The sequence below is a fragment of the Grammomys surdaster genome, unplaced genomic scaffold, assembly GCF_004785775.1.
Source record: "Grammomys surdaster isolate TR1022 unplaced genomic scaffold, NIH_TR_1.0 125928, whole genome shotgun sequence".
In the NCBI taxonomy this organism is placed as follows: Eukaryota; Metazoa; Chordata; class Mammalia; order Rodentia; family Muridae; genus Grammomys; species Grammomys surdaster.
In genome coordinates, this window is record NW_021620751.1 from 1 (window position 1) to 132769 (window position 132769).

General features: G+C 37.5%; 4 protein-coding genes across 5 annotated transcripts in view; all 4 read right to left on the bottom strand.

Annotated features, from left to right (window-relative positions):
• Positions 1-31417: 31417 nt before the first annotated feature.
• On the bottom strand, positions 31418-47336 carry LOC114608598 (UDP-glucuronosyltransferase 2B7). Of its 2 annotated transcripts, none has more exons than XM_028752597.1 (6): positions 46598-47336; positions 44883-45031; positions 39480-39611; positions 37726-37813; positions 36186-36303; positions 31418-32586 (listed from the first exon to the last, which is right to left on the bottom strand). In XM_028752597.1, exons 1-6 carry the CDS (start codon positions 47319-47321, stop codon positions 32310-32312), a joined length of 1488 nt encoding a protein of 495 aa, XP_028608430.1. In that variant the 5' UTR covers positions 47322-47336; the 3' UTR covers positions 31418-32309. The 2 variants fall into 2 exon arrangements, with proteins under 2 accessions (XP_028608430.1, XP_028608429.1); XM_028752596.1 differs by having other exon boundaries at positions 36186-36405.
• A 19156-nt stretch (positions 47337-66492) lies between these two features.
• Positions 66493-82650, bottom strand: LOC114608633 (UDP-glucuronosyltransferase 2B17-like). Its single transcript, XM_028752645.1, has 6 exons — positions 81889-82650; positions 80451-80599; positions 78635-78766; positions 71132-71219; positions 70485-70704; positions 66493-67062 (listed from the first exon to the last, which is right to left on the bottom strand). Exons 1-6 carry the CDS (start codon positions 82610-82612, stop codon positions 66783-66785), a joined length of 1593 nt encoding a protein of 530 aa, XP_028608478.1. The 5' UTR covers positions 82613-82650; the 3' UTR covers positions 66493-66782.
• An 18815-nt stretch (positions 82651-101465) lies between these two features.
• LOC114608661 (protein kish-A) lies at positions 101466-102016 on the bottom strand. The gene has a single exon (XM_028752665.1). The coding sequence runs from the start codon at positions 101940-101942 to the stop codon at positions 101724-101726; it is 219 nt and encodes a 72-aa protein (XP_028608498.1). The 5' UTR covers positions 101943-102016; the 3' UTR covers positions 101466-101723.
• A 14449-nt stretch (positions 102017-116465) lies between these two features.
• The window catches only part of LOC114608607 (UDP-glucuronosyltransferase 2B17), a 29523-nt gene continuing 13219 nt past the window's right edge, over positions 116466-132769 (bottom strand). The window contains exons 2-6 of the mRNA XM_028752606.1: positions 128290-128438; positions 127113-127244; positions 121271-121358; positions 120626-120845; positions 116466-118981 (exon numbers count right to left, since the gene is read on the bottom strand). Of these exons, the coding sequence (XP_028608439.1) occupies positions 118702-118981; positions 120626-120845; positions 121271-121358; positions 127113-127244; positions 128290-128438 (869 nt within the window). The 3' untranslated portion in view covers positions 116466-118701. The remainder of the gene's footprint in view (positions 118982-120625; positions 120846-121270; positions 121359-127112; positions 127245-128289; positions 128439-132769) is intronic.

The window sequence follows — 132769 nt, forward strand, 5'->3', positions numbered from 1 at the left end:
TCTCCCTCCCTCCCTCTCTCTCTCTCTCTCTCTCTCACACACACACACACACACACACACGCACCAAAATATAACTACCTAAGTCCAAATAATGTTAAATATATTCAGTATTTTCAAGGATAAACATTTTGTATTGAATAACCAGTTGGTATGCTCTTCCATGGGGAAGAACTTCCCATGCGCTACATCTTTTGGTTGCCTGTAGTTCACTTTTGAAAGTCATACTGACCAACTTTTGTCAGTATAACTTTTGATGTTTGCCAGAAGACACAATCTCACAACTGATTCTCCAATGGGTTTACCCAAATCCAATATTTTGATTAAAAAAAAAAACCTACAGGTTCACCTTTAAAGAAACAAAACACTAATATTACAGAATCTCCCTCAAAAATTATTTCTCTCTTTTCTCAGTAAATGATGAGAAACAAAAGCCAAAATCAGCACACGAATCATATTTTTTTACCCTCTATGTGGATATCATTTACTCATTTAGCTCTGACAGAACAATGCCACACAGGAAGGAGTGGGAGTAATCACTTGTGATTTTCCACTGTTTAGCCAGGGAGGAAGCACAAAGAGTACAAGAAAAGGCATTTTTAGAATCTCAGACATCAGTTCACTACACTGACAAATGGCTTCTTCAAGAATAACATCAAAGCAAGAGTCTTATAGACTGGTCATGAATGTCTGCAACACTGCTCAGAATATTCAAATATTCTGCAAAGTTCCTTGGGAATTATGAATAATATTTCCCAAATCAGTACTTTTATTATTCATATATTTACCAATTGACCCATTTTGCAACATGATCTTTAAACTCCTGTTTCATCAAATTTACAGAGAAAATCTCAAATTTCAAGGAATCCGGTTTGCTGGAATTAGTGAAAACTGAATTCACCTCATGATCCCAGTACAGTTCAGTCAGGATGTGTTGATAGTGATCCGATAGCTGTATTCCATGGCCACATCAGCACTTGTACAGTTTTATGAGTTAAAGTTAGATGTTGCTGATATCAGTAGAGGATTACAGGTAAGTTTTGTAGATAGCTTTGTGCAATGTAAAGACTTCTTTTACATTGGTTGTCCCTATGAACTCGTGCTGGTTTGTGACAATCAATCAAGCAGAAAGAGTAACTCCTACACCTTAAAGTCCACCATTCATGGATAGCATCTGATGGTGTGGAATGCAGTTGGTCAAATAGAACTTCAATGATCTCAAGGTTCTAAAGGCTATAAGTGTTTTCAACCAAGAAGGAAAGAGTCTGCATTTATAGATTATGTATATTGTGTGTGGTATTTTTAGAGCAGTGTCAAAAACAGTGTACTCTGGAAATCCTTATGTCTGGTGTGCATTGTATGTAGCTATATGAAAATATGAATTCACATAATCAATAGTTTTTATTTAGGTGTCAGTAAGTGTTTTTGAGAACTTTGATGATAAAAACATACATCACATAACACACAGAAATTTAACCCAATAATTCTGTATTTCATGTTTATAGGGTTACAAATACCTCTTGTATTTTTCTTATTTTACAATATATTGTATTGCTATAAAAAATCTGAGGCTGAACCTGGTGTGTGGCAAACTCAAACAGCACGACAGTATGAATCAATGGTGGTGGTCTTTTGACTACATCATAGCACAGTAAACAAGAGCATCATGAATTACACGGTTTCTAAGAACTGCTTCATGTGCACTTACTCAGGCAGGGTACCTCCATTTAAATATTTTATGGGTAATTTGTACAGTAGTAAGTTTCAGTATGCTTTCTTCACATATATTAAATTTTGTTTGACTGTTTCTCCCCAGCCTTTCTCTTGTCCGTCTCTGCTCCTTTACTTGTCTAGCCATGGCTATGATCCTTCTTCTCCCAAATTGCTTATTTCATATTTCCTATGTTCCACAGTCTCTACCTCACTTCAGGATTGTGTCATGGCCCTATGTTAGTTTTCTAGTTTCTACAGAAACTCTGTGTTAAATATAAATCAAAATACTTGAAGATATGCTCTACATATGGGGGAGTATATGAGGTGTTTGTCTTTGAGCCTAAGTTAGCTCACTCAGTATAATATTTTCTTGTTCATCCATTTTCCTGCAAATTTCATTTTTTTTGCAGCTCTATATAATTGTGTGGTAAATGTATATATTTCATTTTCATTCTTCCATGGATCAACAGCTAGTCCAGTTGCATTTGTTGAGTAGAACAGCAATGAGCATATCTTTTCAACTATCTCTGTGATAGGACATAAAGTCCTTTGGGTGTATGCTCAGGAGTAGTGTAGCTGGATCATACGATAGATTTTACTTTTTATCATTTTAAGGAATCTCCACACTGATTGCTATAGTTGCTATACTTATCTACAATTCTACCAATGATGTATGAGTGTTTTATTTTCCACATATTGTTACCAGCATTTATTATCATTTTTATTCTTAATGACCATTCTGGCTTGAGTACAATGGACTATCAAAGTAATTTTAATCTAGTCTTATTAAACTATGGCTAATCTTGCTATTTACCATTGCCTATGTTCATTATTTGGTTCTGTGGATCATGTTCACATTTTTGTGACTCTTTTTTCCATTGCCAATAATAAAAACATAACTCTCACCAAAAGAGGACAAAAGGCAATTTATTCTGGAGCAAAATATTAGAGAACATAGCCCAGAAACACAGATTTGGCTAGCCTAAATTTCATTTCCCATCACTGTAACAGTTTTATGATAACAAAACTAATAAAATCACAAATCAACATGTCTTTCAAATACCTAAGTAAAACAAGGTGGGCAAATGTTATTTTGTCACTGAGAAAATGCCACCCACAGTATAAAATAGAAGGATTTGTACCTAAGGAAGGTAGATAGAAACAAAAATGAAAATATGATATCAAAGTAAGTATTACTCATAGGCTCAGAGAGAAACATAGTTTAGGTAAACCAAAACTGAGATGAGAAGAAAACAAGAGGAATTCTTGCTATCATAAGTGCATTATGCAAGTGCAGGGGATGTAATTAGATATATGCATTTAAAAAGAACAGAAAGTATAATTAAAAAATTATAAGCAAGAACTGAAGAGATGCCTCTGTGCTTAGAGACATGTACTGTTTTTGCAAAGCACTGAGTTTGATTCTCAGTCCTCACACTGAGCTGCTCCCATGTCCTTTAACTGACTTAAGAGAAATGGAAGCCCGTGACCTCTGAAGGCACCTGCACTCACATGCACACACTAACCTCAAACATGTAATTAAAATAAAATAAATCTTTTTTTTATTTTCTTTTTTTTTAATTTCTTTTTTTTTTGAACATGAAATGCTTTTTTATAGCATGTTTTACAAGGGGAGGGGGTAAGAGGGACCAGGTGGTGGAAAAGTACAAAATCTTCTTGGCCTGTGCCTTGAAACATGTCATGGTCTATATGGTACACTGCCTTGAATTATGATCTACCTGCTGTTCTTCAGAAGATATGGTACACTGCTTGAGTTATGGTCTCCCTGCTATTCTTAAGAAGACATGGTACTCTGCTTTGAGTCTATCTGCAGTTACTAAGCAGGATCTTGCAGTTGCCAAGCTTCAGAGGACATTGTGCAGGTGGGGAAAGGTAGGGGGTAAGGGTAAGGGCGAGGGTCCTGGCTTCTGGCATCTCCCCCTTCTCTGTTTAGTTAGAGAAGGCGTCTTATGTTCAATCCCAACTATGTGAGTTTTGAATTTGGATGTCTAATTATGGGGGGTCTTAGACAAGTTCACAACCCCAAAACACTGATGTGAGACAAGTCACATCGATGGTCGAAGGCTTTAGGCTGTCGACGATGGGCAACGTCAAGGGACTCTGATGTGGGTGAAAGGAGGGTGAGAGCCCTGTCTTAGGCCATGTAGGCTGTACCCACTCCCAGCACCACGCACTCCTTTTCGGCTGCATTGGGTGGGCCCCTGGGAAGTGGACCTACAATAATCCCGTCATTGGGCTAACTCACAGCCATCCTAGTCTCTTGTAAATGTTCAAGTTACCAACCATTTGTCAGTTTGGGGTGTAATATTGTCATAAAGGAAGGCTCCCCAATGTTAGTGGCCATATCAAGGGTGGCCTTGGTTTAGGAAAAAGCCAATTTTTGTTGTGGTGATCAAGAGGCCAAGCTCTCTAGCGAGAGAAATGAGGGCAAAGCCAGGCATACCACGAACCCTTCTGGAGGGCGTGGAAGTCTAGGGGTCGACCGTAGGGGGAGGCAGGGGAGCTGACAGCTGTGTCAGTCTCCTGCGGAGTCACTTCTGGATCCTCTGCAATTTTCAGCTGATGGTAATGAACTTCAACTGCCTTCTTGATGGCAGCATCAACCTGGTTCCGTGGACGACAGGTCACGGGCTACGATCTCTGTCTTGCTCAATCTTGATGTCGTGCGCACATCCTCTCAATGAGGGTCCGTCCGGATGGGTCCGTGCCTCGAGCCCCATGTCTGGGTGCCACTTGACCTGACCGGCGGGTCCTGGTTATTCGTGGGGGCGAGGAGGACTGCAACCTGCTATTCTTCAGAAGATATGGTACACTGCTTGAGTTATGGTCTCCCTGCTATTCTTCAGATGATATGGTACACTGCTTTGAGTCTATCTGCAGTTGCCAAGCAGGATCTTGCAGTTGCCCAGCTTCAGGGGACCTTGTGCAGGTGGGAAAAGGTAGGGGGTGAGGGTAAGGGCAAGGCTCCTGGCTTCTGGTCCATCTGGATTAGAACTTCTAATAGCAGGCATCACGGGTGATTCAATTTTACCTGGAAAGAAAAAAGAAGGGGATTCTCAGGGAGATTTCTCTTCCCTGGATGTAAATTGTTATTCATCGTATTTATGGTTGGGCCTGGCTTTGTGAGGGTATCTATTTTTTTCATTAATATTTGTGGTAGCCGGTTAGCTGTGCCTTCTGTGGTATTGGGCAGGCATATCAGTCCTCGGCTCCATAAGGGAACTGGGACTGGGGCATTCCCTTTATGGGTATGAGGGTCCTTCCCCATATCTGTGGCAAAGTTTTGTTGGTCTTGGTGGTGCCCGAGGTCACCAACATGGTCAGCAAGAGATTTGCCATGAGCTTTCAGCTTTAGAGAGAGAAAAGTGAACAAGGCATGATGGAGAGTATTTCAGGGGGACTCCTTCTGAGGGGGTACCGTTCCCCCTCTTTTGTTTTTAAAGCCAATTTTTCAGAGTTCTTGTAAAATCAGGGCAGAAGTGCCAACAGTTGCTCCTTCCACACTCAGAGAGTCATGAAGGCCTTATTTAAGGATATATAAATCTATATTAATAATCTTTTGTCAAAGGACTTTTATAGCTCCACTGACAATTAATCAGACTATATGATATATCGATTAGAAATAGCTTTTTCTACTTTTTGTGAGATTACCTCTCTTTTGTCAATTAACTGTTGAGGAAGTTAGGGTTTACCTCTCTCTTGAGAATATTGAACAGAAATTTAAATTCTTTTGTGGAGAGCTTAAAATAGTATCTTAGCCAATTTGCATCTCCTAGAAACTTTTGAAATTAATTTAAAATAAATAGACTCCCTTTTTTTTAAAATCCTTTATCTGTGTGGGGTTTTTATTGGGTATTATACGTATTTACCTTTCAATGTTGTCTCCTTTCTCATTCTCCCCCCAAATCCCTTATCCCCTACCCCTTCCTCCTAATTTTTGTGATGGTGTGCTCCAAACATCCTCCCAGTCCCATCTCCCTGCTCTCAAATTCCAACACAGTAGGGGATCCAAACTTTTGGGGACCTTGGCCCTCCACTTTCACTGGAGTCTAACAAGGTCACCCTCAATTCCCTATACAGGTGCATGAGTCCCTCCCTTTGTGCTCTCTGGTTGGTGGTTTAGACTTTGGGAGTTCTGGTTGAAACTTTTGATGCTCCTTCTAAAAAGGACCAACGCATTCATACTTTGGTCTTCCTTCTTCTATGTGAGTTTTATGTGGTCTATATGAAGATTCTTAGAAATTGTGAGCTTTTGGGCTAATATCCACTTATCAGTGAGTGCATACCATGTATGTTCCTTTGAGATTGGGTCATCTCACTCAAGATGATATTTTCCAGCTCCATCCATTTGCCTAGGAATTTTGTGAACTGATTGTTTTTAATAGCTGAGTAGTACTCCATTGTATAAATGTACCACATTTTCTGCATCCATTCTTCTGTTGAAGGGCATCTGGGTTCTTTCCAACTTCTGGCTATTATAAATAAGGCTGCTATGAACATGGTGGAACATGTGTCCCTGTTGTATGGTGAAACTTCTTTTGGGTATATGCCCAGGAGTGGTATAGCTGGGTCCCCAGGTAACGCTATGTTCAATTTTCTGAGATACCGCCAGACTGCCTTCCATAGTGGTTGTACCAGTTTACAATCCCACCAACAGTGGAGGAGTGTTCCTCTTTCTCCACATCCTCGCCAACATGTACTGTCACCTGTGTTTTTGATCTTAGCCATTCTGACTGGTGTGAGGTGGAATCTCAGTGTTGTTTTCATTTGCATTTCCCTGATGACTAGGGATGCTGAACACTTCTTTAGGTGCTTCTCAACCATTCGAGCTTCCTCAGTTGAGAATTCTTTGTTCAGGTCTGTGCTCCATTTTTTAATAGGGTTCTTTGATTGTCTAGAGTCTAATTTCTTCAGTTCTTTGTATACCTTGGATATTAGCCCGTTATCAGATGTAGGGTAGGTGAATACCTTTTCCCAATCTGTTGGTTGCCGCTCTGTCCTATTGACTGTGTCCTTTGCTTTACAGAAGCTTTGCAGCTTTATGAGGTCCCATTTGTCAATTTTTGGTCTTAGAGCACAGGCCATTGGCGTTCTGTTCAGGAACTTTTTCCCTGTGCCTATGTATTCCAGGCTTTTTCCCAGTTTCTCTTCTATTAGTTTCAGTGTGGCTGGTTTTAGGTGGAAGTCCTTAATCCACTTGGAATTGAGCTTTGTACAAGGAGATAAGTATGGATCAATTTTCATTTTTCTACATGCTGACCACCAGTTGGACCAGCACCATTTGTTGAAAATGCTATCTTTTTTCCATTCGATGGTTTTAGCCCCTTTGTCAAAGATTAAGTTACCATAGGTATGGGGGTTCATTTCTGGGTCTTCTATTCTATTCCACTGATCCTCCTGCCTGTCTCTGTTCCAATACCATGCAGTTTTTATCACTATTGCTTTGTAGTACAGCTTGAAGTCGGGGATGGTGATTCCTCCAGAAGTTCTTTTATTGCTGAGAGTAGTTTTCGCAATCCTGGGTTTTTTGTTATTCCAAATAAATTTTAAGATTGCTCTTTCTATCTCTGAGAAGAATTGAGTGGGAATTTTGATGGGGATTGCATTAAATCTGTAGATGGCTATTGGCAAAATAGCCATTTTTACTATATTAATCCTTCCAATCCATGAGCATGGTAGATCTTTCCATCTTCTGAGATCTGCTTCGATTTCTTTCTTCAGGGGAATGAAGTTCTTGTCATACAGGTCTTTTACTTGCTTGGTTAGGTTCACACCAAGGTATTTTATATTATCTGTGACTATTTTGAAGGGTGTCATTTCCATAATTTCTTTCTCAGCCAGTTTATCTTTTGAGTAGAGAAAGGCTACTGATTTGCTTGAGTTAATTTTATATCCAGCCACTTTGCTAAAGTTGTTTATCAGGTTTAGGAGTTCTCTGGTGGAAGTTTTGGGGTCACTTAAGTACACTATCATATCATCTGCAAATAGTGAGATTTTTGACTTCTTCCTTTCCAATTTGTATCCCTTTGACCTCCTTGTGTTGCCTAATTGCTCTGGCTAGGACTGCCAATACTATATTAAATAAGTAGGGGGAGAGTGGGCAGCCTTGCCTAGTCCCTGATTTTAGTGGGATTGCTTCAAGTTTCTCTCCATTTAGTTTAATGCTGGCTACTGGTTTGCTGTAAATTGCTTTTACTATGTTTAGGTATGGACCTTGAATTCCTGACCTTTCCAAGACTTTTATCATGAAGGGGTGTTGAATTTTGTCAAATGCTTTCTCAGCATCCAGTGAGATGATCATGTGGTTTTTTTCTTTGAGTTTGTTTATATAATGGATTACATTGATGGATTTCCGAATATTGAACCAACCCTGCATTCCTGGGATGAAGCCAACTTGATCGTGATGGATAATTGTTTTGATGTGTTCTTGAATTCGGTTCGCTAGAATTTTATTGAGTAATTTTGCATCAATGTTCATAAGGGAGATTGGCCTGAAGTTCTCTTTCTTTGTTGGGTCTTTGTGTGGCTTAGGTATGAGTGTAATTGTGGCTTCAAAGAATGAGTTGGGTAGTGTACCTTCTGTTTCTATTTTGTGGAATAGTTTGAAAAGAATTGGGATTAGGTCTTCCTTGGAGGTCTGATAGAATTCTGCACTAAAACCGTCTGGTCCCGGGCTTTTCTTTGTAGGGAGACTTTTAATGACTGCTTCTATTTCTTTTGGGGTTATGGGACTGTTTAGATGGTTTATCTGGTCCTGATTTAACATTGGCAACTGGTATTTGTCTAGGAAATTGTCCATTTCATCCAAATTTTCCAATTTTGTTGAATATAGGCTTTTGTAGTAGGATCTGATGATTTTTTTAATTTCCTCAGTTTCTGTTGTTATGTCCCCCTTTTGAGTTCTGATTTTATTAATTTGGATACTGTCTCTCTGCCCTCTGATTAGTCTAGCTAAGGGTTTATCTATCTTGTTGATTTTCTCAAAGAACCAGCTCCTGGTTTTATTGATTCTTTGGATAGTTCTTTTTGTTTCAATTTGGTTGATTTCATCCCTGAGTTTAATTATTTCCTGCCTTCTACTCCTCTTGGGTGTATTAGCTTCTTTTTGTTCTAGGTCTTTCAGGTGCTCTGTCAAGCTGTTAGTGTATGCTCCCTCCAGTTTCTTTTTGTAGGCACTTAGAGCTATGAATTTTCCTCTTAGCACTGCTTTCATTGTATCTCATAGATTTTGGTATGATGTGTCATCATTTTCATTAAATTCTAAAAAGTTTTTAATTTCTTTCTTTATTTCTTCCCTTACCTGATTATCAAGGAGTAGGGTGTTGTTCAGTTTCCATGTAAATGTGGGCTTTCCATTCTCTTTGTCATTTTTGAAGACCAGCCTTAGAGCATGGTGATCTGATAGGATGCAGGGAATTATTTCAATTTTCTTATATCTGTTGAGGCCTGTCTTGTGCCCAATTATATGGTCTATTTTGGAGAAGGTACCATGAGGTGCTGAGAAAAAGGTATATTCTTCTGCTTTAGGGTGAAATGTTCTATAGATATCTGTTAAGTCCATTTGGTTCATAACTTCTGTTAGTTTTACTGTATCTATATTTAGTTTCTGTTTCCATGATTTATCCATTGCTGAGAGTGGGGTGTTGAAGTCTCCCACTATTATTATGTGAGGTGCAATCTGTGTTTTGAGCTTTAGTAAGGTTTCTTTTATGAAATTCGATGCTCTTGTATTTGGCGCATAGATATTCAGAATTGAGAGTTCATGTTGGTTGACTTTTCCTTTGACAAGTATGAAATGCCCTTCCTTATCCTTTTTGATAGTTTTAAGTTGAAAGTTGATTTTATTCGATATTAGAATGGCTACTCCCGCTTGTTTCTTAGTGCCATTTGCTTGAAAAATTGTTTTCCAACCTTTTACTCTAAGGTAGTGTCTGTCTTTGTCACTGAGGTGGGTTTCCTGTAAGCAGCAAAAAGCTGGGTCCTGTTTGCATATCCAGTCCGTTAGCCTATGTCTTTTTATTGGGGAATTGAGTCCATTGATGTTAAGAGATATTAAGGAGAGGGTGTTCTTGCTTCCTGTCATTTTTGCTAATAGTGGAGACATCGTTTGTGTGGTTATCTTCTTTTGGGTTTGATGGAAAAGGATTATTTTCTTGCTCTTTCTGGGGTATGATTGCCCTCCTTGTATTGGAGCTTTCCTGCTATTATCCTTTGTAAAGCTGGATTTGTGGGAAGATACTGTGTAAATTCAGTTTTGTCATGGAATATCTTAGTTTCTCCGTCTATGGTAATTGATAGTTTTGCTGGGTAAAGTAGCTTGGGCTGGCATTTATGTTCTCTTAGGGTTTGTATGATATTTGTCCAGGATCTTCTGGCTTTTATAGTATCTGGTGAGAAGTCAGGTGTAATTCTGATAGGTTTGCCTTTATATGTTATTTGGCCTTTTTCCCTTACTGCTTTTAAAATTCTGTCTTTGTTTTGTACATTTTGAGTCTTGATTATTATGTGACGGGAGGTATTTCTTTTTTGATCTAGTCTGTTTGGCATTCTGTAGGCTTCTTGTGTGATTATGGGCATCTCATTCCTTAGGTTAGGGAAGTTTTCCTCAATAATTTTGTTGAAGATATTTACTGGCCCTTTAAGTTGTGAATCTTCACTCTCATCTATACCTATTATCCTTAGGTTTGGTCTTCTCATTGTGTCCTGGATTTCCTGGATATTTTGAGATAGCAACTTTTTGCATTTTGCATTTTCTTTGATAGTTGTGTCAATATTTTCTAAGGTGTCTTCTGCACCTGAGATTCTTTCTTCTATCTCTTGTATTCTGTTGGTGATGCTTGTGTCTATGACTCCTGATTTCTTTTTTAGGTTTTCTATCTCCAGGATAGTCTCCCTTTGTGATTTCTTTATTGTTTCCACTTCCATTTTTATGTCCTGGATGGTTTTGTTCAATTCCTTCATCTGTTTGTTTGTGTTTTCTTGTAATTCTTTAAAGGATTTTTGTGTTTCTTTAAGGACTTCATCCTGTTTTCCTGTGTTCTCCTCAAGTTTTTTGATAGTGTTATTTACTTCCTTCTTGTAGTCCTCTAGCATCATCATTAGAAGTGATTTTAGATCTGGTTCTTGTTTTCCTGGTGATATGGGGAGTTCAGGACTTTCTAATGTGGGAGAACTAGGTTCTGATAATGGCAAGTACCTTGGGTTGCTGGTGCTTGTGTTCTTGTGCTTGCCTTTCGCCATCTGGATCACCTTTGAGCTATCAGTGCTGTCTCTGACTGGGGCCTGTCTTTCCTATTATCTAGGTTGTGTCAGAACTGTTTGGGATGGGTTTTGCTGCTTGAGTTAGAGATGAGGCCCAAGATGTGCTCGGTGCTCAGGTGGAAACTGGAAGGGGCCGGGGCTCCAGGTCAGGAGCGGATTCCTGGATCCCAATGAGTCCCAGTGGGTCCCAGTGGGTCCTAGTTGCTCCCTGATTGGGGGCGAGCACTGCCACCTCCTAGCCTAAGAAACTGCTTGAGCTAGCTTGAGCCATGGAGAGCCCCGCTTCCTCTAGGTTCTGTGAGATTGAGTGCAGAGCTGACTCCCGGGATCTGCTCTGGCACAGACCGGAAGGAACCCACGCTCCGGGCCTGGAGTGAACTCCTGGGTCCCAGTGGGTTCTAGCCACTCCCTGTTCGGGGGCAAGCACTGCCACCTCCTAGCCCAAGACCCTGCTTGGCACAAAGGTCCTGCGAGCCCTGCTTCCTCTGGAGTCTGCGAGATTGGGTGCAGAGCTGCCTCCCGGGATCCGCGAGTGCTCGGGCCCAGACTGGATGGAGCCCGCTCCGGGCCAGGAGCGAATTCCTGGGTCCCAGTGGGTCCCTGTTGCTCCCTGTTTGGGGTGAGTGCTGCTTTTTCCTTACCTGGGATGCTGCGTGAGTTCAAGCTCCTGGGAGTCCCTGTTTTTCTTGGTTTTCTGTGGTTGGGTACGGAGCTGCTGCCTGCGACCTGCTCTAAGCTCGGGCCCAAACCGGAAGTCGTCCAGCTGTCTTCTATGCTGGTGCTGGCTCCCCTCATAAAATAAATCTTAAAGCAAAATATTGAACAAGATCACAGCAGGGAATATAAATGTTCTTCCTCACTGAACCTCAACTTCAGAGTTTCCCAACATCAGCTAAGTGCTGTGGCATTGACAGTAAACAGATTCAAAGTGCTGTTACCACCTTATATTCAGGCCAACTTCATCCAAATTTATACTCCAAATTCTCTTGTTTCTAATTATTTTCTCAGTCACAAACACCTATTTTATTTTATGTACATATCTGTGATTCACTGTAATTACATTCATTTTGAATTTATCATATCTTTACTCTTGCAAATAGAATGTCCTTATGATTGACCTTTGACTTACAAATACCGCTTTTCTACCTAGAATTTCTAGTTAATTATTGCCATTGACTGATTCAGTTCATTTCTCTGTCAGTGTTTCTGACCCACATTGATCATTGCTGAGGATTTGAGCTGGTCTAAAGTCCTGGAACTAGATATTAGCATTAGCATAAATGTCCACAAGAGGACAGTATAGCTCATGAAAATAGAAAAGAAAAACTGGATCATCAACTTAAAAGATGACCAATCAAATTCAGTCATACTACCCATGAGGTTTCTACAGACTCATTAATGCAGTTAAATAATAATACTTTGCATTTTTTATTACTTTATTCTTATGTTTTTTTTTCTTGGTGGTGTACCACATAAGTATAATCAGTTTAACAAAAGCAATCACTGTATATTTCTTCTCTTGGCATTACTATCAAAGTATCATATCTAGTTTTATTATCAATAATTTATTATTTTTACATAATCAGGATATAATGTGATAATTACACAAGTCTACCATTAAACTAGCTGACACATATCTTGTCAAGCAGTAAAAAATGTTCTTGGTTTAATTTGTTTGTTTTCTGGGGTATTTTCCAGACTTTTCTGAGATCAGAGATTTAAAAACAAGCTACTGAAAGTAATTTTTCCCTTGAAAATATTCTCTTGAGGGAGATTCAGTCTTCTGCCTAGTGGGCCCTCCTAGTTGGTTATCTAAGAGTTTAGATCTAAAAATATGTGGGTGTGGGTGTTCACACACATGTATACATGCAACACTAACTGGGCTAAACAGGTTGTATTTGTATATTTATTCATACATATACATATTCATATATATGTATGAATAAATACAGGTAACAATAGTAATTAGAGAAAACAATGCCATGGATTTGAAAGGGAATGGTGACATCAAAAGATTTGAAAGGGGAGAGTGGTGAAATCGTGTAAATTCAGTATATATCTAAGAAATTATTTAAGTACATTTTCAAAAAGCAATGAGATGGGTAATTCAAGTGATGTCTACACCTCTTTTATCACTGAAGCTTTAGTCATAATTACTCTGAATTCATAAATTTATAATTCTGGTAATTCCAGAATCAACCTGATCATTTAATAGTTAAATGGGTAACAAAAATGACTTACACACATACATACAATTATACACACACACACGCACATGGTGCAGTTTTATTTGGTTTCAAGAAAGACAGCAATTCTGTACTTGATGGCAACATAGATTATTATGTAGGACATTATATAAATGAAATAAGTAGGAACAGAGACACCAATACCTCCTAATCTCACTTATATGTGAAATCTAAACAAGCCAAATTAGCAGAGGATGATGGTCACTACTAAGAGTTGGGATGGGGTATGTGATGTATGGATATGGTTAGAGATATAAACTTTGAGTTTAACATGAGGAGTGAGACTAACATATCTATTTACTTAATGATTATAATTGTTAAAAATCTCTTATACATTTCAAAATTACTGAGAGTAGATTTTAATTATTCTTACTACAAAACTATAATAACAAAGAATGAGTAAAAACAGTCAATCAGATTAAATTAACCATTTTACCATGCACACACATATGGATTTATCAAAATACTACACTGTGTACAATGTTATTCAAAGTATAAGACATTCAGTTAAGCAAAAGAAGCAAAGTAAGGACTTTTATGGAAAGGTATTTCGCTAAAGATATTATCATTTGTCTAGGTTTAGGTGGAAAGACTGCTAGAACCTTCTAGATTTTGTATAATAAAGATTTATAATAGAACAAATTTTTAAAAGATATATTTATTTTTATGTGCATTGGTGTTTTGCCTGCATGTATGTCTGTGAGAGGGTTCCAGTCCCCCTGGAATTACAGACAGTTGTGAACTGCCACATGGGTGCTAGGAATTGAACTCAGGTCCTCTGGAAGAACAATCTGTGCTCTTAATTGCTGAACAGTCTCTTCATCACCCATAATGAAGTGTTTTACATCTGGTGAAGGACATGTGTTAATTTTGTGCTGACAGACTTGAGCAAACATATCATGGATTCTGCCTATGCTGACTAAAGGGCTATGTGTCTGAGGGCAATATCAATTCTCTGTGTTTTGTCTAATGTAAACACAATTCCATGAAACTCAAAATGAACATTGTCCAATCTCCAGGCCCAGGAACTAGCAGTAATTTCCACTTTTTCTCTTATGATTTCTCATTTATATGTAACCCAAAAGTCCTTTTCTACCTTGGTCAATTTTGTCATTGCCATGAATAGTATCTGACAGAAACAACTTAGGGAGGAAGGGTGTGGTTTTGTTCAGAATTACAGATGGTTCAGTTCATCATGCAAGAAAGAGTATACCTAAGTTCTTGAAGGTGGGAGTGTGTGATTGTGATTTCTCATATCTCTGCTGACCAGGAAATAGAGAAATATGGGCTGGAAATAGAGCCAGCCTATACTGCATCACTCTAACCTCCATGGACCTATATCAATCTGTCAGTGATACTTCATGTTGCGAAAGTGCCACCATGTTGTCAGAACAACAACACCACATAGTAAGAAATAATAATGAACCTGTGAGGACATTCCACGTCTTAACCATGACAAGTGACCTTTGGTAGAAGCTTTTTCCTTTCTTTATCTGCTCATTAATATGAAGACATCAGTCAGCTTTGTGTTGTGGTTAATCTCCAACCCAAATAAGACCTATTAAAGAAAACACAACTCAATAATTATGAATATAAGCTGCATGCCTAGATTGGGCAGATTCACCACTACACTACACTATTCCCCAGCTATGAGACCCTTACAACTTGTGGGTTTTTCAGGTTACAAGCTTGTCCTTCTACCTCCTGCTCCTTCATCATCTTCTCCTCCTTCGTCTTCCTCCTCTATTGTCTTCCTCCTCAGTCATCACCCTCTCTCTCTCTCTCTCTCTCTCTCTCTCTCTCTTTTCCCACCAACCTTTATTTCTCCTCCTCCCCTTCTCTGACCAATCACTGGCTCTAGCCTTTATTTTACAAATTAAAGTGGGCAGAAGGTTCAATAGAAATCACCTGTGTACTGATTCACTCCTCTGCAGCCTTTCCCAGGAAAGTGGAATTAACATAAAAATACAAGGCCAGTCTATCCACAGTAGAAGCTTTTTTCTTTCTCTATCTGCTTATTAATATGAAGACACCAGTTAGCTTTGTGCTCAGTTCACTGGAATTAATCTCAGTTTATACTTGTCTACTTACACTTGAGTAGTTTAAATAAAATGTATTCTGTTACAATTAACAAAGATTTGGCTCTGGAGTTCTTTCATAAACAAATTAAAAAACAACACAAAACAAAACAGTTCACTGCATTTTATTGAAATAGATAATGTTTTTAAAAAAGATCAATAGGCTTAGTGTTCTGGACCTTTTCAAACCAAGGCACTAGTGTTTCATTGAGTCTAACGATCAATAATGATAATGTGCATATGTCAGCACTAAACTGAGTGTTTAATTAGAACTGTCCATTTTTAATGGTTGATCATGAGTAAAGTACACGGTAAATCAGGAATTCAAATTCTTATAAAACGTGGAAGATGGTCTCACACAACTTGATCACACTACTACATATCAAAGGGTTATAACTTTTTTCTTCCCTGTTCTCAACAATCTTCTGCTAAATAAATATCATTTATAGCAAGCAAAATAGTAGTTTCCATAGAGGTAAACAAGACCCAGTCACACCTAGAGAATAGTATTTCATTGAGAGTAAACTCATTTGGCAAATAGTGGTAGATGCCTGGCTTCTTGTGACACACTGCAAACTTGTCCCAGAAGACTGCTTTATAAGGGGGCTTCATGAAATATTTTTTATAGATATCCAGCCAATACCCATGTATCTTTGTCTAAAATAGCTGAGGAAAAAATAGATATGAACTTATTAAATTAAGGAAGAAAGATTTATAACTCTGTAAAGATAACAAAAATGAGAATAAAGAGAGAATAAAAATAATTTACCCTCTTCACTTCATTACAGATTTAAAAAAATTGGATATTTTATTTACATTTCAGATGTTATCCCCTTTTCTCATTTACCCCCACCCAGAACCCCCTGTCACCTCCTGCCTCCTCCTGCTTCTATGAGGCTATGCCCCCACCCACACACTCCCACCTCCTTGCCCTCGAATTCCTCCACACTGGGGCATTCCAGCCTTCATGGGACCAAGGACTTCCGCTCCCACCTATGCCCAACAAGGCCATCCTCCCCTACATATAAAACTGGAGCCATGGATCCCTCCTCATGTGCTCCCAGGCTGGTGGTTTAGACCCTGGGAGCTCTGCTTGGTTGGTACTGTTGCTCTCCCCATGGGGCCACAAACCCTTTCAGCTCCTTCAGTCTTCTCTCTCACTCTTCCATTGGGAAACACATGATCATTTCAATAGTTATCTGTGAGCATCTGCCTCTGTATATGTCAGACTCTGGCAGACCTCTAAGGAGACAGCTATATCAGGCTCCTGTCAACAAGCACTTTCTGGCATCCACATCAGTCACCTTTGGTGACTGCACATTGGATGGATTCTCAGGTGGAATGGTCTCCAGACGGCCCCTCCTTCAGTTTCTGTCCTACACTTTGTCTCCATATTTGCTCCCATGAATATTTTATTACTCCTTCTAAGAACGACTGAAGCTCCCACATTTTGGTCTTCCTTCTTCACGATGTTCATGTGGTCTTTGAGTTGCATCTTGGGTATTCTGAGCTTCTGGGCTAATATCCAATTATTAATGAGTGAATATCATGTGTGTTCTTCTATGATTGGGTTATCTCACTCAGGATGATATTTTCTAGTTCCATCCATTTACCTAAGAATTTCTCTAATTTATTGTTTTTAATTGCTGAGTAATACTCTGTTGTGTAAGTGTACCATATTTTCTGTATCCATTCCTCTGTTGAAGGAAATCTGCTTCTTTCCAGCTTCTGGCTATTATAAATAGGGCTGCTATGAACATAGTGAAGTGTATGTCCTTGTTGTACGTTGGAGCATCTTCTGGGTATATGCCCAGAAGTGGTATAGCTGGGTCCTTAGTTAAAACTATTTCTAATTTTCTGAGTAATCACTAGACTGTTTTCCAGGGTGACTGTACCAGCTTGCAATCCCACTAACAATGGAGGAGTTTTCCTCTTTCTCTACATCCTTGCCAGCATCTACTATCACCTGAGTTTTTGATCTTAGCCATTCTGACTGGTGTGATGTGGAATCTCAGGGTTGTTTTGATTTGCATTTCCCTGATGATTAAGGATGCTGAACATTTCTTTAGATGCTTCTCGGCCATTCGATACTCCTCAGATGAGAATTCTTTAGCTCTCTGCCTCATTTTTTAATAAGGTTATTTGGTTGTCTGGAGTCTTTTTTGAGTTCTTTGTATAAATTGGATATTAGCCTTCTGTTGGATGTGGGATTGGTAAAGATCTTTTCCCAATATATTGTTTGCCGTTTTGTCCTATTGACAGTATCCTTTGCCTTACACAAGCTTTGTAATTTTATGAGGTCCCATTTGTCAATTCTTGATCTTATAGCATACGCCATTGGTGTTCTGTTCAGGAACTTTTCTCCTGTGCGTAGGTATTTGAGTGTCTTCCCCACCTTCTCTTCTATTAGTTTCAGTGTATTTGGTTTTATGTGAAGGTCCTTTATCCACTTGGACTTGAGCTTTGTACAAGGAGATAAGAATGCATCAAGTTGCATCCTTCTACATGCTGATTTCCAGTTGAACCAATACCATTTGGCTTGAACACAGGTATTAGAGAAGAGCTAGAGGAGCCAAATAGTTAAAACTAGAGGCTCTATTCAGTTAATCTCTAAGGGGAACATGGACAGTAGAAATTAGGATGTCATGGATGTAGGGTTTGAGTTATCCAAGAGGAAATGTTAAAGATCATGACGTCCAAAGTTGTCCATAATGCATACAGCTCAAGATAATACCACAATTTCCAGACAGGAACAACTATGTGGCAATGTTGATGTACAAGCTTGGAGAAAACTGATAGAGAACTGATATTTGCCAACATGGACACTCAAAAAATATTCACGTGATTTATCATTAACACTATGCAAGCATATTATCTTTCCTAAATATCTTAGATTTTCCATTGCTGCAACAAAACACCATGACTGAAAAGCAAGTTGGGGAGGAAAGGATTTATTCAGCTTATGCTTGTGTATTGCTTTTTATCACCAAATAATTCAGGACTGGAACTCAAACAGAAGGAACCTGGAGGCAGGAGCCAATGCAGAGGTCACAGAGGAGTGCTAGTTCTCCTGGCTTGTTCAAACTGCTTTCTTGTAGAACTTAGGACCACCAACGCAGAGATGGCAGCACCTACAATGGTTTGGGCCCTCCATGTTGATCACTAATTGAGAAAATGACTTACAGCAGGATCTACTGGAGGCATTTTCTCAACAGATTCTTCTTCATTCCTAATGATTCTAGCTTGTGTCAAGTTGGCCCCAAACCAGTCAGTACACTAAATAATAACATGTCCCTGGAGTTGAAAGTTTTGTATTATTATTACTAATATGCTCCTGTTACGGTTGGGATAGTGGTGTCTCATGGCCTATGTTTGGAGATTTTGGCATGTTACTGGTAACTTACTAAGAGATTTTGGAGATTTAGGAAATGGTTCAAAGTAGGAGAAGTGGAGTCATACTCTTGAAAACTTTATTGTGATTTTAACTCTTTTCATATTTTATGATTTCTGCTAGGCATGGAAAAGAATTGTGACCGACCAGGCACTCTGCCATTATGTTCTGTCACATTTTTCACTCAAAGTCTCAAACAACTAAACCCAAGTATCCCAATTAAAAATGGGGTAGAGCTGTAACTAGAGAATTTTTAATACTCACATGGTTGAGAAACACTTAAAATTTCAATGTCCCTAGCCATCTAGAAAATGCAAATCAAAACTATTTTGATATTCCTTGTAAACTTTGTCAAAATGGCTAAGATCAATGAAAAGGACAGCTCATGCTGGCAAGGATGTACAACAAGGGGGGAACTCTTTTATTGCGGGTGGAAGAAGACACAATATGGACATCAAAATAGCAGCTCTTCACAAAATTGAGAATTGATCTACCTGGTCAGATTTTGTTTGTAAATCAAATAATGAGCTATACAGGTAGAGGTGAAAATATGCTTATTAACACAGTACAATGGTTTTGTGCTTTTAACAGCAACCAGAAAGTAGTAAGCATGATTGAACTTTGGCTTCTTGTAGTCAATGGCAATGAAGGAAAAAAAATCAACTGCTTTAATACTTGTAATCTGCATGTATTCACTATTATCAATTAATCATTCCCAGGTGTCACCTTATCTGACACAGAATTTATGGTTAATTATTACCATTTTATCAATCCTTCATTGATCTCCTTTCTCAGAGTGTGACTATGAGAAATGTCACTGTGACTCAGCAGCTTGAGTAAAGCCAAGGTTGTTCTAACTTCATACCAAAATAGACTCAACAGAAAAAACTTCACAAATCATAAGTGCAGGATGTAATCAAAAGTATGTGAATATATCATAAACAGAAGAAGATGATTATTCATGCATTAAGCAGAGATTTTCTACTTAAATCTCTTAATTTTACAAGCCTTGTATTTAGAACAATATAGTTGAGGCAACTTTTACTTGGCTGTGAAAGTACTGGTTTATGAGTACATACAGAATTGCTGTGTATGAAATGTACAAATGAGTACAACTACATTGGCCCTTTCTAACCCGGATAGAAGTAAGTACAAATTGAGGAAAAGTCCCACAAAATATGTAAAACATTAAGACAGCTCACATATTAGGACATTGGGTGAATGTTTACCACAAAAATGGAGAACTACTGACTAACTAAACTCACCTCTGCCACATTCTCTATTTGATTTCTTGTTCAATGAGTTCATCTTCTGAGAATTTCATGCTCCCACTTATCATTAGCTGTACATTCCCAAATACTCAAGGAGACAACAATACTTGGGATGCTGGTGCTAACGATGAAATACTAATATTTTGTGGATCATCCTCTAGGTATCATTTTGTTGCACTGAATCGGGAATGTAGACATTTACCCTATCTCCTGCCAGATGAATGTTTCATCATTAGAAGACTTTCAGAGACTCTGGGGAAGACGTATTTGTCATAATAGCCAGTCTTAATTGTTCTTCAGTAATGTTTCTAGTTATTGTTGGTTTTAAGAATATGTTTTTCGAGCTAAGTTCGCCCTCACAGACTTCCTGGAGCCTCCCTATCTTAGCTTTCCAACTAGGTTCTGAGGTGTCCTTCCTGGATTTCTATTCTGACTCCTAGCCCCCTCCCCACCCCTCCACCCCTGTCCCCTCATACCTGTTCACCACCCTCATTCCATCTTCACCCCCTTTTTCACTCCGTTCCCTCTCTCCACCCACTCCCAGTGACTATCTGCTTCACCTTTTAAATAAGATTCACACATTTCTTGTCCTTATTACCTAGTTTATTTGGATCTGTGGGTTGTAGAATGATTGTCCTGCACTTTATGGCTAATGTCCACTATTAAGTGAGTACATGCCATATGTGTCTTTCTGGGTCTGGGTGACCTCATTCAAGATGATATTCCCAAGTTCCATCCATTTGCTTACAAATTTCATGATGTCTTTGCTTTTAATAGTAGAATAGTATTCCATTATGTAGATGTATCACATTTTCTTCAGTAGAGGGGCATCTATGTTGTTCCAAGTTTGTAGCTATTACTAATAAAACCACTTTTAATATAGTTCAGCAAGTGTTGTTCTGGTACAGTGGGGCATCTTTTGGGTATATTCCCTGGAGTGGGATAGCCTGGTCCTGCTGTAGAACTATTCCTAATTTATTGAGAAACCGCCAAATTGATTTCCTAAGTAGCTGTATAAGTTTGCACTCCTACCAGCAAAGTCAGAGTGCTCCCCTAGCTACACACCCTCTTCAGGATGTGCTGTCACTTGCGTTTTTGATCTTAGACTTTCAGATGGGTATATGATATAATGTCAGAAGTGACAGATCTCCTTTTGCTAGACAAGACTTCAAGTGGAGGGAGTGGACATCAAACACCCATAAAATCTTCAAGTCAAAATTTGTCCTGCCTACAAGATATGCAGGGATATAGATGGAGCAGAGACTGAGTGAAGAGCCAACAAAAGACTTCCCTTACTTGAGACCCAGCCCATGTGAGAGCAACAACCCCGGACACTATTAATGATACTCTGCTGTGCTTGCAGACAGGAATTTAGCATAACTGTCTCCTGAGAGGCTTCATTCAGCAACTGGTGAAAACAGATGCAGAGAATCATATCCAAACATCATGCTGATTTTGAGAAGTCTTGTGGAAGAGTGGAGGATAGAATTGAGTGAACTGGATAGGTCAAGGACGTGACAAGAAGACCTACAGACTCAACTAACCTTGGCCCACAGGGTCTTCAAGAGACTAAACCAGCCAAAGAGTATGCATGGACTGAATCTCGGACCCCTACACGTATAGCAGACACGGAGCTTGGCCTTCATGTGGGTCTTCTAATAATTGGAGCAGGAACTGTCTCTGACTCTGTTGCTTGCCTGGAGTGTCTGTCTGGGCCTCACCAGGAGAGCATGTTCCTGCAGGATGGTGTGGTACCCAAGGGATGCTTCCCCTTCTCCTCAGAGAAAAATGAGGTAAACAGGGCTAGGGATTTGTAATGGAGGGATCAGGGCTGTGATGAGTATGTAAAGTGAATTAAAAATAAATTATTGAAAAATGTTTTCTGTGTTTCATACTGAATGCTGGATTTTATGATTAAAGAGTACTAAGAAATTGTCTTCCAGTTAGCACATTTTGTGTATTATCCATTCTTAACTCATCTTGCATTCATTCTGTAAGTTTGTGAAGGAAATTCTCACGTAACAGTTATATCACCTCATGTTGATGTCTCAGCTTCATGAGCCATCTTCAAAAATAAACTCATGATTGTTTAGTTTACATCCTGTAGTTATGGTTATATTCCTGTCTTTAAGCATTGCTTATATTTAATATAAGCATTATATTTAAAAGAAACATAATGTTACCCAGAAATTTTAAACATGAATACAGTTATATTACTTTTGGCCTAACACAAAAATTCATAGTTGTCCATACTAAAATACTTTCAATACATTACACATTTGGAATATTCTATAAACAGTTTTGAAGCAATTGTGGATTATATTTAAACTTGAATTACCTAATATGTAATTAAAATTTCCACAGTGTGTAAAATTTATCCTCACATGCATGTATTTTTCTATATTGATTTCTATGTAAAGACTAAAAAATTATACTAAATGAAATAATTACTTTATTGTATGTGATAAAATATATTTGTCTTTGTCCATCTCAATTTTCTTTTTTTTTTTTTTTTAATTTTTTTATTGGATGTTTTATTTACATTTCATATGTTGTCCCCTTACCCCATCCCCCACCCACCCAGGAACCCCCAATCTCCTCACACCTCCTCCTTCTTCTTTGTGGATGTAACCTCTATCTACCCCCCCACTCCCACCTCCCCACCCTCAAAACTCCCACCCCCTGGGGCGTCCAGCCTTCATGAGGTCAAGGATCTCATCTTCCACCTGTGCCCAGCAGGGCCCTCCACTCTTATATATTCAGCTAAGGCCCTGGATCCCTCCATAAGTGCTCCCAGGCTGGTGGTTTAGACCCTGGGAGCTGTGGTTGGTTGGTATTGTTGCTCTCCTCATGGGGCCACAAATCCTTTCAGCTCCTTCAGTCTTCACTCTAACTCCTCCACTGAGAACCCCATAATCACTTCAATGGCTAGTTGTGAGCATCTGCCTCTGAATATGTCAGACTCTTGAAGACCTCTGAGGAGACATCCATATCAGGCTCTTATCAGCATGCACTTCCTGACTTCCACATCAGCATCTACCTTTGGTGACTGCACATGGGATGGATACTCAGGTGGAAAGGTCTTCAGACGGCCCCTCCTTCAGTTTTTGTCCCTCGCTTTGTCTCCATATTTGCTCCCTTGAGTATTTTGTTGCTCCTTCTAAGAAGGACCGAATCACCCCCACTTGGTCTTCCTTCTTTATGGACTTCATGTGGCCTGTGAGTTGCATCTTGGGCATTTTAAGGTTCTGGGCTAATATCCAATAATCAGTGAGTGAATACCATGTGTGTTCTTTTGTGATTGGCTTACCTCACTCAGGATGATAATTTCTAGTTCCATCCATTTACCTAGGAACCTCTCAAATTCATTGTTTTTAATAGCTGAGTAATACTCCATTGTGTAAATATACCACATTTTTTTAATCCATTCCTCAGTTGAAGGACATCTGGGTTCTTTCCAGCTCCTGGCTATTATAAATAAGGCTGCTATGAACATAGTTGAGCATATGTCCTTATTATATGTTCGAGCACCTTCTGGGTATATGCCTAGGAGTGGTATAGCTGGATCCTCGGGTAATGCTATGTCCAATTTTCTGAGGAACCGCCACACTGATTTCCAAAGTGGTTGCACCATCTTGCAGTCCCACCAACAATGGAGGAGTGTTCCTCTTTCTCCACACCCTCGCCAGCATCTACTATCACCTGAGTTTTTAATCTTAGCCATTCTGACTGGTGTGAGATGGAATCTCAGGGTTGTTTTGATTTGCATTTCCCTGACGACTAAGGATGCCGAGCATTTCTTTAGGTGCTTCTCGGCCATTCGAGTTTCTTCTGTTGAAAATTCTTTGTTAAGCTCTATACCCCATTTTTTAATAGGGTAATTTGGTTGCCTGGAGTCTAATTTCTTGAGTTCTTTGTATATATTGGATATTAGCCCTCTATCAGATGAAGGATTGGTAAAGATCTTTTCCCAATTTGTTGGTTGTCGTTTTGTCCTATTGACAGTGTCCTTTGCCTTACAGAAACTTTGCAATTTTATGAAGTCCCATTTGTCAATTCTCGATCTTAGAGCATATGCCATTGGAGTTCTGTTCAGGAACTTTTCCCCTGTGCCCAAGTATTCGAGGCTTTTCCCCACCTTCTCTTCTATTAGTTTCAGTGTATCTGGTTTTATGTGGAGGTCCTTTATCCACTTAGATTTGAGCTTTGTACAAGGGGATAAGAATGGATCAATTTTCATTCTTCTACATGTTGTCCTCCAGTTGAACCAGCACCATTTGTTGAAAATGCTGTCCTTTTTCCACTGGACAGTTTTAGCTCCTTTGTCAAAGATCAAGTGACCATAGGAGTGTGGGTTCATTTCTGGGTCTTCAATTCTATTCCATTGATCTTCCTGCCTGTCTCTGTATCAATACCAGGTAGTTTTTATCACTATTGCTCTGTAGTACAGCTTGAGGTCAGGGATGGTGATTCCTCCCGAAGTTCTTTTATTGTTGAGAATAGTTTTCGCTATCCTAGGTTTTTTGTTATTCCATATGAATTTGAGAATTTCCTTTTCTAACTCTGTGAAGAATTGAGTTGGGATTTTAATGGGGATTGCATTGAATCTGTAGATTGCTTTTGGCAAGATGGCCATTTTTATTATATTAATCCTGCCAATCCATGAGCATGGGAGATCTTTCCATCTTCTGAGATCTTCTTCAATTTCTTTCTTCAGAGACTTGAAGTTCTTGTCATACAGGTCTTTCACTTGCTTGGTTAGATTCACACCAAGGTATTTTATATTATTTGCAACTATTGTGAAGGGTGTCATTTCCCTAATTTCTTTTTCAGTCTGTTTATCTTTCATGTAGAGGAAGGCTACTGATTTGTTTGAGTTGATTTTATAACCAGCCACTTTGCTGAAGTTGTTTATCAGGTTTAGGAGTTCTCTGGTGGAAGTTTGGGGGTCACTTAAGTATACTATCATATCATCTGCACATAGCGATATTTTGACTTCTTCCTTTCCTATTTGTATCCCTTTGACTTCTTTTTGCTGTCTAATTGCTCTGGCTAAGACTTCCAGTACTATATTGAATAGGTAGGGGGGAGAGTGGGCAGCCTTGTCTAGTCCCTGATCTTAGTGGGATTGCTTCAAGTTTCTCTCCATTTAGCTTGATGTTGGCTACTGGTTTGCTGTAAATTGCTTTTACTATGTTTAAGTAGGGGCCTTGAATTCCTGATCTTTCCAAGACTTTTATCATGAAGGGATGTTGAATTTTGTCAAATGCTTTCTCAGCATCTAGTGAGATAATCATATGGTTTTTTTCTTTAAGTTTGTTTATATAGTGGATTACATTGATGGATTTCCGAATATTGAACCATCCCTGCATTCCTGGGATAAAACCTACTTGATCATGATGGATGATTGTTTTGATGTGGTCTTGGATGCGGTTTGCTAGAATTTTATTGAGTATTTTTGCATCGATGTTCATAAGGGAGATTGGTCTGAAGTTCTCTTTCTTTGTTGGGTCCTTGTGGGGTTTGGGAATGAGTGTAATTGTAGCTTCATAGAACGAATTGGGTAGTGTTCCTTCTGTCTCTATTTTGTGGAATAGTTTGAAGAGAATTGGTATTAGGTCTTCCTTGAAGGTCTGATAGAATTCAGCACTAAAACCATCAGGTCCTGGGCTTTTTTTAGTGGGGAGACTTTTAATGACTGCTGCTATTTCCTGAGGGGTTATGGGACTATTTAGATGGTTTATCTGCTCCTGGTTTAATTTTGGTACCTGGTATCTGTCTAGGAAATTGTCCATTTCATCCAGGTTTTCCAGTTTTGTTGAGTATAGACCTTTGTAGTAGGATCTGATGATTTTTTTAATTTCTTCCGTTTCTGTTGTTATGTCTCCCTTTTCAGTTCTGATTTTATTAATTTGGATACTCTCTCTGTGCCCTCTGGTTAATCTGGCTAACGGTTTATCTATCTTGTTGATTTTCTCAAAGAACCAACTCCTGGTTTTATTGATATTTTGTATTGTTCTTTCAGTTTCTATTTGGTTGATTTCAGCCCTGAGTTTGATTATTTCCTGCCTTCTACTCCTCCTGGGTGTATTTGCTTCTTTTTGTTCTAGGGCTTTTAGTTGTGCAGTCAACTTGTTAGTGTGTGCTCTTTCCAGTTTCTTTTTGTAGGCACTTAGAGCTATGAGTTTTCCTCTTAGCACTGCCTTCATGGAGTCCCACAAGTTTTGGTATGATGTGTCCTCATTTTCATTGAAATCTAAAAAGTCTTTAATTTCTTTCTTTATTTCTTCCTTGACCAAGTCATCATTGAGTAGAGAGTTGTTCAGTTTCCATGTGCACATGGGTTTTCCATTGGTTTTGTCATTATTAAAGACCAGTCTTATTCCATGGTGATCTGATAAGAGGCAAGGGGTTATTTCAATCTTTTTGTATCTGTAGAGGCTTGTTTTGTGACCAATTATATGGTCTATTTTGGAGAAGGTACCATGAGGTGCTGAGAAAAAGGTATATTCTTTTGTTTTAGGATGAAATGTTCTATAGATGTCTGTTAAGTCCATTCGGTTCATAACTTCTGTTAGTGTCAAAGTGTCTCGGTTTAGTTTCTGTTTCCATGATCTGTCCATTGCTGAGAGTGGGGTGTTGAAATCCCCCACTATTATTGTGTGAGGTGTAATGTGTGTTTTGAGCTTTAGTAAAGTTTCTTTTATGTATGTAGGTGCCCTTGCATTTGGGGCATAGATGTTCAGAATTGAGAGTTCACCTTGGTAGCTTTTTCCTTTGATGAGTATGAAGTGTCCTTCCTTATCTTTTTTGATTAATTTTGGATGGAAGTCGATTTTATTTGATATTAGAATGGCTACTCCAGCTTGTTTCTTGGGACCATTGGCTTGGAAAATTGTTTTCCACCCTTTTATTCTGAGGTAGTGTCTGTCTTTGTCACTGAGGTGTGTTTCTTGTATGCAGCAAAATTCTGGGTCTTGTTTGTGTATCCAGTCTGCTAGTCTGCGTCTTTTTATTGGGGAATTGAGACCATTGATGTTAAGAGATATTAAGGAAAAATGATTGTGGCTTCCTGTTATTTTTGTTATTAGAGGTAAAGTTATGTTTGTATAGTTATCTTCTTTTGGGGTTGTTGGAAGATTACTTCCTTGCTTTTTCTAGGTTGTAGTTTCCCTCCTTGTGTTGGCGTTTTCCATCCATTATCCTTTGAAGTGCTGGGTTTGTGGGAAGATATTGTGCAAATTTGGTTTTGTCATGGAATATCTTGGTTTCACCATCTATATTGATTGAGAGTTTTGCTGGGTATAGTAATCTGGGCTGGCAATTGTGTTCTCTTAGGGTCTGTATGATGTCCGTCCAGGCTCTTCTGGCTTTTATAGTCTCTGGTGAGAAGTCTGGTGTAATTCTTATAGGTCTGCCTTTATATGTTACTTGACCTTTTTCCCTTACTGCTTTTAGTATTTTTTCTTTGTTTTGTGCATCTGATGTTTTGATTATTATGTGACGGGAGGTATTTCTTTTCTGGTCTAGTCTATTTGGTGTTCTGTAGGCTTCTTGTATGTTTATGGGCATCTTGTTCTTGAGGTTAGGGAAATTTTCCTCAATGATTTTGTTGAAGATATTTACTGGCCCTTTAAGTTGGGAATCTTCATTCTCATCTATACCTATTATCCTTAGGTTTGGTCTTCTCATTGTGTCCTGAATTTCCTGGATGTTTTGAGTTAGGAGTTTTTTGCTTTTTTCATTTTCTTTGACAACTGTGTCGATATTTTCCACCGTATCTTCTGCATTTGAGATTCTCTCTTCTATCTCTTGTATTCGGTTGGTGATGCTTGCGTCTGTGACTCCTGATCTCTTTCTTAGGTTTTCTATCTCCATGGTTGTCTCCCTTTGAACTTTCTTTATTGTTTCTATTTCCAGTTTCAGATCCTGAATGTTTTTGTTTAATTCCTTCTTTGTGTTTTCTTGCATTTCTTTAAGGGATTTCTGTGATTCCTCTTTAAGGACTTCTATCTGTTTACTTGTACTCTCCTGTATTTCTTTAAGGGAGTTACTTAATTCCTTCTTATAATCCTCTATCATCATCATGAGAAGTGATTTTAATTCTGAATCCTGCTTTTCAGGTGTGAAGGGGTGTTCAGGGCTTGCTATATTGGGGGAACTGGGCACTGATGATGCCAAGAAACTTTGGTTTCTGTTGCTTATGTTCTTGCGCTTGCCTTTCGCCATCTGGGTAACTCTAGTGGTACCTGCCCTCTCTGTGTAAGATTGGAATCTGTATTTCCAGTTATCTTGCTTATTGCAGAGCTCCTCGGAGTCCAGAGGTCTCTGTGGTCTTATGCCCCTAATCTCCCGGGTGGAAGAACTCCTGGGACTCAGGCCACCTCTTGGATCTGGTAATCCTTCTGTTCTGAGTGCAGTGGCTCCTCGGCTGCTCTGAGTGCAGTGGGTTCTCGATGACTCAGGATTCAGTTTCAGCTGCTCTGAGTGCAGTGGCTCCTAGATGACTCAGGATTCAGTTTCTCCACAGGACAGGAGCAGACCAACTCTGTGTCAGCTGCTCTGAGTGCAGTGGCTCCAGCTGCTCTGAGTGCAGTGGGTCCCTGATGACTCAGAATTCAGTTTCAGCTGCTCTGAGTGCTGTGGCTCCTGGATGACTCAGGATTCAGTTTCTCCACAGGACAGGAGCAGACCGACTCTGTGTCTGCTCCAGTCCAAGGGACCAGGCAGGGGCCGAAGGGAAGTGGAATTCCGGAGGGGCGGGGTTTGGGTAGCTGCTGTGCCCTGGATGTCCCTGGCTCCCAGATGTATCTCTGGGGCTTAGGGAGTGAGATGGAGTTCTTACCAGCTGCTCTGAGTGCAGTGGCTCCTGGATGACTCAGGATTCAGTTTCTCCACAGGACAGGAGCAGACCGACTCTGTGTCTGCTCCAGTCCAAGGGACCAGGCAGGGGCCGAAGGGCTCAATTTTCTTTTGTGAACATATCCATGTGTCTGTGATTGTGAGTGTTTGAGTGTGTCTCCAAAAATGGGCTTTTGCTCCATAATTATTAAACACCATAAAAAGTATCACATGGGTGAAAGAATGAGTGACACCTCACAGAATTTGTTACTAATTCCAACTGACCTCATATGGCCAATATAACAACCAACCAAACAAACAAACAAATAAACAAACAACACTGTTGAGAATTGGAAGGTTGTTTCCAGCATTTAAAGTAGATATTTGTTTCATAAGGTTTTTTTCAACATATTTATTGTTTTCAACATTTATTGCTGTGACATAGTGTGGTGATTAGAAAGAAAATGACCCTCATAGTCTCATAGGTAATGACACTATTAGGAGGTGAGGCATTGTTGGAGGAAGTGTATCATTTGGAAAACTGAGGTTTCAGAAGCTCAAGGTAGGCTTTGTGGCTCATTGTTTCTTCCTCCAGATCACCAGCACCATGTTTGCATGCACATCACCATGCCGACTACTGTGATGATAACGGACTAAACCTCCTTCAGCTGTAAACTAGCCCCAATCAAATGTTTTCCTTTATAAGAGTTGCTATGGTCATGTTGTCTCTTCACAGTAATAACATCCTAACTAGGACACATGCATGAACACGTGAATTACTTTTGGGTCAGGGTCATGGAAAGGTACATAATTTAGGAGATTACAGCTACACTTAAGATTAGACTGTAAAACCTAATTGCATAAAGACAAGTTAAACAAATCAGATGAGGACAAAGCAGACTATCAATCTTGAGCCTTAAGTGACCTCAAGGTGAATTATTAACTCTGGACTAAAGTTATAGCAAAAGTTCTAGTTTTTTTGAATATTTCTATAATAATGCATTGCCACACAGAGAGTTCTCAAATTATGAAGTAAAAGGATTTCTAAAGGTGTTCATTGTCTTTACAATTAGAAAAATGCAGATTAAATCAATTTTGTGTTTTTATCTTATCCCAGGTAGAATAACTAAGATGAGGAAAATGATGGACAATAAATGCTGGTGAAGATGTGGGGGAAAGGGAACCCACATTTAATGTTAGTGAGATTCAAAGCAGTGTCATCATTCTTGATACCAGCTTGGAGAATTCTAAGAAAACTAAAAATATGTCTGTAATGTCACCCAGGTATACTGTCCTTGGTATGTGCCCAAAGAACTCCATGTTTCTGGTGTGGCACAGTAATATCCACTGGAAACACTGTCATGAAGCCAGCACAGCTGTTTGACACAGTTCAGGCAAACCTGGGCCAAGTGCCTCAATCACTATCTTTCTATCTCTAGCTTGTGGGTTTTGGTCTTTTATGTGTTTCATTCTTGGGGACTTTCTGCACTATGATTCATTTCATGTCTTTTTCTGAGAAAATTATGTCTGAGTCTTTTTGGGAAAGTCCTAAAATTAACTTTTTTGGACTACTGTTTGTATGTCTTCTTTATGCCCTGGAGATCATTAACCACAGATAAGTACATAGCTAAATGAGGCCATTACAAATGGAATCTTCCCATGAGCAAACTCAAACAATATACTTAGTGCAGGGCAAACAGCAACAATTGGCAAACTCTGATCAGTCAGGAGAAAAGGTTACAGATTCAAGGCCCCCCTTTACAATATGCTTAGAGCTCTCTAAAAATGTAGTTTAGAGGTAGTGTGTTTATTTCCTACATTATTTTCATAGCTGCTATTATTAATAATCATACTCAAGTTTTGCATTAAAAAGCACTGTAGAAAACTTTTTCATGTATCTCAGTTTTACTGAGCAATAGAAATGCTGTTCAGTTGGATTCTTTCTTCGGTGTTCTTTGCAGACTGTGCTCTAAGTGTAAAAATTCTAAGTGTAGATATTACAGTTCAGATCTTGAGAACCTTTTACTATTTAAAATATTCTCTCTAGCACAGGTACTATGCTGTGATGCGAAAATTTCACGTTGAATCCTGATTATTCATTTTTTTGGCAATTATTATTCTCTATGTTTTTAACGGGAAATTAATGTAAGTGTACTCTTAAGTTTGTGTAGCACATCAACTAAAAGTGACAGGCTTTTTGTACTACAACACCAAGCATCAAGCACTCTGAATTGAGCATGAGGTACTCAGCTAGTATTTTTAGCTGTGCAGGCCATTTTCTGTTGTGCATTTTCGTACTGTCCAACAGCACAAGACTATTCAATGAAAAGCATATTCAAGGTGTCTGTCATGTGGTGAAAAAAGTGTTTTACCTTTCCAACAAAATGTTTATTGGACGATGTAGTTTTCAGTGGGAATTATCTTAGGAAACATCTTGAGACTGTGTAATAAGCTAACAAAAATTTCTTGAAGTACTTTGTTTACACTTTCAGAGAAGACAGGGAGTGAGGATAAAAGGAGAGAGTCTGTGAGGGAAGGGAGAGGAGGGAGACAGCATTTGGGATGTACAAACAAACAAAAAACAAACAAATACATGTATAAAAAAGAAAAGAAAAATATTTATTTTTATCCTCATGTAGCAGATAGGACTTGTACCTAGACTAGATCAACTTTAGGCTTACACTTGTATTTTGTCATGGAGTCTGTCTTTAAAGAGGATTTAACTTTCAACGTTGACTGCACGCACCTATGCCTCTGTGAAACTGTGAACTGTACACTGTTCTATTGTTAGGACATTTAAGAAATTTTTTTTCCCTTACTCCAAGGCATTTTAAAAATTCCCATTTCTTTAATTCCCCTCTACTTGTGTTTTAGTGTTCTTTAAACTTCACTTTGTATTCACTGTTTTTGTTGTTTTGTTGTTGGTAGTGTTTTCTGATTGTGTATGTGTTATGAACCCTCTTTCCTTTACTGTAGTAGTTTCAATAAAACCTGCTTTGTTACTTTTTAAAGGAATCGATCATATATCTGTCTGTCTGTCTGTCTGTCTGTCTGTCTATATCATCTATCTATCTACCTACCATCTACCTGTCTATTTATTTTGCCTTATTACTTTAGAAATGGATCATGTTCTTCTTTTTCTTTTTGCAGACACTGATAGTCCATTTTATTCAATTTTATTTTGAAAATGATATCTGAAAGTTCACAATAAAAACTTGATACTTCCTATTCTTCTCCCATAAACAAGTTGGTGTTTCAGAGGTTATTATTCTCAGCATTATTACATTGATAAATCAACACAAAAACAACTTATGTAAGAAGATAAAAATTTAAAATGGTTAATTTCTTAACTTATGGAGTAAAATATGTAGATAGATCAAGTAGCTCAATTCCTTTTAAAACAAGAAGCATCTGATACATAGTTCTAGCATTGAATAGAATAGTATTACCCATCATGACCACAGATCAGAGCCTTCCTTCTTAAAGAGCCCTAGTCTTTTTTATTCTTTCTCTTCTTTACAAAGAACCGGTAAACAAACAGACAGCATTTTACAGCAAGGAAAGCAATGGCCACCACACAGGTGAGTAGGAATCCAATCACATCCAGAGAGTGGTACTGGTACCAGGTGAGGTTATGGCCAAGTGGTCTCAGGTGCTTGGCCCCTTTGTGACGCATGACAAACTCAATCCAGAAGACTGCTCTGTCTAGGGGCTTCATAGGCTGGTCATGGTGAATGGTTGACAACCACATCACATTCTCTTTATAGCTAAAGGAAAATACAATGGACATTTTCTTACAGAGTGAATATGAAAATATATGTGTATAAAGTTATATGCATCATAAAGTTGATTACATGAAAGCATAAGGGAAGTGATTGTGGTCACCTATCACTGTCAAGATCTTATTAAATAATGTGTAAGCTAGAACTTCTTCAACACAGAGAGTTAAATATATAAACAGAAATGCTAGGAAGAAAATAAATACTCATAAATAAGAGATTGGAATAAGTTAAGGCCCCAAAGCAAAATAAACAAAATCAAAAGGAGCTAGTTTTGAGGTTTAGAAGTATGAGTCAAGCAGAAAGCAATTATTAGTGTAGCTGGTGTTAAGAGTTCAGAACAGTAGAACAATTTGGAAATGAGTGACAAATCCAGGCCATTTCCTCTGTGGTGCATATCTGAAGAAAGCTGATAAGGAGTTGGAATTGATGAGGAATTTGTACAAATCACTTATTAGTCCTTATTGATTATAAATATAGATGTGCAGTGATTGCCCCTTTGCTGACTTGGTCCTTTCATAAATATCTCCTTCTGGTTGTGAGTTGTTCAATATAAATAATAAAACTACACTTTTCTTTATTACTAAAATTGTTCTGGCTCTTGGAATACTTCGAGTTAGTCTTGCTGTAAAGTGGAGTTAGAGTAGATTCTTGCTACTACTGTTTGTTCTTTTCTGTGTCATGATTTTTGGTTTTAAGAATTCTTAATATTTTACATTGAAACATTGAAGAGATATTTGATTATAGTAGTGATATGATAACATACCAGCAAGAGGTTTATTTATAGACATTGATCATCAAGTTTAAAGCTTAATGTACTGTCTCATAACACAGAACCAGTGGCAATAGATGCAGTTTCCCTTCTTGTTATTTATAATATAGTCAAGAAAGGCAGCCATAAAATATCCAGAAAGAAGATAGTGTTTTTTGAGACAGTTGCAGCAGTAGTAATATATTGTTATACAGGAGATGAGGTCTATGACAAGGATGTTGTACAATTTACTAAAGATGAATTCAATGTGCCATAAGACTTCAAAATGTATTGCCTATTTAAAAATAATCTCCATTTTCCAATGCCATCATCGTGTCTATTAAATATTAGAAATGTAGACAAATATGTATACACAAGAGTTTTATATTTGACCATCAAGAAAAGAGGGGGGGATGAGTTAGGGGGCTTGCAGAGGGGAAACCGAGAAGGGGGACAACATTTGAAAGTTAACAAATAAAATAACCAAGAAAAAAAAAAAGAAAAAATTATTTTCCAAAAGCTGTAACAAGAAAATTTGTTTCACAAAATGCATATTAGAATGATTAACATCTACTTACATTGAGTTAGCTTGGTTTAAAATTTGCCTATTGCTTATTTATCACCAATATACTTCTAAACAAATGTTTGTATTTTTATGCATGAAATACATGCATAATATCTGTGATGAATGGAATTACATGACTAGGAAGCATAATTTAACTAAATGCATGCTCCGAAGTAATTTGGAAAGTAAATAATTACTTTGTAAGATATTTGGCAATTACACAGCAATATGCTAAGTTCTCTCTTTTCAAAGAGATGAAGAGAGCAATCACAAGTGGGGAGGGAGGAAGGTACCTAGGAGGGAAAGTGGACAGGGGTCGGGTGGGGGAGAAGGGATCTCCATCTAGTATTGCATGAGGGAAAAGGACTGAAGCCCTGAGGGAATGAAAACAGGCAACCTAGGGAGGTAGAAGGTTGAGGGAACCCTCCAGAATGCACCAGAGACCTGGAGGTGAGAAACTTTCAGGACTCAAAGGAAGGGACCTTAGATGAAATGCCCAACAGTAGGGAGAAGAAAGTTATGCAGCCCAACTCCAGCAGGAAGACAGGGCATCAAATGAGGGAGGGTGTTGCCATCCCACACTCAAAACTCCTACCCATAATTATTCCTGTGTGAAAGAACTGCAGGGATGGAAACGGAGAGGAGCCTGAGGAAAAGAAGGTCCAGCAACAGGCCCAAAGTGGGATACAGCTCAAGGGGAGACCCTATGGCCTGACAATATTACTGAGACTATGGAGTGCTCACAAAAAGGGGCCTCCTCAGAAGACCCAACAAGCAGCTGAAAGAGTCAGATGCAGATAGTTGCACCTTACCAATGGACAGAAGGTGCTGACCCCTATGGCTGAATTAGGGAAAGGCAGAAAGAATCTGAGGAGGAGGGTCACCCTGTAGGAGGACCAGTAGTCTCAATTAATCTGGAACCCCGAGATCACTCAAACACTGGACCACCATCCAGGCAGCATACACCAGCTGATATGAGGTCCTCAACACATATACAGCAGAGGACTGCTGGGTCTGTGTTCAATCAGAAATAATGTACCTAACTCTCAAGAGACTGGAGGCTCCTGGGAGTTTAGAGGTCGGGTAGGGTGTGGGGGTAGGGACATCCTAGTTTAGAGAGGGGGTGAGGAGAAGGTATGGGATGTGGAACAGTCGGAGGGTAGACCATGGGGTGGGGAATTAAATCTGGAGTCTGAAATAAATAAATAAATAAATAAATAAATAAATAAATAAATAAAATAAATTTTACAATTCTTCCAAAAAGGCAACCATAACTTAAAACTTAAGGATGTGCACAATTTACAAGTAGAACCATCTTTTCCTGATGTTATTGAGTAAAAATCACAAGGTCTATTTTTTTAGCACATATCAATGATGAAACAAAATATTGACAGAGACAAAATTGGAAGCATTAAATATAATTGGAATTAGAGATTATTGTTAACTTTCTGACTAGCAAAAAGCAAATTTGAGGAGATGTTTTAAAGAAAAAGAAAAATGATAGCTATCTTCAATTGTTTCACTCTACCAAAATTTCAACTATCAGTAGGTATTTTAACTTATAAGACTATACTTACTCTACAATTAAAATCTACCAAGTTCTCATGCTGAGAATACCAGTTGTAATAGTAATAGAAGTTACATATTGCCATTATAACTTTGCTACTTGCCTGTTCCGTCCCCACAACTCACCTGTTATGAGCCTCTGATTCTTTCCATTATATATGGAATATTTCATCCTCCAACTATTCCACACCCCATACCTCTTTCCTACACCCTCTCTCCATGAGGATGTCCCCACCCGCACCCCCACCCCACCTGAACTTTAAACTCCCAGGTGTGTGTGTGTGTGTGCGCGTGTGTGCGTGTGTATATATTTTTCAATAATTTGAATTATCCTAAAACTCTGAAATTTTTTTTGTTAGTATAACAACTTAAAAGCACTTTTGTCTTGCATGTTGGTAAAATTTTGTTATTCCAGAGCTTTGCAGGATGAAAGAGAAATATGTCAAGTTAAATTAGGACTCTCAAACAAAAATAATGAAAAAAAAAAAACCCGAAAACCACATAGACATTCCCTTGCTGTCTAATTCAGCTGTTTATTGTCATCATTATTTCTTTCTTCAGGTTAATTTCTGCTTCTTGGATCTTCCCATGAGAAATCTAAAATAAATGGGCTTGTCACACAGGGCAATGAACTTGTTCAGAATGCATGTGTAAAGTTCTGGGTTCCAATAAAATACAAATAAATAAATATACTGTTATACTCACGAAGGGTTATTGATGACAGCCTTCAGTGCATTGAGCAAATCTGAGCTGGACATTGTATGGAAGTCTACAGAAACAGCTGCTCCTTTGGCCACCATGTGGGCAATATTGTCATGTTGTTCTGCAAACAAAGGGATGCCAACCATGGGGACTCCGTGATGGATCGCCTCATAGATGCCATTGGCTCCACCATGAGTTACAAAAGCTTTAGTTTTTGGATGACCTAAGATCATAAGAACGTCAGAAAATATACTCATTAGAAGTCTTACATATAAGTGTGTAAAAAGAGGCAGTGTATTTTTTAATATAAAAAGTTAAATTCAATTGCCTAAATTGGTTTAATATCTCAGAGTATGAAGTACCTTCCTGCATAGAAGCATAAGTGAGAGTAAGCTGTATCTTAGGTTTTCTTTATTTTGGAGCTAGGGCTTATGGAAGAAGTAGATGGAGGAGGAGTCACAGATGTGGTATATGTTCTGGTATGAGGTTTGTGATGAAAAGTGCTTATCACTTGAACACACAAAGTACATATTGGATGGAGGAAATGAATGTCTGAGACCATCTTGTGTTTGTTATAACACAAGAGTTCTTATGTTCTTAGTACCACTCATTGTTTTCTGACTCTTCCTTCCATTGCCCTCCTCCCCTCCCAAAGTAAAAAATGCAACTCAAGAAGCTTGAAAAGTCAATAGGGAAATAACAATAATAGGTTTGCTTATTAGCACACACATACACTTTCTGTCTTTTTGTTTCTGCCTGCTTCCTTGTTTGCCTGCCTGTCTGTCCACCTGCACAAGCACCCATCTGTCTGTCTGTCTGTCTGTCTGTCTGTCTGTCTGTTGTCTGTCCCTGTGTCTCTGTCTCTCTTTTTTTCTGTCTCTGTCTCTGTCTCTGTCTGTCTCTGTCTCTCTGTCTCTGTCTGTCTCTGTCTCTCTCTGTCTATGTCTCTCTCTCTCTCTCTCTCTCTCTCTCTCTCTCTCTCTCTCTGTGTGTGTGTGTGTGTGTGTGTGTGTGTAGTTTGGATGGAGTTTTGCAAAGTGAGGTGATACTGCTGCTCTCAGGAGCCAACCCAGTGTCAGGAAAGAAAAACTTCACTTTGAGTTTTTGGGTCACAGGTTGTGTGGGCAGTTGTTGGGTTGCCTGTTAAGGGTGGGAGGGGGTGGTCTAGTACTTTCTCCAAACAATATAAACTTCCCTCCTGAGAGGCAATCATTGTCTCTCAGAGCTTGAAGATAAGGCCTCACTGCTGAAGACATAATACACATCAGACATACGGCCATAAGGAATTGAGATGAAACTGACTTGGACACGTCTTCTCTAAGGATTTTCATAGTATTGGAATTGCTATATAAGATCTTAGGGAGAAACATCTCTTGCTTCCTGTTAGGAGGTCCCACAAAAACAAGCTACACAACTATAACATATTCAGAGGGCCTGGGTTAGACCTACACAGGCTCTGTGATTCTTAGTTCAGTCTTTGAGTCCCTATGAGCCTATTGATTCTGTGATTTGTGTTTTCAGTATTTGATTCTCAGGGTCTTACCAAGAAGGTCATTCTGGGGCATCCACTTGAACACCCGAGTATTGGGTCCTAAGGTGTCTGGTTTCTTGCCCTCAAATCTCCAAAGAACCTGTTAGATGTTAGATAATAATTTATGTAAGGATTCAAAATTTAAAATATACTATTTTAAAAGTTAGACACTGCTTAACTAAAAGTGCCTTTTATAGCACAGATGTGGAAATCAGGAAAGGAGTCATTAAGAACTATCAAAAACCTGAGACACAGACTGTACTAGCATCATCTGTGTTTCTTTCTAAATTTAATCACATTTAATGTAATCATGACTTGCCTTATTGAGCTATGTGCACAAATGAATTAGTTAATGAAATATGAATGTACTTAAGAAACATTTAAGTTTATTTACTATAGTACTTCTAATTTTCCCTTTTCAATTCCATGCTAGAATAAAATAACCCATTTATATTCACTTGTCCTATGTTATTTTAAAAGAGTTTAGCATTTAAAAAATATTATTTGTTATTAATTTTGGCAAGTATTCCATATCCACCAATCTCACTGTTTAGAAGTTTCTGGAAAGGTACCAAGATGCCAAATTAGAGAATGGAGTCATCTGTCTGTATGATCCTGGGAATAGCCTCACAGACTGTAGGTGTTTACATTGGCCATTAACCTGGCCATGACTTTGTCACCTTTGTCCACATTCATATTCATGATTGGCATAGTGTGGTTGCTGTCACAGTATTTCTATGAGTAGAGAGGTCCACACCCTTGCTTGTACCACACAAACTGGAGTGATTCTTGAAATCCCAAGCTACCCTCACAAATTGGAGCTTTGCTTACATATTTACTATCTGTCTGCTGTGACATGTTAAAACTTAACTTTGGGACTTCAGTGAGAACCAGCATGAGGATTATAGGTGACTTCATGCAATACAAAACAACACTCTAGTTTCTAAGTATTCGGGATTAAAGTTCATCTGTGGTAAATTATCTTTATATACCTTACGAAGAGAGAACCACCTGGACCTTTTCTGGTATAAAGCTCATTTCTACTGGACTCTCTCTTATTTCTCTACTTCTTCCTAAATGGGAGGTATTTTACTCTACTGTGGTAGAGACATAGTCCCACGGATGATATTTGATCATGTATTGTTGGTTAATCATAAGGACAGGGACCATTCCACCTTCACTTTTACGTCTTGTGCTTTCAGACTTTGATAGGCTCCTCTTTAGAAGGCCTGATCTTTCCTTTTGTTTCTCTTAAACACGATGGAAGGGACTGTGATGGTGAACCTTGGTCTCCCTTTCTCCAAACAGCTTCTCGAATGGTAACTAAGTAACCCTATATTAGTGTTTTTTGTAAATACTGCAGGGTTACCTGGGGAGTCTTCATGTTACACTGCAGATTCTCCGCCTCTCACAATCTGCTAGTAAAGTTATTAAATCAAATATTTTTTTAAATAAATGGATTCCTGAATTTCTGTATTCAGACAAGGCTTAAGCAAAATGAACAAGTGACTGATAACAGTTTAGTTACTTGGTGTAGTTCCTCTTACAATAGCTGTGCTCACCACGCTTCTCGGTGATCACAGGTTTATGTCAGCATTACCATCAATTAAAAGAACACAGTCTAAAAAATTTCAAATTCTTATTTTTAAACTGGCTAAGGCAAATCATAACACTTGATTTGGCATAAAGGAACATTTTAGAATTGGACCTTTCCACACTTTCATAAACTCAGTAGATAGCTGGCTCCCATTGGGGCGCCATTTTACCTTTTGTGGAATCTGCGCCAGGGCTGATGCAATTGTGTTGGCCCTTTCTTGTGTTATGTTCCTGATCATCGACCCCAGGGAAAACACCACCACACCATGTTCGCCTGAGCTCTGTGCAAACTCTTCCATTTCCTGTGAAGACAGAGAATGTTTTACTGCCAAAATCAACAGCATAGGAAACACTATTGAAATTGCTGTTAAAATCTAAGAGAAAAATGAAGTATTATAAGAATGATAAGTACCAGTGGTGAAACATATAAAAGATAATCATTGCTGTCTTAGTCATCCTATGTTCATGGGGAGCACCACTATGTATATTTATATATTGGAGCAACAAGCATTCCAAGTATTATCTTCTGAAAAATTAAAATTATAAGATGTACATCATATGATGTGATCTGAAAATTGTAATCCTCATTGACATTTTTTTTTAGCCTATAGAGAATATGATTTCTCCATTTCTTCATTTCCATATAAACTTTCTGTGACTGGTCACTTAATGTAAATGACAGTGATATAAAACTATTCTATGAAGTATATGTATATAAGTTACTCAGTATGAACTTTTTACCCTAGTTGATTTAAGGTATTAAAGGATTTGGTAAAACAATTCCAAAAATGTGATAATTACATATAGAATTTACATAATCATTTTGTAAAGCTGTTTTTGTAAAATTATGATGCATATTGATTATATAATAGTTGATTTTACTTTGTATAGCTTAGATACATATACTATGTAGTGTTTGTTTATAGATATTAACAAGACAGTTTATTCAATTTTTAACTTCTGATTTCTTTTCTTACAAATGATTTTCTTTTAACTTTTATTTTATAGCATTTATATTTTGCCTGCAAGTATATCTGTGGGGTGGTATCAGATTCTCTGGAACTGGAGTTACAGACAGTTTTTAGCTGCCATGTGGAGGCTGGACATTGAACCTCTATCCTCTGGAAGAGCAGCCCATGATCTTTAATAGGTGAGTCATCTCTCTATCCCCTGATTATCTTTTAAAGGAAAGAAGTCACAAGAACAATTGATAAGCAATAGAAAAGCAGGGAATTGTGGAAGGCAAAAAATTAAGAGAAATTTTTATTGAGTGATATAATTTATATTGAGAGAGAGGGAGAGAGAGAGAGAGAGAGAGAGAGAGAGAGAGAGAGAGAGAGAGAGAATAAATAGCAACCAAGCCGGGCAGTGGTGGTGCATGCCTTTAATCCCAGCACTTGGAAGGTGGAGGCAGGCAGATTTTTGAATTCGAGGCCAGCTTGGTCTACAGCGAGAGTTCCAGGACAGCCAGGCCAGGGCTTTACAGAGAAATCCTATCTCCAAAAACCAAACCAAACCAAGCCAAACCAAACCAAACCAAACCAAACCAAACCAAACCAAACAAAATAAAATAAAATAAAATAAACAGCAACCAAGAGAAGGGCAGAGGACAAAAAATAAACTTCATAAGTGTTTCTCTTCTGGCCCACTGTGAGAAACAGTGTCATGAAGCCAGGACAACTATCTGACACAGTCCAGTAAAGGTGAGGCAAATGGTGTCTTCACCATTGTGCTGGCTTTCTTTCGTTCTTTCTAGACAGGGTTTCTCTGTGTAGCCCTGGCTGTCTTGGAACTCACTCTGTAGACCAGGCTGGCCTCGAACTCAGAAATCTGCCTGTCTCTGCCTCCCAAGCGCTGGGATTAAAGGCGTGCGCCACTACTGTCCAGCTTGTGCTGGCTTTAATCCTAGGTTTCTGATCTCTTTATGTTGCATTTGTGGGAGACTTTATACATTATTATTCATTTATGTCTTTTTCCCAGAATATTATTTCTGTTCTCAAAGAAGTAACCTTATCTGGCCCTACTTGGGAGTCTTCCTTGCTATGGAGATCGAGAACAGCACAAAAAATTGGATCACTCGAGAGTTCTCTTGGTACACGTGACCCTAAGCAAACTCAAAAACAATAGATTTGGGAACAGATCAGATTGCAGGCTCCCTCCTACCTGTAGTCAACAGAAGATTGCCCCCAGAAAATAAAAACATAGTAACAATGTTAGTTTGCCTAAAACAACGTGATATAAAAGAAATACAAGAATTTGCCAATCATAAGGAGACTGACTCACACTGTTACAGTGAGGTCATTTAACTAGAAAACAAATGAATAGAACAAGTCAAGCTGCAGCATGGGAGAGCTTTGAAAACTTTAAACCAGGCCAACTCACAAGTTGTACTTGAACCAGTATACATTGTTCAAGGCTTGGGAACTTGCCTAGACTGACTCAGATACTTTTCTACCCGTTTACCGTTTCACTTTTATAGGGAATACGATCTCATATGTCTTAAACACTCATGTACTCTAAAATGATTTGAGATCGGTAATACTTTTTCTCTGTGTCCTTTTAACACTTTCCCGGGGACAAGATGATTATGATTGATATTTCTTTTAAAATCGTAAATTTGCCTCTTTTGTGGAGTCTGTATAAATAAACATCCCAGTTGCTACTCAGTCAGAGAGGCAAGATTCTCCCAGCCCTAGTCTCTGACTCATTCATCCAAAATCCCTTCTGCCAGTTCCTTATCTCTTTTGCAGGGACCTGTCTGAATCCTTGGGCTGTCCCCTGGCACTTTTCTACCATTTTTGGTTATTTCTAGGGATGAAACTCAGGTTATCAGACTTTTAGGCTAGTCTTTTGCCTGCTGAGTCATCTTTCCAGACTGAATAGAGAAATTTCAACACAGAATAATAAAGTTTACAATATATAACTTAGGTTAAAATCTTATTTGTGAAACATAATAACAACAGTTATTATTACCAATTATGATTATTGTATTGTTGCACACTGTTTTCATTGTCTTCTTTCACTTGTTCTAATAACACTATAACTAATAACTATAACTATAACTAATAACTAATAACACTGAGTGCTTCTCTAAGGAAACTGAGAAATCATTCAAGTACAGGATAAATGTCCAAAACCTACATGCACATGAAATTGGCCTTTGATCATAGAAAATCACTGTGCATAGTCTAAATGATTAAGTTTTAATTGTTATTTGGATAGTAACCATAGAAGACTCCTTCAGTGGCCAGTGAGATGGCTCAGTTGGTAGGATTCTTTTTGCCGACCTTGATGGCCTGAATCTCGCTCTTGTAATTCACCAGCTGGAAGAAAGAATAGACTCCCCCATTTATACACGTGCCATGAAGCTCTCCTCCCTGAATGTGCACACATGCTTCATACAAAATTAAAAGTAAATGAAAAATATTTGAATGTTATGTAGCTGTTAGTAATATAAAACTGTGAGAAATCCATGAAAATCGTATTATATGTCATTAACGAAAATCTTGCTAATTGTCTTACAGCTGTGATTTTCATTTCATAGCAGATATAATGGCATAATGATTGAGTCATTTAAATCTGATCATCAGCAAGTGATAGGAACGCTCATGTCCATTATATGTATTTTTCTATGGTTATTCTTGTGGTTGATGCTAGGGACCATGTTACTCAAAATGGCTTTAGGGATCTCTTGTAGTCTGTCAGAAGACAGAAAAGGTTTGATCAGTCTTCCCCAGAGAAGAGCACCAAACTGTTTACCCAATAACAAAAGATTTGCCCTTTAACAGATGTACATATGAGTACATATGAACAACACTTAATGGACTCAAATATTGTTTAATATGTTTTTCTATACATAGGTATGGTGTGTGTGTACGCACATGTGTGTGTATGTGTGTGTGTGTGTGTGTATGAGAGAGAAATAATAACAATTAAACAAAACTAAAAATCTTCTGTATCAGTAGCATACAGTATCCCTTTTATTCCCTATGCTACAAAAGTCTGGTCTGAGATCTCAAGTGGGGAGTGCAGGAATTGGTGGAAATGTTGAGTGTTTCTTAAATGTCACTGATAATAAATATTCACTATATTGAGGAACTCTCTTTTTAAGCTAGAAAACCATTGACATAGATATATTTTAAGTTTACACGTTTTCCATTTTGATGCCAAAATTTATACATTTACTTTATAAATATGAATGGCATTTATAATTTCAGGATGATAAAAGTGTTGAAATTTTCATTATTATTGAACAATATGAATCTAAGGTTTCTTTAAATATAAGAAAATTACTAGTTTTAGTAAATCGTTATAGTTTGAATTTAAGTGTTCTCCTGCATACTCAGTGGTACATCTTGTGATTGCTGGTCATGGTACATTTTGGGGAAGTATTTGGAAACTTTAAGAAGTGAAGCCTACTGAATGACATCATGTAACTGGCTTCTTGTATTGGGAACAATCCAACTAAGTCTCTGCTTCCCCTCCTTCATGGTACAAACAGATCCTTCTATACACATATGCCTCCAATAGGGTCTGTCCTACCCTAGGACTGAACTAACTTGAGCCAAGTCCTGAAACCTTTGTGTTCATGACCAACAAATCTCATTGTCATTGTAGCTTGTTGTGTCAGCAATATTATCACAGCCTAACAGTAACAACAAAGATAGCAGTGATGGAAATATTGAGCATTAACTTAGCATTGCCCACTAAGAACCTGAGATATATATTTAGTTTTATGGGTGTCAACTTTTCAAACCTTGTATGGTCTTGGTAGTATTAGACTATGGTTAGATGTACTGAGATCTATAAGTATTCTATTCTAGCTTCATCTTCTTTACTATCTGGACCACAGCATTAATCTCCTAAATGTTTTTTATTTTCTGTCTTGGCCCTTTCCAATGGGCGACTGCATCTTGTAGCCTTTTTTTTTTAAATTTTAAAAGAAATCTGCTCTTACTTCTCAGTTCACTCCCTTTCTCTGTGTTCTATTGAGAATGTCTGTTTATCAAAATCCCTTGCTTTGCACACATCATACATTCAGGTCCTTGAACTTGCTCTCGGTAAACTAGCATCTTATTTTCTTGCATATTTCTTAGCTGTATTGTCCAACTTCTCTTTCATACCTTAGGCTTTCTCTTTTTTAGATCAATGAGTTTACAATTTTTTTTATTATTTCTATTCAATGGCCTCTTTAGAATTATAATCATTTTTTAAAATATATTATATTCAATTTTTATTAATGGATTATTAAATATGATTTTGGCATAGACACCTTTATGTTATTTCTTTGCACATTAAGAACTTATTCAGGTGTATACTAATCATTTTGCAGTTTTCTGTAGAAATATACCTAAATTTTTGAGTCACTGGATTAAGCTATTTCCCCATGTCTCTTCTGTTATTCTATAAATTGAAGGAAATTCATACATTTGTGACTGTTTTAACTTGGAGCATCTATTTGGCCAGACCTTTCCCTACTTACCATTCTGTCTTACTGGAAGGGAAACTAAAAGTATGGTGTAGAACCCTTTGAAATAAAATGAAATAAAACAAAACCCAAAGAATGTATTTACCTTAGGCAATGGCTTGGCAGGTTTGCAGTGGAGTCCTCCAACAAACTCAATGTTTGGTAAGGATGGGCGAGGAAACTCCAAGTCCCAGTAGGACCGAATGAGCCACATTTCTGCTTTCTTCATAGTGTCAACCATAGTAGTGGGTCTTCCTAAATGGAGAAATGAATTGGGGTTCAAAGAGCAAAATTATAATAAAAGTATTGCCATGTGAATAACATACTGTCTGAAAAGTGTTGAAATAATATTACTAAAGAAACAAAGTGTGCATTTATGAAACAATTACATTCATTTATGTATAAAGCACCTAAAGTGTAATTTATTTATGGTTTACTTAATGTATGCTTGTTAAAATCAAAGTGAGATGAAATGCTAATGTCACCTTAGTAATTCAGAAATCCTATTTTCATCCAATCTGCTAAGCTTCTACATATCTGCCATGCATTTTGGTCCTCTAAAGCTTCAGAAAGGTAGATGCCAATATAAAGGAAATTCTACCTCTACAGTCAAGCTACTTTAGCATAACCTTTCCAGGAATCAAGTTAGTTTCTATAACAAACAAGCAATCTCTTACTCTCAGTGTTCAGGAGATTTATAAGGGTGATTCCTGGAAGAATTTATGACACCTAACCCTACTTTTTCTTTCACACTAGCAATGTAATCATATGCATTTCTTTGTAGAAAATATTTACAAATATTACTTGGAATGTTTTTAGAAATTGAAATTTTTGTTCTTGCTTAGTTGTACCTTCTTTACTTTAAAGCAGGGGACTGCAACTGCTGACAGTACAGAACAGATAAATTTGGGTCCAAGCTTCAGGACTTTAATTCTTTAAAATGGAGACTTGGATGTAATTCTGTCTTGAGGGGTGAATATATATTAAGCATATATTAGGACAGGGAATTCTTTAGAAAATAAGGAAAGCAATATTTTAAGAAAAATTCAAAAACAGATTCTAACATGACAGAACAACCTTCCAAAAGCTGTACATCAAAGACACTATTAAATATATTCCTTTTTAAAATTTATCAAGAATAGGATGGGAGAGTGGTCAACTGGTCAAATGTTTGCTGTAGCTGCACCATGGCTTGCATGTGAATGCCCATTTAGGTACAGGTACCTAAAACCTGTATGCAGTGTGGACACCTGTGCTTGTGGTGCAGTGTTGAGTGGATTCTTGGAGCTATTGACCAGATCACTCTGTCAAATTGGTTCTGATTCAGTGAAAGATCTTGTCTCATTAAATGAATTAGGTAGGGATGGAAGTAGACATTAGATGCTGTATTTGGTATCCATTTCCACAGGCACACAGGTGTATGTGCAATTGCACCCAATGTGAACACAAATATCCATAAATCACACACACACACACACACACACACACACACACACACACACACACACGTACACACAGCACATTAGGGAAGTACCTTATCTTTTGAAAACAAAGAAAAATCTGATAAAAATAAATGTGAAATTGCTTAGAGAAAGCTAGCACCCTCAACTTGTAACTGCATTACTTCCTAAATGTCCTGGATCAGAGCTGCTACCTTCTTCTCTTTGATCAGTAATATAAGCTCTCTCATAGGTTTAGTGAGATCATTAGGCAATATTGTATTTCATTTAATCATTTCATCATAAGAGACCAATCTGTACCTAAGAATACCTTGAAGAGCAATGAAAGAGCCTCACACTGCTGATGAGATGCACAACTTACCTAAAATTTCACTGAAAAATGGATCCCAGTCCTTAGCAGGAAATGACTCGTACCAAAAGTCAAAATAAAGTAAACATATCATATTTTCTACTCTCTCCATGAATGTCATTTGACCACTTAATCCTGATAAAATAATAGGTACGTAAGAAGGAGGGAAGAGTTGTCTCCCACTGTACTTTTCAATCCCATAACCATTACCAAAGCGAAGACTGTACACAAAAGGTAACTGCAATAGCTCAGCTATAAGCTCACCACAGGGACCAACGGCATCTGAAAGAACAACATCAAACTTAGATTTCTTTAGTTTTTCAATAAGTCCTTTGTTTGAAACTACTTCTCTACAAAGCCTTAACCACAAGTCAGAAAATTGATGAAACATTATGTTCAATGAGGGGTAGTATCTCAAACATGTATCTTTTGGCACATCATATGTCCATGTATTCACCCACTGGGTAAAAAACTTTTCTACTTCAACATTATTAGAAGCTGTAGGAAATGTTTCATATATAAGACCAGATGCTTTTTTGGGATCAAGAAAGATGGAAGATGAAGGTCTCAGAACAGTGACTTCATGGCCCCTCTGCACAAGTTCATCCAGTATTATCTTTAAATTCATCCAGTGACTGTATTCCATTGGCCACACCAACACCTTCCCACAGTTCCCAGATCTGATGCAGAAACCCATTTGCAGCAGGAGCAGAGTAGAAATCCACTTGACAGGCATCCTGGAAATCAAAGTCCTTCTGTTCACAGTGTGATCCCTTTGCCACTGCTTGAGCTTTTATCGATGAAGTATTAGCCAAGAAGTTAAAATGTAACTTGCATTGCTCAAAGCTGATAACTGAATGACCATTAGTTTTTGAAGAGAAAAAAGTAGTGAGAGTAAATGTTAGATTATTTTCTGTTTACATGACAGTATTTAATGTCTCTTTTATGATGGAGCATTTACAATAAAGCAGGAGGTGATGATTGTGTTTAATTGTTGATGCTATATAAATACTAAAGTATTCTAAAATGTTTCACAAAGGCAGTGACATCATAACGTGGTTGCTCTCTGAATTCTCCTCTATACAGAATTGAAAGCATATTAATTTACATAGCTGATCATTGTTTCTTACACATAACCAATCAAAATTTTTGTATCAGTGTTGATAAATGTATTCATGTAATCCAATTCAACAATTTGATCAAAACATGTTATATGCATGTCTTAAAGTCTCAAAAAGTAAAATAATGGTTATTTAGAAGGAAACTGAGCACAAGGCAGCTACAATCTCCTCTCAGAAAACAAATCAGAATGAAAGGAAGCGTAACCTGGCATGTCATAGTATGTAGGGACTCCTAACAGCTTCTTGTCATGCCCTGGATGGGAGAAGAGCTTGTCTTTCAGTGTCTGTGTGTTGGGTTGGTAGGATTCACAGTTAGTACTCTACTGCATTTTACCAGGGAAAAAATACCCAATATACATTTTACACTTTATCGACAGATCCTCTTGCGTAAATTAATTATCTTGAGATGTCTCATAAAGTAGTTGGCCAAGTTACCCATGGCTCCTGTATCTTAGATGACCCTGCCTTAAAATCCTATTATTCAGCCCTACATACATCTACAATTGTGAGAAGAACATGAAAAACGTACTCTATGTGTTTCACTTAGTAGAATCAATTGCAAGATAACTTGATAAATATTCCCACTGTTCCATTACCATTATAGCATCCATTGAATAGTTAAGAATGTCATAGTAAGAGCATATTTCCTCATCTGATTGAGAAATAAAAGATATCTTTAAAAATTTCTGCATAGATGGACCCTAATGATTATCTTCATTATACCCTAGGTATTCAATAATAATAATAATAATAATAATAATAATAATAATAATAATAAATTTTTTACAGTCCAGATTTTTTTCCCCTTCTGGTCCACCCTTCTATTGTTCCACATCCCATACTTCCTCTCTGGCCCCTGTTTCCAAGAGGATGTTCCCATCACGCTCCTCCCTAGGTATTTCTTAATCAATTATAGGTAACAGTTGAAATTAGCCATCTTACTCTCTTATGTATAAAATTTATATAGTTGTCCTGCCCTGTGGACAAATCACAACACAGTGCTACAAATTTAATGAAAAATCAAGATAACATTTGTCTCCAAAGCTGCAAGAAACTTTCTACCAACAGACTACTAAGAGTGAAATTAACATATTTCCTTATAAACATTTCAAAATGGGAATTATAAGGCAATTATGTGTTACTAGAGAATACTGTCGAGCCATTTGACAAAGTTAGTACAGATAATGCATGAGATATTCCCAGAGATGGAGCTCAGTATATATACATGGTAATAGCTACACAGTTAATGTTATAAAGTTTTTTAGGAATAAGTCTTTTTGTGTTCACTTTTAAATTGAAAATAATTTTTTCATAATATATATCCCGCTAACATTTTCCCTCCCCTCCACTCCATCCAATTCCTCCTCCTCCCCTTCCATCCTCCCTTTTGTCTCACACTAGAGAAGAACAGGTTTCTAAGAGATAACACCCAAACATGACAAAAAGAAAACATAAGTTGAACCAAAATCTATCATAGCAAGGTTTGACGTAGCAACTTAACAGGAGAAAAAGAATCCCACCAACTGGTATAGGCATCAGAGAACCACTTGTTCTCACAGTCCCACACAATTGCTAAGCTAATAGTTATGGTATGTGGGCAGAGGACCTGGTATAGGCCCTGTGCTTACTTCTTCACTCTCTGTGAACTCACATACCTCTTGCTTATTTGATTCAGAGGGACTTGTTCTTCAGGTGTCATCCATCCACTCTGACTCTTAGTACTAACAGCAAGTCAGTTAGAAGAGTGTCTGACATTGAATGTTAGTTACATGAAACAACTAAGCAGTCATGTAAATGGAACAACAAATGAAAATGACTTCAGAAACCTTCAAAGACATTTTAAATGATTAGACATTGAGTTTTTAGTTTTAGAGTGAAAAGAGAAAACCTGGCGCCCCTCCCTAGGAAAACAAACTTCTAAATAAAATTATTTGGAGAACGCATTTCTCTCTTTAGCAAGATTGGGGCACCAAGGTCCAAGATCATCAACGAATTCCTAATGGAACAGGGCCTAATGACACTATGGATATGGTCATCAGTTTGTCAAAGTCCTGTACAAAGAAAAAAGTAAAAAAAAAAAAAAAGTCAGCATAAAAGTAAAATTTGCAACCATTATGGAATTAGTATTAGAGAAGTAACCTGCTTCTAAGTAGATACCCTATAGGTCAGGAGACAATGAGGTAATATATTCAGAAACAACACAGAAAAGGCTGAGACAATATATGCAATAAAATTATTTCTCAGAAATGAAGAAAATGTCAAGTCTGTGAGAAAGAGTAAAACTGGCAAAATTTATTACTATCAGGCTAATTGTATAAGATATGAACCAGAGTCCTGTACTAGAAGCAGAATAACATGATAGCATAATCATATAAATATGTGAAAGAAAAAACAATTGTAAGTATAGCAAATACAGAAAGTAGAGTAGATAGCAGTCATAAATTATAGATTATATGTTGAAATCTATTAAATGAATAATAAGTAAGAGAAGAAAAGTAAACTTGCACCGACAAACAAGAAAATAACTGAAGAAGATTATATGGGTATATGCTTAGTTATAAATAAGAACCTTGAATGTCAATAGAGAAAATCCTTCAATATTTATATACATTTATTGCTTGAATAAAAAAATGACCCATCAAAATGAGACACTTCTTACAAGGAACTCACTTTGAGAGTAAGATGACACATGAACTGAAAAAGACAGATTAACAGCGAAATACCACACAAAAGGAAACGAAACGTGAGCTCTACAACTACATGAGAATTAGAATTAAGTAAGATATATTTCAAAAGTGATTGATGATTTTCAAAATACAGTTTGATAAAATAAATTTCAAATGTGAGCACATATAAATGGTGCTTGAACATATAGCTATATTCAATAAGCATTGCAGGATGTGGATGGAAGCAGATTCTGAAACGTTATTAGTTGTGCTTGTGGCAAAACAACAAAACTGAAACCCTTCCCTTCCCTCAGGCCTAGTGGCAATAAAGGGAGTTCTGATCAAATTCATTGTAACCATAATTTGCGTTATTCTAGACTGTGAGGTAATGAGTATAGAAAAATCACTCAATTTGCTTGAAGAACAGCACAGAACAGCACATGTCATTTATAATATTTATTTTATTTCAATCCTTTATTAATCATTTCATTTGTTTACATCTCAAGTGATATTCCACTTCCTGGTTACCCCTCCACAACCAGCCCCCCCTTTCTCACATCCATCCTTTGCTCCCTCCTCTTTGCCTGCATGGGGATTGGTTGGTGGTCTAGTCCCTGGGAACACTGGGTTGTCTGGCCATCCAAAGTTGTTCTCCCTATGGGGTTGTAATCCCATTCTGCTACTCTAGTAATACTGGATTTATAATATTCCATTATGTAGTTGTAGAAATGTTTCAAATAACTCAAGCCTTGGAATTTTTTAAAAGGAACTTATCTTTGGCACTTGACATTACCATGCTCTGTTCTGCACTGTCTGTGCCTGCTAGACACACTCACCTCCTTACATCACAAATGTTAGGATGGGATATTGTAGTAAGGTTCAGTTCCAAGATGTAAATGCAGGTAGACTCATAGAATACTTGCAGAACTGCCCATTGTCACACAAACTAGGGCAACAGAGACTAGGTTATGTTGCATTGCTTTGAGAAATTTGTTACTGGGTACTCATGATACGACACTGAGCTCAGGATGACTACAGCCAGTGACAGAGAACTTTGTTTCTTTGTATGCATGTCAAGCAGCTGTGACTATCCAAAAGCACAATGTGTGAGCCTGTGTGAATGTTAAAATAGGATATCCACAAGACCCCATTCTGAAAGGGTTTGAAACCATGAAATAATCTCTCGCATCCAAAGTAGCCCCAACAGAGCCCATCAGACTTGGCTTCTGGTACTCTGCTGTTAGGAACGTCAGTATCTCTTTGTAATCAATGGGTTGATCAATAAGGCTAACAATGGCAACACAGTTGGTGATGCTTGTGTCTATGACTCCTGATTTCTTTCTTAGGTTTTCTGTCTCCAGGGTAGTCTCCCTTTGTGATTTCTTTATTGTTTCTACTTCCATTGTTATGTCCTGGATGGTTTTGTTCAATTCCTTCATCTGTTTGTTTGTGTTTTCTTGTAATTCATTAAAGGATTTTTTTTGTTTCTTTAAGGGCTTCTTCCTGTTTACCTGTGTTTTCCTCAAGTTTTTTGATAGTGTTATTTATGTCCTTCTTAAAGTCCTCTATCATCAACATTAGAAGTGATTTTAGATCTGGTTCTTGCTTTCCTGGTGATATGGGGAGGTCAGGACTTTCTAATGTGGGAGAACTAGGTTCTGATGATGGCAAGTACCTTGGGTTGCTGATGTTTATGTTCTTGCGCTTGCCTTTTGCCATCTGGATCACCTTTGTGCTTTCTGTGCTGTCTCTGACTGGGGCCTGTCTTTCCTATTATCTAGGTTGTGTCAGAACTGTTTGGGATGGGTTTTGCTGCTGGGGTTAGAGCTGAGGCCCAAGATCTGCTCAGTGCTGAGGTGGAAACTGGAAGGGGCCCGTGCTCTGGGCCAGGAGTGAATTCTTGGGTCTCAGTGGGTCCCAGTTACTTCCTGTTTGGGGCAGGTGTTGCAGCCTCCTCGCCTAGGATACTGCTCAGGTTAGAGCTCCTGGGAGCCCTGCTTACTCTGGGTTCTGTGAGATTGGATGCAGAGCTGTCTCCCGGGATCTGTTGAGTGCTTGGGCCCAGACCGGAAGGAGCGTGTGCTCCAGGCCAGGAGTGAATTCCTGGGTCCCAGTGGGTCCTGGTTGTTCCCTGTTTGGGGGAAGTGTTGCTTTTTCCTTACCTGGGATGCTGCCTGAGTTAAAGCTCCTGGCAGTCCCTCTTTCTCTCAGTTTTCTGAGGTTGGGTACAGAGCTGCCACCTGAGACCTGCTCTATGCTTGGGCCCAGACTGCCTTTTTCATCCTTCCTCCCTCCCTCCCTCCCTCCCTCCCTCTCTTCCTTCCTTCTTTTCTTTCTTTCATTCTTTCTTTTTTTTCATTTCATTTTCTTTGTTTCTTTCTGCTAGTTTGTGTGACAAAGTGCAGTTCTATAGGTTAGCTAGGTATCCTTCTACATGTAAATCTCACAGCTGAGCCTGACTACTGGATCACATACTAATGTTTGTGATGCAAGGGAGTGAGCATATCCAGAAGGTACTGATAGTACAGTGTGTGGTCTGGTGATGACATGTGACAAAAAGTTAAATTAAAAAAATATTCAAGGCTTAAGTTATTTGAAATACTTCTACAATCATAAAACACAAAAACATGCACTGTGGTATTATTTAAGTAAATTCTCTGATTTTTGTATACCAATAACTTCCCAGTCTAGAGGTATGAAATACCATGATTCTTTATTTTCTGTATTGTTCTTTGCAGACTATGTTCTGAGTATGAAAATTTTAATTGTAGCTATTTGCAGGTTTTTCTCAAGAGCCCTTCACAATTTTAAGTATGCTTACCAGTATAGATCTTAAATTCTTCCTTGCAATTTTGATTACTTATTTGATCTGCAATTATTTTTCTGTGTGTTATCAACAGAGTACAAGTAAAAGGTACCCTCAGCATTTGTTTTTCACAGACTTGTCCTGAGTAGTAAAGCAGATAGAAATGACTAGATAGATGAGAATAGGGAAAGCAAAGGTCTCCTTGTTGCTACAGGAAGGAAATATACTATAATACCAAGCAAACTGGATTAAGCCTGAGTACTCAGCAATTGCTCGGAGATATGCAGGCTCTGGTCCATTGGACATGTTTGTATTGTCCAATTGCACAGACCATTCAGTAAAAAGAATATTCAAGGTGTTCTGTGGAAAACAAGTCTTCCATCTCCTTATCCAAGATTTGATCAGGAGATCATGTTTTTAGTGCTAATGTGTTGGGAAAAATCTTTAGTGAGTGAGATAAAAAAGAATCTTGGTGAAGTATTTTGTATTTGAGAGATGTATTTTTATGTTCTTGTAGTACCTAGGGCTCGGTTTAAAATGCACATAGATTAAATCAAACTATCATAGAATCTACTTCCTCCTTATCATGGATTATATCTTAAAGGTCATTTCATTTTTTAACATTTATGCATATGCCTGTGTATTTGTGCAAAATTATAAACTGTACTTTGTTCATCCCATTACCAGGAAATTTAATTTTTTTTTACTACCTACTTCTGTAATTTTTCACTTATACTAGAAATCCTTTATAATTCCTACTTCTTTGTTCCCCTCTACTCACATTTAAGCTTCACTTTGTACTTATTACTACTGTTGGAGTTTTTGTTTTGAAGGTAGTGGCAGTGGTGTGTGCGTGGGTATATATGTGCATGGTGTGTGTACATGTGCAGGTGTATGATGTGAATGATAAATGAAAGGCACAGGACAATTGTGTGATGTTGATTTTCTACTTCTACCATCTGTGGGTTCTAGAGCTTAAACTTAGGTGGTCAGATTTGTGCAACATGAAATACCTTGTTGCCCTTCACATTTATTTCTATGACAATCTCAGTTACTTTTTTTCTTATATTGTCGAGTATACTGGAGGCTCTTCCCTCTGTTTTGGTAGTTTGAATATAACCTTCCTAGTCATTTTTTTTTTGACAGATCATGTTCTTGATTTTTTTTTAACACTAATACTTCATTTCCTTCCAGTTTGTTTTTAAAAAATGATGTTTCTGAAAATTTAAAACTTGAGGCCTGTTAGTGTTCTCCAGCTGCTGTTTCTTTGTTTCTTTCTATTATTATTCTAAGGATTATGACATCAATAAATCTATATTAAATATAATAATGTGAGAAAATAAATATTTAAAATAGCTAATTTCTTAGTTTTAAGATATAAGAAACGATAAAAAATTTCTAGAACAAATATAATCTTGCTCACCTGATGTACAGTGTTACAATTGAGTGATGTAGTCTTGACTATCATGGCTACGTATATTACCCTTTGTTCTTAAAGAGCCCTAATCCCTTTTACTCTTTCCTATCTTTACAAAGAATCAGTAAAGAAACAAGTAGCATGTTACAGAAAGGAAAAGCAATGACTGTCACACAGGCAAGTAGGAGTTCAGCCACATCCAGAGAGTGATACTGGAACAATGGGAAGTTATAGGTGAGTAGCTTCAGGTTCTTCAACCTTTTGCAGCACATAACAAACTCAATCAAGAAGATGATTTTGTCCTGTGACTTCATAGGCTCATAATGTTTGACAACCACATCACATTATTTTTATAGCTAAAACAAAATACAATGGACATTGAGTTACAGAATCAGCATGAAAATACATGTGTATAAAATTTTGTGTAGATGATACAAATTATTACATGGAAGATATAAAAAATGTTTATACCCACAGTTAAGATTTTATTAATGTATAGGCTAGAAATTCTTGGACATACACATCTAAATATATAAAGAGAAAAGCTTGGACATAACGTATATTTTCAATAAGAAACTTGAATTACAGCTGGGCGGTGATGGCACACGCCTTTAATCCCAGCACTTGGGAGGCAGAGGCAGGCAGATTTCTGAGTTCAAGAGTTCAAGGCTAGCCTGGTCTACAGAGTGAGTTCCAGGACAGCCAGGGCTACACAGAGAAACCCTGTCTCGAAAAACCAAACCAAAAAAAAAAAAAAAAAAGAAAGAAAGAAAGAAAGAAAGAAAGAAAGAAAGAAAGGAAGTTGAATTACCTAAGCTACAAAAGCAAAATAATTAAATTAAAATAAGTTAGCCTTTCAAGTTATGAAACGTGAGTCACCCAGAAAGCAATTGGTAGTGTACTTAATATGAAGAGTTCAAAACAGTACCCCAGTTTAGAGATGGATTAAAAATACACACCATTTCCACTGTGGCATATACTTGGGCAAAGCTGATAGGAGTTAGGGCTGATAGAGATTTGTATTTTGTATTGACCACTTAGCGTATATACAGTCCTGGGTTCCAATAATATATATATATATATATATACATATATATATATTATATAGATAGATAAACAAATTAACAAATAAACAAACAGTTATACTCATGAAGGGTTATTAATGGCTGCCTACATCACATTGAACAAATCTGAACTTAACATTGTATGAAAGTCTACTGAAGCACCTGCTCCCTTGGTCAACATGTAAGCAATTTTATATTGTTCTTTGCATAAGGGGAAGACAGTCATAGGAATTCTGTTATGGATTGACACATGGATGCCATTGGCTGCACCATGAGTCACAAGAACTTCAGGTTTTAGATGATCTAGAATCAAAAGAACATCATAAAATATACTAATGAGGAATCTTTGATGTAAGTAAAAATTGTCTAATAACATGTCCAAAGGGATAGTTTTCTTAATATAAAATATCAACTTGTTTTAATATCTAAGAGAAGAAGCATCTAAATTTTCTGTAGAGTAACTGAGAACTTCATTTTTTCTATTATCATGCTTTCAATATTATTCTATGGCTAGCAGAAGAAGTAGTTGACTGACAGATTACAGATGTGGCATGTGTTTTGGCCCTCGAACAATGAAAAGTGACTTTTCACTTGAACACACAGAGTTCATAATGGATGGAAGAAAATCAATATTGTGGAATACCAGGCTTGTGTTAGAGCTGCTGTCTTTTTTATAATTAATTAATTAATTTTGATATTGTAATTGATTTACAACATTTCCTCTTGATTTTTCCTCCTAAACCATCCCATACATGTCTCACTTCTCTCCTTCAAATTTGCAGTCTCTTTTTCAATAAATGTCATTGCATGCATTTGTGTATATGTACATCATACATATTATATTCCTAATTATAACCTGTTCAGTCCATATAATGTCACTAGTACATATGTTTTCAGGGCTAACCATCTGTTACTGAACAACTAGTTGTGTTCTTCCATGGAGAAGACCTCTCTGCTTCCAGTTTTCTTCAGTTATCTAGACTTCATGTAGGATTGAGGCCTTGTGCACTTATCTGTATCTTCTCAGTACTAGTAAAGTCATGGTTATTGCAGGAGAATCTACAATCACTAATTTACTAAACCAACATTAACCTTAACAACCATCTATAAATATTTTCCTTATTATTACAGAAAAGTGTAGTCTTCACTCCCCATCAAAGAAACTTCTCTTTGCAACAGAACTTGGTATCTTCAAGAAATAAGACATTCTTAATGCCATTTATCTCTTTCCTCTATCTTTCTACCCATTATCCTTCCTTGCACTTCCAAGCTAAAGAGCAGAACTAAGATTGCTTGAGAAATTCAAAGGAAAATATGGTTGTATAGAATTTCTTTGAAATACATGTTTTACACATAAACCTGTGTGTGTGTGTGTATCTATGTGTTTAGTTTTGATGGATTTTGACAAGTGAGGTACTTCTGATGTCTTCAGGAGTGATCTATTAGCAACAAAAAAAAACTAGGCATGGGAAACTAATTTTTCAGTTTCATCTTCATTTCAGCTCGAGTTATTTTTAATAATATGTCTTCATTTAATTTTGTTTCAAATTATGGATTGTCTTCATATTTTCCATCAGATTTATGTTTGTGAAGTCTTGAGCAATCTCAGACGTTTTTTTTTCTATTTTTATTATCTTTCAGTTTATTGAGCTGATTCTTTTGACTTCTCTAAACTCCTTGAATTATTTAATGAATTTTATGATTGTTGTTTTAAATTCTGTATGCTATGCTTCATCTACCTGATTCCCATTGGAGAACATATCTATAGAATTAGAGGGAATATGCCTTTGGCCTTTTATAGTGTTTACATTTTGGACACAAGAACTTCTTTTGTTAGTCTGTGCTTACTGTATCCATAGAGATTCGACTAGGACACTGTATGTACATAATTTGAGTTGGGTATAAAGGCTAGATATGGGTTAGGTGTATAATGGACACAGAAGGTTGTGACGTTGCTGTATAAGACTAATGATCTGATTGAACCCTAAAGCTTAGGGGTAAATCTATTGTTTGAGGAGGGTCTGTGGAAGGAAGGATCAGGAAGCTTCACTTAGCTACATTGTAATAGATGTATAGACTCAGTCTGAGCTAAGAGTTTCTGTCTAGACTAACACATTGAGTTGGATGGTATGAGCTCTTGTGTAGAGCTTGGAGAATGAGGACATAGTAAGCAGGGTTATCTAGGAAATGGTAGGACATTAGATGTGAACTTGTCTATACTATACTCTTTAATATAGGTTTCATAAGTAGATGTCTCATGGTCCTGGCATTTCCAATAGTGTGAATTTTCCAATGGAACTGAAACTTCAACTTAACAGCTTTATGTAATAGCCTTTCAGGGCCTCCCAGCATAGGCACATACTTTGCTACTCATATCTTGGCTGTGGCTAGTAAGTTCAGCAGAGCTTTCTTGATCTGTTTCGTGTTCATCTTTTGTGTCTGCAAAACCAGTACTACATGGATGCTGCTGACAAATTCTTCACCAAGATCATTGTATATGACAGCTACCTTAGACCAGCCTGCTGTATCTGGAGGTATGCTATCCTTGACTAAATAATTTTTTACAGTCTTGTTTCTGAAACTACACTTGTGTAGCTGTATTAACTTAAACTCTTTTTTTTAATTGTTTTGAATTTTCATAAGGTAGAGAGTTTGATGGATGAGTTATGTCCTCAAAGTACTTTCATGTTGCACCAGTACAAGGGACAAGGTTTCTCTTTAATGGTTCTAACTTCTTCAACAAGTATAGCTGTTTTTTTTAGTGCCCTTCTTGATGGCAACTTAAATATTTTCCTGCTCCTTTCCTTGCCAATTCTGCTATATCCCAGGCAGATCTGAGTTGAAGCAGTGAGCAGGAGTCATACAATACTTTGAGTGATCTTGTGTGTCTAAAGCTAACTGGAAAAACTTTGTTGGGTTATGTCAATAGATACTAAGAGTTAGATTATAGCCATAGTGATATGCTAAGATTTAATACTATCATTGTAGCTCCATTTTATTAATTGTGTTTCTGATTAGAGCTAATAGTCTGTGAAGAAGAGATGGCTTAATATTTGGCAGCACAGTCATGAAAAGTTGGCCTTAGGATATGTTAAAACCATGGCTTTCATCTTACAGCTTATGCATGCATTTTTATTATATATGTGTATACAGTTACCCTGTCTTGTAATTAACTCAACTAAGCTGAAGATTTGACTAACTGGGTATTTTCAGGCTCTCTCTCTCTCTCTCTCTCTCTCTCTCTCTCTCTCTCTCTCTCTTTCTCTCTCTCTCTCTCTCTCTCAGACACCCATAATTAACAAAGTAGAGTCTCAGTAGGTACCTTTCTTTTGGTGCTTGCTTGTGTAATATTGACTACTTAGTACTCAGGAAGATGCTCCCTTCACTTAGTGATTTCTGAGCTCTTAAAGGCATACATCAAAAAATATCTAATATTACCATTACAAACAGGAGAAGAATACTAATGTGAGCTTGAAAATATTTATACTCTAAGAGCTAAGTTTAAGCTAGCTACATGGAAGGGATAATTGTGTTCCAATTCTGTGTGATAAACACACTCATTCATCTACTTGTCTAACATTTTAGGATTCTGATTTCCTGACTTGCACCAGGACTCATTTCCTTTTCTTTAAAAATCACGTAAATGTGAGTATTGTGATTTCTGTGAAAGTATATCATGTCACCTTATTATTATTAATAATGTAAATGATCAAGGTTTTTACCCACCTTTGAGTTCATAGACAATATATTTCATCTAGCATTTACTTATTTTTAAAACAAAATAAGCATTTTTATTTTTATAGAGATCCTCTTTTTTCTTATTTATAAAGAATTCCCTCTACATGTCCTACTGTATGCATTTCTTTATTTACAACAAGTAAAATTTGACTTAAAATTTCTAGTCTAGTCTTATACCTCAATTAGAGAATATTTTGGTTTGGGATTTGAGCTGGTAACCTATACCTATAGATTGAAATTCACTTGGATAACAGGTATGGCTACATCTCACACTGTTGGCATATGGATTCACACTATGGTCATAGGTCATGTTGTTACTATGAAATTTTTATTCATTAGCAGAAAACATGGGTCACCACAAAGTATTAACTAAAGGATATAGGAAATTTTTGCATTATCTCTTCAATATCACTTAACACCAAAATTCAGATCCTATTTGGTTACACAGCATTCATGTTCATGCTCTTCCTTAATAGGAAGATGCTCTACTGCTTTGTTAAATGATTTTACATATGATGTACAAACCATCTAATGAGGATATCCCTTGTGTAGATTTATAATAATGTCTTGCCCACATAAAATGAAAAAATTTAAACAAAACTATGATTAAAAATGAGGGAATTCTTCATATCCTGAAATATTTTATTTTTTTCCCTATGTAAAAGCTTGGATTAAGTAAGGTAGTAAGTTTTATAAATACATGTTAATACACAGAAAGCTCAGATTATTGAGAAGTGATATTGACATCTTCATATGTGGAGATCAGATGGCACATATGCAATAAAATGGCAGCAGAAGGTAGAAGCCATGGTTTTAACATCTCCAAAGGCCAACTTTTCATAATTGTGCCGCCACATTAAACCATCTCAACTACCCAGACTGTTGTGTCTAATCAGAAACACAATGTAATAAAATTGAGTTACAATGATGGTATTAAATCTTATCATATCATTATGGCTGTAATCTAAAGGTTAGTATGCACATGACTCAACAAAAATTTTCAAGTTAGCTCTAGAATCACCAGATCAAAAGTTTTACTTTCAAATCTATGTTAAAACACAATATCCAATATTACACCAGATCAAAACACTTTTATCATTTATAACATATTTACTCTATTATAAATAACACAGATGGAAGCTTTATGATACTCGATCTTGCAGTATCCTAAAATATGATGTGCACTTTGGTACTGCAATAAATTTTATTATTTGCTTGATTTCTTTGTTCAAACTTACTGCTTTCTTTTACATCTGTTTTTTTTTTTTACTCAGACAAAAATAGATGTAATTCCCTGAATATGCTGATTTTATCTCCCTCTAAAGACATTTGTCTTGGTAGATGTTTGAACTCAAAACTGGTGCATCTTATCCACCTTTCACTCTGAGTAGCTCTTTAAAAAACATACAGAAAAACTTTTCCAATATATAAGCAATGCAAATATGGTTTGGATTGTGTATCAAGCATATACTATATGATACAAACTGGAGTTTTAAAATATTTTCTCGATTGTATCAATCATAAACTAAACCAACTAAAGTTTGTCTGATGTCATCCGTGGTGTCTACCACATTGCTTTTAGGAGATTTGCTAGAAAAACACGAAGGTGGAGGACATCATTTAGTCGTTCTAAATGGCTATCTGCAATGCTATTATGTTTAAATTGACATTGTACTTGTTAACACATACCTTTTTAATAAATGTAATATCATGCTGGGCAATAGTCTCAGAAGTTAAGATTACTGGCCTTTCCACACAAAAGGCCTACAATACAGCTCCTAGCAGCCACATAGTGGCTCATAACCATCTGTAATTCCAGTCCCAGAACAGCTGTTGCCTTCTGTCATTGGTGGGTACCAGATATGTAGACAAAACTCCCATACACATAAAACAAACAAGTACTATGGGACTAGAGAAATTACTGTTATGAGCACTGACTATTCTTCCAGTGAACCATAGTTCAAACCCCACTACCCACTTCACAGCCCACAACCATCAGTAAGTCCACTTTTGGGCAATGCTGTCAATGTATCTTGGAAGTTTGCTAGCTTATGTTATCTAACAATTCTCAGACTGCAATATTAACTTCTGAGATAAGATGGAATTGGATTTGTGTGGGTACTATTGCAAGATTCTGAATTGATCCTTTTTTTAATTTATATAGCTTCAAAGCTAAGGTTGTTCCCTGAGTCTCAGAAGAGACTTCAACTTAGGCTTGGAATAACACTGAGACTGTTGAAACTGTGGATGGTGTTGGAGAACAACTTGATTCATTTTCTGTTATTAAAATGACATTCTGCAATGCTTAGGGGCAGTATATTATAATTTAAGATGTGTTTAATGTTAAATTGAGGAGAGAGAGATTTGTTTAATGTCTAATTTTTCTTGTTAATTTGATCAGATTGAGAAGTGCCCAAGAAACTAGCAAATAATAGTCAAAGATACTTCAAGGGAGGACTAACTAAAGGAAGGGTATACTCAAAGCTGAATTTGGAGACCAACATTTATTGGGCAGGAAATATAAATTAAATATAAGTAAAAAAAAAAAGATAATGTACAGATTCTCATTCTTTGCTCATGGCCATCAAAACCAGAGCTACTCTCCTCTGCCACATCTTCCCTAACAGGATGTAGTGAAGCTTTGGAACTATAAAACCATGCTGACTCAATTTTATATTGAATAAGGAAAACACTTAAGTATTAGTACTGATTTGATGGGTTTGACGTCACAGAGGTTGTGTGAATGCAATTGAGGTTTGTAATCAAACTCCAAGAAAGTATGGATGCACACTCTGTGCTTCTAGTCTCCCCTGAGGGACCTGGCCTAAGGCTACACAAGAGATTTGAGTAGAGTACAAGAAACCTCCCTGTGAATCCTAAGGAGGCTGATCTGCAGGATGCCTTCATATGGCATAAGATAGTCAGGACTTAGGATGTTATACATCATATATGAAAGAATATTATATATCATAAGATAGGATTCCAGGTGAGATATTACCATCACATTTGCCATCACAGATGTGATAAGGATAAGAAGCCAGTCTTCCTCTTGGATAAGGGGAAGTATAAAACATGTGATAGCAATAAGAAAAAATTTTCTTCAGATTGCCCTCAAGTGAGTTTACTCTAGTACTAGGGCGACAAACCTGAGGAAAGAAGGACCAATAAACAATGTCAACTTCTTACAGAATATACTAATGATAAAAGCTCCAAAAGGCTGGAAGGACAGGAAATTAAAAGAGTTATTGAGAGTCCAAACAGATCTTTATAAGAAATCAAACAGAAACAGGTAACATAAAATTGATAAGCAAATATCAGATTAATGGGGAGTGAGGTGCACAGGATCTCAAGGTTCAAATTCTCAAGCAAAAGCTTCAAACAAGACAAGTCTGGATAGAAACACCAGGAAGAAAGAAGAGAGCAAATATTATAAATGTAGGGAGAGAAGACATTCAAGACAAAATACCTTGTGTAGGAGGAACTAAGGTGGGAGGAGTAAGAAAGACAACAAAAATCATATTCTTCATGACTTTGATGAGGATTAAAAGATTTTAGTGACTGTGTTTGTCTTCTGGAATGACAATTACAGACTTGATATGGAGATTTTAGTCTCTGTACTTGCTTGCTTTCCTGCCTTTTCATGTTTGCAGTGATATTGCTTCATGTCAAGTCCATTTTGGTAACGTGCCAAGATTCCTGCTAAATCACAACTTTTTTTTTTCTTTTTGTCTCATGTTTTGTGAAACCACAGGTGGAAGAGGAAACAGGAGCATGGTAAATATCCAGGCAGAGGAAATGTTTGATTGATGCTTGAAAAAGGAAAATGTTTAGTAGCTAAGTGTATATCTTCAGGCATTCTTAATATGCTAAATGTGTCGGGCTGTTATTTAGACTCATTTCTCATTTAAGACAATGACAATAAAATATCCAGGAGGCCACACCCAGAGGCAGCTTGACCCCCAGGAGCTCTGACACACTCAGAATCTCAGGTGAGGCCCCCAAACCACTCCCCAGTACCTGGCATAACTGGGATCCCCTGGACCCAGGGGACATAGGAACCACTGCCCAGCCAGAGGCACACATTCCTTCTGGTTTGCACATGGACCTGGAGAAGACCTTGGGCTCTGCCTGTCCACTCACTCTGCCCACATCCAGAGACAGTTTGACCCCCAGGAGCTCTCACACAAGAATAGATACAGAAAATGTGGTACATTTACACAATGGAGTACTACTCTGCTTTTGTAAACAAAGACTTCATCAAATTCGCGGGCAAATGAATGGAGCTAGAAAATACCATCCTGAGTGAGGTAACCCAGTTACAAAAGAACATACGTGGTATGTACTCACTGGTAAGTGGATATTAGCCTAAAAGCTCAGAATACCCATGATACAACCCACAAACCACATGGAGATTAAGAATAAGGAAAAACAAATTGTAGATATTTCAATCCTACATAGAATGGGGAAGAAAACAATCACAGAATATAGAGGGAGGAAGGGACCTAGGAAGGAAAGAGGAGGGAGAGGGTAAAAAGGTGTGTGGGTTGGGGAGGCAGGATCAAGTATTAGAAGAGACAGGAGAGAAGTACAGAGGTTCAGGAAGTTGAATAGAAACATGCAGCAGTGGAGGATGAGGAACTAGGGGCTACCACTGGAAAGTCCTAAACTCCAGGTAAGTGAGAAGATCCCAGGATCCAACAGTGATAACTTTAGCTGAAATATGCAACAAATGGGAGATACCTGTAGAGACCACCTCCCATAGGTAGGCACATCCACTAGTTGAGGGGCGGGGCCACCCATGCATCTCAAACTGTTTAACCCAGAAATGTTCCTGTCCAAAGCAAAGACAGGGACAAAAATGGAACAAAGACTGAAAGAAAGGTCATCCAGAATTTGCCCCGCCTTGTGATCCATCTCATCTGCAGACTCCAACACCCCCCCACACACACACACTATTGCTGTTGCCCAGAATCATTTGCTAATAGGTGCCTGGTATGGCTGTTCCCTGAGAGGTTCTACCAGCACCTGACCAATATAGATGCAGATACTCACAGCCGATCATCTGACTGAGACCTGGACCACAATGGAAGAGCTAGGGGAAGGACTAAAGGAGCTGAAGGGGGTGGTAACCCAATTGGTAGAACAATATCAACTAACTAGACCACCCAGAGCTCCCAGGGACTAAACCACCAACCATAGAGTATACATGGATGGACCAATGGCTCCAGATGCATATGCAGCAGAGGATGGCCTTATCTGACATCAATGGGAGGGGAGGCCCTTGGTCTTATGAAGGCTGGATGATCCAGCATAGGGAAATGCTAGAGGCATTAGGCAGGAGTGGGTGTATGGGTTGCAGAGCACCCTCATGAGAAAAAAGGGAGGGAGGAGAGAGAGAGAGAGAGAGAGAGAGAGAGAGAGAGAGAGAGAGAGAGAATGGAGGTTTTGAGGAGGGGTAACCAGGAAGGGGGATATCATTTGAAATGTAAAGGAATAAAATGATTAATAAAAAGAATACCCAGGAGGTAGATAACAGCAAGGATTATGGATAGAAATATGAAATTACAGTTGTTGTATGAGAGTTGTCTGAAAAATAAAACCTAAAAATTAAGGACAAAACTGGATAAGTTTAAAATGACCTTGTAAAATTTTCCATCCATGCTAGTATAGTATGTGTATGTTATTGTGATTGGCTGTTCATGTCTAGGTAGTTAGGTTTCTGAGACTTTATGGTAGATATAAAGATAAATGTTTATAATATAGTTAGCTATTCATGCTGAGTCTACAGACAACTAAATTCCCATCATTTTTTGTCTAGGAGTGTGTCCCCTTGAAATTGAATGGTGTTCTTCTGCTCTTGTTTTGGTAGCTGTTTCTAGGAGAGTATCAGGGACTTGCTGGTATTCTGTCTCTTAGAAACTTTCTCTTCCACTCTCCACAATGTTCCTTGGGCCATAGATGCAGGAGATATGCTGCAACACTTTTGATTCACAACAGTAAGCAGCATGTCAGGGTATCTATGGAAAGGTGCGATAAGTATCTCTTACAAGTTGGTGGTAACCAAGAGCTGCCTAATTGCACCTAAGGCATCCTTAGCAGGGAAGAAAGCATGTTTTATCATGGAAACAATCTGGGGCTGATGAGGTGATGAAGGTAGAAAAGAACCTATTATTACCTCTTTCCTACACTAGTATAGCTCTCTACTACACTTTAAAACATTATATATATATATATGTGTGTGTGTGTGTGTGTGTGTGTGTGTGTGTGTTAATATATGTATGTGTTGCTGGAGGAAGTACAACACTGGAGCAATCTTTGAAAGTTCATACTTTCTGCATATTCTCTCTGCTTTCTATTTGTGGCTGAGATGTGAGCTTTCTCCTCTTGCTGTCTGCTGCCTTGCCTTCCCAGCTATCATGTGTTCCAAGAATCTGTAACCACAACTCAAAATAAACTGTTTTGTTTTTCCTTTGATATGCTTTTGGTCACCATACTTTATTATAGTAGCAATATGGCAAATGATATATTTTCTCACCATCTCTTACTTATTTCATCAGCTTTAAAGATTTTGCTTTGCAAATTGTAGAAAAAAATGCCCTGAATTTTTTTCTCTACTCAACTGCAGAACTTTGTTCTTTATCAACATTTAATACTTGAGAGTATATTTTAAAACATTTTTATAACAACATATGGAGGAAGCAACCTTGTTTTAGTTTGTCACAATTGCTTCTCTTTTAATTATCAAAACACACTATATAGGTATTAATTCAGAATATTCATTGTTCGCCTCTGAAGTACATGAATAGATTTCATGTACTTTTTATAGAATGAAATTTTGATAATTTTATTTTTGCTAAGAATTTCTTTGGAGTCTACATTTTCATATTATTTAATATTAATATCTGAAATAAACCACTCTTTATCTCAGACTACAAAAAATTAAGTCAACTTCAGAAAAACTATACATATAAATGTGTGTGTGTGTGTGTGTGTGTGTACTTAGAGTGTTAGAGTAAGGTTTTTTTTGTCTTTTGTATTTTGGAAATGTACGACAGCTAGAGAATTGGTATGGAAGAAAGAGACAAACGGAAAATATTCAATTTTGAAAAAATAATACTTTAATTTTTGAAATTTTGTCAATTAAATTTTCATTTTCCATATGTTTCTACACATGCAAATTGTTTTACATTAAATAGTTTGAAAGCTAAAATAAATGATGGGATTCTTGATAACATATCAGTAGCCATAGAGTTAAATGTCTTTTATATGGTACAAAATTACAAAGAAGATGTGCTTCTGTAAATTAATAAGTGCGTGTTTAGATGGTGGTTCATAAATTAGAATGATGCTGAAATTTTATCCATCTAACGCATGATCAACGAGCTCTACTCATTTTTCACTTTCTTTTCCTTCTTTACAAAGAATCGGCAAACAAACAGGACACACTTCACAGTAAGGACAACAGTGGCTGCCACACAGACGAGCAGGAATCCAATCACATCCAGAGAGTGGTACTGGTACCAGGTGAGGTTATGGCCAAGTGGTCTCAGGTGCTTCGCCCCTTTGTGACGCATGACATACTCAATCCAGAAGACTGCTCTATCCAGGGGCTTCATAGGCTGGTCGTGGTGAATGGTTGACAACCACATCACATTCTCTTTATAGCTGTAATAGATAAAATGGTCATTAGGAAAATCACAGAATGAATGAAAAACACACAGTTATAAATTTTTGTGTAGATAGTAAAAATAATCATACAAAAATTATACAAAAATAAATCATGTTTTATATTCATGCCTAAAAAGATGTAAGAATGTCTAAGCTTCTTGAGTAAAGAAGATGGATGCATATAAAGAGAAAAATTAGAAAAGGTCAAATATTTTCAAATTAGAGTTATAGACAGTTAACCTATAAACACAAAAATACAAAAATAAGATATTTTATTTGAGTATATGAAATTTCAGTTATCTAGTGTCAGAATATGGTCTAAGAATAGAATCTTTTGATGAGATTTCTAAGCATTTGTGAAAAAACTTCATGAAATCAAGAATCTCATGACCTCAGTTTCTTCAAAAACGCTGAAGTGTTCATGCTTTTGTGCCCCTTCCAGGTGTAGCAGATAGGCATAAGTTTACCTCAGATTATTCATTTCAACAGGCTATTTTCAGTTGATCATATGCCTTTATGGAAAATCATTTTTCACTGTGCATGGCTTACCTGCCATGTACAGCTTGCTCTTGTGATCATTATTCTTGCTGGTCTTCATTTTTTTGTTAGCATTGTCATTTTAGAACTAAGAGTGGTTCTACAACTCCACATGAATCCCTGCCCCGACCCCTGGGAATCCACGGCCTGTCTGTCTCATAGGAGGTCTGCCCTAATCAGGGACACAGGTGAGACCAATGCCCCAAAACCTGTGCCAGCAGGGGCCCTAACAGAGCCCTACAGACATGGGATCTACCCTTCTCTGCAGAGTCCCATCCCCGCTCTGGTCATTAGCTCCATCTGAACTCATGAATGATCTGTGTGCATGCACTGCCATGGGATCTCACAACCTACCTATCTCCCAGGAGTTCTGCCTTAAAGAGGAATAAAGATCAGTGTGCTGCCACTCTGGCCCCCAATCCTGCCTGTCTTCTGGGAGGTCTGACCTAACCAGGGACACAGGGACACAGGAAACCTGCTCTAACCAGGGACCTAGGAGAGAGAACACTAAGCAGAGACTAAGCAGTGACAACACTGCTTGCCTCCCAAAAGGCCTGCTATAACCTAGGTCACATAGGTCCAAATGAAGATGCTTCAGCCCCATTTAGAAGGGGGAAAGGAAATAATCATGGGTGGCAGAGGGAAGAAGGGATCTGAATTTGAGACGGGAGGAAGGGACAAAAGGGACAGGATGGGGTGTAGAGGGAGACTGGAGAGAAGCCCATAGGGCCAAAAGAATGAATGGAAATATGCAGTTGTGAGGTAGGGATGGGAACCCCTAGAAAGTCCCCGAGACCTGGGATGTAATAGGTACTCAGTATTCAGTGGGGATGACCTTAACCAAAACGCTGAACAATGGTGAGATGGAACCTGACGATTCCACCTCCAGTATGTAGACAGGACTCACAATGGAGGGACGGAGTCACCAATCAACCTTAAAAACTTTTGATTCAGAATTTTTCCTGTCTAAAAGAAATGCAGGGATTAAAAAATGGAGCAGACACCGAATGAATGGCCATCCACTCACTGGCCCAACTTGGTATCCAATTCCAGGTCAGTCAACAAACACTAGCACTATTACTGCACCTATGTTGGCAGACAGGAGCCTCCATGGCTGTCCTCTACCAGCAGCTGACTGAGACAGATGCAAATACTTATATCCAACCATTGGACTGAGATCAGGGACCCCTATGAAAGAGTTAGGGGAGTTTATGCAAGAGTTTAGGGAGGAGCTGAAGTTGATGGCAACCCCATAGAAAGAACAATAGTATCAACTAACTTGGACTCCTCGGAGCTACCAGAGACTAAACCACCAACTAAAATGCATACACGAGAGGGTCCATGGCCCCAGGCACATATATAGTAGAGGACTGCCACATCCGGCTTCAGTGGGAAATGATGTGCCTATACCTGAAGAGACTTGATATCCCAGGGAAAGGGGATGCTCAAGGGTTCAGAGGGGGAGGGTTGGTGGGTGGGTGGGAGAGCACTCTCTCAGAGGCAAAGGGGAGAGGAGAAGGGTTTAAAATCTATGGAAGCGGGGATCAGGCAGTCGGGCAACATTTGGAATGTAAATAAAATCATAATTAAAAACTTAAAATAAGTAAAAATACTATGCCAATTAAAGGAAAAAAAATAAGAGTAGTCAGTATTTCACACTGAAGCATGGAGGTGCATTTGATTCTATTGTTGAAAAGATTATTGATGAGTATATAAAGGAAGAACGTGGCTCACAGACATGAGTTACCAGTCCTAAATATCAGTTTGATGTAGCACAACGGATAGTAACTGCAATGATGGCAACTTCTCCTCCTACTATTTACAAAGCACAGCAGTAAAATTGTGTACTTCTTAAAATCATTCTCATTTCTCAGTATGTATATTATAGTTATTTACAATTTAGTATTAAATGTATCTGATGGAGGAATGGGAACAGGAGAGGATTCGTTGAGTTGGGGAGGGAGGTAAATACAGAATAATGTGTGAAGAGGAAGAAGGGAGATGGAAGAATTCAAAGGATCTGATTAGGGAAATAGGAAGAGGGAAAGGGAGAAGCAGAGGGGAACAAGAAGAGGAGGGAAATGAAGAAATTAACAAGAAGGATGTTGCTAAAGCCCCAAAGAGTGGTGCTATTGAATATTCAAATCATGTATAAAAATGATCATAGGCATATTCATTTGCCTTATACTAATAGGTTTTCACTTTTATTCTAAAATATTGGATTGCATAGGTACACACTCAACCGTACACGTATGCTTATGCCCTTATCTATTGTTTTTTGATGATGAAAGTAATAGCTGCAATAAAACTTGTATATCTCTTTTTATAACATTCGGGTTTCTCCATTGTAGTGTTTTCCTGTGGCTTCTCTGTGTAACACACCTGATACTACACTTAATGTTTAATTTGTTTTCACTCACTGCCTATTTATCTATTTATGTTTTGTATTATATTTAAAACTGACTGAGGGGAAACTGGGAAGGGGGATAACATTTGAAATGTAAAGAAATAAAATAACCAATAAAAAAATCTGTAAATTTCTTTACTAAAAGATTTCAAAAGAAAAATTGGCGAGGTCTTATGTCATATGCCTCTTTTGTCAAGCAGTGTGGAGAATGAAGTACAAGATCTTATATTTAAGATGGTCCTGATTTACATAGCAAAGAAACATAAAGGATCACATGGAAAAAAATAACTAAGGGAGAGAATAATGTATACACAGAATCATGCCCTAATTTGTCTTTTCTCCTCTCCTACCATTATTTTTACATTTAGGTAATTCTTGCTCATTTGACCTTCAGAAAGAAGGCCAATGAATGAATAATTTAAAACATAAATAAATAAATAAATAAATAAATAACACTTTCAAAGGTTATACTCACAAAGGATTGTGTATGACTTCCTCCAGTGCATTGAGAATATCTGACCTTGACATTGTTCTGATATTCAGTGTAACAGCTGCTCCTTTGGCAACCATCTGGGCAATGTTATCATGCTGTTCTCCAAACAAAGGAATGCCAATCATAGGGATTCCATGATGGATGGCCTCATAGAGGCCATTGGCTCCACCGTGAGTTACAAAGGCTTTGGTTTTCGGATGACCTGGAATAAGATGAATTCAAATAAACATTAACGAGCTGTCTTAGAAATGACAAGAGAAATGTATACTATGAGGAACTGAAAGGAGATTTTCTTCATGAAGTTCGTTTATACTCATAACCTCACTGAAATGCTTTTCTGTTTCAGAGCAGGAAGAACTTAAATTTACGGAGAACTATTTTTGGACATTTGCATGTGACTTGAGACTTGAACTATGAAATACAGATTTCCAGTGGATAGCAGGAAGCCCGTAGAAGATAAGAAAAATAAATAAGTGTTTAAAAAGACAAAATGCATTTCAGAACTTGTTTTTTAAAAATATATAATCAGTTCACTAAGTGTAATATGAAAGATTTTGAAGTCAACAAGGATAAGAATACGAATCAGAGAGAGTCAGTTGTGATTCAGAATTTGTTTTCCAGAGTCTTACCAAGAAGATCATTTTGAGGAAGCCACTTGTAGATTCTGGTATTGGGTCCTAAGGTGTCTGGTTTTTTGCCATCAAATCTCCAAAGGACCTGTAAAATATTAGATGATCTGTGTTGATGGAGACAAATTTGACATTATAAAGACTGTGCTTCCCATGAAATCTCAATAAAATCAAAATGTTTATCAGGAATTAGACATGAATATTATGAAAAATTTTAAGAAGTTCTATGCTTCCTATGGACCTACTTTTCCAAAGAGTTATGAATGTCTTTTTGATTGGAGCAATAATGTGCAGTGTTTGCCATACAATTTTTATGTAATTGCTAAGCTGTTTTTTAGCCCTTTCCAATCTCTTCACTGGCTAATGTGGCTTACAGATAAAGCCCATGAAAAAGTTTGCTAGCTAGGACTGAGAGGCAATTCTAGAAATGTCACAATGAAATGCTGGCTGGGATTGGTATATGGGTATCAACAGGTATTATCAGTCACATAATGTACTTCTTCAGTCTCTTCCGTTAGGGATGTAGCTATGGTTGCCTGTATGAAAACTGATTAGAAATCTGACTTTGAGTATACTTATATACAAAATATATAAGATCCCTTAGAGTCTTATACTGATTTCATAGGGAGACTCAAATATGCTACTGAAAAACAATTAAAGTGGTAACAAATTCAAGAGTTCTTATTAAAACAGTTACTTTTGATAATAACAATGAAGATTATCAAGATTAATCATGCCTCAAAGAGAGATAGAAAATGTTATGGACTTTCTGAAGTTACATAGAAATGTAGAGCCTACAAACAGAGAAAATTAGCTGCTATAGTAATCTTTGCTGAGCAAAAGCTGATGCTGGTAAAGTGGCCACTGAAAGGCATATTGTAAGTTGCCCTTACAAAAATTGGATGCTCAGAACCAATGAGCTCCTGGCTTAAGCCTTATATGCAAGAAAGTAAAACACTGGGCTAAGGGATGCTATTTAAGTATGATTATGTGGCAACAATAGCAATACAAGTCAACAATAGAGAAACCTGATGATAGTGCCCTTAGAACTCCACAATGTAAAGGTTTAAATCTGAAAACAATAACATTTATGTCAGCTTCAGATCATAACCAATCTATTCTTTGGTTACAAGCTACTACTCTAAGAAATGCTGCTGTTGATATTCCTGTCCTAAAGTATTGCCATTTCTCTTCTTCCATGTCCTTTTAAGTGACAAACAGGTTTTCAGGGACCTAATCTGCCCAGAGAAGTTGGTCTATTTGGGTCACAGTAGTTTATTCATGAAAGGAATTGTAATTCATCTAGAGTCATTGATGAAAGTTATACAGGGAAAATAGCAATCATGGTCACAGTACCTACAAATTGGAAATATAAAGACAGAGGAAATTTTGCACACTTATTATTATTGTCTATATAGTTTCTTCATGAAAAAAAAAAACCCAAACAGTGCTCCATGAAGGAGAATTCAGTAGAACAAATAAAACAGTAACTTTAAGCACTTTGTTAAAGGAAAATGATACACTATTATTGCGTTTAAAAAGAAAATAAATAGCATTAATAGAATTGATTCATTCTGGAACTGATGTTTCTATTCAGCCACTGAAGAGTAGCCACCTGAATGGCATATTAGTTCAACCCTGAGAGAGTTGTGAACTCTGAGTTCTAATAAGGTTAGAAAAAATTATAGTATATAAATGAAGAAGGCATAATGCAACTCCCATAGCCTTTTGTTACTCATATGCTAATTAATTTTCGGTGAAGAGACTTTCTACAGCTATCTAATGCTGAGGTCTATATTCCTACCTCTGATGCTACCTATTCTTCAAAATTGCAATTGCTAATGAAAAGATTGTGATATCAAAAAGGAAATGGACTAAGTTAACGGTTACAAGAAATTATGGAACCTATATTCTCACATGAACAATATCATAAGCATGGATTGGGTTTTCTATGGTGTCCAAATATTGCATAAAAATTCATTTAGTCTGTGCGACCACCTCAAAGACCCATTTCTAAAGGAAAGCTATTGGTGCCTCACAAATTTTCAGACAGTAGTTGGAAAGTAGGAACAGAGATCTGTCTTTTTTCCCGTGGAATTCTCTTGTTTTTCTAGTTAAAAAAATAATATGAAATTTGAAAATGCATAAAGTTCTGTAACTCTCTTTAAAGTTGATTGACTTATGAAATCTTAATGCCACCATGTGGCTAATAGGAGCTTTACAGTCTGGATTATCTACACTGACAGCTATTGCCAAAGGTTGGCCTTCAATTGTTTTAGAGTGGAAAATCTGCTTTTTTCACTATACATGTTCATTTTAATAATAGGGTTTATACAATATTTTCTGCTTCTTCACTCAATAACAGAAAACCATAGTTTGCTATCAATGTCAATGGACTGTATTAACTCAAGGTATGGCAAAAATCCTTTACTATGTGCCAATACCATATAGGAAAGGTTTTAGAGCCTGTGAGACAGGCCTGCCCTTAAGCTTATAGTATTCATTATATAGATGATATTCTGTTAGTCACCTCAAAAAGAGAAAGAGCTACAATGTAAATATGACATGATTCAGGATGTTCTACATAGAATGGTCTTATTTTCACATCTGAAAAAGTACAAAGATCACACATGGTATAATACCTAGTACAACTTGTCAACACCTGTTTACAGGAATACCTGTTAGCACCCATGAAAATGTCAATTAGACAAGACATTTAAAACATTTTCAAAATTTATTAGGGAGTGATAATTCCCTATTTGCTACTTTAAAAAAGTATATTCCTTTAGTTTTATGTGTTTTGGTGTTCTACCTCTATGTCTTTGTGGAAGGTTGAGGGAGATGTGTGTCCCAGATCTTTTAGAAATGAAGATGCATACAGTTGTGAAATGGTACATAGGTGCTGGGAATTGAAATCAGATCTTCTGGGAGAGCAACCAGTGTCCTTAACCTCTGAGCCATCTCTCCATTCCCCCTATATACTGCTTTAAGAATGCCCAATTAATCACTAATCAATTGTTTAAAACTCTGAAAGGAAAGATGGCACTGGGTAATTGTTGATTTTATCTGTAGAGACAAATGAAGAACTACAGCTATTTGAACTCAAAGTTAATGAGGCATTTCTTTACCATGTGGCTTCTTTGCACCCTTTACATTTACTTATTTTCCCCACAAAATTGTCTCCTATAGGTATTATCACACAATGACAAAGATTCCAATAAATATTAGGAGTGGATCTATTTACACCATAATGGCCATAAAATGCTAACTACAAGACTTTTTCTTTTTGGTCAATTAGTAAACCAGGGGAGGAGCAATTGTCAACAATTATATGGATATATTCCTTGGTGCAATATTGTAATCTAACAATCAGTTTTAAAGAGAGTTACAGAACTCTATGGATTTTCAAATTTCAAGTACAGATTGTTATGGTAGGATAGGAACCTTTTAATTTCATCTTCACATCTTACCATGCTACTGTTACTCCAGGATCTACAACAACTGGTTAAATCTGTACTAATCCTGTGTTTAAAATTCCTTAACATCTGAAATATAAATAAAATATTCAATAAAAAAAGAAAGAAATATTTAAAAAATTCCTACTTTTGCACACTCTAACCTCCCTGGCTCAACTTTAGAATGAAATAAGCAAGCTGATGCATTAACTCTTTTTACCTATCCACAATGCAAACATCACCATCTACACAGTAGTGCTATTGGAGTTCACGTACAATACCACATCCCACTTAGACAAGTGAGACAGATTGTGCAAGAATGTCCTACTTGTTCTTCCTTACACTGTCACAGTCCTATAGCTAGAGTCCATTCAAGAGGTAGAAATAATAGTGAATTATGGAAAGTAGATATAACTCTTCTGCCTTGGATTCTGTATGTGCATGTGTACATTGGTTCATACTCTAAATTTATTTGGGTTGTACATCCGTCCTCAGAGAATGTTGAAAACTTTTGCACATGTGTGAGTGCCTGCTACAATAAAAGGTGACAATGAACCAATCTGTAGTAGAAAAAATTTAAAAGCTTTTGTAAATGAGGTGAAAGCACAAACAGAACATTAAAATAACTATTTAAAAAATTAGGAACAGGGACACATGAAGGTACATTCTTGCAGTTTCCATATTTACACTTATTTTGAAATTTACCTGAAGGTGAGACATGTTCAGGAACTCAAAACCATTTATCTACAGAACACTCTACACTGCCTTTAGACAGAACAGTGAGATTTAAACAATTTTAGACTTTGAAGAACTTTTCCTGAAGAAAATTGGGACAGAATATGAATCTGGCATTATAGTTGTTTTCACTGAAAAAATATGAATTTCTCTTAGGCTCCTCCTGCCCTGGGCCATGAAGAACAAAGATTTAGAGTGAGAAAATAGTGCAGTCATCATGAAGACAGGAACCCTCCAGCTAGAAGGGCAAAAGGATTTATTGATCAAATCATTAGATCAAGTCTACCCTCTTGGGGCCAGGTAAAGACCCTATGCACCAATGGAGAAGTTACACAGAGCCCTTTGTTACCTGAGAATCTCTTTCTCTTGATTCTAGCTGCTTTGATCTTTGTGTCTATGGATACACATTCATCAAAGGACATTTAGATTTATCTACATGTAAAACAAAAACAAAACACACACACACAAGACAAAACGAAACACTCTGAATATTATGTGTTAAAAAATATTAGAAAGAGGCCGATGATGTCTGAAAGTGTTCCAGGAACAGAGTCACATGAATTCCTTTTTGAGGGCTTCTGAGAACACACAAAGAAAATAGTACAGGAGACTTTGACCTCAATTATTCAAACCAAGAGACTGTTTTTGGAATGCATGTTTGTTCTTGTCCCAGTGGTATGTGATAGGAGTGGTTAACCACTTCTGCTTGCTACTGTTATCTAGAATGTTTAAATTGTCCTTTGTTTTTCCTTTATGGTAAAGCTTGTGTTTATCACATGCAGCTTCTCTTTATGATTGTATGAAGCTTAAACTCATGTGATATGTACTAATATGACCATTCTTAACCCTCCGAGTATAAACTGTTTGATTCTCTGAATAAAGTTAGCTATTACATGAAACTTTAGTTTTTCTCTTCATCTGGAGTAGTGACAGTGTAGGTTTTAAAACCAGATATTAAACCTGCTGTTTTAACACTAGCCAAATAGACACCTTTCCTTTGTAGAGCAATTCCTGTGTACCCATGGTTCAGAACATATTTGAATCATCTGCACACTGGAATTCCATCTGCTCTCCAAATGACAATTATGACCACAGCAAGTGAGAATAATATCGCTTTTTAAAAAATTTCTTTAAGAATTAATTCCTACCTATCACAATCTTCCCTAAGTCACCCCTTTACTTTCAACCTTAGTATCCTTAAAAAACAAAACTACAACAACAACAACAACAACAAAAACTACTTCAAGACAAATTAGTATACTCCAAATGTTTTTGCTTGTGTGATCTTCTACTAGAGAATGGTTGACTTCCCAGGGGCTGCACTCTTCCCCTCTCACAAGCTAACAGTTGTCAAGAGTCCATAGCTCTGTGTGGATTGTGTGCCCATTTCCCCTCTCCATGCTGAGCTTTGGTCTGTTTTCATATTGAACAGATTTTTTTTTATATGTTGGGTTTTATTCACATGAATTCAAAATTCTATAATCTTAATCTCTTAATGAGAAATCAGTTTTGCTTTGGGATTCTAATAATATTAATGGAGACCTGTAAATCTCTACCCACATAGGGCTAGACAATTTGCATATAAAATTTGATTGAGCATCCACATTATTGTAATTATCTCTGAGACTAGATCTTTCTTCCTCCATCCCCAACTTTTTTGTCTGTCTCCCTCCCTGTGTGTTCTATATGTGTTGGAGCATGAGTGAGCCATTTGTTGTGTGAAAATTCATGTTTATGTGTACCAAAGTGAGTGTGACATGGAGAAGACTGTCGCAGATGTTCAATTTAATGTCTTTCCTGTTAGAGATAGAATTTCTTGTTTGTTTGATTTTTTCTACTGCTGGCCCAGAAAGATCTAGGAATTCTATTTCTGCCTTCTCTCTTTGACAGTACTATTTCCATAGAGTCATACAATACCATGTCTGACTTCATGTGGATTAGAGAAATTCAAACTGAGCTGCTCATAATGCCCTGAAAACATTTTATGCACTGAGCCATCTCTGTAGCTTAGACATTTACTAGATATGGAAAATATATGTTAAACATGGAGTATATGCTTCATTCTATGAGGTTTGTCTGGGAATTCTGAAATTACCTTATTTTGGGCCTGAATTGAAATTGATTCAGATAAGATGAGAATATTACTCTTTATAACAACTTTTTGCAATTTATAAGCAATTTGAGATTCACAAGTGATAAGACTATTGAAAACTCTCCCAAAATCTAACAGCACTACTTTAGACATACTGATGGGTATGTAGTCCTTACGACAACTTACAAAAATTTTACTGCAGAAGCAGAATTTTCTGTGACAGACTAGTAATTACAAGCCCATGCACACGATAGATGCTAGTACTAGAATTCTCAGAACAGTCTCAGAAAATGCACCATTATCCACACATCTAAAACGGATTTTCTTTATGACTGAATCAATTAAGTATTGGATCATTCCAAAAGTATATTTTAGGTGATTAAGGAGAAGTTTTTACGGTAGAAAACTTAAGACACTCATAAATTTTCAGAGATTCAAATCATATCACTTTATAGTGTGCTATGTGAATTGATTCATCTGATACTTTTTTCACATCCGATTCTCTTGGACTCTCTTATTTTTGTATTTCTTCCTTGAATGATCTGATTTTCACTCAGACTGGTTAGAAGCAGAGGCACATGTGTTATGATGCGCAGAGTTGATTGTAAATGGCAGCACTCACCTCTCCCTTTCCTTCAGACATTTCTTCTACAAATACTGGCAGGGAGCCCAGATATGTAGGCTTTTTAAAAAATTCTTTCTCTCAGGCAAAAGGATACCCAAGTCTTGCACATCCCTTTTCTTTAAGCTACCCTCTTAACTGTACACTGAACAGACTTACATCAAAGTTAGAATACAAACTCATGCCACATTTCAAACACTTAAAGAAATGTTCTTAATGTTCTTGTGCTAGAAAAAATTAATACAAATTAACTTCCCCCTGAAAAATCTTATACATGTAGAGACTTAAATAATTGACAAATTGAACAAGTACTCTGAAGAATTTGCTATGTCTACACACCCTTGACAATGATGGCATCATAATTCCCGCATTTCAGAATACATCCACAGCAATCACCATGTCAGTATCCAAGGTACTTGTAGCCAAACACCTTCTGTAGTATTGTAACATCTCTTGTCTATATCTGTTTCTAAATTGGCTTAGGTCAGTTAGAGCTTACCTAAATCTTTAGGTTTCACACAGTCATTCCTAGAACCAGACCTTCCAAGAACTTTTACAGACTCAGTATACATTTCCCTCCCAAGGACACTTCATCTCACCTTTTGTGGAATCTGGGCAAGGGCCCATGCAATTGCATTGGCCTTATCTTCTGTCATGTTCCTGACCATTGACCCAAGGGAAAACACCACCACACCATGCTCTTCAGAGCTCTGGACAAAGTCTTCCATTTCCTGAGAAGAATTTTTTTTTTTATCATACAATAATAATAGTAGAAAAATCACTCATGGAACTCTTACTTAAAAAAAAAACCTTGAAGAATAAAAACTGGTCTTCTTAGGAGTTTTTAGAATAGTGGTGTTAAAACATTATGAAGACAGAACTGGCACATCCAAACACTTTGAACATCACAGGCAGCAATACAAAGTACTCTCACCCATGTTCACCAGATGTTCTCCATATTTTCCTCTGGTGAAATAAAAGCTCAGTAGTACAAGCATAGTATATGAAATATTTGTAAAATTGTAACTTCATTACATTTTCATCCTACAGAAAGTATAATTTTCCTTGCTCTTTTATTTCTTTTCTATGATGGCTGATTTAACATTATTATATAGTGTTTGATGAAATAATATCAAAGTTGTGGTATGTACATACATCATAGTTAATACAAATTTCCTACTACAATTAATTAAATGTTTTAGTTTTTATAAAATAATCATAACTGCATGACAAACATACACTATGCAATAATTTTCTAATATTGTGTATAATCAAGAGTATTTTCAAAGACAAGCTCCACAATTTATTCTTTGGAAGAGTAACTATGTCAATGTTTTTCTGTAGATAAAAAGGTATATGGTAATCACAGCTTTTGAAGTATTGAAAGTTTATGATGTGCTGAATTTAACTTACTTATTTTTTCTGTGTGTGTGTTTATATATGTTTGTGTTTGTGTCTGTCTCTGCACCTGTGTGTATGATTGTGTGTGTGTGTGTATTGGAGATTTGTGGTGCTTATGGGGTTCCCTGCCTCTATCAATCTTTAACATAGTTTTTGAGACTGTATCTCATTCAACATGAATCTCATCATTTTTTCTGGTCTATATGCAACAAGCTTCATTATTTCTGTTTCTGTAATCTCAGTTCTAATGTCACCATGCTGTGCCAAGACAACCAGTTCTTTATGTGGGCACTGGGATGCAGAGTCATGTCCTCATGGTTTGGTAAGGACTTTAACCAATGGCTAATTATTCTAGTCCCTGGTATGACTTAATTTAACTCACTAATTTTCTTGTTCTATCATGTTCTTTACTGAATTTATTGAGCTCCTATGTAGCAGAACTCTTAATTCCACTTCTGGTATATCTCTATCATTGGGAGAAAAAGGTAATGATGGATATTTTGGGCTGCATTTTGGCCCTGGTTTGGGCCTTGAGGACAAACCCAAGCCTGGCTTAAGTTTCTGCAGCCTTGTGGGACAGCCTAAGCCTAGCTTGAGATTTGAGACCTATTTCAGTCACTCCCATATTAAAGTGACTCAGAAAGACCTGTTCCGTCCTGTCTGTGCCCCGCTGTTGCTGATATAAAGCTTTGCCATTGGCCCTGTCAGTCACCCCATACCTTCTGTCACCCTTCCCTGTTTCCTAGGCATCTTACCCCAACAAAAATCCCCCTCCCTATGTTCCAAGTTTATATAAGTGAGAGGCTGATGCAATAAAGTTGAGTTCCTGATTCGACAAGAATCCTGGTCTGGTGAGTTTCTTTTGGGCCGTTGACATTTGCCATCCAGCTCAGCCCCAGAGAAGTCCGGTGGGACCTTCTCGCCTGGATCTGCCACCAAGAAGCCAACAGGATATAGAATCACATTCACCAGAAATAAAATGAAATGAAAAATAGATAAAAAGAATGTATTTACCTTAGGCAAGGGTTTAGCAGGTTTGCAGTGGAGTCCTCCAACATAGTCAACATTTGGTAAGGTTGGGTGAGGAAACTCCAAATCCCAGTAGGATCTAATGAGCCACATTTCTGCTTTGCCCATGGTCTCAGCTAAGGTGGTTGGCCTTCCTAGATACAGAAAATGAATAAATGAGACAGAGAAATGTTGACAAGACTATCTGTTGAGTATGCAACATATTTCCTTAATAGTGTTGGAAAAAATTGTGTTTCATATAGAACATATGCTTTTAAAATGTATATGTAATATATATAATACCATTCATTTATATGAAATATAATTTGTATCAATAATTGATCTGTGACTCATATAATATATGTAAATCTAAGTGTGGATTTATTTTTAAGGGAAACAGTAGGACTTACCTCATGCTTCCTCATTAATTTAATACCATAAATGGTTAATGAAATAACACACTAAACCACTGTATGAATAAGCACACATTTTACTTCTCTCTAAGTCTTCAACGGGAACTGTGCAAAGGTAAACATACATTCCAGGTACAAAAGTCACCCCATGATTTGCCCAGAATTCCCAGGGTCATGGTAGTTTGTAACTAATCTTTCTTCCTTCTTTTGCCTAGGGAAATATGAAGTTAATGAATGGCTGAATTTCTGGTTAGAGCTTCAAACCTTGTTTCCTACTAACACATTTAATAGTACTTACTATGTAAAAACCATCACAATATTTTCAAAAGTTATGAGAGTAGGAATTTTTGGCCAGTCATAACTATGGTATAGTGCTTAAAGACAAGAAACATGACTTAAAAAAATACAGACCGAGTTCATGTTTACCCACGCTACTGTAGAGTTTAGACATTTGTAATCAATGTTATGAAATGACACAATGAAGAAACATGAGGCTGGTAGAAACCTCAGTTTTACTCTTAAACTTGTGAAATAACTCCGGATCTTTCAAGAGTAGCAGAAATTTTTAAGAAATTCAAAGAAAACATTATATGATTTATATTTTCATTTATGTGTATCTGCATGAGTGTATGCGAAGTTTATACCAGTGCCTGTGGATACCATAAAAGGGAACCAGATCTCCTGAAGGTGAAGTTACAAGTGATTTTGGAACCCTGGACATGAGTGGGTGCTAGGTACTTATTAAAATAGAGGTATTTTTTGTAGTAAATGAGATAAAAAAATTACTTAGGGACAGTCTAATTACATCTGTATGTAACTATATAGCTAACCAGAATGTCTTCTATCAGGACTGCAACCTTCTTCTATTTGATCAGTAATATGAGATTTTACAGAGAGTTTGTTAGCTAATATAATTACATTTGATCACCTGTAATATAACTACATTTGATCACTTTGTATTTAATGGAAATGTATCCTTACGTGCATATGAAACTTAGATCATTAAGTCTGTGAAGAGAAACATAACTTACCCAAAGTTTCACTGTAAAACTGATTCCATTTCTTCTCCTTAAATGCCTGGAACCAAAAGTCAAAATAAAGCATACATATCATATTTTTCACTCTCTCTTTGAATGTCATTTGGCCACCTAATCCTGACAAAATTACAGGTACATAAGAGGGAGGGAATAAAAGCCCTCCACTGTACTTTTCCATTGTGTAGCCAGGAGAGAAGCGAAGACTGTACAGAAAAGGAATCTGGAGAAGTTCAGCTATCAGCTCCCCACAGGGACCAATGGCATCTGACAAAACGACATCAAACTTGGATTCTTGTAGTTTTGCCATGAGCTGTTTGTTTGAAACTGTGTCTTTACAAAGAATTAGACAGTAATCAGCATATTCATCAATTAAATTTTGTAGTAAAGGAGAATATGATAAACATGTATCTCTTGGAATCTCATAAGTCCAGGTATCCACAAACCTTGTAAAAAATTTTTCCACGTCATTATTATTGACAGATGTAGGAAAAGTTTCAAATTTAAGGCCAGGGGATTTTTTGGGATCAAGAAAGATGGAAGATGATTGTCTCAGAACAGTGACTTCATGGCCCTTCTGTACAAGTTCATCCAGTATTATCTTTATATTCATCCAGTGACTGAATTCCACCGGCCACACCAACACCTTTCCACACTTTGCAGATATGAAGCAGCAACTTATATTCAGCAGCAGCAGAGCAGAAATCCACTTCCCGGGCATCCTGAAAAATCAAAGTCCTTCTGTTCAGAATGTGATCCCTTCCGTCATTGCTTGAGCTTTTATCAAAAAATCATTAGCCAAGAAGTTAAAATGTAACTTACATTGCTCAAAGCTGATAAGAAAATGACCATTACTGTGTTGATGGAAAAACATCAGCTTATCTGCCCCTCTGAAGACCCCAGAATCTGAAGGCCTCCCAGGAGATCTGCTGCACCCAGGGGAACAAGTAAGGGTTCCTCCCAAATAGTTGCAACAGCTGGAAACCCTGAGGAGCCCAGTGGACTTGGAGCCCATCCTCTTCACTCAAATGCCACCTCCCCTTTAGCCTGAGCCTTTCACCATGGAAAGTCATCATCTTGTCTCCTCCTCTGAAGATCCCACAGTCTGAAGGCCTCCAAGGAGATGTGCTGCACCCAGGACAACAGATCATCTCCTTGTGTGCCCCGTGAAGGCCCCACACTCTGAAGACCTCCAAGGAGATCTACAGCCAGAGCCACAGGTCTCCTAGGAGATCTGCAGCAACTCAGAGACAGGAAAAGCAGGCTCCAGACAGAGAAAACTAGGCCAGGTGACAACAGAGGTAACCAGAAGGTGACAGACAAGTACAAGGCCATAAGCAATTGAAGTCAATATACTTTGGCATTATCAGAACCCAGTTCTGCCACCACATCAAGCCCTGGATATCCCAATACACCTGAAAATCAACATGCTGACCTAAAATCCTATCTCATGAACATAATTGAATCCTTCAAGGAGGATATAAATAACTCACTGAAAGAAACACAGGAAAACATAGGTAAATTTGGTAGAAGCTCTTAAAAAGGAAACAAATAAATCCCACAATGATATTGATATCTAAACCATACTAAGGCACAACAAAGAAAAACAACTTCTGACCAATTTTGCTTATGAATATCAATGCAAAAACAATCAGTAAAATTCTAGCAAACCAAACCAAAGAATGTATCAGAGTCATCATTCACCATGATCAAGTAGGCCCCATCCCAGGGATGCAAGGTTGGTTCAATATATGAAAATATATTAATGTAGCCCACTATGTAAACAAACTCAAAGAAAAAAATCACATAATTATCTCATTAGATACTAAAAAAGCCTTTGACAAAATAAAACACCTCTTCATGATAAAGTATTAAAGAGAGAAAGAATTCAAGGTACACACCTAAACATAATAAAAGTAATATACAGCAAACCAACAGTCAACATCAAATTAAATGGAGAGATACTTAAAGCAATATTGCTATAATTAGGGACAAGACAAGACTCTACATACACACACACACACACACACACACACACACTATAGTATTAGAAGTTTTAGCTAGAGCAATAAGACATTTAAAGGAGATCAAGGAGATACAAGTTGGAAAAGAAGTCAAAGTATCATTATTTGTGGATGATATGATAATATACATAAGTGACTACAAAAATTCTCCCAGGGATATTCTACAGCTGATAAACAACTTCAGCAATGTGGTTGAATATAAAATTAACTAAAAAAATCAGTAGCCTTCTTTTATACAAATGATAAATGGGCTAAGAAAGAAGATAGGAAAATGACATCCTTTACAATAGTCACAAATATAAAATATCTTAGTGTAACTCTAACCAGATAAGTCAGAGACCTGTATAACCAGAACTTCAAGTCTCTCAAGAAAGAAATCGAAGAAGACCTCAGAAAATGGAAAGATTCCCCATGCTCATGGATTGGTAGGATTAACATAGTCAAAATGGCCATCCTACCAATAGCAATCTATTGATTCAATGCAATCACCATCAAAATTCCAATAAATTCTTCAAAGTCATAGAAAGATCAATTCTTAATTTCATATGGAAAGAAAAACTCAGGATAGAGAAAACAATTTTTAAAAATAAAAGAACTTCTGGAAGAATCACCAACCTTGACCTCAAGCTGTACTGCAGAGCAGTAGTGATAAAAAACAACCCTGCATGGTATTGATATTGAGACAGAAAAGCTGATCAATGGAATAGAACTGAAGACCCAGAAATAAAACCACACACTTATGGACACGTGATCTTTGACAAGGATGCCAGAAATTTACAATTGAATAAAGAAATAAATAATGATGCTTCAATAAATGATGCTGCTCTAACTAGTAGTCGGTATGTAGAAAACTGAAACTAGATCCATGTTTGTCACCTTGCACAAAGATCAAGTGTAAGTGGATCACCATAAAACTGGATACACTGAATCTAATATAAGAGAAAGTGGGAAAGTGCTTCAAAGTCATTGGCATGGAGAGAAATTTTCTAAACAGAACTCTAATGGCTCAAGCTCTAAGATCAAGAATTGATAGATGAATCCTCAAGAAACTGAAAACCTTTAGGAAGGCAAAAGACGTAGTCCTTTAGGACAAATCAGCAACCTAAAGTTTGGGAAAAAAAAATCTTCACTAACCTCACATCCAATAGAGGGCTAATATCCAACATATATAAAGAACTCAAAAAGCTAACCTCCAAAAAGACCAAATAACCCAGTCAAAAAAATGGGATATAGATCTAAACAGAGAATCCACAGCAGAGGATTCTTGAGAAACACTTAAAGAAATATCAAGGTCTTTAGTGATCTGGGAAATGAAAATCAAAAGGACTCTGAGACTCTACATTTTACCAATCAGAATGGCTAAGATCAAAAACTCAGATGACAGCACATGTTGTTGAAGATGTGGAATCAACTGTGTAAATGAACCACATTTTCTGTATCCTTTCTTCAGTTGAAAGACATGTAGGTTGTTTCCAGTTTCTGGCTATTATGAATAAAGCTGGTACGAACATACTTGAACAAGTGTCCTTGTGGAATAGTGGAACATCTTTTGGGTATACGCCCAGGAGTGGTTTAGCTGGGTTTTGAGGTAGAATTATTCCCAATTTCTGAGAAACCACCAAATTGGTTTCCAGAGTGGTCACACAAGTTTGCACTCCCACCAGCAGTAGTGGAGTGCTCTCCTTGCTCTACAACCTTGACTACATGTGCAGTCCCTTGAGTTTTATCTAAGGCATTCTGATGGAATAAGGTTGAATCTCAGAGATGCCTTGATTTGCATTTCCCTGATGACTGATGGTGTTGAACATTTCTTTGAGTGCTTATCATCCATTTGAGATTTCTCTGTTGAGAATTTTTGTTTAACTCTGTACTTAATTTTTAAAATTGGGTTGTTTGGTTAGATGGTATCAAGATTCTTGGGTTCTTTTATATATTTTGGATATTAGCCCTCTGTTAGATGTAGAGTTGATAAAGATCTTTTCCCAATATGTAGGCTGTTGTTTTGTCCTAATGGTGGTGTCCTTTGACTTATAGAAGCTTTTCAGTTCCATGAGGCCTATTTAGTAATTCTTCACCTTAGTGACAGAGCCATTAGTGTTCTGTCCAGGAAGTCATCTCCTTCACCAATGAGTTCAATGCTAGTCTCTACTTTTTGGTCTATTAGATTTAGTGTTTCTGGTTTTATGCTGGAGGTCTTTGATCCATGTGGACATGAGTATTATGGAGGTAGATAAATATATATCTATTTGCATTTTTTTCTACATGCTGATTTCCAGTTAAACCTGCAGTATTTGTTAAAGAGGCTTTCCCTTTTCTATTGTATGGTTTTAGCTACTTTGCCAAAAATTTAGTGTGCATATATGTGCAGGTTATTTCTTGGTTTTCGTTTCAATTTCATCTATCCACCTGCTTATTTCTATACCAATATCATACAGATTTTTATAGCAAATGTTCCACAGTACAACTTGATGTCAGGGACAGTGATACCTCTAGATGTTCTTTTATTGTTCAGGATTCTTTAAGCTATCCTGGGATTTTTGTTTTCTTTTCATATAAAGTTGAGAATTGTTCTTTCAAGATCTGTCAAGAATTGTGTTGGAATTTTGATGGGAATTGCATTGAATCTGGAGATTGATTTTTGTACAATGGCCATTTCCACTGTTAATCCTACTGAACCACGACATTGGGAGATCTTTCCAACACATATCTTCCTCAATTTCTTTCTTAGGGGACTCAAAGTTCTTATCATTCAGGTATTTCACTTGCTTGGTCAGAGTTACTTCAAGATCTTTAACATTATTTGTAACTATGGTGAAAAGTATTGTCTCTTTAAGTTCTTTCTCAACTCATTTAGCACTTGTATAAAGGAGGGCTACTTATTTCTTTGAGTTAATTTTGTAGTCAGTCACTTTGCTGAATGTGTTTATCAGCTGTCAGAGTTCTCTGGTAGAATGTTAGGGGCTATTCATGTATACCATTATATCATGTGCAAAAAGCAATACTTTGACTTCTCTTTTAACTTATATCGTCTAATTTCCTTTAGTTTTCTTATTGTTATAGCTAGAACATCAAGTACTATATTAAAGAGATAAGGAAAGAGTGGACAGCCTTGTCATCAATTTTAGTGAAATTGATCTATTTTTCCATTTAACATGATTTTGGCTATTGGGTTGCTGTTTATAGCCTTTATTGTGTTTAGCTATACACCTCGTAGCCCTGATCTTTCCATGACTTTTAAAACAGAGGGGTGTTGGATTCTGTGAAATTCTGTTTTTAGCGTTAAATGAGATGTTTATTTTTTTGAGTTTGTTTATATCGTGCATTACTTTGATGGATTTTCATATATTGAACAACTCCTACTTCCCTGGGATGGTGGATGATCTCTTTGATGTGTTCTTAGATTCAGTTTGTGAGTATTTTATAGAGTATTTATCATCAATGTTCATAAGAGATATTGGTCTAAAATTCTCTTTCTTTTAGAGTAATTATGTGGTTTAGGTATCAGGGTGACTGTGTCCTCATGAAATGAATTTGGCAGTGTTCCTACTTTTCCTTTTTTTTTTTTTTCTTTTCTGTTTCTATTTTTTGGAATAGTTTGGGAGTATTGGCATTGGATCTTCTTTAAAAGTTTGGTAGAATTCTGTGCTAAAATCATTTGGCCCTGGGCTTTTTTTTGTTTTTGTTTTGTTTTGTTTTTGGTTGTGATATATTTAATGACTGCTTTATTTTCTTAGGGGTAATAGATCTATTTAGACAGTTTACCTGATCCTGACTTAGCTTTGATAATTGGCATATGTCTAGAAAATCATCAATTTCATTTATATTTTCAAATTTTGTGGAGTACAGACTTCTGAACTAAGACCTAATGATTCTTTGAGTTTTTTCAGTGTCCGATGCTATGCCTTCCTTTTTGTTTCTGATTTTGTTAATTTGGGTACCTATCCCTTTGACTTTTAGTTAGGTTGGCTAAGGGTTTTTCTATCTTGTTGATTTTCTCAAAGAACCAGCTCTTGGTTTCTTTGATTCTTTGTATTATCCTCTTTGTTTCTAATTGTTTGATTTTAGCCCCACAGCTTGATTATTTTATGTCATCTACTCCTTCTGAATGTGTTTACTTCTTTTTCTCTAGAGTCTTTAGATTTACTGTTAATTCGTTAGTATGCGAACTCCCCATTTTGTTTGTAAGGACAATTAGTACTAGTAATTGACTTCTTAGCACTGTTTTCATAGTGTCATGTAAGTTTGAGTTTTTTGTTGCCTATTTTCATTGAATTTCAGGAAGTCGTTAATTTCTTTATTTCTTTCCAGACTCAGTGAGTAGAGAGATTTTCACTTTTCAGGAGTATGTAGACTTTGTGTTGTTTCTGTTTTTGCTGAAGTCCAAATTTTATCCTTGGTGATCTGATAAATTGCAAGGGATTATTTTAATTTTCTTGTTTCAGTTGAGGCTTCTGTTGTGCCTGACTATATGGACAACTGTGGAGAAAGTTCTGTGTGATGCTGAGAAGGTATATAGCTATAATGTTTTTGTAGATATCTGTTAGTTCCATTTGAATCATAACCTTTTTTAGATTTATTATGTTTCTGCTTATTTTCTGTCAGAGTGGGGTGTTGAAGTTCCCAACTATTAATGTGTGGGATTCTGAGTGTGATTTAAGCTTTGGTAATGTTTCCTTTACTTGCATTCATGCATATGTGCCCTTGCATTCATGGCATATGTGTTCAGAATTGAGATACCATCTTGGAGGATTTTCCTTTAATGCATATGAAGCATCCTTACTTATTTTGATTACTTTCAGTTGGAAGTCTATTTTATTCTATATTAAATTGACTACTACAGCTTTTATCTTGGGTCCATTTGCTCTGAAACCTTTTTCTAGCCATTTATTGTGAGATAATGTCTATCTTTGCTACTGAAATGTGGCTTTGCATACAGTAGAATGATATTCTGTTTATGCCAATGTCATTTTAATGAAGAATTGAGCCCATTGTTGTTGAGAGACATTAATGACCAATGATTGTTATTTTAATGTTGTTGGTGGTAATGCTTATGTGTGTGTGTGTGTGTGTGTGTGTGTGTATTTGTCTTTATGGTCTGAAATCATTTATTCCTTGAGTTTAGTTTGCCTCATTGGGCTGGAGTTTTCCTTCTAGTATCCTCTGTATGGCTGGGTTAGTGGAAAGATAGTGTTTAAATTTGATTTTGTCATGGAATATCTTGGTTTCTCTATCTATGATAATTGAAAGTTTTACTTGGTATAGTAATCTGGATTGACATGTGATCTCTTAGGGCCCATAAGACTTCTGCTCAAGCCCTTCTAGCTTTTAGAGTCTCTGCTGCGAAGTCAGGTTTAATTCTTGTAGATCTGTGGTCAAATGTTAGTTGGCCTTTTTCCCTTGGAGCTTTTAATATGCTTTCTTTGTTCTGCACATTTAATGTTTTTATTATTATTTGACAGGAGCATTTTCTGTGTCCCAGGTAGGGCTGACTAGAATGGAAGAGGTGGAGCATGCTTCCAATATGATTTGTCTTGGGACCCTGAAGGCTTCCATATGTAAACAAGATGCTCTTGGGGTCCCCAAACACCTCTTGGACTGAAGAGTGAGCCCAGAACTAGATGATGGAGTTCAGGGGACTGTGTGCAATTCACCTCTGATGGCTGCATCCCAGGAAGACTGAATTGGGATTCCTAGAAATTTCTTAATCAACCAAAGTTATAGTTGAAATAAGCCATCACAATGTTCCACATATAAAAACAGTTGACCTGCCTTATGGACAAATTACAACACAGTGATACAAATTTTATAAAACAAGACAACAAATGGCTCCAAAGAAGCAGAAACTTTCTACTAACAGACTGCTAAGAATGAAAGTGATGTATTTCCTTATAAAGATTTCAAAATAGGAAATAATAATGTAATTTTGAGTTACTACAGAATGCTGTCAAGCCAATTGATAGAATTGAAGTATACTTAATGAATGCTATAGCTACAGACACATATCTAAGTATAAAGACTTATGCATAGATAGACAGGACCCCAAGTGGAGGGTCAGGGTTACCAACCTACAGTCAAAATTTCTGACCCAGAAATTGTTCCTGTCTAAAAGAACTACAGAGACAAAAATGGACAAAAGACTGAAGGAAAGGCTATCCACTGACCAGCCAAACTAGGGATCCATCTAATGGTGGTGAGACACTAAGGCCTGACGCTCTTACTATGATGTGCTTACAGACAGGAGGCTAGCATGGATGTCCTTTGAGAGGCTCTACAAGCAGCTGACTGAATCAGATGCAGATATTTACATCCAAGCATTGGACTGAAGTCGAGGCCTCCTAGGGAACAATTAGGGGAAGGTTTGAAGGAGCTGAAGGGGAGGGTAAATACAGAGGAAGGCTAGCAGTCTCAACTAACTCAGACCCCTGGAAGCTCCCAGAGACTAAGCTACCACCAAGGCAGCATACTCATGCTACTCCCTGGCACAGCATAGGAATGACTGTTCTGGCCTTGGTGGGAGAAGATGCACTTAATCCTGGAGACACTTGAGGATGCCTGGGGAGAACTCCCTCTCAGAGGCAAGGAGGAATGGGAGTGGGATGGGAAAGAGTGAGAAGAGGGACATTGAGGGGGGCAATGCCTGGAGTATAAACAAATAAAATTATTTAAAAAGAATGCCCCCAAGTACACACAGTATATGCACATATATAAATATAGTAAAATTTTAAACATATAATTAAAAAAGAATCATATATATGTGATAACAGTTATCCAGTAAATGATATGATGTTGTAGTAACAAGTCTTCTTGAGTGTTAATTTTTAAATTTAAAATAGATTATTTGTTCATACAATGTATCTTGATAATTGTTTTGCTTACCTCTACTCCTACCAATTCCTCCTCCTCTCTTCACCTCCAAATCCACTCCTTCACTGCCTCTCATTAGAAATTTGCAAGCTTCTAAGAGATAACAAGCAAACATAGTGAAAGAAAATAAGATAAGTTGAAACTAAACTATCATAGCAAGGCTGAACACAGCAAGCCAACAGGAGGAAAAGAGTTCCAAGAGCTGGTACAGGAGTCAGAGAATCTGTGACTTGTTCTCACACTCAGGAGTCTCACAAAAATACTAAGCTAATAGCTATTATATATCTGTATATATATATATATATATATATATATATATATATTTGTGTGTGCGCATGTTTGTATATATGTACATGTGTATGTATATGTGTATATGTATATGACCTAGTATAGACTATTATAGGCATTCTGCTTGCTTCTTCAGAGGGACTTGCTTAGTTTATTCAGAGGGACTTGTTTTGCTGACGTCATCCATTCACTCTGACTCTTAGTATTAACAGTAAGTCAGTTAGAAGAGTTTCTGACTGTGAATGTAAATTGTATTAAACTATTAAGGCAGTCAAGTAAATGGAAAAACAAATTAAAGGCAGCTCAGAAAACTTTGATGTTACCTTTAGATAATTAAACATTGACGTTTTAGTTGTTTTAGGAAGAAAAGAGAACACCCTCCAATGCACACAAGCACACACACTCACACACACACACACACACACACACTGGGAGAGTGGGAGAGAGGGGGGGACTTTTGAAGAAAGTCAGTGGAAAATATCTTTCTATTTTTTGGAAAGTTTGGGACACCCAGGTCTAAGAACACCATGGGATTGCTAATGAATTTGGCCCAAATGACACTATCTGGTAAAAATTTTCATCATCTTGCTAAAGTCCTGTTGTGGATAGCCCCAGCTTTGCATTTTGATGCTAGTTCCACTTTCCTGGGAGGAGCTGCAGAGGAGGAATGAGTCTGTACACAGGTGACTCCTTGTGAACCTTCTGTTCATTTAAATTTTTAAAATAAAAACAAGAGTTAGTGATTGGGCAGTAGAAGGAGAGGTGGAGAAAAAGGCTTTGGGGAGGAGAGAGGAAGAAGAAGTTGAGGGAAGAAGAAGTCAAAGGAGGAGGAAGTCGACGGAGGAGCAAGAGGGGGAGAAGCATGTGGCATGGAAAAACCACAAGTTATAAGGGATCTCATAGCTGGAGAATAGAATAGTGTAATGGTAAATCTGCCCAATCTAGGTGTGCAGTTTATATCCTAATTATTTAATTGTGTTTTCCTTGACTGGTCCTATTTAGGTTGGAGATTTAAGGCAACAAAGTCCTGTACAAAGAAAAAAGTAAAAAGTCAGCAGGAAAATAACAGTTGCAAATGTTATAGAATTACTATTAGACAAACAACCCTCTTCTTATGGATCAGAAGACAATGAGGTAATACATTCAAAGTCAACAGTGAAGAAGTATGACAATATTTGCAAAAAATGATTTTTCAGTAATTAAGGAACTGTCAAGTCTGTGACATCAAGAAAACTGATGGAATCTATAACTATTAAGGCAATTGTGTAAGACACGGCCAAGAGAGACCTATAATAGAAGCAAAGGAACATGACACTAAAAAGCAGTAATAGAGTTGATACAGAAAGCAGAGTAAAAAAATCATAAATTATAGATTATATGTTGAAATCATTAAAATTGATAATAAACAATAGGAAAAACAAAATAGGACCAAACAAAAAAAAGAGGGAGGTTATTAGGATATATGCTTAGTTATAAATAAAAATCTTTTATGTAAACAGAAATTTGCTTGAGGAAGAAGGATTTATCAAGTTGTAAATCTTCTTACAGGAAACTCACTTCTGTTGCTTGCCTTTGGATCCCTTACCCCTAACAGGGCTGCCTTTTCTAGCCTGAATAGGAGAAAAAGTCCCTATTCCCACTATAATTTGATAAGCTAAAGAGTTTTGACATCCATTGGAGGCCTCCCCTTCTTGTGGTAAAAGGGAGGGGGGATGAAGGGAAGGGAAGAGAAGGGAAGGGAAGGGAAGGGAAGGGAAGGGAAGGGAAGGGAAGGGAGGGGAGAGGGAAGGATTGGGAAGAGAGGAGGTAGCAGAAGCTGTGATCAGGAAGTAAAGTAAATAAATAAATTAATTAGTTAATGGAAAAAGAAACTCACTTCAAGAGTAACAGAACATGGAAACTGAAAATGAAAGATTAAATAATAAATATAGCACAATATGAAACAAAAGTGACTTCTATAGTTACATCAAGATTAGAATTAAGAGACACATTTCAAATGTTATTAAAATTTTTAAGAAGGGTCTTTTTGGCTGGGGCAGACACCTAGCTGTTCTGCTCCTGTAGAGACACTGTATGCTGAGCCATCCTAGAGGAACTACTGCACTCAGAGCAACAGACACCTAGCTAGTCTGCTCTTGAGGAGACACCTTATCCTGAGCCATCTTAGAGGCACCACTGCACTCAGAGCAGTGTAATTTCAGGATCCCAGAGGCAGCCTGAGTCCCAGGAGTTCTTCCATCCAGGAGCTTAGGATCACAAGATCACAGAGACATCTGAACTGTGAGGAGTTTTGACACAAGCAAGATAACTGGAAAGACAGACTCCAGTCAGACACAGTGAGTGCAGGTAACACTAGAGTTAACGACATGACGAAGGCAAGTGCAAGAACATAAGCAATAGAGATCAAAGTTACTTGGCATCATCAGAACCCAGTTCTCCCACCATAGCAAGCCCTGGACACCACATCACACTGGAAAAGCAAGATTCAGATTTAAAATCACTTCTTATGATGATGATAGAAGATTTTAAGAAGGACATAAGTAACTCCCTTAAAGAAGTACAGGAGAACACAGGTAAACAGGTAGAAGCCCTTAAAGAGGAAACAGAAAAATCCCTTAAAGAGCTACAAGAAAATACAATGAAGGAATTAAACAAAAACATCTAGGATCTAAAAATGGAAATAGAAACAGTAAAAAAATCTCAAAGGGAGACTACCCTGGAGATAGAAAACCTAGGAAAGAAATAAGGAGTCATAGACACAAACAAAACCAACAGAATACAAGAGACAGAAGAGAGAATCGCATGTGCAGAAGATACCATGGAAAACATTGACACAACTGTCAAAGAAAATGAAAAATGCAAAAAGCTCCTAACCCAAATCATCCAGGAAAATCTAAGACACAATGAGAAGACCAAACTTAAGGATAATAGATATAGATGAGAGTGAAGATTCCCAACTTAAAGGGTCAGTAAATATCTTCAACAAAATTATAGAGGAAGATTTCCCTATCCTAAAGAACGAGATGCCCATAAACATAAAAGAAGCCTATAGAATGTCAAATAGACTAGACTAGAAAAAAAAATATCTCCCGTCACATAATAATGAAAACATCAAATGCACAAAGCAAAGAAAAAAATACTAAAAGCAGTAAGGGAAAAAGGTCGAATAACATACAAATGCAGACCTATAAGAATTAAACAAGACTTCACACCAGAGAGTATAAAAGCCAGAAGATCCTGGACTGATGTCATACAGAACATAAGTGAACACAAATGCCAGCCCAGACTACTATACCCAGCAAAACTCTCAATGATTGTAGATGGAGAAACCAAGATATTCCATGACAAACCAAATTTGCACAATATCTTCCCACAAACCTAGCACTTCAAAGGATAATTGATGGAAAACACCAAAGCAAGGAAGGAAACTACAATCTAGAGAAAACAAGGAAGTAATCTTCCAAAAAACCCAAAAGAAGATAACTATACAAACATAATTCAACATTGAATTAAAAAAATAACAGGAAGCCACGATTATTTTTCTTTAATATCTATTAACATCAATGGACTCAATTCTCCAAGAAAAAGACTCAAACTATCAGACTGGATACACAAACAGGTCACAGAATTTTACTGAATACAGAAAACACACCTCAGTGAAAAAGACAGACACTACCTCAGAGTAAAAGCATGGAAAATAATTTTCCAAGCAAATGGTCCCAAGAAAAAAGCCGGAGTAGCCATTCTAATATAAAATAAAATTGACTTTCAAACAAAAGTAATCAAAAAAGATAAGGAAGGACACTTCATACTCATCAAAGGAAAAATGTACCAGGATGAAATCTCAGTTCTGAACATCTATTCACCAAATGCAAGGGAACACATTCAAGAAAGAAATTTTACTAAAGCTCAAAGCACACACTGCATCTCATAAAATAATATTGGCAGACTTCAACACCACACTCTCATCAGTAGATCATTCATGGAAATTAACTAAACACAGACACATTGAAATTAACAGAAGTCATGAACCAAATGGATGTAACAGATATCTATAAAATATTTCATCCTAAAATAAAATAATATAAATTTTCCCAGCACCTCATGATACCTTCTCCAAAACTGTCCATATAGTTGGTCACAAAACAGGCCTCTACAGATACAAAGAGATTGAAATAATCCCTTGCATCCTATCAGATCATCACAGAGTAAGGCTGGTCTTTAATAATAATAAAACCAATGGAAAAACCACAAGCACGTGGAAACTGAACTATGCTCTACTCAATGATGACTTGGTCAAGGAAGAAATAAAGAAAGAAATTAAAGACTTTTTAGAATTTAATGAAAATGAGGGCACATCATAACAAAACTTGTGGGACTCCATGAAGGCAGGGCTAAGAGGAAAACTCATAGCTATAAGTGTCTACAAAAAGAAACTGGAAAGAACATACACTAACAACTTGACAGCATACCTAAAAGCTCTAGAGCAAAAAGAAGCAATTACACCCAGGAAGAGTAGATGACAGGAAATAATCAAACTCAGGGCTGAAATCAACCAAATAGAAACAGAAAGAACTATGCAAAATATCCACAAAACCAGGAGTTGTGTTTTTTAGAAAATCAACAAGATAGATACACCCTTAGCCAGATTAACCAGAGGGCACAGAGACAGTATCCAAATTAATAAAATCAGAACTGAAAAGGGAGACATAAGAATAGAAACTGAGGAAATTTTAAAAAATCATCAGATTCTACTACAAAGGCCTATATACAACAAAACTGGAAAACTTGGATGAAATGGACAATTTCCTAGACAGATACCAGGTATCAAAGTTAAATCAGGAACAAATAAACCATCTAAACAGTCCTATAACCCCTAACGAAATAGCAAAAGTCATTAAAAGCTACAATTACACTCATACCCAAACCCCACAAAAACCAAAGAAAGAGAACTTTCGACCAATCTACCTTATGAATATCGATGCAAAAATATTCAATAAAATTCTAGCAAACCAAATCCAAGAACACATCGAAAAAAATATCCATCATGATCAAGTAGGCTTTATCCCAAGAATGCAGGGTTGGTTCAATATGTGGAAATCCATCATTGTAATCCACTATATAAACAAACTAAAAAAAAAACCCACATGATCATATATCACTAGATGCTGAGAAAGCAGTTGACGAAATTCAACAATCCTTCATGATAAAAGTCTTGGAAAGACCAGGAATTCAAGGCCCATACCTAAACATAGTAAAAACAATATACAGCAAACTAGTAGCCAACATCAAATTAAATGGAGAGAAACTTGAAGCAATCCCACTAAGATCAAGAGTAGACAAGGCTGCCCACTCTCTCCCTACCTACTCAATATAGTACTGGAAGTCCTAGCCAGACCAATTAGACAACAAATAGAAAACAAAGACATACAAATAGGAAAGGAAGAAGTTTAAATGTCAGTATTTGCTGATGATATGATAGTATACTTAAGTGAACCCAAAACTTCCACCAGAGGCCACCTAAACTTGATAAACAACTTCAGCAAAGTGGCTGGTTATAAAATCAACTCAAACAAATCAGTAGCCTTCCTCTACATGAACGATAAACAGGCTGAAAAAAATTAGGGAAATGACACCCTTCACAAGTCACAAATAATATAAAATACCTTGGTGTGAATCTAACCAAGCAAAGAAAGTTCTGTATGACAAGAAATTCAAGTCTCTGAATAAAGAAATCAAAGAAGATCTCAGAACATGGAAAGATTTCCCATGCTCATGGATTGGCAGGATTAATATAATAAAAATGACCATCTTTCCTAAAGCAATCTACAGAATCAGTTCAATCCCCATTAACATTTCAACCCAATTCTTCACAGAGTTAGAAAGAGAAATTATCAAATTCATTTGGAATAACAAAAAACCCAGGATAGCAAAAACTATTTTCAACAATAAAAGAACTTCTAGAAGAATCACTATTCCTGACATCAAGCTGTATTACAGAGCAATAGTGATAAAAACTGCATTATATTTGTACAGAGACATGCAGGAAAGTCAATGGAATAGAATAGAAGACCCAGAAATGAACCCACACACCTATGGTCACTTGATGTTTGACAAAGGAGCTAAAACTGTCCAGTGGAAAAAGGACAGTATTTTCAACAAATGGTGATGGTTCAACTGGGGACAACATGTAGAAGGATGCAAATCAATCCATTCTTATCTCCTTGTACAAATCTCAAGCCTAAGTGGATAAAGGACCTCCACATAAAAACAGATACACTGAAACTAATTGAAGAGAAGGTGGGGAAGAACCTCGAATACTTGGGCACAGGGGAAAAGTTCCTGAACAGAACACCAATGGCTTATGCTCTAAGATCAAGAATTGACAAATGGAACGTCATAAAATTGCAAAGTTTCTGTAAGGCAAAGGACACTGTCAATAGGACAAAATGGCAACCAACAGATTGAGAAACTATCTTTACCGATCCAGCATCTGATAGAGGGCTAGTATCCAATATGTACAAAGAACTCAAGAAATTAGACTCCAGACATCCAAATGATCCTATTAAAAATAGGGTACAGAGCTTAACAAAGAATTCTCAACTGTGAAAACTCGAATGGCCGAGAACTAAAGAAATGTTCAGCATCCTTAGTCATCAGGGAGATGCAAATCAAAACAACCCTGCGACTCCACCTCACACCAGTCAGAATGGCTAAGATAAAAAACTCAGGTGATAGTAGATGCTGGCGAGGATGTGGAGAAAGAGTAACACTCCTCCATTGTTGGTGGGATTGTAAGATGGTGCAACCACTTTGGACATCTGCCTGGCACTTCCTCAGAAAATTGGACATAGCATTATCTCAGGATCCAACTATGGCACTCCTGGGCATATACCCAGAAGATGCTCTAACATATAACAAAGACATATGCTCCACTATGTTTGTAGCAGTCTTATTTAAAATAGCCAGAAGCTGAAAATAACCCAGATGTCCTTCAGCAGAGGACACAAAATGGATATAAAAAATGTGGTGCATTTACACAATGGAGTAGTACTCAGATATTAAAGACAATGAATTCGAGAAATTCTTAGGTAAATGGATGGAACTTGAAAATATCATCCTGAGTCACGTAACCCAATCATAAAAGAACACACATGGTATTCACTCACTGATAATTGGATATTAGCCCAGAAGCTTGAAATACCCAAGATTCAACTCACAGACCACATGAACCCCATGAAAAAGGAAGACCAAGTGTGGGTGCTTAGGTCTTTCTTAGAATAAGTATCAAAATACTCTTGGGAGCAAATATGGAGACAAAGTGTCAGACAGAAATTGAAGGAAGGGCCGTCTGGAAACCATTCCACTAGTGTTTTCATCCCATGTGCAATCACCAAAGGTAGACGCTGATGTGGATGTTAGGAAGTACATGCTGACAGGAGCCTGATATAGCTGTGTCCTTAGAGTTCTGCTAGAGTTTGACATATTCAGAGGCAGATGCTCACACTAACCATTGAACTGATCAAGGTGTTCCCAATGGAGCAGTTAGAGTAAAAACTCTAGGAGCTGAAAGAGTTTGCAGCTCCATGAGGAGAGCAACAATGCCAACCAACCAGAGCTCTCATGAGCTAAACCATCAGCCTGGGAGCACTTAGGGAGGGATCCAACCTCCAGCTCTATATGTAAGGGAGGATAGACCTGTTGGGCATAGGTGGAAGAGGAGATCCTTGGTCTTATGAAGGCTGGACACCATTTGGGGCAGAATTTGAGGGTGGGGAGGTGGGAGTGGAGAGTAGGTAGGGCCACATCCACATAGAAGCAGGAGAAGGGATATGGATTAGAGGGTTCCTGGGTGGGGTTCAGGGGGAATGGGTAAGGGGATAATATCTGAAATGTAAATAAAATATCCAATAAAAAAAACAAGGTCTAAGTAAGTTTGCCACCAATAACCATGGTAATATGGAAGGGGATAAACCACCCCCTAGCCATAACAATGCTCAAAACTATTATAGGAGCACAGGAGAGATAAATAGTCCTTTCTGTGAAATAAGCTCCAAATTGGAGTTTTTCTTTAGGTCAAAGGATAATGATGATTGAAGTATCAATTTGTTTTACTCTAATAGGTTTCTGCTTTTACTAAATCAATGGATAGTTACACACCTTTATGTTCACATAAATTGTGTTTTGATGCTGAAAGTTATAATTGCCGTAGAAGTTACATATAGTTACTGTACATGTAATGTTACATATAGTAACATTCAAGTTTCTCCCATGTAAGGTTTTCTTTCAACTCCTATGTATAACATATTCAAATCCACCCTCAATGTTCTGTTTATTCTTACTCATTGAATATATAAATTGTATACTATGCTTAAATCTCTGACACATTACTTTACTATAAAAATTGAAAAGAAAATTTAGTCAGTTCTGGTAGTATATGCCTCTTAGCTAAGCTGTGTGCAGGATGAAGCAGAAGGGTTGCACATTTAAGACCACCCTGCTTTACATAGCAAAGAAACCTAAAGCAAAGCAAGGGATTAAAAGACAAAAAACAAAGGAGAGAATAATATGTGTATTGAAACATGCTGTAATTTATCTCTGTTCCTATCATCATTATTAACTTCAGGATAATTCTTTTTCATTTGGCCTTCCCTAAAAACACAATGAATGAATGAATGAATGAATGAATGAATGAATGAATGAATGATACATATTTTAAAAGATTAGACTCATGAAGGACTGTATGGGACTTCCTCCAGTGCAATGAGCAAATTGAGCTTGACATTTTTCTAATATTCAGTGCAACAGCTGCTCTTTTGGCCACCATCTGGGCAATGTAATCATGTTGTCCTCCAATCAAAGGAATGCCAATCATAGGGATTCCATGATAGATGGCCTCATAGACACCATTTGCTCCACAATGAGTTACAAAGGCTTTGGTTTTTGGATGACCTAGAATAAGATGAATTCAGGTTAACATTAATTAGCAAGTTGTAGAAATATAAAGAGAAATGTTTACTATGAGGAACTGAAAAAAGATGTTTCTACATAAATATTCTTTTTTTTTTTTTAGATTAGATTCTTTATTCTCTCCATTTTTATATGAGATGTGTGTTAACTTAGGAAAAAAGTCGAGAACATTTCTGGAAAATTCAGTTGATGAACAGATGGCCACCCAGAAATCAAACTCTGAAAGGTGACTACTTACTGTGCACAAATATGCTGACAAGGGAGTCCTACTTTTGGGACACAGTGAAAATCCTTGACCTAATACAAAGTCCAAGGTGAAGTTCAGAGTAGAATAATTATAACCTGTTTTCCCATTCAAAGTAAAGTAGATCAGTTTTAACTAGCTATAGACATTCCAAAGATCTTTTTGAAAAACAAGCAACCCCTAAAACCCACCAAGTATGTTTTCCTAGATGCTAGACTGGACTGTAATCCGTACAGCTTAGGACACTCTTTCAAAGCTAGCTCTGGTGGCTAGCTGGGCTACACAGTGATATACTGCTTTAAAACAAGGCTTTGAGTACAATGCTTTCTTTTTATAGAAACTTCACTTTTAAGTTCTTTTTTTCTTTTTAAGTTTTAAAAAAGCAGTCAAACCCAGTAATTATAAATGCTATGTATAGTAGTGTTTTCAGCTAGGGTTTAATTCCTCTTTGCTTTGAAATAGTAACTAATTTTCAGCTGAACCTGAAGAAATGTTTGACACAAACTAGTATGTATCCTTTGACATGTATGCTTCATTCAAGTCTATCTACACTCTGTGTCAAAGCTGAAATATACTTAGAGCATAGTACCCAGTCTAAGCAGATATGTGTTCATCACCTACAAAGTTACAAAGGAGATTCCAGTTCAAGCTGACAGAACATAAACTAGATTTAAAGTGCTGCTTTACAAATACCACAAATTACACATGTGGGTAACTACAGTGGATGATCTATTTGGAAGACTTAACACTACAGAGAACAAAAAAGGCATGACACTTACTCGCTCATCATTCTACTTGCTGTTTTTCATTCTAAGATACTCTTCTGTCATAGGATGACAGCTATAGTTTTGTGACTAGAAGCCCAACTCTTATGCTAATTAAAGAAATACAGAGTTTTGTTTAAAATATTTTAAACACCTGTAATAAATTACAGAATTTGCCAACAATAGAGGTACTCTGGTTAGCAATCACAAGGGTTTAAATATGAATGCAATCCATAAGAACAGTAACAGCAACAAAAATAGAACAATTTTTTTTTCTCAATAAAAATAGGCCAGTCACTAGAAGGTCTCATTCTGTGAAGACATTATTTTGAAGCCTTAGTCAAAGCCTGTGGAATCTGCCACTGGGTTTCTACTTCATTCCTCGAGAACCTTAGGAAAAGCAGTCCTGACAGAACAGAATGACATTTGCAGAGTGTAATACTGGAGTGAGAGAACCGAGGTTGATGGCTACAATCACATTCCTGTGTATTAAACTGTTACATCTTAATTATTCATACAGCTCATTGGTCCAATAGCATAAAAATAGAGAACAGCATCTTGAAATTTATCTCATTCCATGTTCAGAGAAAAACAGCTTAACCATTCTTCCCATTATTTTCTGGAGGCCAAGTCCTTGTTTACAGTCTGATGGCAATCACATGCTGGTAGTTTCCAAAGCTACTGTATGAAGAGGATGCTGAAGGCCATCACTATACAGCATATGGCGACATAAGGACTCTTGCGTTCACCAATTCGAGCACACTTCCAAAATATTCCCAATAGTCCAGTTTTATTTCTGTCCAGGATGCTGGGTGCCAGGGATCGGATATAAGCACACGTACATATAAGTAGCAAGATTACAGTCAACAGACTCTGAAAATTGAAGATGGCAGACATAGTGAGGCCGGTGCTGGTCCAGCCACATCACCCTTCCGGGCCGGGGCGGAAGAGGATGCACGCCTGCTGCGCTTCCCGCTCTCTCCGGCGGTCCGGTTGGACCTATCGTCGCGCCTCCGCCCCATAAATATTCTTAAACTCATAATCTCACTGAAATATTTTTGTCTCAGCATAAGAAGAAACGAAATTTACAGAGAACTGTTTTTCTCAGATTTGCTTCTGACTTGAGACTCAAATTATGAAATACTCATTTCCAGTTGAGCACATGGAGTCCATAGTAGATAAGAATTAATGTGTTATCTTGTCTTAAATTATCTACTCACTAAGTGTAATATAAAGTACTTTGAAGTCAACAAAGACAAATATAGGAATCAGAGAGAATTAGTCATAATTCAGAATTTGTTTTTCAGAGTCTTACCAAGAAGGTATTTCTGGGGAAGCCACTTGCAGACTCTAGTATTGGGTTCTATAGTTGCTGGAATTTGCCATCAAATCTCCAAAACACCTGTTAAATATTAGATAATCTGTGTGATGGAGCCAAAGTTGACATTACAAAGACTGATCAGGTTATATATAAGAATACAAATGTAGAGACATATACATATGTGTATGTAAGAACAATTAGTGAAAAAGGAGGTCATGGATTTGAAATAGAGCAAGAGAACATGGGTATTAGAATGTTTGGAGGGAGGAATTCCCAGAAGAAATTTTGATATTTTAAATTTTAAAATATATGTCAAGTCCTTGTGATTGGATACAGCTTGAACTCATGTGATCTTTGATTATATGACAGTTAAGACCCCTTAGATTATGCATTGTCTGATGCTCTAAGTAAATGTGGATATTTCATGAGATTTTAGTTTGTCTCAGTTATCGGTTCCATTTTACCAAGTCTCATAGTCTCTGGAGCTGTAACAAGCTGAATGGGAGCCTTAAGTTGGTTTTGTAATAGGAGATTAAGGACACTCACAGTAAGAGTAATAGGGAAGAAAATAGATAAAGCTATGCTCTATGTTGAGCTTGTCCATCATTTCTTAATGAAAGGACAAGCACCTATATCAAAGTCACAACTACTAGATTGATTTCAAATTCCTTGTGATTATAATTCATAATGTGCAGAAGATGGCAATTTAGATGAAGAAGTCTGGAATAGAGTCTGAATTAATATTGAAAAAGCATATAAAGATGATGGAAAGAATCCCCCTTCAATTTTTGGTCAAGTGGGCCTTGATACAGACTATTATCTATACTTAACGAAGATAAGTAGGTTAATAATCACCAGGAACTGATGGCCAAGTCATCTGATGAATATAAACAGGATGAACATGCCTTAAAATTGGTCAAAGATATAAAAAAGGAATATTTCCAAGTATGGGTAAAATCAAAAGTAAAAAATAGTATCCTTAGTAACTTTCCAGGTGATCAAATCCTCAATGACATTACTGGAGTCTTCAAATATGTATGGTACATTGCCTAAAATTGATGCTGTAGCATGGGATAAAAAATTTGATTTCCAATCTAATCTTGAGTTTCCCCACTTTTTGATGAGAATTTAGGAGAGCCTATGAAAAGACTAATTTTACAACCTAGGTAAGCTAGGATATGGCAATGAAACGGAATTCATTGATCCATTCCTCTCTGGGATCATGAGCTATGCTTGATGCTTCTCAAAAAATTTCAGTAAAATCAAAATGTTTATCATGAATTAGACATGGATACTATGAGAGATTTTAAGAAGGACCTAGTGTTCCATAGAATATGGAATATCATTTTCATTGGAGCAATAAGGCACAGTATTTGCCGTATGTTTCACGTAATTGCTAAAGTGGTTTTTAGCCCTTTTGAGTCTCTTTAGTGGCAAATGTGGCTTTCAGATAAAGTCCATGAAAAAGTTTGCCAGCTGGGAATGAGCGATAATCCTAGAAATGTCACAATGAAATGCTGATAGGGATTAGTAGATGATTAACTACAGATTACCAGGTGCGTAAAATTCAGCCCCCAGCATATTACAGATGTAGCTATGGCTGCCTGAATGAAAACTGATAAGGAATCTCATTTCAAGTATAGTTATATATAAAATATACAAGGTCCCTTAGAGATTTATGTTGATTTCATAGAGAGACTCAAAGATGTTATTGAAAAACAAAGTGGGGACAAATTCAGGATGTGGTACATAAAAATGATCTTATCATTACACCTGAAAAAGCACAAAGATCAGACATGATATAATATTTGGGATGCCTGTTAATAAGAACACCTGTTAATACCCAAAAAAGTGTCAATTAGACAGGACATTTAAAAACTCAACAATTTTCAAAAATTATTATGGTATATTAGTTGCCTACATGTTACTTTAAAAATATGTTCCTATATTTTTATGTGCATTAGTGTTCTGTCTGCCTGTCTGTGCAAGAGTCTCAGATCCTCTAGAGCTGGAATTACATACAGTTGAGAAGTAGCATATAGATTTGTACTAGAAAAAAACTTAAAAATAAAGCCTTCTGTGAATAATGCAATATTTATCATATGGTAAGATTTCTTCATAATCATTAAGGCCAGGGCATAATTGAAAGAGTAAACATAACATTAAAATATCAATTATTTAAAAAATAAAAACAGGAGGCATGAAGATATGTCCTTTTTCTGTCTTTATTTACACTTCTTTTGAAATTTTCCTGAAGGTGATACATGTTCAAGAACTCAAAACCATTTATCCACAGAATATACTGCACTGCTTTTAGACAGTCTTGAGAGGTTTAAACAATTTGAGACTTGGAAGCCTGGTTGTCTGAAGAAATTTGGGAAAAAATATGCATCTGGCATTGCAAATGTTTCCACTACAAGATTATGGATTCCTCTCAAGCTCCATTAGCCCTGGACCATGAAGGAAAAAGGTGAAAGGGGAGAGAATAGTGCAGTCATCATGAAGGCAGCAACCCTCCAGCTAGAAAGGCAGAAGGACTTATGGAACAAACCTTCAGAAGTCAAGTTTGCCCACTTAAGGCCAGGTAAAGACTCTATGCAGCAAGGGAGAAGTTACACAGATCCCTTCGTCACCTGATAATCTCTGTCTGTTGGTTCTAGCTGCTTTAACTTTTTTTGTCTACAAATACGTATTAAAGGAAAATTTGATTTATGTACATGTAAAACAACACACACACACACACACACACACACACACAAACACCAAAAACACCCATGGCCCCAGAGGATTGCCTTATCTGCCTTTCTCTGGAGGGGATATCTTTGTTACTGTGAAAGCTTGATGTCCCAGTGTAGGAAAATGCTAAGGTAATAAGGCGGTGGGAGTAGGTGATGGATGAGTGAGATTCCTCACCCATCAAGCTGGGGAGGTGGGAGGAAGGGGCAAAGGCATAATGGGTTTGTGGAAGGAAAACCTGGAAGGGGTGTAACATTTGAAATATAAATAAATAAAAATCTAAAAAAGTTTGCCAAAAGGCTGAAAAGAAAAAAATTAAAAAGAGGCAGATATTAGAAAATGATCCAGAAAGAGACTCACATGAGTAGACTTTTGAGTGCTCTGAAAATGACCAAAGAAAACAGGACAGAAGACTTTTACCTTAGTTTCTTCACATCAAGATATTGTTTTTGGAATGTGTGTTTGTCTGAGATATAGCTGATGAGTGTAGGTCTACTTCAGGTTAGCCATGTCTGCTTGCTACTGGTATCCTAATACTGTATAAACTTCTTTCTGAGCCTCGATGTAAAAACATGTTTTTACCACACACAGCTCATCTTTATGACTGTATGCAGCTTGAACTCATGTGATATGTACTCAGAAGACCTTTGCTAACTCTCAGAGTATAAGTTATTTGATTTTCTGAATAAAATTGGCTATTGCATGTATCTTTCATCCCCCATTTCCTCTGGCATGGTGACAGAGTAGGACTTAAACACAGATATCAAACCTCCTATACCAACTTTACCTTAAAAGACACATGCTCTTTGTAGAGCAATTGTTGTGAACAAACGGTTCAGAACATGTAGGCATCAGGTCTATCCTGGGATTATACCTGCTGTACAAATGATGACTGTGACCACACCAAGAGAAATTGACATTTTTTTTCGTTTCTCTAAGAATTTTATATAATGTGCTTCTTAAAATTTATTCCTTACTACCATAATCTGTAAATCACCCACTTCCTTATCAACCTAAGTATCCTTAAAACAACAACAACAACAACAACAACAACTTCAAGACCATTTTGTGCATGTCAAATATTCTTGTGTATGTGATCTTCCACTAGAGAATGGTTGACTTCACAGGGGCTGCACTCTTTCCCTATCACAAGATAATAGTTGTCAAGAGTCCATGGTTCTGTGTGTATTGTTTGCCCCTCTCCCTGCTCTATGCTCAGATTTGGTCTGTTTTCTTACTACACAGATTTTGTACATGTGGTTTTTTTACTCACATGAACTCAAAACTCTATCATTATCATCTCTTCATGGGAAATCAGTTTTGCTTTGGGATTCTAAGAATATTAATATATATCTCTAGCCACTAAGGGGAGGAAAATGTGCATATAAAATTTGATTGCGTGCCCACATTATTGGAATTATCATTGAGATTGGGACTTTCTTCCCCCATTTCTTAACTTTTTGTCTGTCTCCCTCACTGTGTGTTCTGTATGTGTTGGAGCATAGATGAGACATTTGATGTGTGTGAGTGCGTATTTACATGTACGAAGTTGAGTGTGTGACATGGAGAAGACTGTCTCAGATGTTCAATTGATGTCTTTCCTGATAGAGACAGATTTTCTTGTTTGTTTTATTTTTTTTCCTTACAGGTAGTCCACAAAGGTCCAGGAATTCTCTAATTTATGCCTATTTTTTTTTTAATAACAGGACTATTTCCATAGAGACATACAATACCATGTCTGACTTCACGTGGATTAGGGTACTTCAAACTGAGCTGCTCATAATGCCCTGAAAACTTTTTATGCGCTAAGCCATCTCTGAAGCTTAGAAATTCATTAAACATAGCAAATATATGTTAAACATGAAGTATATACTTCATTCTATGAGGTTTGCCAAGGAGTTCTCAAATTATTACCTTATTCTGTTACTGAATAGAACTGATTCACATATTGATGTGTATATTACTCTCGGCAAAACTTTTTTTTTTTACAGTCTACTGTAAACGATTTGAGATTCACAAGTGAAATGGCAGAGTACACATGGAGGGACCCATGGCTCTGGACTCATATTTGGCAGAGGATGGCATCGTGTGACATTAATGGGAGGAGCAGCCCTTGGGTCTGATAGGATTTGATGCCTCAGTGTAAAGGAATGCCAGAGAGGGAAGGCAGGCATAGATTGGTGGGTGGGGGGAGTATCCTCATAGAGGCAGGGAGAGGAGGACGGTATAGGGGTTTCCAGAGGAGAGACTTGGAAAGGGGATAATATTTGAAATGTAAATAAAAACATGTCCAATAAAAACAGAAAGACTTCAAAAATCTAACAACACTATTTCATGACCTATGTTGGTTATGTAGCTCTTGTGACAAGTTTCAGAGGTTTTACTCTAGAAGTCAGAATTTTCTGTGACAGAAAGAGTAGTTTCAAGCCCAGGCTCATGGTGTTAAACCAAAGTTAAATCAAGACCAGGTCTAACCAGTACCATATCCTATAATGAAATAGAAGTCATTAAAAATCAACTAACCAAAAATATCCAGAGCCAGATGGCATATTACAGAATTCTACCAGACTTTGAAAGAAGAGCCAATATCAACACTCCTCAAACTATTCCATACAATAGAAACAAAAGGAATACTACCTAATTCATTCTATGAAGTCACAGTTACATTGATACCTAAATGACCTAAGAACCAACAAAGAAATAGAACTTCAGACCAATTTTCCTTAGAAACATCAATGCAAAAATACTCAATAAAATTCTCACAAAATGAATCCAAGAACAAATCAAAATTATCATTCATCATGATCAAGTAGACTTCATCCCAGGGATGCAGGGATGGTTCAATATACAAAAATCTCTTAACATAATTCACTATATAAATAAACTCAAAAAGTTACATATTCATCTCATTTGATACTGAAAACACCTTTGTCAAAATACTACACTCCTTCATGTTAAAAGTCTTGGAGAGGTCAAAAATTCACGGCTCATATCTAAACATAATAAAGCAACATACAGTATACCAATAACCAGTATCAAATTAAGTGAAGAGATACTTGAAGCAATTCCACTAAAGTCAGGGACAAGACAAGATTGCCCACTCTCTTCATACCTATTCAATATAGTACTCGAAATACTAGCTAGAGCAATTAGACAACAGAAAGAGATCAAGAGGACACAAATTGGAAAAGAAGAAATTAAAGTATCACTATTTGTGACCCCAAAATATAAGTTACCCCAAAAATTCTACCAGGGAACTTTTACAGATGACAACTTCAGCAAAGTGGCTGCATATAAAATTAACTCAAAAAATCAGTAGCCTACTTTTTTATAAATGATAAATGGGCTGAGAAAGTAAATAGGGAAATGATACCCTTCATAATAGTCAAAAATATAAAATATCTTGGGATAACTCTAACCAAATAAGTGGAAATACTATTGGAAAGATGTTCAGAATTTAAGGGTAAGAAGCCATCTCAAGTGTCATGCCAAATAACATTAGATTCATGTTAGTTCTAAAATTTATATTGATAGTCATTATAATTAAGAAGAAGTTTAATGACACTTTAAATGTATTTGGCATAATTCTAACACCTCTCTGGAAGTTTTAAAGATACATAGGAAGCTTATGAATTTCAAGAATTCTGCTCTGCTGTAGATATTGCAGATAAAATTGCCCATGGCCTGAGGTCAATATTTCTATTTTGTTCAAGCTTCAAAATTGCATATATAGCTTGATCATGGTAGCCCTTTTTGTCCTTGGAATACTTTTACTTTTGCCCATTGTGTCAAAGCTTTTCTTTAACAACATCAACATATTGGCAGCCAAAGCACATGGCTTGTACCTGAAAATGGACCCCCCAGACAGAGTTATTAAATTAACAGGCTGGCAAGCCAAAGATGGGTAAGATTCTGCACAGAGCCTTATCAACCTAAAACAGAAGTGCATTGCTTTTGATAATGTATATTCCATGCCGAGTAAGGAAGGTGTTCTTGTCAGAATGACCTAAGACAGGCTCAGTCTTCTTAATGAAATAAAAAAGGGGGAGATGCAGAGAGCCTTTGGGGGCTGATTTGCAGGAATCTGACATGGGCCAAGGACAAGGAAATGGTCTGCTTGGCAGGAATATGACAAGGGCAAAGAAGTAAGCTTCAGGAAGGAATTGGACATTATGCTAGAACAAAGAAGTAATTTTAGGTAGGAATCTACATCTTAGGCTAGAACAAAGAAGTAATTTCAGACAGGATTCTAAATTTTAGGGTAGAACAAGGGAGTAGGCTTCGGACATGAAAATGACCTTGTGCTAGGACAGGGAAGTAGGCTCATATACTTTGGTCATCCTTATAAGCCCTTAGATGTGGGTCCCAGAGCCATATCTTTTAGGGCTGAATTGACAGAATTTAGGACTTGGACTGCTTCTGGGGACAATGTTCTTGGGGAGGAGGGACTTTTGTCTTCTTTCAGGAGGGTGAAGAGAGGTTGAGTGCTTGTGGGAAGGGGGAGCTAATTGTGGGAAGCCAATTGAGGTTGCCTAAAATGCTCTGGAGGGATGCGAGAGTTAATTTTTGAGGGAAGGAAAGGGTGGGATTGAGGGGGCATAATGAAGTAAGGGAGATCTCTGTTCCTAAAAATGCAATGGGAAGAATAATTTGGATTTTGTGAGGGACTATTTTGAATTCTAGGGCAGATAGGGAAGGTTTGAGCTGGTCTTTAAGTTGGTAGAGGAAGGTAGGAACGTGTCCCCATACTAATATGTCATCCATGTAATGGTATATATTGAGTCCTTTGTGTAAATAGTCTTTTATGCAGTAGCTACAATCTCCTGGCAAATGGTTCGACTGTTAGCCATTCCCTGGGGGAGAACACTCCATTTATATCATGAGAGGCTGAGCCAGAATTGTTAATCGGGTGGGGGGTACTGAGAATGAAAATCATTCACAGTCCCATGGATGAAGAGGGATGGAAAAAAAGCAGTCATTTATGTCTATTGCTAATAGAGGAACATTGGCAGGAATGGGTGAGATGAGGGGTAGCCCTCTTTGTGGGGAGCCCAGACTCACATGGTTTTGTTACTTGCCCTCAAATCTTGCAATTATCTCCATCCTCCTGAGCTCTTTTTTATACCAAACACAGGGGCATTTCAAGAACTATGGGTGGGGTGGGTGTGTTGTAGCGACAGCTGTTCTTTTACCAGTTCTCTGAGGGCTCTAAGTTTCTCCCTTGATAGAGGTCATTGTGGGACCCAGATGGCTCCGTTGGAAGCCAATCAAGGCAGGGAGTACTAAACCTAACAGTGGCCGCTATAATTGTAGGTGATTTGGAGGTTTTTTTGGGTTTCCTTGGGTACTATTTTCTTTATAAGTAATGTCCTCTATCTTAATGTGGTCTCTTTCTGGTTGGGTGGTAAGAACCATGTCCAAGGCTTATATGATACCTCTCTCTAAAAGATTGGTGGCTACATAAGCCACCAGAGAGTGTATGAGGCCAGTAGCTCCATCCAGATCTTCCCACCTGTAGGTCTGTTTGGTGATGAATGCATGAGAGGTTCCCCCTATGCCTTGGAGCTGGGGCCCAGGGATCAGTTGTGGGACCTCTTGTTGTCTCAAAATTGTCCTGTCTGCTCCAGTATCATTAAGACACTTGAATGGTTCATCATCTGTTTTAATGGTTAATTTTGGGTGGGAGCATTCTGAGATGCTAGACACCCATAAACTTCTATGGGAGTAGTTGTCCCTATTATTGTGGGGGCTGAGGTTTGCCCCTTTGAAGTTTGAAGGCTGTAGTAGCTTACCATTCTTATCATATAGAGCAGTAAAGTGTCTCCTCCAGTGGACCCCTTTTCTTCAATGGGGACAGAGTTTCTTAGGGGGACTAGAATCTCTTATAGAAAGAGAGTTTTGTGGGCATTCATTCCTCCAATAACCTGCCTCTCTACATTTGAAACAGATTCCTTCTGTTTTTCCTGCTGCTACAAATGCCTGAGCCATGGATGCAATCTGGTGTGATGGAGTTCCTACATCTCTGTTTGCCACAATCCACCTATCATGATGGTCTTCCCAGAAACCCTGGCAAGCTAGTCTGGACTCAAAAGTCATGCCTTCCCAAACAATGGTTTTAAGAAGGAGGTCCTTGGCTATGGGGTTGGGAATTTTTCTTTCTAAGCTCATTTTAGTTCTGGGACTAAAATCAGATAGGGGTTCTGCAGGCTTCTGGTGGGGAGAGAGAAGGGAGGATGCGGGGTCTTGTGACCCCGAAGGTGGTGTGAGCCTATCCTAAGCTTGGGTTGCACAGAGGCAGCCCTGCTCATAGTACCCTGCTGGCCGAGTTGCCTGCTGTGCTCCAGTAGAAAAGTCTTCCTGGCCAAAGAGTTCATTAAAACCCGATAGGGTGTTGTTGCCTCTGTCCCGGTTTTACCTGACATGTTGACAGCATTCGTAATAAAATAAGGCTTCCCACTCTAGAAACATTGAGTCAGGAAGGGTAGAACGGCAAATATCTCTCCAATCTTGGGGGCTGTTTAAGTTGGCAATATGGCCCTGTAGGAGAGATTTTGTCTATGGTGCGTGAATGCCATCTTCCTTCACTGCTTGCCTGTGCTCTTTTAGGTCTGAGGCTTGGAGTGGGTACCAATTAAGTGGTTTAGATTGAGTGGGGTTGATATTAACCAGGACTGCTCAAGCCTTTGGGGTTTCAAGTTCTGTATTAGACTCCTGAGTAGCATGGGAGATGGGGTTAGTTTTTGCATGAGAGTCCCGAAAATTGCAAAGTTGTTGGGTGGTAGATGGTTGGGTGTAAGGGACTATGGAGTTTGGCAGGGTTTTATCTATGAGTTTTGAAGATCTCTCACTTTTGTGGCTTGGAGATGGTGGAATAAGGCAGGTGAGAGCTCCTTTGGTATTTTAATGGAGCCTTGCCTTTGGGTGAGGGAGGGAGGGGCAGGAGGAGCAGATGGTTTGTTTAGCATTTCCTCCAAGGCATAAGGGGAGAGGAGTGGGTAGATGGATTGTATTTCCTTTATCAATTGAGTAAGGGCTTGAGATCTGAAATAGAATCATTTTTGGGACCTTGATCTTTGGGTTCATTTGACTGAGGGAGGTCAGGAGCTGTGTTGTTCTCCTCTGTCCTATTTTACATGGCCCTATACATTGCCGAATTACAGCTAAGATTGACAAAAATTCACAAGAGGATGTTTTTCCTTCTTGGGAATCTCTGTTTTTGATGAGAGAAGCTACTCAGCTCCATGAGTCAGGACTGTAAATATTGTCATTGATCATGCATGGCACTATCTGAAGAACTTCCTCCCAAAACAAGGAGGCTTGTTTTTTGGCTATTTTTATTCTGTGGGATTTTAGTAGGGCATATATTTCCTTGGGCCTGGGGTGATATTTTTATACGATGTTGAGTTGCCCATGACAGGTAAGAGGAGAAATGGTTTGTCCAATGGCACTGTTCCCTTGGCCTATTGGCTTTAGGGGATTCCACAGAGGTCCAAAATGCTAAACCATCTCACAGATTTAAAACTGGCAACCACCCTGTGGCTTTTAAATGGCTGCTATGTTACCAGGTTTTCTTTTTGTTTTAAACAGAGTCTAGATAGAGAGTCTTTGCCAATGCCGTTGTGGGTTGTTGGGATTTAAATAGAGGCCAGCAGGACCTTCAGCTAGCACCAGAGATTAGCTCTGGCCAGAAGGCTTTAGTTGCCCCTGTGGCTTATCTAAATCCACCTGATGGCTCTGACTGAAAGCACAGCAGAACAGGACAGGTTGTTTGTCTCCAGACTTGGAGGGCTCACCTTCCCACGATATCAGTTCCTGTAGCAGCTATGTCACTGTCAGGGCCCCACATGGTGACCAGCTGTGGGTCCCAGTGCCAGAAGGCTTCCCATGAAGATCTTTGGCCTGGCTGGGTGCAGGGGTTCAGGCCAAGGGGATTGAGTGAGAGTAGGGAGGGGGATTCACCTCTGCTGCCTCTGCTGCTGCCTCTACCCACATCTCCGCTGTCCCCATCCAGTTGCTCCCAGGTGCTGTGCCTGCTGCTCCGTGCTGAGGTGGTCTGGGCTGAGCCAGTGAGAATCTGGCTAGCTAGCAAGAAGCACAGAAAGGGTCCTGAAGGTGCTTCAGGAGAGCAGATCTCTTCCCAAGTGTTTCATCTCTTGCGACAGAAACTCTCAGACAATGGGATGATTCTTGTACACCTTTACTTCTCTTGAATAGGATTCTTTTTTTTAAACTCTGTATCTCATTTATTTCACTTTTGTAGATAGTTATGTTTGAGAAAATAATATGTGAAAATATTCCTTGAAAACTTTTTTGCAATTCCAATATTGAAATTCTGTGACATATAATCATAAGTTGTTGGTTTAAATGCAAACATAATAAAAGTGTTGTCATATTTGTTTATGAGAATATGAGAATATGCATTGTTGGTCTATCAGAGTTGGCAAACATTAGATATTAGTGAGAAAAATTAGGTGGTTAAGAACTGGTTACTAGCCTTATTGGGATGCCTACCAAGAAGACTGCTGAGGGCAGATATGAATCAAATGAATCAAATATATTATTTGTGCAGATGGTGCATAGAACAATATGCATGTGATTGAAGATATTTGGATAATCACACCACATCATAACAGCTGTTTTTACCTGGGCATATGCTGTGTTGGAACCCCTACTGTTTATGGAGTTACTCTTTGTTTTGATGTGTAATAAATGTTGTCTGAAGTATTCAAGGTTTGATAGAATTCTGCACTAAAACCATCTGGTCCTGAAAACTTTTTGATTGGAAGAATTTTAATGACTGCTTTTATTTCCTTAGTGGTTATGGGACTGTTTAGATAGTTTATCTTATCCTGATTTAATGTGAGTACCTGGTATCTGTCTAGAAAATGATCCATTTATCTAGATCTTCCAGTTGTATAGAGTATTAAGTTTTGTAGTAGACTTTCATGCTTTTTTTAAAAAAATGTTTTAGTTTCTGTTGCTGTGTCTCCCTTTTCATTGCTGATTTTGTTAATTTGGAAACTGTCTTGTGTCCTCTGGTTAGTCTGGCTGTGGGTTTATTGATCTTGTTGATTTCCTCAAAGAACCAGCTCCTGGTTTGGTTGATTCTTTGTATATTTCTCTTTGTTTCTACTTGGATGATTTCAGCCCTGAGTGATTATTTCCTTCTGTCTACTCCTCTTAGGTGTATTTGCTTCTTTTTGTTCTAGAGCTTTCAAATGTGCTGTCAAGCTGCTAGTGTATGCTCTCTCCAATTTCTTTATGGAAGCACTTAGAGTCAGGAGATTTACTTTCAGGGAAATTTTCTTCTACAATTTTGTTGAAGATGTTTGCTGGTAGTTTGAGTTGGGAACCTTCACTCTCGTCTATACCTATTATTCTTAGGTTCGGTCTTTTCACTGTGTCCTGAATGTTTTTATTTAGGAGCTTTTTCTTTTGTGCTGTCGTGTCAGTGTCTTCTACGGTATCTTCTATGCCAGAGATTCTCTAACCTGGTACTCCTTTCACTGCATCTTCCAGGGTTCTTCGTTCTATTCCTCAGCTGAAGTGGTCATGCTTAACAGTGAACCCCACAAACAATAAATTGTTGTAATTCTCTAGCATCACATCCATGTAAAGTGCTCTCTGAGCAAAAATTGAGGCATTACCATTTTTCCAATGAGAATTCCAAAGCCATGCCCTTAAAGGTTAACAGATTCTGTGGAGTGTTTCCTAGAGACACACTCATTCTTTTGTTGTTCTTCTCCTAGGTTCTGGATCCTTTGTTAGAGTCTCCTTGGCCTTTACTATCCAGGGTTTTCTGTTTTGATTTACAGTTATGCAGATTTTGCTGAGAATATAGAGACCTGGAAGGTGATAGGACCACCTGCTGAATGTCCTAGGAGGTTGGCATGATAATTGTAGCTTGAGAAAGTTTACAGGTACCTCAAATACTCACACTGCACTAGGCTCCCACCACAACTTCCTGACCACAAGGTAGCTGAAATACATGGAGAATGCTGGAATGGCAGAACTTCCTGTCCCTGAATAGGATTCTTATAACCAGTTTTGGTATGGGTCAGGCCTGGCAGCAGGTGACTCCTATTGGCTTGGTCTCAGATCTTGGAGCTCATCTACATGTGGGAGAGCCTGAGGCACTGTTCCTACATGACTGATGGCCATAGATCCCTCTGTGGTAGGGGCTGTGGAAGGCTAAAGCTAAGTGAGAGGAACCTGGAGCCTCAGGAGTACCACCAAACTCCTACTGTTCCTATAGGGTCTCTGGGAATAGAAGCAGACCCAACTGGGTACCCTACTGCCTCTCACAGCCCACCACCCCACAATTAGAAACAGTTACCATGGGAGTGTTCACGTAATTGGGTTTAATACCTTTGTTTTTCTTTGATTATTTGTTTATTGTCTTGCTTGTTCCTTGACTACTTGCATCTATTATATTGCTAGTCCCTCAACCTAGAATTAGAACTGACCTTAATGTATTCATGTAACTTAAATAGTAAAAAAAGCAAAAAGGAGGAGGGGGGATGGGATAGGGGGTTCTAAGGAGGGGAAATGGGATGACATCTGTATTATAAATAAATAAATAAAATATCCAATAAAAATTAAAATCAATCAATCAATCAATCAATCAATATAAGCCTTGAGAAAAAAAAAAGCAAAAGAACCACCTCAGTCTCTGGAGGGTCTTTCCTTCAGTCTCTGCTCCCTTTATTGTCTTGTACTTCCTTTAGACAGGAACAATTCCGGGATAAATTTTTTGAGATGGATCAATGGACCTACCTCTCAACCAGGGGACATGCCTAAGCACTGGATATTGTCTCTAGCAGTTCTCTTTCCCCTTTGTTGGGTATTTCAGCTAATGTCATACCCTTAGGGTCCAGGAAAGCTATTGCTTTCCGGGTATCTAGGACTTTTCTAGTGGCTACCATAAGTTCCCTATCTTCCACTGCTATACATCTCCTTTCAATTATCTGGTCCTCTGAACTTCTCCCCAGTCTCCTCCCACATCTGATCCTACCCTCCCTTTCCCCTCTCCCTCTACTATCCCTCCCAGATACTTCCTCCCTCTACCTCCTGTGATTATTTTGTTCTCCCTTCTAAGTGGGACTGAAGCACCCACATTTTGGTTTTCCTTCTTGATCTTCATGTGGTCTGGCATCAAAGGGAGGGTAGGCCCTTGGTCCTCTGGAGGCTTGATGCCCTAGTGTGGAGGAATGTTAGGATGGTGAGGTGGGAGTGGGTGAATAAGTAGGTAGGTTGGGGAGCACCCTCAAATAAGCAGGGGGAGGGGAATGGGATGGGGGTTGCAGAGGTGAACCAGGAATGGGGGAAACATTTGAAATGTAAATAAATAAAATAACAAATCAAACAATGAAATACATTTTTATTAAAAAGAACCTGTTCAGCTAGCATGTGTGATTCCTGAAATGCTTCCCCATGGTAGTGAAGTACCTGAGTACTTTAAGCCAATGACCTTTACCTACCCTGGATATTCCTATTCCTTTAGCCCAAAACTATACAGCCCTTAAATTACTCCAAGTAAAGTTGATATGCCTTCCTGAAGCTGGTTCCATTATGTCATTAATACTATTTGTAATCATGGACTGTCTGAAATCCTGTTGATTGACTCTGCTCCCTTTGTCCACGTAGACCAGGTCCAAGGTCCAGGGAAGAAGGGAGACCAAACGGGACTGAAATGACATATGTGACTTTAAACTTTTTTATTGCAGCTTCCAATATTTCTTTTTCACTTTTGTTTTTAGTGCTTTAATTTTAATTAATATGCTATTGTGTATCGTTATTGACTTTGCTGGTCCTTTTTACTCATTCTTCCAATGACTTCTACCTGGATGAGATTTTTGTTCCTCTATAATATCAGTTTTTTATATGGCTTCATCATGGATATTTTGGTGCCATTGACATTAAACTCATTTTTTTCTGTTGCAATATTCATGTATTTTTTAAATGTATAGTCATCTTTGATTGAAGGGTTCAGTTATTCTCCTCTTTCTTGAATTCCTGATGTTCTGTCTACCACTTCATTCATTCTCTTGTCGAAGGTTTCTATTACATTTATAATTTTACTAGTTGAGTTTTATTTTTTTTTTGGCTGTCCTGGAACTCACTCGGGAGACCAGGCTGGCCTCAAACTCAGAAATCTGCCTGTCTCTGCCTCCCAAGTGCTGGGATTAAAGGCATGCGCCACCACTGTCCAGCCTCCAATTGAGGTTTTATTACCAGTTAATTTCAGTTTTCATTTTCTTCAGTATTTCAACCTCTTCATTGAATACTGTTTTAATGTCCCCAATTATCTTATTAGTTGAACCTCTTGGTTTATGTTTTCTTTAACTTCGGTCAGTTTATTTCTGCATTCTTCTAGTTGACTAAAGTGATTAATATTTTTTAAATTTTGTATACTTTGAGTATGTTCACAATTATCCTTTTGAATTCTATGTGTGGAAGATGATCTAGGTTTTCTCCTTTTGATTTATTTTTTCAGAATTAATAATTTTTGTGAGTCCTAAAAGGTTATGATAGTTTGTGGAAAACAGTATAATGCTTACTTTAGTTAGGACTTCTATTTGTTTCCTGTTCATATACTTCATTTCCAATGAACATTATACCTCATGATCACAGTTAAATTATACTGAAGAAGTACAAGTTTTCTATAGTGCTGTGTTAGAACTTTAAATATTAGAATGGTAACAACGTAAGGTATGCTAAAAGATAAGAATGAAGAAACAGGGTTATTTCCTGTTGTGGTTTGAATATAAAATATTTCAGAAGGGCTGATGAATTTGAGCAGTTTTTCCTAAATTGGTAATGTTGTTTGAGGCTATGTAATCTTAATTAAATGAGTTAAATCTTTGGAGGAAGTATATCACTGGAGCAAGCTTTGAAAGTTTATAACTTAGCTCCACTTTCTGCTCACTCTCTATGCTTTCTATATGTGGTTGAGATGTGATGAGTAAGCTTCCTCCTCTGGCTGCCTCATACCCTGCCTTCCCAGCTCTCATGCATCCTAAGGATCTGTATAGAGAATTCAAACTAAACTGTTCTGGTTTTCCTTTGAGCTGCTTGTGTTCCCTTGTGTTTGGTCATCACATTTTACTACAGGAACAAAATAGCCTACAGATTCGTACCCTTTAAAACTGATATCCAAAACATACCACACTTTATCTGAGACTACAATCAATTAAGACTATTACAGGAAAAACATATTTATATGTCAGTATTTGTAATGTGTAAGTTAGCTATTTTTTTGATTGTGGAGTTCTATGAAAACTACAGATTCAGTCTTGGTGAAAGAGGCAAATGGAAATATTGAAATATTGTAAGGTTAATACTTTGATTTTTAAGACTCTATCAAGTACATCTTTATTTTCCACATTTTTCTATAATATTTTTGCATTAAATAGTTTGAAAATTTAAAAAAATGGGATTTTTGATAACATTTCAGTATTCATAGTCTTATCTGTCTTCTTACATGATAAAAATTTACAAAGACTATCTGACTTGATAAAAAAAATCAGTGTTTAGAAAGTGGTTCATAAATTAGAATGAGGCTGAAAGTTTGTTCATGTAGTGAATTGTTAATGAGCTCTATTCATTCTTCATTTTCGTTTCTTTCTTTATGAAGAATCGGTAAATGAACAGGAGGCACTTCACAGCAATGGCAGCAATAGCTGCCACACAGGCAAGAAGGAATCCAATCACATCCAGAGAGTGGTACTGGTACCAGGTAAGGTTATGTCCAAGTGGTCTTAGGTGCTTGGCACTTTTGTGGCGCATGACAAATTCAATCCAGAAAACAGCCCTGTCCAAAGGCTTCATAGGTTGGTCATGGTGAATGGTTGACAGCCACATAGCATTCTTTTTATAGCTGTAAGAGATAAAATGGCTATCAATTAATAGAGAATGCTACCAAAAAAATCCTGCTCTTACCTATTGAGCCATCATTTGAGCCTAATTTTCAATATTATTGTTGATCTTGACTTTTTTGGTTAACATTTCAATCTTAGAAAAATGATCCAAATTTCACAGAGACACATGTAAGTGCATTTGATTCTATTGTTAAAAAGATTATTGATGATAATAAAAAGGAGAAGGGTAACTTAGAAACATGTTTCACCAGCCCTATAAATATAAGTTTGATATGGCACAACAGGTAGGAATTACAATGGTGGTAACTCACCCTTCTACTGTTTACAAGCACAACAGCAAAATTGTATACTGTGTATTTTTTTCTCATGAGAACATCGTCATTTATTAGTATAGATATTACTGTTATTTGGAGTTTAGGATTCAACTGATCTGATGAAGGAATAGGAAGAGTAGATGCTCCTTAGAGATGGGGGTGGTTAATACAGATGAAGGTGCGAAGAGTGTGAAGAGTGTGAAGGGAGATGGCAGAATTCAAGGGATCTGATAAGAGAAATGGGAAGAGGGTAAGGGCAAGGGGAACAAGAAGAGGAGGGAAATGGAGAAAATAACAAGAAGAATGTCTGAAAAAAAAAACAGAAAGAATTATACTATTAATTATTTATGCTTTATATCCAACTCCATGCATAAATATACATATACAGTTTTAGTGAACTTTTCTCATCTGGACTTATGGTCCTCCCTCCAATAGCCAAGGACATCCTACCAAAAAGCCCCACCCCAGATATGAAAGCCTTCGTTTGAAGTGTTGGCCAGGGCTGTCAAAATCTTTCTTGGCCAAGCAGTGTGGAGGATGAAGCAGAAGGGGTTACATATTTAGGGCCATCCTGGTTTACATATGATAAAAACATAAAGCATAAAGCATAAGGAATTAGAAGGCAAAAAGTAAAGGAGAGAATGATGTGTGTAGGAGGAGCTAAGGTGGGAGGAGTAAGGAGAGGAAGAGGAGGAGTTGGGAAAGGAAGAGAAAAAAGGAAGAGGAGGAGCTAGAGAGGGCAGAGATGTAGGAGGATGGAGAACCACACAGGTATGGAGAGCACTCATGGGGAACAACTTATAGACTTATAATTAGGTTAGCTAATTGGGATACAAATCTCATTGTATGGGCATCTTATTAACCATTATCAAACATATAAAGCCTTTGACTAATCTATAAGAATTAGAGTCTCATTCTCTTACTGAGCCCACATGTATGGCAGAATGGTCTGGGCAATGCCCTGCCTTGCGAAGACAGTGTGGAAGATTGGCAGAACCAACTTTCATGCTGGCATCTAGTAAGTGGCAGGGCTGGTGTTTCTGGCGGGCTGGTTCTAGCTGCAGCATGCACGAAGCCTCAGGCTGAGAAACATGGTGGCTGAGCTAGACAGAGCCACCACAGCTTAAATAGTCTGCTTTAGTCAGAGGTTGATTTTAATTATTTACTATAACAGATGTGTGTACTGAATCATGCCCTAATTTATCTCTGTTCCTATCATTACCATTACCTTCACAAAAATTCATGTTTGTTTAGCCTTCAGTAAGAAGACAGTGAATGAATGAATGAATGAATGAATGAGTGATACACATTCTAAAAGGTTATACTCACGAAGGATTGTATAAGACTTCCTCCAGTGCGTTGAGCAAATCTGACCTTGAAAATGTTCTGATATTCAATGTAACAGCTGCTCCTTTGGCGACCATCTGGGCAATGTTATCATGTTGTTCTCCAAACAAAGGAATGCCAATCATAGGGATTCCATGATAGATAGCCTCATAGACACCATTGGCTCCACCATGAGTTACAAAGGCTTTGGTTTTTGGATGACCTAGAATAAGATGAATTCAGTTTAACATTAACCAGCAAGTTTTAAAAATATAAAGAGAAATGTTTACTATGAGTAACTGAAAAGAGATTTTCTTCATGAAGATTGTTGTAATGATAACCTCACTGAAATATCTTTCTGTCTCAGAGCTAGAAGAAACTTAATTTATAGAGGACTATTTTTATAGATTTGCATGTGACTAGAGACTTGAAAAATGAAACAGTCATTTCTAGTTGAAGACATGAAGTCCATAGTAGATATGAAAAAAAAAAGTGAGTGGTAAGAAAAGACCAAATCCATGGCAGAACTTGTTATCATAAATAAACAATCCATGAAACAAGTGTGATATAAAGATTTTGCAGCCAAAGGGATACATATAGGAATCAAAGTCTTAGTCATGATTTTGACTTTGTTTTCCAGAGTCTTACCAAGGAGGTCATTCTGAGGGAGCCACTTGTAGACTTTGGTATTGGGTCCTAAGGTTGCCGGGGTTTTGCCATCAAATTTCCAAAGAACCTGTTAAATATTAGACAATTTTTATTAGTGGAGCCAAATTTAACATTATAAAGACTGAGCAGAATATATTTAGGAATATAAATGTAGAGACATATACATATGTATATATGACAACAATTAATTAAAAAAAAGAGAACATAAGTTTGAAAGAGACCAAGGGGACATGTGTATGCAAGTGTTTGGAGGGAGGAATGAAAAGGGACAAATCATGTCATTATAATTTCCAAAAGAGAAATAATTTAAAATGTACCCCTTTTTTCGCATAAAGAAAACTTATCTGAAGATTGTCCACAGGATAAATGAGGAAGTCAGAAGAGGTGAGCAATGAGAAGTCTTAAAAGACTGAGAGAGGATGGTGCAGGAGATTTTGTGTTTTACACTCAGATACTTTGAACACAATCATCATTTTCAATGAAGAGATATGTAGACAAATGAGACAGTTAGCAATACATGAAAATATTAATACAATGCCATGGTGATGTAATTCAACTACAAAGAATATTGGCAAATTACTACTAATTTATTTTCTATAAATCATTTTGATAGCTCTAATATTCCAGTTTCAATACTGTAATAAAATACATTTTAAATACTTAAGAGGTTATGTTCAGTTTTTCTATTTATTTTCAGTGAATTTAAGTTTTTTGTCTTTGATTGTGTATTCTTAATTATTTCCCATCCAGAATTATCTTTGCCATGGAGTACTTGGAACTAATGGCTAATGTGTTGGCCAATAGGAATTTGGAATCATCTGACCCATCTGGAAGAACCCTTGAATACTGTAGTGTTGGAATTGTCCAGGCATGGAGTCATGTGAGTAGAATTCTGAGTGCATTGAGAACACTCCAAGAGTGGCAGAATTTGAGGGTGAGGAGGCAGGAGTGAGTGGGTGGGAGGGAGCACACTCTCATAGAAGCAAGAGGAGGGGGGATGAAATAGGGAATCTAGCGGAAGTGTGAGGATGTGTTTTTGTAATTTAAAAAAATGGTAAATGGAAATGGTTGGTTGACTTCTGAAATGTTAATGCCACCATGTTGTCAATTTTAGCTTTATAGCCTGATTGGTCTTCAATTGTTATGGATTTGAAAAAATGCTTTTATACTATACCTATTCATCTTGATAATAAGGTATCTTTAGCCTTTTCTGTTTCTTTACTCAATCCTAAAGAACCACAGCTTTGATATCAATGGGCTGTACTACCTCAAGGCATGGCAAAAATCCACTATTATGTAACAAATCCATGCTAGAAAGGTTTTAGAGATTGTGAGGCAGGTCTTCCTACAGGCTTATAGTATTGATTCTCTAAACTATCTCCTGTAAGTCACCTCCAAACTGAAAGAGCTATAATCTGTATCTGACATGACTCATGATGTGCTACATAAATATGGTCTGACTATTATTCCTGAAAATGTACAAAGATTAGATACTGTGTAATATCTGAAGCAACTAGGAGTTAGATCCTGTTAGTACCCATGGAAAACAAAATTGAAAAACACTCAACACTAAGAGTAGAGCGGAATCTGAAGTAAAGGCCATCCAGAGATTGCCCAACCCGGGGATCCAGCCCATATGCAGACACCAGACCCAGACATCATTGCTGATGCCAAGAAGTGCTTGCTGACAGCAGCATGATATAGCTTTCCTGAGAGGCTCTGCCAGAACCTGACAAACACAGATGTGGATATTTGCAGCCATCCATAAGACTAAGCACAGAGATCCCAATGAAATAGTTATGGGAAGGACTGAAGAAGTTGAAGGGGTTTGCAACCTCATAGGAAGAACAACAATATCAACCAAACAGACCCCCCAGAGAGCTCCCAAGGACTAAACCACCAACCAAAGGAGGACCCATGCCTCCAGCTGCATATATAGGGAAGATGGTCTCCAGCTGGCATCAGTGGGAGGGAGAACCTTGATCCTGTGAAAGCTCAATGTCTCAGTGTAGGAAAATGCCAGGGCGGTGAGGCAGAAGTGGGTCAGTGGGAGGGAGGGTGGGTGCAGATGTGGATGCTAGGAGCCAACTATCAGATTGAGTTCATGGACCCTGGTGGGGGAGCTGGCAGAAGGACTGGAGATGATGGAAATTGCAACCCCACAGGAAGAACAACCTTCTCTTGAAACACTCTGTGCTCCCACAAACTAGACCACCAGCCAACCAGTGTACAGAGAGGGTTTCATGGATCCAGATACATGTGTAGCAGAAGATGGCCTTGTCTAACAGAAATGGGAGGGGAGGACCTTGGTCCTGTGGAGGCTTATTGCCTTAGCATAGGGGGATTCTGGAGAGGTGTGGTGGAGAGGGTGTGTGAGTGGAGGAGCACTCTAATAGAGACAAGAGGAAGGGGAAGAGGGAAGCTGTGACATGCCGTCTTGTGGACAGGTAACCTGGAAGTGGGAAATCATTTGAGATGTAAACAAATGGAGTGATTAATAATAATAAAAAGAAGTTTGGGGATGGGAGATGGCATAAGGGGATTGCAGAAGGGAAAACAGGAAGGGGGATAACATTTGAAATATAAATAAATAAAATAACTAATAAAAAATAAATAAAAACACTCAAAAAATTCAAAATTATTAGAGAATGCTAATTGCATACACACTATTTTGAGAATATCTAAATTTGGATTAATAAATCTATTTAGAACTCTGAAAGGAGAGATGACATTGAATAATCCTTGATTTCATCTTGAGAGACAAAAGTATTACAGCCATTTAAATCTGAAGTAAACAATGCATTTGTTTATAATGTGGATCCTTCGCTGCCTTTACACTTATTTTCGTCACTAAGTTGTCTCCTATACATATTAAAGCTAAGAAAATAAACCATGGAATGGACCCATTTACACCATAAGGGCCATAAAATACTAACTACTCACCTTTCTCTTCTTGCTCAGTTAATACATCTGGGGAGGCTCTAATGTTACCAATTATATGGACATATTCCTTTCTGTATTATCTTACACCTAACTAACAATCAGTTTTAAAGAGAGTTACAGGAGTCTATAGAGTTTTCAAGTTTCAAACAGATTCTTACAGTAGGATAGGGAAGTTTTAATTTCATCCTCACAGCCTGCCATGCTCCCATTACTACAGGATCTACAACAACTGTTCAAACCAGCACTCATCCTGTGTTTATTACTCATACATGTGCACACTAAGCTCCCTGGTTCTATTACAAAACAAAAGAAGCAAGCTGATGCATTAAGCAGCGATATTCCTACTTTCCCACAGCAGCAACACCACCACCTACACAACAATGGTGCTGGAGTTCTTGTACAATATCACATCCCACTTAGACAAGTGAGACAGATTGTACTAGAATGCCCTACATGTTCTCCCTTATAATATCATATTCTTAAAGCTAGAGTTAATGCAAGAGGTAAAAAAAAATTAGTGAACTGTGGATAGTAGATATAACTTACTATGCTCTTCTCCCTTTGATACTGAACCTGCATGTATGCATTTTTATGTACTCTAAAGTTTTTGGGTTCTTCTTCTATACTCAGAGAATGCTTTTGCAATGTACTCTTTTCTTCTCCACACTTTTAATGGAATCAGAGGGCCTACTTCAATAAAAATGACTATGGACCAGCCTGTAGTAGAGATAAAAATGAAAACTTCTGCAAATGATGATGCAAATATTAATTATACTGTTAGACTTCTTTATAATCATAATAGTCAAGGCATAATTGAAAGAAAGTATAGAATGTTAAAATAACAACTAGTTTAAAAAATATTGGGTGACACCAAGGGTCACCCAATTTTCTTTGCACTTACCTTATTGATTCTTATTTTAAAAATTATCTGAAAGGGATACATGTTCAGAAATTCAAAACTATTTCTCTACAGAACATTCCGAACTGCCTTTAAACAGGCCTGTGTGATTTCAACAATTTGAACCTTGGAAACTCAGTTGGCTCAAGCAATTGGGCTAAGGATATGCAACTAGCATTGCAGATGTTTCCAATAAAAAATTTTGAACACCTCTTAGGTTCCTATAGTCCTGAGTTATGGAGGAGAAAGGTGGAGGGTGAGAAGATTGTAGCCATCATCATGAAGATAGCAACCCTCCAGCTAAAAGGTAAACAAGAATTTATTGACTATACCATCAGAAGTAAAGTCTGTGTACTTTGGACCAATTAAAGACCCTATGCACCAAGGAAGAAGTTAACAGTTGCCATTTGTCAACTGAAAATCTCTTTCTGGTGATACCATCCGTTTTCACCTGTGAACCTGTGTATACTCACACATCCAAAGATGGGTAAATCTGAATGCATATTAAATCAAAATCACTTTGTATATTCTGTGTTTAAAAAACATTAAAAGGAGGATATGTGTGAAAATGGTCCAAGACTGGAGGAGATTATTGACAGCTTGTGAAGACACTCCAAGAAAACAGGACACGGGTTTTTAAACTCAGTTTCTTCAAACTCAGAGATTATTTTGGATTGTAATTTGACCCCCTTCTCAGCTCTAGAAAATAGAAGTGGGTCTACTTCAGGTTGACCACTTCTACTTGCTATTGTCCAGATTAAAGTGTCCTTTGTGTTTCTCATTAGGAAAGAATGTTTTTGTCATACACAGCTCATTTTTGTGATTGTACACAGCTCATTTTTGTGATTGTACACAGCTGGAACTCATGCGTTATGTACTCATAAAACCTTTCTTAACCCTCAGAGTGTAAGGTTTTGATTCTTTGAATAAAGTTGACTATTGCATATGGCTTTAGCCTCCCACTTCCTCTGGAGTAGTGACAGGATAGGATTTAAACACAGATATTGAACTTGGTGTACCAACTTAACCCAAGAAGAACACATCCTTTATGGACCAATTGCAGTGGACCAATGGTTCAGAACATATTGGCATCATCTGCACACTGGACTTACTCCTCATCTCCAAATGACAACTATGACCACATAGTTAGATTGACATCTTTTTTTACATTTCTTTAAGAGTTTCATATCAGATTTTTTTTTATTCATCCCTCCATACCTCAATCTTTGCTATATCACTCCCTTCCATATCCACCCTACTTTGGTCCTTAAAAACTATCTGTCCTACTACCACAGAAGCTTGGACAGGGGGATTTCTTGCTGATGAAGCCACTAGCTTGAGCTGCAGTGTGAGATTGTGTCAAGTCATAGGGTTTGGAAAGCTGCTCCAGAAGGGTTTATATTAAACATACCTATAAACTGCCATGGTATTGTGAAAGCCCATTGTATTAAATTGACCTGTGCAGTACTGACTGTGTGTTTTTATCATCAAAAAACAAAAATAAAAGCAACAACAAAAAAACCCAAAACCTAAGGAGCCATTTTTCTTCTCCAAATATTCTACATGTGAGGATTTCCACTACAGAATGGTTGATTTAGATTTGGTTTGTTTTTTGGTTTTACATGCGTTGTACATGTTGGCTAGATTCACTTGAATTTAAAATCTATCCAGCTATTATCTTTTTCATAAGAATCAAGAAGAATTTGCTACATGTCTACATCCTTGACAGTGGTATCATCATAATGACAGCATTTTCGAATGTACCCAGAGACCACAACATTGATATCCAAGGTACTCAGAGCCAAAAATACCTTCTGTAATCTTGTAACATCACTTGTGTGTTTCTGTTTGTAATTTGGCTAAGGTAAATTAGATCTTACCTAAACCTTTAGATTTCTCATAGTTTTTTCTAGAATCAGACCTTACAAGGACTTTTATAGACTCAATAAACAGTTGCTTCCCATGGGCACTTTACCTCACCTTTTGTGGAATCTGGGCAAGAGCCCATGCAATTGCATTGGCCTTATCTTCTGTCATGTTACTGACCATTGACCCAAGAGAAAACACCACCACACCCTGGTCTCCCGAGCTCTGGACAAATTCTTCCATATCCTGTGAATAAATAACTTGTTCAATCACATAATAGCAATTGTAGACAAATCACTCATGAAACTTTTACAAAAAACCTAGGAGAATAAAAATTGAAGTATTCTTAGGAATTTTTAGAATGGTGGTGTTAAAACATACAGAAGGCAGAACTGGCACAGTTGAACACTGTCAGTGGTATGAAGTGCACTCACACATGTTCAAAAAACATTCTTAGTACTTTCCTCTGGCAAAATGAAAGCTAAGGAATGCAAGTTTAATATTGAAATATTTGTAAAATTCTTGCTGCATTACATTTTTCATTCCATAGATTGCATAAATTTTGCCTTGCTGCTTAGGTTTCTCCTATTATAGCTGATTTTATGTTATAAGCTAGTGTCTATTGAAATAATATTTATGGTGTGGTATGTACATATGTGATAGTTAATGCATTTTCCCCCCTGTAGTAAATAAAATGTTTTGTTTCTTTATAAAATAGTCAAAACTTTGTGGTAAACACATACTATGTAATAATTTTCTGATATTGTGTATAAATGAGAGTACTTTATTAATTTCTCCAAATTCCCTGCCTTTGTTTTAGGTAATGAAGTCCATGATAATATCAGGTGTTCTACTCTATTAACTTTAACATATTATTTTTGAGACTGTCTCCCACTGACTGAACAAGAATCTCACCATTTTAACAGATTAGTATCCCCAGTATTAACCTGTTTCTGCAACTCAGTACTATAGTAATACATGCTATGTCAAAACACTCAGCTTTTATGTGGGCTTTGGAATTCAAACTCACATTGTCATGGTTGCTTGGTAAGGACTTTATCCAATGGCAAATCACTCTAGTACCCTACATGACTTAATTTAATGCATTTATATGAATATTTTCCAAGTCTATTATGTTCTTTCCTGAGTTCATTGAGCTCCTACTTATCAGGATTCTTAATTCCACTTCCCATGCATCTCTATCATTGGGAGAAAAAGGTAATGACAGATGTAGAATCACTTTCTACAGGAATGAAATGAAATGAAATAAATGTAAAAAGAATGTATTTACCTTAGGTAAAGGTTTAGCAGGTTTCAAATGGAGTCCTCCAACATATTCAATATTTGGTAAGGTTGGGTGAGGAAACTCCAAATCCCAGTAGGACCGAATGAGCCACATTTCTGCTTTGCCCATGGTCTCAGCTAAGGTGGTTGGCCTTCCTAGACGGAGAAAATGAGCAAATGCAACAGAGAAAAGTTGACAGGACTGTCTGTTTATTTCCTTAAATGTGTTGGAAAAACTTGTGTTTGATGTTGAACATGTGTATTTAAAATGTAACACTTTTAGATATAATATAACTTACATCAATAATTGATTTGTAGATCATGTAAATACATGTTAATTTGTGTTTACTTTTATTTTTATTTTTTTTTTAAATTTTTTTATTGGATGTTTTATTTACATTTCATATGTTGTCCACTTACCCCATCCCCCACCCACCCAGGAACCCCCAATCCCCTCACACCTCCTCCTTCTTCTTTGTGGATGTAACCTCTATCTACCCCCCCACTCCCACCTCCCCACCCTCAAAACTCCCACCCCCTGGGGCGTCCAGCCTTCATGAGGTCAAGGATCTCATCTTCCACCTGTGCCCAGCAGGGCCCTCCACTCTTATATATTCAGCTAAGGCCCTGGATCCCTCCATAAGTGCTCCCAGGCTGGTGGTTTAGACCCTGGGAGCTGTGGTTGGTTGGTATTGTTGCTCTCCTCATGGGGCCACAAATCCTTTCAGCTCCTTCAGTCTTCACTCTAACTCCTCCATTGAGAACCCCATAATCACTTCAATGGCTAGTTGTGAGCATCTGCCTCTGAATATGTCAGACTCTTGAAGACCTCTGAGGAAACATCCATATCAGGCTCTTATCAGCATGCACTTCCTGACTTCCACATCAGCATCTACCTTTGGTGACTGCACATGGGATGGATACTCAGGTGGAAAGGTCTTCAGATGGCCCCTCCTTCAGTTTTTGTCCCTCGCTTTGTCTCCATATTTGCTCCCTTGAGTATTTTGTTGCTCCTTCTAAGAAGGACCGAATCACCCCCACTTGGTCTTCCTTCTTTATGGACTTCATGTGGCCTGTGAGTTGCATCTTGGGCATTTTAAGGTTCTGGGCTAATATCCAATAATCAGTGAGTGAATACCATGTGTGTTCTTTTGTGATTGGCTTACCTCACTCAGTATGATAATTTCTAGTTCCATCCATTTAACTAGGAAACTCTCGAATTCAATGTTTTTAATAGCTGAGTAATACTCCATTGTGTAAATATACCACATTTTTTAAATCCATTCCTCAGTTGAAGGACATCTGGGTTCTTTCCAGCTCCTGGCTATTATAAATAAGGCTGCTATGAACATAGTTGAGCATATGTCCTTGTTATATGTTCGAGCATCTTCTGGGTATATGCCTAGGAGTGGTATAGCTGGATCCTCGGGTAATGCTATGTCCAATTTTCTGAGGAACCGCCACACTGATTTCCAAAGTGGTTGCACCATCTTGCAGTCCCACCAACAATGGAGGAGTGTTCCTCTTTCTCCACACCCTCGCCAGCATCTACTATCACCTGAGTTTTTAATCTTAGCCATTCTGACTGGTGTGAGATGGAATCTCAGGGTTGTTTTGATTTGCATTTCCCTGACAACTAAGGATGCCGAGCATTTCTTTAGGTGCTTCTCGGCCATTCGAGTTTCTTCTGTTGAAAATTCTTTGTTAAGCTCTATACCCCATTTTTTAATAGGGTAATTTGGTTGCCTGGAGTCTAATTTCTTGAGTTCTTTGTATATATTGGATATTAGCCCTCTATCAGATGAAGGATTGGTAAAGATCTTTTCCCAATTTGTTGGTTGTCGTTTTGTCCTATTGACAGTGTCCTTTGCCTTACAGAAACTTTGCAATTTTATGAAGTCCCATTTGTCAATTCTCGATCTTAGAGCATATGCCATTGGAGTTCTGTTCAGGAACTTTTCCCCTGTGCCCAAGTATTCGAGGCTTTTCCCCACCTTCTCTTCTATTAGTTTCAGTGTATCTGGTTTTATGTGGAGGTCCTTTATCCACTTAGATTTGAGCTTTGTACAAGGGGATAAGAATGGATCAATTTTCATTCTTCTACATGTTGTCCTCCAGTTGAACCAGCACCATTTGTTGAAAATGCTGTCCTTTTTCCACTGGACAGTTTTAGCTCCTTTGTCAAAGATCAAGTGACCATAGGAGTGTGGGTTCATTTCTGGGTCTTCAATTCTATTCCATTGATCTTCCTGCCTGTCTCTGTACCAATACCAGGTAGTTTTTATCACTATTGCTCTGTAGTACAGCTTGAGGTCAGGGATGGTGATTCCTCCCGAAGTTCTTTTATTGTTGAGAATAGTTTTCGCTATCCTAGGTTTTTTGTTATTCCATATGAATTTGAGAATTTCCTTTTCTAACTCTGTGAAGAATTGAGTTGGGATTTTAATGGGGATTGCATTGAATCTGTAGATTGCTTTTGGCAAGATGGCCATTTTTATTATATTAATCCTGCCAATCCATGAGCATGGGAGATCTTTCCATCTTCTGAGATCTTCTTCAATTTCTTTCTTCAGAGACTTGAAGTTCTTGTCATACAGGTCTTTCACTTGCTTGGTTAGATTCACACCAAGGTATTTTATATTATTTGCAACTATTGTGAAGGGTGTCATTTCCCTAATTTCTTTTTCAGTCTGTTTATCTTTCATGTAGAGGAAGGCTACTGATTTGTTTGAGTTGATTTTATAACCAGCCACTTTGCTGAAGTTGTTTATCAGGTTTAGGAGTTCTCTGGTGGAAGTTTGGGGGTCACTTAAGTATACTATCATATCATCTGCAAATAGCGATATTTTGACTTCTTCCTTTCCTATTTGTATCCCTTTGACTTCTTTTTGCTGTCTAATTGCTCTGGCTAAGACTTCCAGTACTATATTGAATAGGTAGGGGGAGAGTGGGCAACCTTGTCTAGTCCCTGATCTTAGTGGGATTGCTTCAAGTTTCTCTCCATTTAGCTTGATGTTGGCTACTGGTTTGCTGTAAATTGCTTTTACTATGTTTAGGTAGGGGCCTTGAATTCCTGATCTTTCCAAGACTTTTATCATGAAGGGATGTTGAATTTTGTCAAATGCTTTCTCAGCATCTAGTGAGATAATCATATGGTTTTTTTCTTTAAGTTTGTTTATATAGTGGATTACATTGATGGATTTCCGAATATTGAACCATCCCTGCATTCCTGGGATAAAACCTACTTGATCATGATGGATGATTGTTTTGATGTGGTCTTGGATTCGGTTTGCTAGAATTTTATTGAGTATTTTTGCATCGATGTTCATAAGGGAGATTGGTCTGAAGTTCTCTTTCTTTGTTGGGTCCTTGTGGGGTTTGGGAATGAGTGTAATTGTAGCTTCATAGAACGAATTGGGTAGTGTTCCTTCTGTCTCTATTTTGTGGAATAGTTTGAAGAGAATTGGTATTAGGTCTTCCTTGAAGGTCTGATAGAATTCAGCACTAAAACCATCTGGTCCTGGGCTTTTTTTAGTGGGGAGACTTTTAATGACTGCTGCTATTTCCTGAGGGGTTATGGGACTATTTAGATGGTTTATCTGCTCCTGGTTTAATTTTGGTACCTGGTATCTGTCTAGGAAATTGTCCATTTCATCCAGGTTTTCCAGTTTTGTTGAGTATAGGCCTTTGTAGTAGGATCTGATGATTTTTTTAATTTCTTCCGTTTCTGTTGTTATGTCTCCCTTTTCAGTTCTGATTTTATTAATTTGGATACTCTCTCTGTGCCCTCTGGTTAATCTGGCTAACGGTTTATCTATCTTGTTGATTTTCTCAAAGAACCAACTCCTGGTTTTATTGATATTTTGTATTGTTCTTTCAGTTTCTATTTGGTTGATTTCAGCCCTGAGTTTGATTATTTCCTGCCTTCTACTCCTCCTGGGTGTATTTGCTTCTTTTTGTTCTAGAACTTTTAATTGTGCAGTCAACTTGTTAGTGTGTGCTCTTTCCAGTTTCTTTTTGTAGGCACTTAGAGCTATGAGTTTTCCTCTTAGCACTGCCTTCATGGAGTCCCACAAGTTTTGGTATGATGTGTCCTCATTTTCATTGAAATCTAAAAAGTCTTTAATTTCTTTCTTTATTTCTTCCTTGACCAAGTCATCATTGAGTAGAGAGTTGTTCAGTTTCCATGTGCACATGGGTTTTCCATTGGTTTTGTCATTATTAAAGACCAGTCTTATTCCATGGTGATCTGATAAGAGGCAAGGGATTATTTCAATCTTTTTGTATCTGTAGAGGCTTGTTTTGTGACCAATTATATGGTCTATTTTGGAGAAGGTACCATGAGGTGCTGAGAAAAAGGTATATTCTTTTGTTTTAGGATGAAATGTTCTATAGATGTCTGTTAAGTCCATTTGGTTCATAACTTCTGTTAATATCAAAGTGTCTCCGTTTAGTTTCTGTTTCCATGATCTGTCCATTGCTGAGAG

Bases quoted from the DNA above. Each gene is read 5' to 3' on its own strand.
- LOC114608598 (XM_028752596.1), bottom strand. From the start codon at position 47,321: ATGCCTGTCAAGTGGATTTCTACTCTGCTCCTGCTGCAAATGGGTTTC. The intron at 39,612-44,882 runs GTAAATACATTC...CTGTCTTCACAG, and splicing joins CTGCCAAGCCATTGCCTAAG to GAAATGGAAGAGTTTGCACA. The intron at 36,406-37,725 runs GTAAGACCCTGA...TTATGATCTTAG, and splicing joins GCCCCAGAATGACCTTCTTG to GTCATCCAAAAACTAAAGCT.
- LOC114608633 (XM_028752645.1), bottom strand. From the start codon at position 82,612: ATGCCCGGGAAGTGGATTTCTGCTCTGCTGCTGCTGAATATAAGTTGC. The intron at 80,600-81,888 runs GTAAGTTATGTT...TTCTGTATCTAG, and splicing joins GTTTTACAGTGAAACTTTGG to GAAGGCCAACCACCTTAGCT. The intron at 67,063-70,484 runs GTGAGTATAACC...TATCTATTACAG, and splicing joins GAAGTCATACACAATCCTTT to CTATAAAGAGAATGTGATGT.
- LOC114608661 (XM_028752665.1), bottom strand. From the start codon at position 101,942: ATGTCTGCCATCTTCAATTTTCAGAGTCTGTTGACTGTAATCTTGCTA.